The sequence below is a fragment of the Mastigoproctus giganteus genome, chromosome 7 (genome assembly GCF_048544385.1).
Source record: "Mastigoproctus giganteus isolate SK-2022 chromosome 7, ASM4854438v1, whole genome shotgun sequence".
Classification (NCBI taxonomy): Eukaryota; Metazoa; Arthropoda; class Arachnida; order Uropygi; family Thelyphonidae; genus Mastigoproctus; species Mastigoproctus giganteus.
Window position 1 is genome coordinate 163,293,316 of NC_143581.1, and position 144,179 is coordinate 163,437,494.

At 36.7% G+C, this 144,179-nt stretch overlaps 1 protein-coding gene across 2 annotated transcripts; it reads right to left on the bottom strand.

The window, feature by feature from the left end:
• Positions 1 to 8,567: 8,567 nt before the first annotated feature.
• Sou (required for meiotic nuclear division 5 protein souji) lies at positions 8,568 to 117,158 on the bottom strand. 2 transcript variants are annotated; one of them, XM_090377165.1, is made up of 10 exons: positions 116,952 to 117,158; positions 107,006 to 107,151; positions 88,652 to 88,789; positions 75,087 to 75,187; positions 74,294 to 74,311; positions 60,787 to 60,926; positions 51,591 to 51,756; positions 34,181 to 34,283; positions 15,332 to 15,486; positions 8,568 to 8,704 (listed from the first exon to the last, which is right to left on the bottom strand). In XM_090377165.1, the coding sequence occupies exons 1-10, from the start codon at positions 117,085 to 117,087 to the stop codon at positions 8,641 to 8,643; spliced, it is 1,167 nt and encodes a 388-aa protein (XP_090233291.1). In that variant the 5' UTR covers positions 117,088 to 117,158; the 3' UTR covers positions 8,568 to 8,640. The 2 variants fall into 2 exon arrangements, with proteins under 2 accessions (XP_090233291.1, XP_090233290.1); XM_090377164.1 differs by lacking the exon at positions 74,294 to 74,311 and having other exon boundaries at positions 60,787 to 60,956.
• Positions 117,159 to 144,179: the final 27,021 nt, after the last annotated feature.

Sequence of the window (144,179 nt, forward strand, 5' to 3'; positions counted from 1 at the left end):
TTGCAAGCATAGTGACAATTGGATATGACTGATACATAGAACACCAGAACTGAGTCAGCAATTTTTCATAAAACAAATTATGTGCCAAGGAATCATTCCGCAGATCCAAGAATTCATCCTGTACTTCATCGGGAATGCTGGCTACATTCAGGGAAGCAGAGAATGGGTTTCGTACCAGTGCAGTTTCTTCTTCTGTAAGCTTAGGGAAGTACTGCTGAAATTCCTTTTCAAGGGATTCAAGGTACCCAGTAACCTCCTCCTTCAGATTCTCATCCAGTTCACCTTCAGGTTCCTCTGCCAAACTGCAGAGTTTTTCAAACATGGCAATGTTTCCAAGATTTATTTTCTGACGTGTTTTGCAGCTTGGATACAACTGACTGAAGATTGTCTTGAAATTGGATAATGTGTTTCCTTTCCCTGAAGTTTCAGGTTCAGCTTATTTAGCTGGTCTAAAATGTCTGCTAAGCAACTTTTTTCTTTCAAGCTTCATCATTAAAATAAGCCACAAGGTCATGTTTCCCTTGCACTTCCAGGAACAACTTAATTTTATCTTTCAACTCAAAGACACGATTGATAACTGATAACATTTCCTTTCGACAACCAGCGTCTAGAAAAGAACCTCGTGATTAGAATTCATGTATTTACAGAGTTCTTTAAACAGACGGGTGTTGAGGGCACCAGATTTGATGTAATTCACAATTTTGATCAGAGGATCAAGTATCTCTTGCAGAGGAGCTGGAAGAGTCTTACTGGCAAGAGCATAGCATTAGCAAAGGCACATGATGCAAGAAAGCAAGCTTATATAGCTTCAGCCAAAAAAAAAAAACCCTTATTTCACTCATCCCCTCGCTCCAAATGTTTGTCAAGTTCTGCCTTGAATCTATTTAAGCTATCAACTTCTACGACAGATGGAAGTTTGTTCCAGCAATCAACCACCCGCTGACTACAGGCAAATTTCCGCACATCGATGCTACAACTGTCTTTCCTCAATTTGAATTTATGCCCTCTCAGGCAATTATTCTGAGCAAGAGGAAGAATCCCATCAGCATTGAGCATACTCAAATCATTCAAGGCTTTATACACCTCAATCAGATCACCTCACAGGTGCCTAGTCTCCAGACACTAATTTGCAAAACTTAAGTCTCTCTCCATAAGAGCAACCCTTTGTTCCATTCACTAATCTTGTTGCCCTTCTCTGTACTCATTCCAACAGCTCTACATCCTTCTTAAAATGAGGCCTGAAGACCTGTATACAGTACTCAAGGTGTGGCCTGACCACTGCCTTATACAAGGGGATAATCACCTCCTTATCCCTGCTAGAAAAATTCCTGTATATCACTGACAAGACACCATGAGCTACTCTTGCAGACCCTCTGCACTGCTCAGAAAACTTCATATGCTATTAGTGGAGGAACTCCACTAATAGCATTAGTCCACAAAGAGCAGTGTCCATTGATTGCTACTCTCTGTCTTCTCCCACTCAACCATCCCTTTATCCACAGCAGCAATTTACCTAAAATACCACAATGCTCCAATTCATGCAGCAGTCTTCCTTTTGCAACAGTATCAAAAGCCTTTCTAAGATCCAAATATATAATATCAAAGTTATTCCCTGCATCCAGTTCTTTTGTGACTACATCATAGTATCCAATGAAATTGGTCAGACAAGACCTGCCCTAAACAAAACCATGCTGTGTCTGAGCTATAACTGAATTCTTGTCCAGATGATCCTGCAGTGCTTCTTTAACCAGTGCCTCCATTAATTTTCCTGGAAAAGAAGTTAAACTAACAGGTCTATAATTACTCGTGCCGCCCTTTGATCCTCCTTTGTGAATTGGGGTCACATTTGCACATCTCCAGTCCATGGGTACCTCCCCTGAGTCCAAAGAAGCTCTCATAATTATGGCTAAGGGTTTGCTAACTTCCTTTGCTGCCTCCTTTAATATAATTGGATAGATCTCGTCCACCCCGGGTGCCTTTTTTATGTTTATCTTCAACAATTTCTCCTCCACTTTCCTCTCAGTTATTACAAAATCATCTAGCTCACTGCCAGAGTTTAACTCACCTCTGGCATTCCCCTCTCTGAATAACTCCTCATGTGTGAATGTAGATGCAAAATACTCATTTAGTTTGTTAGCTACCTGAGCAGGATCATCAAAAGTTGAACCATCGATATCAAGTGGACCAATCTGATTCAGCCCCTTCCTTCTCGAGTTTACATTATTAAAGAACTCTTTGCTTTTTTCTTTGCATCCTTTGCCAAAGATTTCTCGTAATTTGCCTTCGCCTGCCTAACCTCCTTTGTAACTTGGTTACAGACCAGCTTATATCCATCATAGGCTTCTGTGTCATATGTTAATATATATGTATCCCATGCATTTTTATTCTCTGTCTCATGTTTAATTAGTCCATCTCACATCCATTTAGCCCTAAATCTTGAATAATATTTCTTTCGAATACAGATATATACAGTTATACCCAGTTATCTGTATTTGAAACTATGGACCCCAGTACTCCAGGCCCATTCGTTACTAATATTTCTTTGTTGGTATGAAAAGCCTAGTAGCTTCCAAGATTAATTCTTTGAATGCTTCCCATTTTGAATTTGCTGTTGGTAACATCATCAGTTGGTCCCACCATATAGAATTTATATACTGTCTCAGACCACAGTAGTCACCTATACGAAAGCAAAAACCCTTCCCTTTACCCTTGATGGTAGTTACCTCTGAGTAAATCTCACTTCAGCACACTGTGATCACTGCCACCTAGTGGTCCCTTTATCTGCAGATTCTTGATGCATGAAGAATCAGTACTGACAATCAGATCAAGAGTTTTACTCCCTCTAGTTGCTTCCCGAACATGCTGCTGTAGAAAACAATAATCCAATAAATCCACAAAAGCGTTGCTAGTGTGTGAGTGACCAACCCACAAATTCCAGTCAATCTCTGGGAAATTAAAATCCCCCATTATAAGACACTCTGATTTACTGGCCCACTATTTCTCTGCACAACTGCTCATTATACTCATCAGATTCATTTGGCCTATAACACACACCTACTCTCAATTTTCCTTTCCCAGTGCTTATGTCACACCAAACAGACTCAACATTGCATTGTCCACCAACATCAATTGGATGCACTTCCTTATTTTATGTGTTTCTTAACTAACAGCATAACCCCTCCTCCCTTTCTGTACACATTGTACCTGCCAAATTCCAGTTCTGCACTGCTTATGTCTGTGTGGCACCATGTCTCTGATATCCCAACTATATCTGAATTTGATGTCTTGACTAGCACTTCAAGCTCATTGAATTTATTTATACTCCTAGCATTTGTGTACATGCAAGTATACATGCACCTGTTTCTACTCTTAGTTACCCTAACACAGCCCATGTATTTACTTGTTCCACTATGACTCCCAGCAGTCCTGGAAATCCCCATTACCTCTCTTTCCAGGCTGCTGCTCAACTGCATTTCAATAGAAGTAGTGCAAGAATCACTTTTACCTCTGCCAGCGGCTACCGTTAATCTATTAGTCCGTGTATCCCCCCCCGCAAGCTAGCAGTTTTCTGACCCACCTAACTCTGCCTCGATAGCATCAGCAAATATTCTTGCACCCTTTCTATTTAAGTGTATCCCATCCCTGTAGAAGCAGTCTCTCCTGTTAACAAACACAGACCAGGCTGAGAAAAATTCTACCCTTTGAGCCTTGCACAATCTCTCCAGGGCCGAATCGATCGACAAGGCTCTCATCATATACTCCCTCCTATCCTGTCTGGGCAGAATTACAGACACTTTCAAATTCAACCCTAACTCATGGCTTTTTTTTCAGCATTGACTTGTACTTGTCAAGTAATTCTGTTGGTTTCCTACTCTTAATATCATTAGTGCCAACGTCTACAACAATATCACCCTTTGTGCCCTTAAAAGATGATATCCGTATCTGCTCTACGTCATCAACCTTTGCTCCTGACAGACATACCCTGGTCCTGTGCCATCTATCCTTTTTGCATAATATGTTTCCGGATTCCCTCACAATAGAGTCACCTATAACAACTTTTTACTAGTTCCTTTGGGACCAGCACATTCTACCTTGGGGTTTGCCACTGTGTTGCTTGATATTCAAGTGCAAGCTCTGGCATTGATATGGGCATCAGAGAGCTTGATGGGCCCCTCAATTTAAATCCTTCAAGGGCATCCACCCTGTTCTTCAAGCTCTCATATAAGCCCACAACAATGCTGAGTTGGCACCTGATTTCCTCGCACTCCTTACATCGCGCACACACAAAGACATTCCCCTTGGCAATATCATGTCCCGTTCCTGATTGCTCCACAAACATCAAACAAGCAGTGTATTTCAATAGACTTTGTGATTCAGAGGACAATTGGTGAATCAATGCTGAGTTGGCACCTGATTTCCTCGCACTCCTTACATCGCGCACACACAAAGACATTCCCCTTGGCAATATCATGTCCCGTTCCTGATTGCTCCACAAACATCAAACAAGCAGTGTATTTCAATAGACTTTGTGATTCAGAGGACAATTGCCCCCCCCCCAGTTCTCCCTTGAGCCACAGCACTTCCATTAGTTTCAGCCTTTTGCTTTGTTGTTCTGGTCTGAGTCATGATTTCTATTCAAGTTCAATAAAATTCCAATACAAAATATAACCCCAAACTTATATCCCAATGCAGTTATAACACTAATATATATATATATATATATATATATATATGTATTTTGGTATCGAATGTTATCTCCGAGTTACGTTATATGACTTTCTTATCCCCAGTCAACTTATATGTATTAATTTATGATGTTACATTTGTAAAAACTAGGTCACTATATTTAGTTAGTTAAAGTACAATTCAATTGACAATGAAATTTAATAAGATTGATAAATTTTACTGATTAATTGATACTACTATACTTGGTATCTAGTTTTCCGTTAAACCCTACACTATCCAGTTCGGTGCACATATTGTATCGTTTAACAATGGCGGCAAGTTACGAATGGTTAATCTACGGATACAAGGTATTATTTACTTTCCAAATCATGCTATCTAAATTCAAAATAAACCACGGAGCTTGACGGTCTATAAGCTACTTATAGAAAATAAGTTAATCTAACAATTAAGTCAATAAAGTGGCTAAGTATAATTAAAAACTTTGCGTTTGAGGGAGCTGCAAAACCTGTTCAACACGTTAATTTGATACCCTTACCAATACTAAGTAATAACCTACAAAATCTCTATCTAAATTCAAATTAAACTAAAGCATTGTTACTAGGAATATAAAGCAACTCTAAAAAATAAATTAATATGCCAATTTAAGTCAATAAAAAAAGCAAAACTTCTCTATTTGCTGGAGCCCGTCATATCGGTGAATCATGCAGTGAATGCCCTTTGCTTGGGGAGCAAGTTCTTTCACTTTTGTTTGAAAGTTTGACTTTGACCCTAGCATAGCTGGTGCTGATTCTGTACAAACCCCACAGACGTTTTTCCACTGTAGTCCCCCCAGTTTCAAAAATTGTATTTATCTTCTCCATAATATCTTCACCTTTTGTAGTAGTTTCACTACAAAACAGGAACTCTTCTTTGATGTCATCTGAATGAATATACTGTATTTCAAGAAGACAAGCAACTGAAAACACGAACTTATGTCCGTTGATTCATCAACTTGAAAAGAAAACAATGGAGAACCTTTGATTTCTTTAAAAACCTGCTGTTTCACATCTATGGACATATACGAAATGCAACTCCAAATAGTGTTATTGGACAGAGATATTTGTTGCATCTTTATCTTGCTGGCCTCTCCAAGAATTAACTTCACTATCTTCAACATGCAGGGTTGGATGACTGTTTTTTCCAATTATGTAAGGTTTTTTTTTGTTTGGCAATTTCCAATGCAGCTTCATATGATGCTTGCACTGCTGCTGTGCTTGTTGTTGAAAACTTCCTGTAGGATCAAGTCTCTAATGTCTGAGACCAGTTTCATGGAGTCAAAAGAACTCCAAATCCTTTTTAGTATGTTCTGAATGCTTTGTCTCTAAGCGATGTTTCAGTTTTGAAGGTTTCATTGATTTAGCACTGAGAACAACATTGCACAAAACACATTGTGGCTTCTCTATGCCTTTGCTGATTAAGGCGGTAAAGCCAAATTTTAGATAGTCTTCTGAATATTAAGGTTTTTTTCTCCATGGGTAAGGATTTAGCATGGACAGCACGGACTGATGACGACCTACTGACCCTCTTTAGATTTTAGAAAGTGCAAGCAGTAGCTAACCCATGCTCGGCAGCGAGTGGCTGGTTTCTAACATGTCGCCAACTAAAGGTGGTTGATTATTGGCGAACTAAGTTTGTGCCAGTTTGCATTAGATGGCCCATCGTGGACATTACTGAATTACATCATTGCAAACATGGCAGCGTCAGCAAAACATACAGGGTGATCTTCAACTGTGTTAAGAGAGCAACTCACCTTTATTCAACAGTCTGTTATTCACACATAGAGACACTGATTAAAAATTAATTTTGATATTGAATTTTGCGTCATAATGAATATTTTTTTCGGTTTACTATTTGTAACATAATTTTATTCTAACGATAATATTGCATTCATATATTTTATTTTTAGGGAGTGAATCAGGTCTGCCACAGCGGAAATTTGAACAAATATTAGAGGCCCGCCATAGCAAATAATTAAAATAATATCAAATGTTTAATATGTATGGACATGGCGAGCTTTTAATATTTTTTAAGTATCTGCTGCGGTGGATACTTAAAACCACTAGTAGACTATTGCAGTGTAGCCATATTGAATAAATAAGTGTTGAAAACCTTCATGGTGAAATTTTCTATAAAAATAATTTCAACTAAAAATAACCATGGCGACACTCCAGAAAAGACTTTGCGACGACCTTAGGGGTCGCGACAGACAGGTTGGGAACATGGGGTCTAGAAACAACTCTTGAAATAAGTGAGCCTATCCAGGTTCTCTTTTAACAATAGCAGGACACTGGAAGAGAATTAATATTACTAAAATTTTTAAACATTCTTGGCTGTGCATATTTTCTTACAACCATTAATGGGGGCTTTACTATTCTATCTACAGGCATTTAAGACTGTAGCTAGAACAGTCAAGTGCTCTTTGCTTTTCTTTTCTAACCCGGAGCTGCTACTTGTTTTAGCTGCCAAGGTTTTATTTGGCACCATATTATGATAGAGGCCAGTTTTGTCTCAATTAGAAATTCTTCCTTCCATAAATTTTAGGATGGCAGAGACATTTACCTGAAAGTTTTTCCATGATAATCATTAGTTATGGAATGCCATGCCTCTTATACCATTACCACATATCCAGCTTGCCCTCACTATCAGAAATTGTTTTGTTGCCACCTATATCTCAACTGAATTTCAAAGCTTTAGAACAGAAACTATGACAAAAGAGCTTCATCCAATTTTTAATTTTCTGAAAACTGCATTCTGCAACATTGAAGGATAGCATTTAATTGTTTCTGTGGCTGTGTGAGGCCTGACACTGCCTTGATTGAAACTAATTACTGTGTAATTGATAGTTTTATGTTTTGGTAATATTGCTAGCTTTATCTCATTAACTAGCTGTAATAATTCACATTAATAATTTATGCCACATAAGAAAATCAACAAACATGATGTCTTTTCCATTTGAGAAAAAACAAGCCATGAATTTGTTTAGAAAGGGAACAAAACTGAATTGTGGCAAATTTATATGGTGCCATTCCATTCTTGTTCATTTGAACCCATGCTTGAAGTAGTACACCCATGTCTTGTCCCATCACAATTGAGGAGAGGAAGTTATTCTCATTTTGTTAGTTGCTAAAGATGTTGGGTTGAAATCTGCATTCTCATTTATGTTCAATTCTATTAAAAGAAGCTTGCATAACCAATATATGCACAACCAGTAGTTTGCACAGACTGAATTATGATTGCTTCTCTGCACACTGACTACAATAATTACAAATGTTACCAAATGAAAAACTGATATCCTCTGATCATCTTAAATAATCATTAACCTTTAAAATTGTCTCAGAATTCACAGATGTTTATGGTTGCTGAACAGGAATTCATTTAACATAAATTCGGTTCACTCAAGGCCTTGCACCACTTACGGTATACACCTGTGATTGTGATAAACATTGTCACCATACTAAGCTTTAAATATGATAAAAAATTTACCCAGTTTCACATTTTTGTTTGAAAAAAATCATTGCAAAAATTTGCTGTACAACAAAACTTGGCAATTTCCTTTAAGACATGATGTTGAATATTGACTAAACTAGTTCCTCTGTGTATACTACAGCTAATGGTTACCCTCCACCCAATGAAGTAACTATATCTGCTTTGCATTCCTATATTCATTAATAATGGTAGTAAAAATAAATAAAATAATGTGATCCACATTTGGGCCACCCTTGTATATGATTAAAAGTATGAAGAAAAAATGATGCAGGTATACAGTTTCGCATTTAGCAAAAACAATTAAAAAAAAAAAATCTTTTTCAGACGAACAGAAATTTATTACTTAGATGGGTTTATTACAGAGTTCAGTAAATAAGTATAAAATCTTCACAGTGGATGCAAAGTGATAGAATTGCCATATATGGAGAATCAAAAGTGAATTAGCCTAGCATCAGAAGGATTTTGCTCTACTGGACAATATGGACATTTTAATCTGAAATAAGTTAACAGAAAATATGCATGTATATTTGAAAAAACTTCTTAAATAATCCAGGTGAGTAAATGCAAAATATATACAGTACAGCTTGGTTAATTCAAAGCAGTTATTTAAATCCAAACTTCGAATTAAATAAGTATTTTTTTTTCATAGAATTTCAACTGGCAGAAAAATAATTCAAAATAACCAAATTTTGAATTAGAAATTTCAAATTATCCAAGCTCCACTATATAAGAAGAAAAAAAAAATATATACATATATATATATTTGTTTACAAATAGTCTAGACGTAAATAAACTTTAAATATATTTGAAATCAACATAGAGTGGTTAGTGTCATTCATTGCAGCAGCAGTGTGATCTTGCTATAAGTTCCCAAAATCTTTATAGGGAAGAATTTAAATGTGTTCTTTGACATATCCTCAAAAATAAGCAATGATGTAGTGCTCCAATTTGTTGTTCAAAGACTGGTCTCTCTTTAACTCTAGTTTCAGAAGCTAGGTACTATCCAAAAGATTTTTGATTGTAATAAAAATATAAATAAATAATTTCCACTTACTCACTATTCCATGCAAGATAATACATCTTATCAGGTGATTCTGCCATAGCTATAACCATTTATGAAATGATAAACTGACAGAGCACTCCTTTGGGATGACTTGGATAGGATTGGTATTAGCATTAGCAAAGGCACATGATGCAAGAAAGCAAGCTTATATAGCATCAGCCAAAAAAAAAAAAAAAAAAAAACACACCCTTCTCATTTTACCCATCTACTCACTCCAAATGTTTGTCTAGTTCTGCCTTGAATCTTCAGGGATGGAGGGGAATTAGAAAAAGCAGAGGAAGAAAATGATCTGAAGTAATGACCAAGCAGGCATGGAATTCTCCCCATAATGTAGATAGGCAGCAAGGAGAGCCCTGGTACTCCACTGTTGATTTAAAAACAACTGCTTATAGAGAAGAGAGGTGATAATCTTATTATATATGAAAATTGCTAGATCATACTTGGAATACCGTGACCAGGTGTGAGGGCTGCACTTAAATTTGCTTTCTGGCAGGAAGCAAATTTCTCACATCCATCCTTTTCCAGTTAAAGTTTATATCCCCTTCTGTACATCATGTAAGCAAGAGAAAGGATGCTATCAACATTTAGTCTATTTACTCAACTCATTTAAAGCCTTAAATACTTCAGTCAGGTCTCCTTGCAGATGCTGCAATTTATAGAACTCAAGTCATTTTGATGGAAGTACTTTTTTATACTTTTTATGTTCTGACTATACTTGTTGCTCTTCTCTACATCCTTCCTAAAATGGCACCTCTAAAACTCTAGATCATATTTCAAGATGAGGCTTAAACAATAATAATCACCTGTTTATCCCTGCTGGCAAAATTTCTGTATATCATATATATCATGAGCTGCCCTAGCAGCTTGTCTGCATTGCTCAGAGAACTTCATGTCAGACTGCACAATTACTCTTAGGTCTTTTTCACTACCTTGAGTGTTGCACCACCATACTGGTATACTATTCTGAGATTACTGGTACACAAACGTATTAACTTGCATTTATCGATGTTAAACTTCAATTGCCATTTTTCAGCACACCTGCCCAATTTATGCAGGTCTTGTTGGAAGTATCATACCCTGCTTATTGTCACCACCTACCTTGCCCACCTTTGTATCATCAGCAAACTTATACATTAAACTTCATAAATTACTTCTTCCCTTCAATCAGTATTGGTAATAAATACTGAAAACAGTAAGGTGCAAACAGCATTCTCTGATGGTTTGGTTTATTTTAGGCATGTTCTATTATCAAATAACATGCCACAGGCATTAAGCACTTCTTCTTTTACTTAAGTGTGTTCCAAAACTTCTCTACAAGGTGCTCACAAGATAGGTAGCCATGAGATGGGATTTATATGGCAGTTATTTTTGTGCCTGTGTGTTTGGGTGTGGGGGAAGGGGAAATAACTGTTGACATTCTCAAAGGATGTTCTTTGTAATTTGTATTGAAATTATGATGGCCAGATGTTGCTGACTGAGTTAAATGTTATGAAAAACACCTAGATTGTCTTTCACTCAACTCCATCATTTGCAATCTTTTGACTGGCTTGCCAAAAATGAAAAGGATATGAACAACAAGAATATCTCACAAAATGTGGGGGTGACCACATAATAATATAGGTACTTTTATGAAAAGAATTTGCATATTAAACTGACTAGTATCCCAAAAATAGACTGGTAATATGACACCCAAGAACTGTAGAAACAGTTCTTGGGTGTCATATTAGTTGTCGTATTTAGTTGCAGGATTATAAAAAATAAGGATATAACCAATTCTTTTGAGGGAAGAGAGTTAATCAGTGATATGTAGGGCTTGCAAACTGGTTTTATAAAACCGGTTAAATCCATTTTCATACTGAGTTGTTAAAACCGAAACCGAGCTTCTAAAACAGAATTCGAATATTTTCTTAGTTAGCTCTCGAATATAGTTTTTTGTTACGCACATTTTCTTTTGTTTGTTTGTTTGTCTGGATCGTTCAACTGCTTTATGTTTTAAACATTTTTTTTTTTAATTTTATGTTTAGGTAAGAATCTCATGGGCAAGTGGCCCAAATCTAGGAGAGGTACCTTTTATCTTCCCACCTGTATCATGGCACGATGCAGGTGTACTCATTTACGACTGAGTGAGTCGGAGCGATAGCGTAAAAGAAAATGATCAACATTTCCCCGTTCCATCTATCTTGTTCGCCAGGCAAGTTATGGAACGCGCCTTATTGATGGTTACCCACTAGAACAGATTCGCTGAATATTGCATCAAATTTCAATCGTAGAAAGTTTTTTTCTTCTTTATTCCTATTAAATTTGCGATCAAATGTTCTCCAAAAAGCAGCTTCCCCAAATTTAGCTTTTATGTAATTTTGAAAATACAATAGATTTAATTGGGGGGGAAAAAATTGCAAGTAAATAAATAAAAAATTTCTTTCGTGAAAATTTTGAAACTTGCCTCGTTTAGACTCTTCATTCAGTGCTTGCAGGAGTGACGCATAGTATTGTGCCTTTGTTATCTTCAATATTTTTATTTAAAATATTAGATGATAATGATGAAAGAGCAATAATTAATATTTATTACTCTTAATATGTCTAAGATGAAGCACAATGTTCGAAATGTCAGAAAATAATGAAGTTGTCTGGAGGATTTACATCATCTTTGATGTTGCATTTAAAGAAAATGCATCAGATTGACATTAAACAAGATAACAGTGACCCTCCCGTAAAAATGGTAAGAACATTAGAAAACTTTATCGTTAAAAAATCTACGGAAGAAGAGATTTCAAAATTAGCTGCTTTAGATGGATTTTATTTTAATTCAATTGCCAAGAGTAAGTTTATACAATCAAGCCTTCACACCTTCAGAGAAATAAATACGATAAATTACCACCAGCCTCAGTGGATGGCATTAAAAATAAGGTTCTGAATTATTATAAAACTAAGAAAGAAGAACTCATTCAGCATTTCAAAAATTCATTGGTTTTGAGTGCACGGTATTCATTGACTCTAGAGGAATATACGTCTATACAAAATGTATAGGTATATGAATATAAATGTGCATTCAAAAGACAATCGTTAGGTCTTATTGAGATTAATGGTTCACTTGATAGCAGAAGAACTGAGCAAACTGTGAAGGGACACTTAAAGGAATTTGGTTTGAACTTGGATGAGGATATTGTTGCCTGCACCACCGATGGAGCAGCAATGATGATTAAGTTTGGCGAGCAAATTACGCCTAATCATCAACAATGTATAGCCCATTGTATACATCTGTCAGTTATAGATGTACTTTATGAAAAGCAATCAATTATGGTGCCACAGTCTCTGAGTCTTCCAAAGACAATGAAGAAAATGAAAATAATGAAGACAGTAGTGATGATGAAGAAGTTGAAGAAAGACAGAAAGGCATGCTTTATCAAACCAACTTTACCGATGAGCTCATTGATTTCTTCAATCCAATGAACAATATTGCACAAACTATTACCAAAGTCAGAAAAATTTGCAAGCTTTTTCGAAAATCACCTACCAAAAATGATATATTACAAAATTTTGTTAAAGCAAATTTAATGGGAAAGAATATAAACTTATATTAGATTGCAAGACTAGATGGGATAGCACATTCTATATGATTGAGAGATTTTTGAAATTGAAAAATTGCATTCTAAATGCTCTATGTGCAGTACTGTCAACTGAAGCTGTCTGACGATGACTGGAAAACACTTGAATTGCTATGTGAAACTTTGCGACCAGTTGAAATGATTCTGAAGCTATAACCTCAGAAGATACAGACTTACTTAAAGCAGTCTTCAATAGAATTTTTGCTTGCTAAGCTTGATACAGCAGAAAACCCATTTGCTTTAAAGTTTCACCAAAGCCTTTTGCAGCGTTACAAAGCAAGACGAAATTGCCAAACGGTGGCTTTGCTGAGCTATCTACACAACCCCAAAAAGTTTAGGAAAGAAGATTCAGGTTCAAGAATTTTTGATTTTCCAAGTAAGCAAGTTTTGAAAAAGCATGCTGAAGAGATTTATCAGAGATTATTTGCAAAACATTCCGAAGGAGTCTTCGCGTTGAATGAAGAAACTGAAAATAAAAGAAAACAAAGACTCGTCTAGTTCCGATGTTGGAGATACACTCATGCGAGAGTATGATAGTGTAATAAAGAGATTAACTGAAGAGCCTTCAAAATATCCGAGTGAATTGGAAATCAGCAAAGAATTTAAACTTTTGGAGGCAACTAGCAGTAGAAGTGAAAAGCTGGAGAAAGTTTATAGAGCACTGCTGACCATTAAACCAACAAGTGTCCAATCTGAGAGAGTGTTTTCGATCACTGGTCTCTTTAACACAAAAATAAGGTCAAGTCTATCAGGAAAAATGCTTAATATACTGTGTTTTTTAAAGGATCATTTTCAGAAAAAAGCTGAGCAATAAATAGTAAAGTAATTTCCCCAAGCTGTTTTTTTTTCACATTTTTATTTATTTATTATTATTATTATTATAGGGCTTATTATCTTTTTGTTTACTATACAAGAAGATAGTTTTTATTCAAAGGATTTGAATACAATTTGTAATTTTGTATAATCTCAAGCCGGTTACTTTTTTGGAGCATTTAAATTTTTTTATTTTTTTTACTATAAAAGGTGATAGATTTTGTTTAAAAGATTTGATTATGATTTGTACAATCTACCCAAGATAAAATAAATACCTGCGTTATAAGCTTTTATTATTTTCCCAAAGTCTGAGAAAATCGGTTTTAAAACCGGTTTAAAGAGTAAACTTCGGTTAAACTCGGTTTTGAAATTTCTCGGTTTTATGCAAGCCCTAGTGATATGGTTATCTGGCTTAATGTTTTCATAAAACCATTAGAGTGACTGGTAATGGAAGTGTTCAGAATTACCATCCCAAAGCATTAAAAAACAAAAGTCACAGTGTAAGAGAGTTCTGCTGTTCACTAAATCAATATAAGAATGATATAAATGCTATTTACTATTAGTCTATGAATTTAGTAGGAGTATAAACAATATTAAAAGTATTTTTATTAAGTCTATAAACTATAAATGTATAATAATATAAACATGATTTTATAATGTAACTGTATTATATTTAACTCCGGGGGCTCACATCTGGTGAGTATGGGCGTGGCACACCCAGGGTCCTGAGATGGATATCATCATTCTTCTCTTTCTTGGTGATTCCCTTCTACTTTTGTCTCTCTCTCTCTCTCTCTCTCTGTCTCAGGGTAACTCGGGAACTTTTTTTTTTTCCTGGTGGTGCAGCATAAGCCTCAGGCTTCCTTGCACCATATGGCTATTAATAATAATAATAATATAGTACATAATGTAATTCTGCTGCCATTCTTTATTGAATTAATATAAGGATGACATAAATGCTATTTAGTATTCTCGATTTTCCTTGATATTCTATATTTTCCCGATACCTCCATTTTTTCCTATGGGATGCAAAATATTTCCACAATTTTTTTAAGTTTGCACTGACCGGCAAAAACTTACGTAAAGTCGAATTTCCGTAAGTCGGGGAGTTCCTGTATATATTCAGTGAGATGACTAAGTACCAACGTATTAACAACAAAATATTACAAAGGCGTTCAAATTTGATTAAAAGGGAACATATGATAATGATGAAAGTGTAATGTAATTTTCATTATAAATATGAACTTTTAGAGAGATAAATAGTTTAGTAATATAGCGAATATTTTGTACTGAAAAATGTCTACTGAATGTTCAAAATACATATATATTTCCTACAGGTAGTATAATTTATTTTTCATGTTATGCAAAACCTGATGTGACAGACCAAAATTAATTACAGGATTTGAATTGGCACTTAAAAATTACACAAGAAAAATGTATACCGGTTTTGTTATTAAAATGTTCATTTTCTTGTGGTCATTTCAACATGTGCAATATGAAAACAGGCTTAAAAAGATATTTAGCAACAATAATTAGATTCAACAATAAGTTGGAACAACGATATCACACAAGTTGTAACAGTCAAGTCTCATTAGTCAACAAAACTTAATCAACTATAAAATATATCAGTAGAACTCACTTGTTTCCATTAGCTAGTTTATGAAGTGCATCTCTAGATATGACATGGCCACATACTAATCTCATTGGAGGATTACTTTCTGAACTTTGTTGCCTTAAGATAGGGCAAGCAAAGATGGAATGAAAACGGCATTTCCTTCCCAGATCAATTTCAATCTAAAGCAAAATTAAATCTTTTCAAATTTCTGATTTGGGGATTTTCCAATTTTCTAATACATGTATATGCCATAAATGGCATATACATGTATTAGAAATTATTTATAATTTCTAGGACATGAAATTAGTTTTATATTCTAAATTGTAAAATTTAAAGAATTAAAAGAACAGTAGTCATGTAAGAACTCTCAAGTGACCTGCAATAAAAATTTTGCAAACTGGTTTTTTGGTTGAAGATTAACTGAAACTTTCTATACCTTCCTAAATATACACCTAGTTTAACTCAGGTTGGTTTTGAAGTGTTATTTTATGTTTTTCATAGAGTAATTGCATGAAAGAACCAGACAGATGCTGCATGCCATATTTTTTTACATATGAGCATCCCCTGACTGGCAACTCTCCCATTTTCTGTATAATTACTGTTCTAGTTTGTCTGTTTCTCATAAGTAAAGCAGCATTATTAGTTTAATCCATTTTCTAGAAGTGACATTATTACTTTAATCTGTTTTCTACAGGTAAAAACATATAAAACCAAAATGGACTGAAAATAAAGTAATGTTAATGCCATTCTAGTTCAAGGAAATGCATCAGTTATGCTTGTCTCTAAACTTTCTTAACTACTTCCGCACGTCTATCCTACATCTGTCTTTCCTCAATTTGAATTTATGCCCTCTCAGGTGATTTTTCTGAGCTAGAGGAAGAATCCCATCAGCATTGAGCATGCTTAAACCATTCAAGGCTTTATACACCTCTATCAGATCACCTCGCTGGTGCCTAGTCTCCAGACACTGTAATTTGCAAAACTTATGCCTTTCTTCGTAAGAGCACCCCTTTGTTCCATTCACTAATCTTGTTGCCCTTCTCTGTACTCGTTTGACCATTGCCTTATACAATGGAATAATCACCTCCTTATCCCTGCTGGAAAAATTCCTGTATATCATTGAATTCCTGTATATCGTTGAGTCAGTTTGGTGTGACATAAGCATTGGGAGATCAAAATTGAGAGTAGGAGTGTGCTATAGGCCTAATGACTCTGATGAGTATAATAAGGAACTGTACAGGGAAATAGAGTGGGCCAGTAAATCAGAGAGTCTTATAATGGGAGATTTTAATTTCCCAGATATTGACTGGAATTTGGGGGCTGGTTACTCACACACTAGCAGGGCTTTTGTGGATTTATTGGATGATTGTTTTCTACATCAGCATGTTCGGGAGGCAACTAGAGGGAGTAATACTCTTGATTTGATTATCAGCAGTGATTCTTCATGCATTAAGAATCTGCAGATAAATGAACCACTAGGTGGCAGTGATCACAGTGTGCTGAAGTGGGATTTACTCAAAGAGGTAACTACCATTAGGGGTAAAGGGAAGGGTTATTGCTTCCGTAAAGGCAACTACGATGGACTGAGACAGTATTTAAATTCTATACAGTGGGACCAACTGATGATGTTACCAACAGCAAATTCAAAATGGGAAGCATTCAAAGAACTTATCTTGGAAGCTACTAGGCTTTACATACCAACTAAGAAATATTGTTCAAGGTTTAGGCCAAAATGGATCACCCCCAAGTCCCTTTCATTCTCTACCACTGTCAGTGTAGTACCACAGAGTTGATACGTTGCTCTGGGGTTGCTGTTTCCCATGTGTAGTACTTTACATTTGTCAATGTTAAACTTCATTTGCCACCTCTCAGCCCATCTGCTCAACCTTTCCAGATCCTGTTGCAGCAGCATAGTGTCAGTAGTGTCCTTGACAACCCTGCCAACCTTTGTATCATCTGCAAACTTGGACATTAAGCTTGATATACCATCATCAATATCATTTATAAATACAGAAAACAATAATGGACCCAACACTGAGCCCTGAGGGACTCCACTAATAACATTAGTCCACGATGAGCAGTGTCCATTGATTACCACTCTCTGTCTTCTCCCCCTCAACCACCCCTTTATCCATAGCAGCAATTTGCCTCCAATGTCACACTGCTCCAATTTGTGTAGCAGTCTTCCATGTGCAACAGTATCAAAAGCCTTTCTAAGATCCAAGTATATAATATCAAAGTTATTCCCTGCATCCAGTTCTTTTGTGACTGCATCATAGTATCCAATCAAGTTGGTCAGGCAAGACTTCCCCTTAACAAAACCATGCTGTGTCTGAGCTAGGCACCCGGGGTGGATGGGATCTATCCAGTTATATTAAAGGAGGCAGCAAAGGAAGTAAGCAAACCCTTAGCCATAATTATGAGAGCTTCCTTGGACTCAGGGAAGGTACCCATAGACTGGAAATGTGCAAATGTGACCCCAATTCACAAAGGAGGATCAAAGGCTGACACAAGTAATTATAGACCTGTGAGCTTAACTTCTGTTCCAGGAAAATTAATGGAGGCACTGGTTAAAGAAGCACTGCAGGATCATTTAGACAAGACTTCAGTTACTTTCTAAATAAAGCAAGTCTCATCCTTGGGAGGAATATTTTAAGTTTTTCCCAGAATAGCTTCTCAGGTATAAACATGAAACTAATAGTTTTATGTTTATACCTGAAAACACATGATCAGAAAAACATGTGAGAGCTGTGGAAAAGTTGGTTATTTTGCTGCAATCATTCTTTTAATTATTTTTATTAAGAGTGCTTCAGTTGAACAAAAGAATCTTTTGGTTTTTAAAATGGTTTTTATTTTTCATTTATTTATTTATTTTATGAAATATATAGTGTATTTTCCAAAGAGAATATGACGTGGAAAAAAGCCATTAAGCATATTTTGCTGGGTTGTTAGAAGCTGATAAGGCAGAAATATGAGAACATGTGGTGTAAATTTGAATTTTCACACAATGAATGATTTAATCAACTCCGAAATCAAAGTATCTAATAGTTTCATGTTTATATTTTATGACTGGAATGTTCGTTTCTTAATTTTAAGCAGAGTTAATAAAAGTTGCTACATATTGCTGCATATGTAAGATTAAAATGGAAGAAAATATTAACTTCATGTTTATATTTTATAGCCCTAAATTTCCTTTTTTCACTTTCAGTAGAATTAATATTTTTGGTTTTTACTATGACATTAATTGGTGCATTAGCATCATTACTACATAGTTGAATTTTTGGGATAAACTGAGGTTTGTGCATTGGCATCATTATTGTAGCATTTTAATATTGTGAAATCTTCACGAGCTGCCCTCCTTATAATTCAAATAAATAATGCTTCCCCATTAGAAAAGAATACTCTTATTATTTTCAGTTGAGTACCCCCACTGAGACAGCACTGTTTTATCACTACTTATACCCAGAACTATAAGTGGTGACACCCATGTGTACATTTTTTAAAAAAATAATGTGCAAAAAACAGCATTTTTAAATATTCAAATTTTTTTATTAAAAATAAAAATTTAGATCAAATGAAGTACTGAAATCAATTAATAAGAGATAATAAAATCCAAAACTTTTTTTTTACAAAAAAAGTTGGTCACTTGACAGGGTCAGTGTGATAGGCACATCAAACTGGAGTGCGACCACTGCTGGGTTATACATTAAAAGAAATTTATTATAATAAAGATATAAAAAACCAAAATTTCCTTGGCCCACTAACAAAAGAACATTAAACAGAATATTTGACTGGATCACGAAAAATCCATACATTGCCACAAATCACCTTTTCATCCAGAAGCATGTGATACGGAGTGCTGTTCCATCTGCTAAAATTGCCAGTCTATAATCTTTCATGATAATACAATCAGTGTTAACCATTATCTGCAAGGATCACTTTATTCCAAATCTTCATGGTGTGGGATTTAATGTGCAGGAAGCATTTTGAAATAAGATGGGTGAAGACCACATATGGAAAATGCAAGTCTTAATTCCCCCAGCAAACATATTTTCATCATAGGATAATCTTAGATCAAGATCATGAACACTTGTTGGATGATCCAGAGCCGAACTGATAAGGTTTTCAGGGATAAAAATCAGGGCAAATGAATTCTGAAGATGAAAAAAAATCAGGACATTGCCAGGACTTATATGGGGCAGAGTGATGTAATGGGCTGGCTGTGCTCCTGAGGTAGCATACATGGATGCACATTTGAAGACTACAAGATCAAGATTGTACTTTGCTAAAAAATTAATTGTTGCACCAGTAAATTGGCAGCAACTTTTTCAGGACTTGGGCTAGTCAGAGTATAAAAGTAAATGTTTTAATTTTTATCTTCGTGGCTTTACTTGTACACCCTAATATTAGCAATTTTAATATTATTTCAATAAAACAAGCAAACATAAAGATCCATAATTTTATTATTGGTTCAAATAAAATTACTAATCCATTAACACTAGGAATAAAAAAATCCTAATCCAGGCACAATTATGCTTTCTTATATTAGACAAGATGAACTATATGAACACAGAATTAAAATATATTTTACAGGGAAAAACCAAATAATCCAATTCACAACTATTAGTCGTGTTCTTTGTTAGCTCCTGTGTTGTTTAAAATATTTTTGTGTTAGAACAGAGTTATAGAATTCCAAGTAAGTCAATTTTTTATCTTTATGAAAATTCCAAACATGAGAGGTGTTAGAACCTATATTACTTAGTACTGTGCATGAGTTGGAGGTTGAGAAGACGAAAGACGATATTTGTTGACATTACACTTGAACTTCTGTAGACTGTAATTTTCATGAAATACGTATGAAGGAAGGCTGTTCCAGAAAACGGCAGTTGAATAAATAAACGAGGAAGATGAAAAGTTGGTTCTGTGAGTTTGAAGTTGGACAGTAAATGGATGTTGGCTGGTGGTGGCACATGTTCGGACTGTTTTGAAAGAGAGAGAGTGAGAATTATAGAAGTCAATTCAGAAGAACAGTGTCCGTGGAAGTATCTGTAGAAAAGGCATGCAGCAGAAACAGTATGTCAGAGACAGTGAGTGGAGAGACTCTGTTAGAGATGAATCATTAATTAACCTAACTGCCCTCTTCTGAATGGAATCAAGAAGCCTGAGAGAGGTTTTGGGGGCACCACCCCAGATGTGGGAACAATATTCCATGGTAGGGTGGATTTGCGATTTGTAAAGAGAAAACAGCTGTCTGGAAGAAAAGTAACACTGAGAGCAAAAGAGAAAACCAAGTTTTTTAGATGCAGAGGAAGCAATATTTGTAATGTGCTTGTGCCAAGAGAGATATATCATTTTGCCTAGAAATTGGAGTGTCACCAAAGATAAGCATAGGAGCAGAAGAATCCTTTTGCGAGATATAAGATAGGACTGAGTTTTAGAAGGATTGAAATCACCTAAGTTGTCTTTGCCCCACTGGAGAATTACCGGGAGATCAGCATTTAAGAAATTGAAGCTGCTTGAGCAGGGTGAGGTTACTCAAACTGGAAAGAGGAATGCAATGTGCTATCATCAGCAAAACTGTGGATAGGATTTCTGGTCAATCGAAGGTCATTAATATATGAGAGGGAAAGAACTGAACCTTGAGGGATATCAGCATTAGCGGAGAAGTTAGAGAGAGATCTACCATCACCCTCAGTGAACGGTCAGAGAGAAAACTAGATAACCAATTACAAAAAAACAGTTGGCAAACCATAAGATGGAAGCTTGTTTAGAAGACCTTCATGCCAAACACGATCCAAACACCATTGAATTTGTCCATAAATGGGTAACATAAGCCAGAATATGAATTTGTCCATAAATGGGTAACATAAACCAGTGGATCGACACTGAGGGAATCCATACTGGCGATCGTTGATCAGACGGAAGGTCTCTAGATAGTTTAAAAGTTGGCAGTTAATTGATTTCTCCATTACTTTAGAAAGAGTAGAAGTAATTGTAATGGGACAATAATTGGATGGGAGGGATTTGTCACCCTTTTTTGGAACCGGCTGGATATAAGCAAATTTTCAAGCAGAAGGAAAAACATCTTTGGAATAAGATAGTGAAAAGAGGTGGCAAAGAACAGGAGTAAGTTCAGGGGCACAGATTTTGAGAACAAGTGAAGAAATACTATCAGGACCTGCAGCTTTCTTAGCATCAAGATTGGTCAAAATTCTTCTGACATCCTTTTGACGGAAGACCACAGGAGGCACTGAATGGAGCGTGCCTGGAATGGTGGGAAGTGTTTTACCAAGATCCTTAATACACAAGTTGGAAGAAAAATGGGATGCTGGCAGGTCAGCTTTATCCTTGGCTGAAGTGACAATAGAACCATCTGGTTTTGATAGAGGTGGGAGCAGAGATGGGTAAAAGTTGCGACCAATAGCTTTGGCAAGAGACCAGAATGTTCGGCTACCATTAGGGCAAGAAGCAAGCTTTCTCCTCTTAGCCTGTTCAAAAGCTAGTTTGGACTGATTAATAACTGCTACTATTTGCAGAAATGCTTCTGATGTAGAGGTATGAAAAAGAAAAAGGTTTGATTTTTCTCTTCTGTCTTCTGTTTTTCTACTCAAAGAAAAAATTATACTAGATAACAAATTTTACACTTTTAATTTTTTTCCAGCTGAAATATGGTATATCTCATGGATTTTGATGAGCTGAATCCAAATTTAAAGTTAGATATTGATTAGCATCTACAGATTTAGGGAGAAATGCAGGTTATGCTTAGTGTAATTTTTAATTGAGAATTTTACAATAAAATGTTCAAAAATATAGTCACTTTGTTTTTGTTTGCTTGTAATGATCAGTAGCCTTGCTGATCAGTGTCCAACAACAGTTAGCAACCTAGGTTCCTTCCTTGATAACATTTCTCCATGGTAGCAATACTTGATGAAAACATTCACCATATTTATCACACATACACCATATTACCATGTCCAAGGTAGAATCTGGAAAAAATTCTAAATGGGAATGGAGGAAGCATATTTTTAGATAAATATTGCAACTGAGATTTTAAGAGGTTTGTAATAAGGATTTTAAAGCTTCCAGTATTGAAGGAGTTAACACACTTTCAAAACATTCATCTTTCAGTAACTCTCTTATCTACAAACCAATGAATATATCTTCTTTGAATTTTGGTCACTGATGAGTACACATTTTCGTTTTAAATATTGAAAGCCATTTCCATTCCAGAGCTTATATAAAATTCTTCATTAGACCTAATCTTATGTGAAGTGGTGGTAAAAATATGTTTGTTTGATTGACTAGTGGCTTATAGATGACAGTTTTCTTTTTGGGTACAAGATTTATATGAGGGGAGGGCCAAATCTTAGTTTCATAATGAATGGTTTCAGCTCAAATGTCCCACTTGCACGAAAAGCAACAATATTTTGTATAGTCAGATTGTAGACCAAAAAAAGATCCAATAACTTTGAAATCTTTACATAAATGGCCACTTGTATGAAAAGTCACCATTTTTCAGGTTTATGTTCTCTACCAAGGGCAATCAAATTCTTACAACAGCAAAGTGAATCTTTCATAGCAAAATATGAAGAAGGTTCTTTTTGTCATTTATGAAATACAGATATAGCGGCATATTTTTGAATTTCATTAGTATTAGTAATGGCCATAAGGTGCAAGGAAGCCTAAGGCTTATGCTGCACCAGCCAAAAAAAACCCCCAAAATAATAATAATAATAAAAATAAATAAATAATAATAATAATAAAATTAAATAAAATAAATAATAAGAGAAAAGGGAATAGACAACCTATGCATTTCCCTCCTCCCGTAGGTAACTATCTAGTTGACCTCTGAAATTCCCCAAACTGTCAGCCTCTACTACCCATGTAATAACTTATTTCAGCAATTTATAACTCGCTGGGTAAAATAAAACTTCCTGCACTCAAGTTTAAACATCACTCCCATAACTTGAATTTATGGCCCCTAGTTATAGAATAATTTATAACTGTGAAAATTTCATCCTCATTCATTTTACTATTGCCTTTCAGAGCCTTAAACACTTCAATCAAGTTGCCTCGTTTCCAAGCTGTGCAAACCCACATATCCAAAGTCTTTCCTCACAAGGATGTCCTTTTGTCTCACCAGACAAGTTATTCGTCTCTGGACCCTTTCAAGAAGCTCGATGTCATTTTTAGGTGTGATCTCCACACCTGGAACACAGTATTCCAAGTGTGGTCGAACAATAGCCTTATATAATGGGATTATGACGTCCTTATCTCTACTAGCAAATGTTTGATAAATCATCGATAGGACACCATGGGCCTTCCCTGCAACCTGTCTGCAATGCTCGGAGAACTTCATGTCTGACTGTATGTAACTCCCAAGTCAAGTCCCTTTCTTCCACTACTGACTTTAGTTCAACTCCAACAAGTATATAAGTTATTTTGGGGTTAATGTTCCCCAGGTGTAAGACCTTGCATTTAGCAGCATTAAAACATAGCTACCACTTTTCTGACCTTCTCTGAAGTCTATCTAGGTCACTCTGAAGAAGCTCTGCTTGGTGGTGATCATTAACTACTCTACCAATCTTTACATCATCTGCAAATTTTGACATCACGCCCTCTATCCCTTCATTGATGTCATTTAGGAAAATCAAAAACAACAGTGGTCCTAATACTGATCCTTGGGGAACCCCACTTCTTACACCAACCCAATCTGAGGAATAACCATTTATCACAACCCTCTTCCTCCTGCCCTGAAGCTATCCAGCTATGGATTTTCCTTGTGATTCCAACCTGTTCCAGCTTATAAAGTAACCGCTTATGTGGGACTGAGTCAAACGCCTTGCTGAAATCCAATAAACAATGTCGAAAATCATTTCTAACGTGTGAGCACTGCATTTACTAAACATTTAAAATTCTGCCTCTGTCCTTGTGACTAGCCTAATGATTATCTTTCTACATTGTGGTGCAAAAAAATGTGAGTTCAAATCTCACTGAGGTGAGAGGAATTTATGGGCTTTTTTTACACTATGGCCAATTGAATCATCTCCAGTTGAGGGTTGCATGGTTTTTCCCCCTTCTTTCCTGATATTCTAGTTTTTCATCCACAAAACATGCTGTGATTACAAAATGAATGCAATTTAGAGAAGCTAAACTGCATGCATTTTTGGAACAAATTCCAATCTGATCCATCCCTTTCCTTCTAGAGTTTGCATAAGTAAAGAAGTCTTTGCTGCTTTTCTTTGCATCGTTTGCCAAATATTTCTCATAATCTGCTTTTGCTTTACCTAACCTCCTTTATGACTTGACTACAGACTAGCTTATATCTGCCACAGGCTTCTGTGCTGCCTGATAATTTATATGCATCCCATGCATTTTTCTTCTCTGCCACGAGTCTCATTAGTTCATCTGACATACATTTAGGCCTAAAACTTGAACAGTATTTCTTAGTTGGTATGAAAAGCCTAGTAGCTTACAAGACTAAACCTTGAATTCTTCCCATTTAGAATTTGCTGTTGGCAACATCATCAGTTGGCTTCACTGTAGTCAACTTTATGAAAGCAAAACACCTTCCCTTCACCACTTATGGTAGTTACATCTTTAAGTAAATCCCACATCAGTATACTATGATCACTGCCACCCAGTGGTTCTTTTATCTGCAGATTCTTAATGCATTAATAATCACTGCTGATAATCAGATTAAGATTATTACTCCCTCTGGTTGCCTCTCGCACATGCTGTTGTAGAAAACAGTCATCCAGTAAATCCACAAATGTTTTGCTAGTATACGAGTGACCAATCCACTAGGTTCCAGTCAATATCTGGAAAGTTAAAATCCCCCATTATAGGACATTCTGACTTACTGGCCCACTCTATTTCTCTGTACCATTGATCGTTGTACTTATCAGAGTCATCAGGCCTATAACACACTCCTACTTTCATTTTGCTTTCCCAGTGCAGTTTCCCTCACAATAGAGTCACCTATAACAACTAGTTCCTTTGGGACCAGGCATTCTGCCTTGGGGTTTGCCACTGTGTTGCTTGATATTCAAGTGCAAGCTCTGGCATTGATGTGGGCATCAGAGAGCTTGATGGGCCCCTCAATTTAAATCCTTCGAGGGCATCCACCCTGTCCTCGAACAGGGCATCCACCTGTTCGAGGACAACTGGAAATACTGGTGAATGCTTCCAGTTGAGTCAGAGAAATAGAATGGGCCAGTAAATCAGGTTTTTTGCTTTCATATAGTTGACTACAGTGAGGCCAACTGATGATGTTACCAACAGCAAATTCTAAATGAGAAGCATTCAAGGATTTAATCTTGTAAGCTACTACGCTTTTCATACCAACTAAGAAATACTGTTCAAGTTTTAGGTCTAAATGAATGTCAGATGAACTAAAGAGATTCATGGCAGAGAAGAAAAATGCATGGGATGCATATAAATTATCAGGCGACACAGATGCCTATGGCAGATATAAGCTAGTCTGTAATCAAGTCACATAGGAGGTTAGGCAAGCAAAGGCAGATTACGAGAAATCTTTGGCAAAAGATGCAAAGAAAAGCAGCAAAGACTTCTTTACTTATGCAAACTCTAGAAGGAAGGTGGGGGTGAATCAGATTGAAATTTGTGCTGAAGACAGCACATGAGGTTTTGTCAGTTATATACAGGAATAAGGAGGTGATTATTCCATTGCACAAGGCAATGGCCAGCCCACATGTTGAGTATTGCATACAGGTCTGGAGGCCTCATTTTAGGAAGGATGTAGAACTGCTGGACCACGTAAAGTGAAGGGCAATGAGATCGGTGAAGGAAACAAAGGAGTGCTCTTACCAAGAAATGCTTCAGTTCTGAAAATTGCTGCATCTGGAGACTAGGGCACCTGAGAGGGGATCTGATTGAGGTGTTTGAGGCTTCAAATGGATTGAGCAAGCTCAAAGTTTGTGGGATTCTTCCTCTTGCTCAGATTACACACACGATGTGGCACAAATTCAAATTGAGGAAGGATGGTTGCAGAATAGATGTGCAGAATTTTGCCTTTAGCCAATGGTCAATTGCTGAAACAAACTTCCATCTCTTGTTGCAGAAGTGGATAGTTTGAATAAATTCAAAAAAGAACTAGACAAACCTTTGGAGGGGATGGATAAGTAAAATGGGAAGGGTTTTTTTTTTTTTGGTTGATAATATATAAGATTGCTTTCTTGCATCATTTGCCACTACTAATACTAATAATTTCCAAGTCCTAAGTTGTAATACAAGGAAAGATCTAGTCTTCATATTTGGGGAAGGAGTATAGGGAAATTATTCTGGGGAGGGTATAGTTATACATCCACCAAATCTATCCTTGGATAACCCCAGGGGCTCACATCTGGTGAGTATGGGGTTGGCACACCTAGGGCCCTGAGCTGGATATCATCATTCTTCTCTTTCTTGGTGATTCCCTTCTACTTTTGTGTGTGTGTGTGTGTGTGTGTGTGTGTGTGTGTGTCTCTGTCTCTCTCTCTCTCTCAGGGTAACTCGGGGAATTTTTTTTTTGGGCTGGTGCAGTGTAAGCCTCAGGCTTCCTTGCACCATGTGGCTGGTAATAATAATAATATACACCATGCACTGCCTAATATCCAATTAAAATATAACCTAGTTTAAATATAACAAAACTCAAAAAAAATGAATACAAACTAATTATAACTGCTACAATGAACCGGTAGTGTCCACCTTGCTAACATAGATATAGCTTTTGCAATCTTCAAAACTGTTAATAGGGTCACAAATTAGGTTTTTTGGCTGTATTCTTGACCGCTTCTTCAGTGATTCTAAAGTGACACCCTAATAAAAGACTAGTAAGACTTTTATGAATATATTGTATGACTGTTTTCAAAAGCAGCATGTTAGAGAGGCAACAAGAGAGAGTAACTCTTGATCTGATTATCAGCAGTGATTATTCACACGTTAAGAATCTGCAGATAAAAGAACCACTAGGTGGCAGTGGTCACAGTGTATTGTGCTGGGATTTACTTAAAGATGTAACGTTCATCAAGATTAAAGGGAAGAGTTTGTTTTCGTAAAGGTGACTACAGTGGGTGCAGATTGTTTAAATTCTATACAGTGAGATGAACTGATGATGTTACCATCAGCAAATTCTAAATGGGAAGCATTGAAAGAATTAATCATAGAAGTTATTAGGCTTTCAATACCAGCTAAGAAATACTCTTCAAGTTATATGCCTAAATGGAGGTCAGATGAACTGATGAAACTCATGGCAGAGAAGAAAAATGCATGGGATGCATATAAATTATTTTAGGTAATACAGAAGCCCATGGTAGATATAAACAAGACTGTAATCAAGTCACAAAGGATGTTAGGCAAGTGAAGGCAAAATCTTTAACAAAGCATGCAAAGAAAAAACAAAAAGAGTTCTTTATTTATGTAAACACTAGAAGGAAGGGGATGGATCAAACTGGTCCACTTGATATTGAGAGTTTGACTGTTGATGAGCTGCTCAGGATGCTGACAAACTGAATGAGTATTTTGCATCTACATTCACACATGAGGAATCGTTTAGGGAAGGAGATGACAGAAGTTACAGTCAAACTCTAACAGAGAGCTAAGTGATTTTGTAATAACTGAGGAAATCAGAAGAGAAATTGTTGAACTTAAACATAAGAAAGGCACCTGGGATGGATGGGACTTATCTAATTATATTAAGGGAAGCAGCAAAGAAAGTAAGAGATCTTCCTTATATTCATGGATAGGTCCCCATGGACTGGAGATGTGCAAATGTATTCCCAATTCACACAAGGGAGATCAAAGGGTGACACAAATAATTACAGACCTGTTAGTTTAACTTCTGTACCAGGGAAAATAATGGTAAAAGAAATAATGTAGGATCATCTAGACAAGGTGGCAATTATACTTCAGACATAGCAAGAGTTTATTAACAAGAAATCTTGTCTAACCAATTTGATTGGATACCATGATTTGGTCACAAAGGAAATGGAGGCAAAAAATAATTTGATATCATATACTTGGATTTAAGTAAAGCGTTTGATACTGTTGCACATAAGACTGCTGTACATGGAGCAGTACAGCATTAAGAGCAAGTTGTTGCTATTGATAAAGGGCCAGTTGAGTGGGAGAAGACAGAGTGGTAATCAATGGATGCTGCTCTTCGTGGAGTCCCCAGGGTTTCGGTGTTGGGCCCATTGCTGTTTTATATATTTATTAATGATATTGATGAAGGCATGTATCATGCTTAATGTCTAAGTTTGCAGATGATAAAAAGGTTGGTAGAGTGGTAATCAGGGTAGCTACTGCAACAAGATCTAAAAAAATTAGGCAGATGGGCTGAGAAATGGCAGTTAAATTTTAACATTGACAAATGCAAGGTACTGATGGGTAGCAGTAATCCCAGATTAACGTACCAACTGAGTGGTACTACACTCAGGGTTGGGGAAAATGAAAAAGATCTGGGGATAATAGGGTAGTCGGATATGAAGTTCTCTGAGAAATGCATACAGGCTGCCAGGACAGCTGATGAGGTTTTGTCCATGATATACAGGAATTTTCCTAGCACAAATAGAGAAGTGATTATTACATTGTATATGGCAATGGTCAGACCACATCTTGAGTACTGCTTACATGTCTGGAGGCCTCATTTTAGGAAGGATGTAGAAGTGCTGAAATGAGTGCAGAGATGGACAATGAGATTGTTGAGAAGAACAAAGTGGTGCTCTTATCAAGAAAGGCTTCAGTTCTGAAAATTGCAGTGTCTTGAGACTAGGCACCTGTGAGGGAATCTGACTGAAGTGTTTAAGGCTTCAAATGGATTGAGCAAGCTCAGTGTTGGTGGGATTCTTCCTCTTGCTCAGACTACACACAAAGAGGTGGCACAAATTCAAATTGAGAAGGCCGGTTGTAGAATACAGTAAACCTTCGCTAATCTGGAGTAATTGGAGGGAGAGGTCATCCGGATTAAGTGATAATCATGACTAGTGAAGTAAAAGATAGCCCTAAAAGACAAAAAAACTTAGAACACAAATAAATGGAAAATTTAATGATATAGGTAGTGCTGATGAAAATAAATTTTAAAAATCACTGTAGAGCCTTTATTTAAAAACTATAAAGAGACAGTACAATTATCCATCGATAGATGGATAAATGAATTGTCTTTTTATACATTTACCAGTTGATCATTGCTGTGAATACCACTTAAATACAGCTTCTTCCAGCAACACTTCTTTTGGCTTTTTTAAATGTCTGTCTATTTGATAGACTGCTTTTATCACTTCCCACATCGAATTTTAAAGGAAATGTTTTTATAGATTCTTTTTGTTTTTTAATATCTGACACAGCCTATTTGGCCAATAATTCAGCAATTTTTTTTATATCCATGAATGCCATTTTCAAGTTGTTCTATCACTTTGAGCTTGTTAATGATAGTTAAAAAATAAAATGTTTTCGTTTTATTTCACTTTTTAATTCTTTAGAACCCATAATTATATAAAATATGTTAACTTATGTACATATGTATAAAGAAGTACGCAAATGAAGCGATATAAGCAGTAATATCCATCCGACTCAAGAGTCAACAACGATAATAAACAACACGCAAGACAATGTAATGTATGTTCCATCTCTCTCTCTCTCTCTCTCTCTCTCTGCCCAGTCAATCAGCGCACAGTGAGAGTTACTTATCTGCCTTCCTAAATCCTGTGTCTTTCAATGTACTGAACTGTGAATAGAATTTTTCATATTTCGATCCGGATTAACTGTAACTGGATTAGCAAGGATTTACTGTATATGTGTCGAGGTTTGACTTCAGCCAGTGTGTGTTTGTTTGCTAGAACAAACTTCCATCTGTTGTTGTGGAAGGTGATAGCTTAAATAAATTCAAGGAAGAACGAGATAAACTACTGGAGCAAATGAATAGCTGGAATGCGAAGTGTTTTTTTTTTTTTTTTTTTTGCTGATGCAGTATTAGCTTGTTTTCTTGCATCATTTGCTAGTACTAATGCTAAAAGATGTAACTATCAGTAAAAAAAAATTGAGAAATGTCTGATCTACTTTAGCTTCTACTGTAATTGGATAATTTTCATACATACACCCTACACATAACCACAGTTCCTAAAAATCTAGTTTGGCTCATTCACTGCTAAAATAATCTGAAAAGGCAAAAATTCTGGTGTGTTTGTGATCCCCACAGCAAAAAAAATCCAACAGAATTATATTAATATTATTATTATTATTCAAACAGTCAATGTTTTCTATTTTAGTTATATATATTTATCTCCTCCTGCAGTTCGCCATCTTGAAAGTCCACTGTCTTGAACAGCCTGTGATATTAGAATTAATTTATTACATAGAATAATTTCATAAAATTAAATAAATTAATTTTAAATTATGTAACTGAAAGTGAATGTATGGCTGTTATTTACAAGATGGCTACTTCACTATTGTGGCACAGCAATAGATATAATATTCTGATTTACCAAAGGATTATCATTTGTAATTTCTCAAGTTATGTAGTTCAATTTAAGATGAAAACAATGTCATATCTAATAAAATAAACTTACGAATAATTATGTAAAATATTCTTAACCCATCAGCAGTCATGCCCATTTGTTACAAATTCAGTTGCATAGCACTTGGTTATATTTGGAAAAAGATTTTTTTTTTAATTCAATTTGTGTAACAACATTTCTTCTTTTCTTAATAAATTTCAGTACTAATTGTATGTATTTTTTTGATTTTTAATAAAAAATTTAAATATTTAAAAAATGCTATGTATTTTTATGTTACATTTACAAAATATATATATATTTATTCTGTTGATGATGAAAAACAAAGTTATAGACATAAAATAAATACATACATATGTGCATATATTTCTGCTTATTAAGTGCAACTTCTATAAAATTTAAAAATGCAGTAAACTCTATAAAATCTAGCACTTGTATCCATAATTGCATTTGTCTTTAAGAATTAAGGCAAAAAAGAGTGATGTTTCTTCTTTATAATATCCTTGCAGGACTATATTGTCCTTTAATCTTTTTCTGCTGCCAGGAGGATTTAAACTGCATAGATAATGCTATCCGTTTTGTCTGTCAGCAAAAGCAAACTTGCTTTTGCAATGAGTTCCTGTGGTATTGTGCTATTTTCAAACAGATGGCCTCGCCAAAGGCTTAACTGGCCATTTGTTTAAAAGATGACACTGCTATGACAACCTGTTTCAGGACTAACTGGTCCCTCATTAGCTAACAGGCAATCTCTAGTGACAACTCAGTAAACAAGCTGTTCGACGTGAGCTGACATGCACCATACAAAATCAATTTTCAAGATTATAATCAGTGGTGTATTCATGCATTGGAACAATGTTCCAGTACTTTTTCTAAATGTCATAATAGAAAATCATTAAATTTATACACCTAATATTATGAAACAATGGCATAATCAAAGGGGATGGAGAAATATCTATTTTACCCATTGCTACTAAAAATATATATTAATAGTAATCTTTAAAATTAATAGATTTCTTTAAAAATTTATTTAAAAACAAAAATATAAATTTCGCAATGAAACTTGAACGTTTCTTATTAAAGTACAATGTGTTAAATAAAGAGATCCAACGAATGAGATATACTGTGATGCGTGCAAATGCTGCATTTTGATTCGCCATGAGCTGAATGCTAGAACTGTTGTTCTATGAACCGTGAGTCTGAAGTCTGATTCAGTTACTGTACAGTCGATGTGGTGTAATCATATAGTCTTCTGGAGAATGAGTGTTTCTGTAGAATTTTTTTTGCAATATCTAATCTAATCTAATATTAGATTGTAATCTATATTAGATATCTAATATAGATAGAGATATAAAATATATAATCTATATAGATATCTAATCTATATTAGATTATATATTATATAAACGAGGGGCAGACCTCGTTTCTCAATTTTAAACCAGTGCCAAGACGGAATTCACCCTCTCTGCATTCATTCGCATCTTCAAAATGTTTAGAAAAGAGTACCCAATGTTTCCGTATGCTCTAACACAAACTTATTAGCTTTAGTTGGTGGAAAGACTGCATTCACTCAACGCAAATCACCGGTAATTATGCAAGGCACAATCTCGGCAGTTCTCTTGGCTTAAGTGTGACGTGACATCATGTGATCAGTTAGCCAGGTCTGTCGATATACATGTCAAGTGACATCACACGATCAGTTAGGAGTGACGCTTGTCAAACACGGCATCACACTATACCTTTGAAAAAATCCAAGTCAGGGGCAGTCACCTGTAAACATTAACCAATTAATTTTATATAATTCTTTTAAGAGTAACCGCATGTAAAAATGCTGCACTAAAAATAGTGTGTTCATATTTGTTATTTGCAATCTAATAAAGCCAGAATTACAGATTCTCTGATCTATTTGTAATAGATTATCAAGGAAACATTCACTGCATAATAAAATAGATGCAATTCTGAATTTAGAATATACTAGACAGAAGAAAATCCTGGATGGGATTTTTTTTTTTTTTTGATTGGTGTCATCATGAAACTTTCAGTATCAAATATTGAATTTATAAAACCTAATAAGTTGGTTAACATATTAGGTTTCAAAATCATCATAATCAGCCATTATCAATCCACTGCAGGATGAAGGCCTCTCCAGCAACTTTCCAGTTCCTTCTGTTTTGTACAATGGCCATCCATTTACTACCCACAAACTCATGAATTTCATCTGTCCATCTCCGTTGTTGTCTTCCAGGTCCTCTTCTAGCTCCTCTTGGGTATCATTCTGTTATTCTCTTAATCCATCTGTCATCATGTCTTCAAGCTATGTGTCCTGCCCAAGACTATTTTAGTTCTTTAGTTTTGATAAGAATGTCCTTTACTTGAGTTTGCTGCCTAAGGTTTCAAAATACTATACACCAAATTCCAAAAAAAAAAAAAAAAAATCCATGAAATAAATTAATGTTTATTGATAGTTTATTAATATATTAATAAACTATCAATAAACTATCAATGGTACTGGGAATGACAGAACAATGCAGAGGCAGTTCCATTAAAGGTGCTGGTTTTGGTTCCAAACACATTACAGGTGCTGGTTTTCTTGCAACTTCAGTAATCCTGCATTTACCAATTACCCCTCATTAAGCACATTGCTGATGTGCTAATACTTCTTTATCCCATGCATATTTGCTTGCAGCATGATGCTTATGCAATTCCAAATGAAAAAGAAAAACAACAGGGAGTGGCAGAGTTTGATGTATATCACATACACTAATCATAAAAGTAGTGGTATTTTTGAAGACATCATGATGACTAAATTGAAAATTAATAAACAATGATTTGATTAATGACAAAATCACATTTTTCTATTAAAAATTAAGAGTAAATATTGTAAAAATCGTATATATTTATATTTTTGTAGCTACATTAATATAAATCTATACTATAGATCAGCAGTTCCCAAACTGTGTTATGGTGCCCCAGGGCACTGCGAGATATTTTGAATTTTTGAGGGAAATGCAACGATACTCGACATCTGTCGGACACGGCACAAACAACTAGGTAGCTCACAGTTTCAACATTACTTATTAAGTTGTTTGGACCTAATTACTTAATAAAAGGAACTGTTAGATATTTCTTTTGGCCTAGGGGCACCGTGAAAAAATTACTGAGACATTAAGGGTACTGTGAACCGAGAAATTTTGGGAACCTCTGCTATAGATATAATGTAACTTAAAGGAAAAAATTTCAAGCAGAAATTATTAAAATTTATATAAATTTTCTGAGTATAACAGTTATTTTCCTGTTTATCTTCTGAAGTAAAAAGGAGGAAATTGGGGATGGGGATTGAAACTTTATAAAACTTGAAAATTACAGGAAGTTCATCACGTGTACTCCAGACACCAGTAACCTGTCTTTGCTGCATTACTTGCTTTATATTTAGGAGTGCTGGTAGTGCTGTACATCCGGCATTTACGCTGGAAAATAAAACAAAATTAAAAATATAACTAAATATAATAATAATGTTTATATTAAAATAGTTATAGTGAATAAAATTCCATGACAACCATAACTAATAAAATCAAAGGTACTATAATTTATTTTGGAATGAAATTAACTACAGCCACTCCCCGACTTACGTAATGGTTACATTCCACGGAACTCTACGTAAGTCGGAATTTTCCTATATGCTTATGCAGCACTCACAAATTTGATTGATGCAAAAAAGAAATGTTCGACGAACATGTAAATGGAATTGTTTATTCAATTTTTTTATCTCATACACAGGAAAAATTACAAAAGTGTATAAAATTACAAAAATTTCAAAATTATAAAATTACAAAAATAGAGGATACAGGCATAACTCAGCAAATATTACCTTTTGAGCATCATTGCCAGAATTAACTCTCCAGCTGATAAGCACGCTGCTGCAGAAGTTGAGGGCTGTGGAGATTTAGGATTTTTTTCCCCAACACATCAACAAAATTTCTCTGCAGCTGCAGAATCAGCACTGGCAACTTCACCAGCGTGATGCTTCAACCTATTAAATCACCTGTTGCTTGCCACGAACTTGTCTTGGGGTTCGCCATACTTATCCTCAATATCTTCATAAATACTTCTTGCTTTTGCTTGAATGGCCATTGGACTCAGGGGCACTTGCTTCTGAATCTGGTTTTCCATCCATATTATTAATAGCTTTTCCATCTTTGATATAGCACCTGAACACTGTTTTATAATCACTGTTGATCTTAAATGCATTGATCCTTTTAACTTGTTCTTTTATATGTGCACTGTCCCTTAAAATAGTATTCACTGTTGAAGCAGCGAGACCTAAATTCCATGCAACATATGACAAACTTTGTCCTGCTTCATACTTCTTAATTAATCATCTTCATTTCTAAATCAATTTTGTTTCGTTTCCTAGCACTTCCAGCACTTGCACCTTCCATTGGGCCCTTTCCTTTCATTACAATTGTAATAGGTAAATAGGAATGAAGAGAAGTTTCTGAAAATTTGTTTATGTTTCTTATACGACTGAAGATTTCAGTGAAGGGGACACACATTTCACCATAATAATGTAAAAACCCACATATATTTCCAGTTATCGGTATTATCACAAATGCAATAAAATGGAGTTTACTACCCATTTATAATAGATTGCACTAACAGAAAAGCACAATAAACCGGAAAGTGCAAATTGTTTTTATTGTTTTATGGTCGTTGTTGTTGTTATTTGGTTTTTAGGAGCATTAGCAACTAAGACCATATTGCTCCGGGGATATGCAGTGGTCATTTCCTGACCTTTCCGCATCCTCCGCATTTGGTGGTCACGGGCTCGAACCCCGGTCTAATCAAGAAGGGTGTGCTACGCACTGCTGCTCCTGCCCACCTGGCTATGGAGGCACCTTTTATGGTCATGATCTCCAGAAATGTGTTTTAGAAAAATATCACAAAGGCATTCAAAATTGATTCTTATAATGGAACATATGATAACAATGAAAGGGTAGTTCAATTTCCATTATAAAAGTGACCTTTTAGAGAGAAATAGCTTCGTTATATAGCAAAAATTTCAACTTCCAAAGTCTTGGAACGAATTACTAAAAAAAAAAAAACAGTGTGTTATTGGGTTCACATTACGATATTTTCATGATACCTCCATTTATTCCTACGGGATGCAAAATATATTTCCATGATTTTTTTAAGTTTGCACCGGCCAGAAAAAAACTTATGTAAAATCGAATTTCCATGAGTCGAGCATTACGCAAGCTGGGGAGTGGCTGTATAAGGAATTTTTTTAAAAATTTACTACATAAAAGCCATTTACTAATATATAAGTAAAGATTCTTCAAGACAAAACTGTTGTATATGACTAACCCAGAGTTTAGTCATATACGAGGTGTGGTAATAACGTTTCGGGACTGGTGCTGTTGCAATAATGCTCAATGAGTTTGAAAATAACTGGAAGTAGTATGTTGTTGTTCAAAATTCCTCCAACGCATGGTGGTACAAGAAGCCCAGTAGGCTTACAGGTTTCAAGTAACAACCAGCTTCATTAGTAGTGTTAATTCGGCGTCACGATTTTGCAATGGAGCAATGAACGAATATCAAATTTTGCTTTAAACTGGGAAAATCTGCAACAAAAGTGAATGAAATGTTAAAAACTGTTTATGGTGATGAAATATTAAGTTGAATCAGTGTGTTTGACTGGTATAAATGGCTCAAAGATAGACGTTAGGATGTCTGCAGTGACTGAAGAAGTGGACATCCATCAACCACACAAAATGAGGACAATGTTGCAAAGGTTAGGGAAATTGTGGTACAAAATGGCAAAAGATTGCCATTTGATGGCTGATGAAATGGATATGAAGATGATTTGCCAAATTCTACATGAAGATTTTGGGAAAAGAGTAGTCTGTGCAAAATTTGTGCCACAGAGCCCCACGGATGAGCAGAAACAGCCAAGAGTATCATCATATGAAAACTTGGAGCAGTATGGCATTAAGGGCAAGTTGCTACAATGGATAAAAGGATGGTTGAGTGGGAGAAGACAGAGTGGTAATCAATGGACACAGCTCTTCATGGACTAATGTTATTAGTGGAATTTCCAGGGGTCCGTGTTGGGTCCACTGTTGTTTTCTGTATTTATCAATGATATTGATGAAGATATATTAGGCTTAATGTCCAAGTTTGCAGATGATACGAAGGTTGATAGGGTTGTTAATTACAATAAGGACAGTGTGCTACTGCAACAGGATCTAGCCAACAGGATCACCCTTCTAGCCAACCAGCTGTACAGGAGGTGAAATCAAGCTTAATAATAAACTGAATAATAATCAGTGCTTTTTTTTGGCACGGTATGCAACGGTACGGCATGCCAGCACCTTTATTAACAGTGACGTGTGACATTTGGATGCAGTGCACTTCGAAATTTGTAATATTCCATAAATTTGTTTCACATGTTTACCTACTATTCAAATAAGCTTAAAGTTATTTAACTAAATTTGCATTTTTCACTGTCTATTGTTAAGATATTTTCTATATAAAACTTTATAACCATTTTTAGAATTCTAAATTACTCAGTTGAACATCTGTTTAACTAACTCCTTTTATAATGAATTATTTTGAATTCCCCTTGGAAGTTTCATTTAAAATAGTTTCCATTGAGCGAAGAAAATTTTCATATAGTGAACGGATTAGGACAGACTTAACTCGGTACACACAGTTCGCATTTCTGGCCTTTAGTCAATTTGTGCTGCTGCACGAATTAAGAGAGCTAATGGGATTACCATTCTACAACTTTGTGGTACTCATAAAACTTATCCGACCACCTATCCCACATACAGAGAAGTTGCGCTGGTCAACAGTGAGCAGATCAAGGGGTATTCCCGATACTGACAATGGGCTGTGGTCAACCTTCTACTGCAGTGGTGTCCAATCTTTTCCAGTACAGGGGGGCATATTCAAAAAAATTCAAAGTTAGATTTATTTCGCGGGCCGCACTGAGTGATTCGAGAAAAATCTGCGTGTTACATTTTCCATATCTCATTACATGTAAAAGTAAAATTGAAAATATTCAAAAATTTTATTAAGTACCATACACAATTACATTTACTGAACAAACATAAAATGAAATTTTTTTTTTTTTTTTTTTTTTATAATTAACAAAATTTAAAATGCTGTTTTAGTTCACTTTTCGGGCGGGCCGTAGGTTGGACACCACTGTGAATCAATTGTAAACGCCCTGTTCGAGAATTAGAAAAGTGATTTTCTTTTACCCCAACAAATAATCATCTGTTGTTTCATGGAAGTGCATTATCCATAGTTTTCTGTAAATTTTCTCTATCTCTATTTACATGGTCACAGTACCTGAATATCCGAATGACACCGACGTTTTGTACGGTTTCAAAAAATTCAAATTTAACTAGTTCGAAGAACTAGTGACAATATCAATGACGGCAGAAGGAAAATGAGGACAACAAAGGTATTAAAACCTTCTAAACATGAAATGTCATTTGGTGAAAATTAAGTTAGAAAATTGTCAATTAGGTTACAGTTAAATGAAAGAGATACAATTTGTGGATTTCAGGAATACCTAATTGAAAAGACGGTTTTGGAAGAATTGAAGCATTTCATGAACGCTCTGAGTACAATACCAATTTCATAAAGTGAATGTGAATGACGATTTTCACAAATGAATCTGATTGTCAGCCCAACCAGAGCTTCGTTGATGACAAAAACAATTTCTTCACTACTATTTCTTAAAATTGTAGGCCCACTGCTGACCCCTTCGATCCAGCAAAATATGTCGATTCGTGGCTGCTTTGGAAACGTCATTCAGCACCCAACACAAACAGTAAGAAAAGAAGTCGGCATAGTGTGTTGGATGAGAACTTAATAAAAATTTGGAATATTCTACAAAAAAAACTTTATGAAATTATTTTTTTACTTACATTTTAAACATTTTGCTTATTTGTTTTTTATATACTTGAATAATAAATTTATGCTTAATAAACAGTGTTAATATACTTAATTTGTTGTTCTTACTCCAAAAAACATTGCTACTAAAGTAACAATATCAGGAAAAAAAATTTTTTAGAGTACTTTTCATATCCTTTTAATTTTCAATTTTTCCTGCTAGCAAAGAATGAGTACCAGCACCTATTTTTTAACAAAAAAAGCACTGATAATAATAATAATCTAGAAAGGTTGAGCAGATGGGCTGAGAGGCGGCAACTGAAGTTTAACATTGATAAATGAAAAATACTGCATATGGGTAGCAGTAACCCCAGAGTAACATACCAATTGTGCAGTACTACACTCAGGGTAGTAGAGAATGAAAAAGACCTGGGGGTAATTGTGCAGTCAGATATGAAGTTTTCTGACTGCTGCAAGAGTAGCTGATGGGGCATTGTCAATAATGTATAGGAATTTGCTAGCAGGGATAACGAGGTGATTATCCCCTTGTATAAGTCAATGGTCAGGCCACACTTTGAGTACTGCATACAGGTCTGGAGACCTCATTTTAGAAAAGCTGTTGAGCTACTAGAATGAGTACAGAGAAGGGCAATGAGATTAGTGAGTGGAACAAAGGGTTGCTGTTACCAAGATAGGCTTAAGTTTTGCAAACTGCAGCATCTGGACACTGGGCTCCTGCGAGGTGATCTGACTGAGGTGTATAAGGCCTTGAATAGTTTGAGCAAGTTGAATGCTGATGGGATTCTTCCTCTTGATCAGATTCCGCACCTGAGGGGGCATAAATTCAAATTGAGGAATGAGAGTTGTAGATGTGCAGAAATTTGCCTTTAGCCAGTGGGTGGTTGATTGCTCGAAGAAACTTCCATCTGCCATGTGGAAGTTGACAGCTTAAATAAATTCAAGGTTGAACTAGACAACCTTTTGGAGCGAATGAATGGGTGAAACAGGAAGGTTTTTTTTTTTTTTTTTTTTTAGCTGATGCTGTATAAGCTTGCTTTCTTGCATTGTATGCTAATGCTAATATTAATATTTTCAGAAATTCTAGAACTTGAATTTCGAGTTCACAACACTAGCAAGTAGCTCACCACAACAGCAGGCTTTAAAGCCTTGAATAATATCCTGAATCCATGGGCTGAATTAGTGCAGTTGTGTTCCTTGGCAGAAATGTGACTCTGATCGCTTTCATCTTTCAATTTCAGGATATCATCAGAAGGGTGAGATGGACAGTAATCCAACAGTAACACTGCCTTTTCTTCAAGTTTTTCCAAAAGCAGGTATATCATCTCACTGATGATACAAACTCACTTTCAAACCATGAAGCAAAAAAAAAAATTACACATCATCCAAGAATTGGAGCTATTTTTATAAATCACAATGGAGATTTCTTGTTGAGGTACTTAAAACACCAGCGACTTTGACAGACACACAATGGCTTTAGCTTTTGATTTTCATCCTGTTTATTCACAGCAATTCTCTCTTTGTAAGTTTTTATTCCCACTTTGTTGGGTGCCTTTTTAATTCCCAGTAACTTGTCAGGGAGAAGTTTATAGTAAAGCAGGTTTTCATTGTTTTGTCACAGTTGTACAACTGTTCATCTGTAAATTCATTATCTAGAATCATATTATGCAGAAATTCGGAAAGCGCTTCTGCTGCTGTAACATTACAGAGCAGATTCACCTACAAGACTAACCTGGGATATCCCACGATGAGCCTTCCATCTCCAAAACCACCCTTCATAAGTCTTAAATGTGTTATCATCTCCATCAAGCAGCTTATGAAATTTAAGTGCCTGTGCTTCCAAAATTACACCATTTATTAGTATTCCTTCACTATGCTTCTGTAGAAACCACTTGTATAAGTACTGGTTCACATCACTGTTTTCACATAGTCTAGTTTTCTTTCTTTGGAAGCCTACTGCGTTCGTAGAAGAGTCTACAAATTCTACATGCAATTTTCTTCCTCATTCATCCAACCTTGGATCATTCCTTCTGGAATTCCACACTCACAAATCCTTCCAATAAGCTTTAATTTAACCCTGTTGATAAGATTTAACTTTTCTTCAACTGTATAATTTTTCTTTTAGTGTCCATTAGTTCAGTCCTACTGGTTTACTAATATCCACCAACTGAAATTAAAGAAGAGTGCTTCTGGGTTATTTTGTATTTTCACAAGTAAGTTATTTCTGCATAAAAATACCATTAAACAGAAACATCAAAGGCTACGTCCCATCAAAGGTCTCTCAACCACAGATGAGCACAAATTAGATTTTTTATACATTATACTGGGTTAAACTTGAACCTTTTTGGCAGCTAGTTTTGATGCCACTTTTTTAGCATCTATCATTAGTCAGCCATTATATTGACAATCCCTTCAATGGTACTTCCCCCCCACATTTCTTTTATATCGTGATGGAATAGAGCCAGAAACCGACCTTCACATTGTGCTAGAATGTTCACACTATCTGGATCTTTGAGTGAGGCTGGAGCGAGGGACATCCGTTCTCACCCATTTCACCTTGGTGGAACTCTGTAATAATAGAGAGAACTCTGGCATGTTTCTCAAGTTTGTTAAAAGTGTATTCAGAAGAAGGGTACTAATCACTGGATAGGGTGACCTATCTCCTCGTGGTGGGGTGGAGACACCTTCCCCACTGCAAGGCCAAATAGTTGTTTCCTATAACTTGTTTTGTTATTTGTGTTGATGTTTTGCTTTGACTAATATACTAACCTTTGAAAGAGGTTAAAGATGCAACTCAGATGAGAACTAGTTGCATATGGGCAAAAGCCCAGGAGGTGACTAGGATGAGGGTTCATTCAAATGACAAATATCCTGATGGAATCTCTCTCCTTGATCTTCAATTAAACTACCTTAATTTTCTGTGAAATAGCTGAGATGACAATTCAAAAGTGTACCTTAACAACTGCAGCCTAGTTTTCTGAACTTCTCCAGCAAGTCATTGATGATGTCTCATGGTCTGGGTCTATTGTTTCCCAAAAAAACTGCATACATTTTTAAAGCCAGTCCAAGCATCTCTTCAGTTTTGTTCATAGATTCTTCAAATAGAGTCTAGCAACAGTTTGTGGATTTGAGTTCAAACAAAAATTCCTGTTTTGATCTTTTCATATGTAAGTGACAGGAATTTTGTGCAAACATAATTGAAACAATTTCCTTCTTTATTCAGGACTTGTGCAAACTATTTCATTAAACCTAACTTTACATGCAGTCTTTAATAATCCCAGGGGCTCACATGTGGTGAGTATGGGCTTGGCACATTCAGGGTCCTGAGCTGGATATCATCATTCTTCTCTTCCTTGGTGATTCCCTTCTACTTCTGACTCTCTCTCACTCTCTCTCAAGGTAACTCAGAAAGAAATTTTTTTTGGCTGGTGCAGCAAAAGTCTCAGGCTTCCTTGCACCATATGGCTAATAATAATAATATTCTTTGAACCTTGTAGCAGAGAATGTCTTGGTTGTCACACTTTCCCTATGCAAAGTTCCCATCTTGCTCGACTGTCCCACTCACACAGAAAAGAAGGTATTTTTGTGTAACCAAGGTGTTGGCTTGGTTACACAACAGACCAATAACTGTAAAATCTCTATACACTAGCCCACCATGATCCTTTTTTCCATTAAGAAGGAGAACTCCTTTGAGGCCTGGATTCAATGAGTCAAAAAATAGCCTCCACTCTGTTGGTTGGAAAAAAATTCCAAAGAAGTTCATAACTTCAGGAAAGTTGTTGCAAAATATCATTGGAATTTCTTTGGAAAAAGGGGGAACCAATTCTTTTTCATGATATCTATACCATGAAAAGACTGTTGCTGGGGCCAGCACATTCTTGAACTTCAGTCTTGATTCTGAAAGACTATTTGGGTAGATTTAATTCTCTCATGAGACTGTCTATTTTGCTTCGTGTAAATAGCTGTGGTCCAGGGTTGTGAATTTCTTTGTCACAATAGTTCACATCATCCTCTAGGTCACAAACGTTAGATTCAGCATCTGAAGACACATGTTCAAGAACAAATGGTGGAGGCAGCACAACAGTTCAAGTCCATGGGGTACTGGCCTTTCTGCTGAGGTAATGTTGAGATACACAATGCACTTTTATTCTTAGCATTATAACTTGATACATTTATAGAACAAAAGTAGCAGTCATTAATACAATCCCAAGGTTTCCTCCATACCACAGGAATGAAAATGCCATGACTTTCTTTTTACTACATTTCCATAATCACAAGCTCTCCGCACAGGTATAGTGCATTTCATGGGGAAGAGGGGGAAAGGGCAACTTTTATCTTGTTCACCTAATTTAATTTTAAAATAAGAGGCATATTCATTTTCCACAAACAACATTATATTCTGCCTTTGTTTTGCTAGAACATAGTTACTTCAAAAGTAACAAAATATATTTGGGTTGTTCATACAAACATGGGTTGCCATTCTCAGAGACAGAGAATAAGAAAATTACATTAGAAGCAGATACCAGTTAGCATGACTGCACTAGAAAAAAAGAAATGTGGAAGAAGCACTTTGTAAGTTTATAAAACAGGAGAGACTGCTTCTACAGGGAAAAGATACACTTAAATAGAAAGAGTGCAAGAATATTTGCTGATGCTATCGAGGCAGTGTTGGTGGGTCGGAAAACTGCTAGCTTGGGAGGATGCACAGACTAATAGATTAACAGTAGCTGCTGGCAGAGGTGAAAGTGATTCTTGCACTGCTTCTAGTGGAATGAGCAGCAGCCTAGAAAATAAGGTGCAGGGGATTCCAGAGACTGCTGGGAGTCATCACAGAACAAGAAAATACATGGGCTGTGTTAGAGTACCTAAGAATAAGAACTGGTGCATGTATACTTGCTTGTACACCAATGCTAGCAGTTTGGAAAATAAATCTGATGAATTTGAGGTGTTGGTCAAAACATCAAAGGCAGATATTGTTGGGATATCAGAGATGTGGTGTCACACAGATATAAGGAATGTAGAATTGGAATTTGGTGAGTACAATATGTACAGAAAGGATAGACAGGATAGGAAGGGAGGAGGGGTTATCCTATTAGTTAAGGAACACAAAATCTAAGGACGTGCAGCGAGCTGACATGTGTGGACAGTGCAGCGTTAAGTCACTTTGGTGTGACATAAGCACTGGGAAAACAAAATTGAGAGTAGGAGTGTATTACAGGCCTAATGACTCTGATGAGTAAAATGAACAACTGTACTGAGCAATAGAGTGAGCCAGTAAATCAGATTGTCTTATAATGGAGGATTTTAATTTCCCAGATATTGACTGGAATTTGTGGGTTGGTCACTCACACACTAGCAAGGCTTTTGTGGATTTATTGGATGATTGTTTTCTACAGCAGCATGTTCGGGAGGCAACTAGAGGGAGTAATACTCTTGATCTGATTATCAGTAGTGATTCTTCATGCATTAAGAATCTGCAGATAAAGGGACCACTAGGTGGCAGTGATCACAGTGTGCTGATGTGGGATTTACTCAGAGAGGTAACTACCATCAAGGGGGTAAAGGGAAGGGTTTCTGCTTTTGTACAGGTGACTACGGTAGTCTGAGATAGTTTTTAAATTCTATACAGTGGTACTAACTCATGATGTTATCAACAGCAAATTCTAAATGGGAAGCACTGAAAGAATTAATTTTGAAAGCTACTAGGCTTTTCAATACCGACTAAAAAATACTGTTCAAGATTTAGGCCTATATGGGTCAGATGAACTAATGAGACACGTGGCAGAGAAGAAAAATGCATGGGATACATATAAATTAACAGGTGACACAGAAGCCTATGGTAGATATATGCTGGTCCGTAATGAAGTCACAAAAGAGGTCAGGCAGGCAAAGGCAGATTACAAGAAACCCTTGGCAAAGGATGCAAAGAAAATCAGCAAAGAGTTCTTTTAACTCTAGAAGGAAGGAGATAAATCAGATTGGACCACTCGAGATCGATGGTTCAACTGCTGATGATCCTGTTCAGGTAGCTAATAAACTGAATGAGTATTTTGCATTTACATTTACACATGAGCAGTTATTTAGGGAGGGGGAATGCCAGAGGTGTATTAAACTATGGTAGTAAGCTAGATAATCTTGTAATAACTGAGAGTAAAGTGGAGGAGAAATTGTTGAAGATAAACATAAAAAAGGCACCTGGGGTGGATGGAATCTATCCAGTTATATTAAAGAAAGCAGCAAAGGAAGTAAGCAAACCCTTAGCCATAATTATGAGAGCTTCCTTGGACTCAGGGGAGGTACCCATGGACTGGAGATATGCAAATGTGACCCCAATTCACAAAGGAGGATCAAAGGGTGACATAAGTAATTACAGACCTGTTAGTTTAACTTCTGTTCTGTTCTAGGGAAATTAATGGAGGCACTGGTTAAAGAAGCACTGCAGGATCATCTAGACAAGACTTCGGTTATAATTCAAACACAACACGGGTTTGTTAAGGGGAAGTCTTGTCTGACCAATTTTGATATCATATACTTGGATCTTAGGAAGGCTTTTGATATTGTTGCACATGGAAGACTGCTGTACAAATTGGAGCAGTATGGCATTGGGGGCAAATTGCTGCTATTGATAAAGGGGTGGTTGAGTATGAGAAGACAGAGAGTGGTAATCAATGGACACTGCTCTTCATGGACTAATGTTATTAGTGGAGTCCCACAGGGTTCAGTGATGGGTCCATTGTTGTTTTCTGTATTTATTAATGATATTGATGAAGGTATATCAGGCATATACTTAATGTCTATGTTTGTAGACGATATGAATGTTGGCAGGGTTGTTAATGGCACTAATGGCGGTACGCTACTGCAACAGGATATAGAAAAGTTGAGCAGATGGGCTGAGAGGTGGTGAATTTTAACATTGAGAAATGTAAAGTACTGCATATGGGTATCAGTAACCCCAGAGTAACGTATGAACTGTGTGGTACTACACTCAGGGTGGTAGAGAATGAAAAGTACCTGGGGGTAATTGTGCAGTCAGATTTGAAGTTTTCTGAACAGTGCAGATGGTCTGCAAAAGCAGCTCACGGTGTCTTGTCAATGATATACAGGAATTTTGTTAGCAGGGATGAGGAGGTAATTATCCCCTTGTATAAGGCAATGGTCAGATCACACCTTGAGTACTGTATACAGGTCTGGAGGCTTATTTTAGGAAGGATGTAGAGCTTCTGGAACGAGTACATAGAAGGGCAACAATATTAATAAAAATGGAACAAAGGGTTGCTCTTATGAACAAAGGCTTACATTTTGCAAATTACCATGTCTGGTGACTAGGCACCTGCGAGGTGATCTGATTGAGGTGTATAAGGACTTGAATGGTTTGAGCATGCTCAGTGCTGATGGGATTCTTCCTCTTGCTCAGAATAATCACCTGAGAGGGCATAAATTCAAATTGAGGAAAGACGGTTGTAGAATAGATGTGCGGAAGTTTGCTTTTAGCCAGCGGGTGGTTGATTGCTGGAACAAACTTCGATCTGTTGTCGTTTAAGTTGACAGCTTAAAAAATTCAAGGCAGAACTAGACAAACATTTGGAGCGAATGGATGGGTGAAATGGGAGGGGTTTTATTTTTTTTTTTTTGGCTGATGCTGTATAAGTTTGCTTTCTTGCATCATATGCCTCTATTAATGCTAATGCTACTTGACAATATCAAGACACATCTATAACTGTTAGAAATATCAGAATGTGTGTAGACCAGTGATATTATTTGTTCCCAGATTACAGGTGTGCCTAGTTAAAAGCATCAATTGAATTTCACAAATTAATCACTTCAGATCTTTTTTAGATAAACTATAGTTTATATTATCAGTCAGCTAGAAATTATGCAATAACACATGAACTAGGATTAGTTAATTGAAAAACAAAGGTTCTGGGCTTTATGCAGTTTTAATGTTCCAAAACTGCATGTGGAAAGGGTTGTATATGGAATGCTTACCCTGCTTTATGCGAAAACCTCTGGGCTCATAAAGAAATGAGAATACTTGAAAATAAATTAGAAAGAATTAACAGATATGGTTACGATAATTACTACATTACACAAGCTTTCATACTTTTATGAAAGTTTATAGAAATGGAATATGTAACTGTCTGCTTTTGACTGTGTAATGAAGAGAACAATTATTGATTAAAGCATCAATAAATAGTTTTGACAGGAGATCTAAATGCACGGGTAGGATCAAAAAGGAATGATGATGTAGTGGGACACTTTGGTGAGGAAACTGTGATGACAATGGTGAGAGGCTTATCGATCTCTGCAAACAGTACCACCCGAAAATTCTTAACACCTTTTTTCAACACAAAACTATCCATAGATATACATGGGAGCAACCATCACTCCAGCAGAAATCAATCATAGACTATATAATTTTTTTCCAGAAGTCAGAATTGGACAACAAAAGATAGTAGGGTAATGAGGGGTGCCAACTGTGGTTCAGATCATTACTTGGTGATTTCAGATATATTTTTTCAAATACCAGAAGAAGCGTCAAATGAGATCTAATACTACCATTCAAGACAATAGGGTAATGCAGGAAAATATTACTTATAAACTGGAACTACTATCTCACGACAGTATTAAAGATCTTTACCAGAGAAGACTTCAGAACCATCGGTCTCACATTAAAGAAATAGAAGAAGTGAATATCTTGTACGACAGCATTAAAACCACCATTCACAAGGCAGCTAACGAAGCACTAGGCCAAATGGATAACAAATATAAACAACAGTATTGGTGGAATGAAGAGGCAGCTGGGTTGGTGAAAGAAAAGAAAAGAGCCTATAACAAATGGTTAATGAATAGAAATTAGGAAAATAGAGAAGAATACATGGAAAAAATATGCCAGGAAATTCAAAGCTCGTAGTAATAGTAATGGAGGCATGGGATGCAAGAAAGTAAGTGTATGAGATTATGTAGCATCAGCAAAAAAAAAAAAAAAAAAATTTCACACATCCATTCCCTCTAAAAGTTTGTCCAGTTCCTCCTTGAATTTATTTAAGCTATAAACTTCCACAATGACAGATGGAAGTTTGTTCCAGCAATTAACCACCTGCTGGCTAAAGGCAAATTTCCGCACATCTATTCTACAACTGTCTTTCCTCAATTTGAGTTTATGTCCCTTCAGGTTTGTAATCTGAACAAGTGGAAAATCCCATTAGAATTCAGCATGCTCAACCCATGCAAGACCTTATACACCTCAATTGGATCACCTCGCAGGTGCCTAGTCTCCAGCCGCTGCAATTTGCAGAACTTAAGCCTTCCTTGGTAAAAGGACCCCTTCGTTCCCCTCACCAACCTTGTTGCCCTTCTCTGTACACGCTCAAGCAACTCTACATCCTTCCTAAAATAACGCCTCCAGACCTGTATGCAGTTCTCAAGGCATGGTCTGACCATTGCCTTATACAAAAGGGGATAATCACTTCCTTTTCTGTACTAGCAAAATTCCTATATATCATTGACAATACCCATGACCTGCTCTGGCAGCCTGTCTGCATTGCTCAGAAAACTTCATATCTGACTGCACAATTCCTCCCAGATCTTTTTCATTTTCTACCACCCTAAGTGACCAAACAGTTGGTACATTTCTCTGGGGTTATTTCTACCCATATGCAGTACTTTGCATTTGTCAATGTTAAACTACAGTTGCCACTTCTCGGCCCATCTGCCCAAATTTTCTAGATTCTGTTGCAGTAGTACACTGCCATTACTGTTATTAACAACCCTGCCAACCTTTGTATCATCCGCAAACTTCGACATTAAGCCTGATATACTTTCATCAATATTACTGATAAATCGTTAGGAAGAACACAATCATCCGAAGCTTGGTGGAGCTTGAGAACACTGAAAACAAATGAACCTTGATCAAATAAAAACTTTATTGATATGCAAACATGGGAAAGTCATTATAATAACCTCCTTGATGAAAGATGACCTCAATATCATAACATAATTACTCCTCCACCAGTGTATAAAGGGAAGATAGAAATTACAAAACATCAAGTACTAGACTGCACAAAATTAATGAAGAACAAAATATCTCTAGGCCCTGGGAATAGCAATTGAACTTATTAAATATGGACCACCAATTTTAATCAATCTGATTGCACAGCTGTTGAACAGATGTATATACAGCTAAGAAAAACACCAAAGGAATGAAAAATTAGCTATATATCAACCATTTATAAAAAAGGAAATAGGCAGGATCCTGGGAACTATAGAGGCGCCTAAGTGTGAATTGCACTATGTCCAGATTGTACTCTAAGGTACTTCAGTTAAAATTACGAGAGGAGGTAAAAGATAAGATTAGTAAAGAGCAAAGTGGATTTAGGTCCGGTCATTCATGTGTGGACAATTTGTTTATTCTGCAGCAACTAGTTGAGAAAAAAAGAGCGAGGAATAAATATACCTACTTTTCCTTCATCGATCTAGAAGAGGCTTATGACTCTGTTTCAAGAAAGGAATTATGGAAAGCCCTACAACAGATGTCAATTGATCCAGAACTTGTTGAACTGATTAGGGAATTATACGATAACAACATGGCATTTATTAAAATTAGGAAGTCTCTATCTAACCCAATCTATCCAACAAAGGGGCTGAGGCAAGGCTGTAACTTATCACCTTTATTGTTTAATGTTTTCTTGGAATGCACCTTGCAAGAATAGAAAAAAAAGCTGTTTTGGAATGGGAGTACCAATTAATGACAGATATTTATGGAATCTCCATTTTGCCGATGATCAGGTCATCACAGCACAAGAAGCTTATGATTTGGAATACATGTTAAGAATACTGCATTTTACATATAACCAATGGGGCTTCAATATCAATTTCACAAAAACAGAATTTCTAAGCACAGTAGAGCATCTAGACAAATTGGAAATTACACAATCAATACATCTAAAACCTGTTGACTTCAACAAGTATCTTGGCTGTATTATAACTAAGGAAGGACTGGGGAAAGAGGAAGTTAGCACATGAATTCCCCAAAGTAGGAAAATTCTTTGTGCCCTCAATACTATCTCGTGGGACAACAATATTTCCCTTAGAACAAAAAAACATATTGGACAGTTAGCATTAGTTGAGGCATATGTTGCAAGAAAGCAAGTTTATACAGCATCAGCCAAAAAAAAAAAAAATAATAAAAACACCTTCCCATTTCACCCATCTGGAGTGAGCGGATGGGAAGGTTTTTTTTTTTTTTTTTTTTGGCTGATGCTGTTTAAGCTTGCTTTCTTGCATCATATGCCTCAAGTAATGCTAATGCTAACTGTCCAATATGTTTTTTTTGTTCTAAGGGCACAAGAATCTTCCTACTTTGGTGAATTCATGTGCTAACTTCCTCTTTCCCCAGTCCTTCCCTTACTTATAATATAGCCAAGATACTTGTTGAAGTCAACAGGTTTTAGATGCATTGATTGTGTGATTTCCAATTTTCTAAATGCTCTGCTGTGCTTAGAAATTCTGTTTCTTAGTTGTTAGTGGAATTGGTACTTTGCTACAGATGTGAGGTATGGACACTGAAAGAGGGTGACAAAAAGAAGCTTAGGGCACTAGACATGGACTACCTTCATCGAAGTGCTAGAGTCTCCGTTTGAGAGGGTTACAAATAAAGAAATTAGAAGGCATGCAGAAGAAGATATTATAGAGCAAATTGAAAATAGAAGGCTGAGATGGTTTGGACATCTATGCATGAATGAAGAGAGATGATCTAAAATTTTATGAGTGGATACCACAAGGGAAGAGCGAGGACCCCCCCCCCCCAGAAAATCATGGAAGGAGGATGCAATATCAGCTATGAGAGAGAGGAATTTGAAAGTTGAAAATGTTCAAGTCCGGCGACTTTGGAAAATGGGAATGAAAAGCGGTGGTGGTGATCTGTCGTATAAAGTCGAACATAGATAAGAGGAAAACCTTAATGAGTGTCAGAATGAGGTCTCCCATAACAAGACACACAGACTGACTCTCCATTCATGTTTCATACAGAGTCTCTTAATGTACTCTTTATTATAATGTAATCTGTAACTCATCTCCACTCTCGACTTTCCTCTGCCAAGGGGCATCTCACACTACACAGATTCAATGTTCAAATGAGACTGTTCAGAATCAGGGTATGGTCATACTGCCAAAAAAAAGTGTTGAATCCATGGACCTTTGGGGCTATTGTTCACCCTTAGACTCTAAGCTTCACACTTTAATCCTTGACTGATCAATTGATTAATTGGTTTTTAATGATGCATTGGTAACTTAGGCCATGATGCACCAAGCCCAGGAATGAAATAGATAAAAAGGGTAGTTAACCTACAAATAAGTTTCTCAGCTCAAATGTATATAAACCAAAAAAATAATAAACATTAATAAATACATGAAAAAGAATAGATTTATACACTAAAAATATTACAACTTAATTTATATGTATTGGTACAGTTCAATATTCCTAATGACAATGATAATACTGATGTTGAAAAATAAAAATAAACAAAAACAAAAAACCTATCCATAATCAAACTTAGTCTGTATAGCACAAACATTATAGTTTACATGCAATGTATTTTAGTGAAGCATGCTTCTGAGAGCAGCAAGATATGCACCAAAATAGACTACACTTAGTGATGTAAGGATTACACATATATGTATTCTTTACTCATTATTTTATCATTTTTACTCTCAGTAAAGAAGGAAAAAAAAAAAAAAAGATTTCAGGACTTTCTCATTAAAAGACAGAGTAAAATAAATTTCAGTAGAATTTTCTTTTCCAGCAGAATAACATGCATTAAAAATTTCATAGTATACGACTAAATACTACTTACCAAACAGTAAGAGTGCTCTCCACTGATAATCCTAATAAGGCACAAGCATCTCTTGTAAAAACATCACATATTTCTGCCCAGTGGATAGAATCTAATAAATAGCTGTAAGGAGAGTTATGCATACCCTGTCTCAAATATAGCAAACTTCCCATAAGGACTTGGATTTCTATGGGGTGGGGATAAAAAAACAAAAATTTTATTAACGTTTGTTATGATAATGAGAATCTACTGTTGAGCCTTGTTGTTCTGACATTTATAAAACAACTGTTTCGTAAAGAACTAGTGTTGGAATTAGATGAGTAGTGAAATACAGTAATATCAAAACTGACTAGGAAACATTTCTTTCATTATGTAAATATCATCATCATCAGCCATTTTCAATCCACTGCAGGATGAAGGCCTCTCCAGCAACTTTCCAGTTCCTTCTGTTTTGAGCACTGGCCATCCATTTACTACCCACAAACTCATGAATTTCATCTATCCATCTCCGCCTTTGTCTTCCAGGTTTTCTTCTAGCTCCTCTTGGGTACCATTCTGTTATTTTCTTAGTCCATCTGTCATCATGTCTCCGAGCTATGTGTCCTGCCCAAGACCATTTTAGTTCTTTAAGAATGTCCTCTACTTGAGTTTGCTGCCTAATCCATGTGTTTCTCTTCTTATCTAACAGTCTAATTCCCAATATAATTCGTTCCATTCTTCGCTGTGTAGTTCTCAGCTTCTCTTCCATTTTTTTGGTGAGAGTCCATGTTTCACTTCCATAAGTCATGGTGGGGAGTATACATTGGTTCATTATTTTACGTTTCAGACAAACTGGCATATTGCTCTTCAGTATGTGACTATATTTCCTGAATGCTATCCATCCAAAATTTATTCTTCTCTTGACTTCCAGCCATTTATCATTATTACAGCTAATAACTTGTCCCAGATAAGTATATGACTCCACCTTTTCAATTACTGCTCCTTCAATCATTATTTCCCTTTCTGTGGCATACTTGTTCATCATTACTTTTGTTTTAGCCATATTCATCTTTAGTCGAAAATCCTTACTAACTGTGCATAACTCATTAAGATTTTCCTCTAATTCTTTGGGATCGTGGCTTATGACCACAATGTCATCTGCAAAAAGTAAATGGTTTAGGTACTCTCCGTTTACATTGACTCCTTTCTGCGACCAGTCTAATCTTCTGAAAGCTTCCTCAAGGGCAGCAGCAAACAGCTTCGGAGATAGTGTCTCCTTGTCGAACACCTTTCTCAATTTTAAATTTCCTACTGTCTTTGTCTAGTCTAATAAAGGAAGTAGCACTCTCATATATTTTCTTCAAAATCATAATATATGGGGTATCTATGCCTTGTCTTTCCAGTGCCTGAAACATTGCCTTATGCTGTATGGAGTCAAATGCCTTTTCATAATCCACAAATGCCAGGCATAATGGTGTTTTATATTCATTTGCTTTCTCCATTAGCTGTGATATTATGTGAAGGTGATCCATAGTTGAGAATCCTGTCCTAAAACCAGCTTGCGCTTTCGGTTGATTCTCATCAAGTATTCTTTCTAATCTGTTAGTAATGTTAATAACTAAACGTAAATGTAAATAACTAACATCTAACCCTCATGAAGTGATGGGAAAAAAATATTGTAAATGAGAGAAAAAACAAAAAGGGTTGAATTTTTGAGAAACTGAAAATTTATTCGGTTTCTCAATTTATTTGGGTTGCTTTATTAAACTTATCATATTTTACTGCTCCTTGTAATTTATTTTAAACAGGACAATACTAAGGCAGCTCAATAAGGTGGAACATCAACCCATGCCATCATAGGAAAAAAGAATACTGTAATAATAATACCATCCCATGCCATCAAGGGAATAAGTTTTGTTTTTCTAATATTGCATGAACCTTGATTTGTATATTTCTGAGAAAATAAAAATTTTTCCCCTAATGCAAATGACCTATAATATACTCGTTCAAGTTATGTATTTTAATACCATTTTAAATGAAAATAACATCCAATTTGTAAAAGAATGCGTGGGTTGTTACATAGCATAAGGCTTTGCTAATGCATCATACTTTACTTTTCTACAGAGTTTCCCTCTCTCTATACAGAATTGCCATCTCCACACCAATCTCTCATAACAACTGTGTGGGGGTGTACTGTACCTTCTGGTATATTGCTTTTCCATTGCATTTTGGATTGATAACAAGTTATTCACAAACAGTAATTTTCAGTTTGTTTAACAGCCAAAAGTCAAATATGAAGCCAAATCTAAAGAAAATGGTGCAGGGTAGTGTTTCAATCCTCCACCCACTGTCACGTAAAATTTCCATGACAGTAGGTTTGTGAAGCAGTGCATTATAGGCACCTCCGTAGCCAGGTGGGCAGGAGCAGCAGTGCGTAGCACATGCTTCATGATTAGGCCGGGGTTCGAGCCCGTGACCACCAAAATATGGAGGATGCGGAAAGGTCAGGGAATGACCACCGCATATACCCGGGGTAATATGGCCTTAGTTGCTAATGCTCCTAAAAACCAAAAACAACAACAACAACAGTGCATTATCTTGGTGCAAAATGGAATTGAATGGTGTCTAATGGAGTTGTTCTGCTAAATCACAGGCAGAAAGTTGTTCAACGGAAGTTCTTGGTAACATTATCAACCTTCCTTCTTACAAAAACTACATACAGAACCTTGGTAGCTGATCAGCCATCTGAAATTTTTTTTAGTGGAGGAGAGTCAATTTTTCTATTATTTGGATTGCCTTTTTGTCTTTGGATTATAGGAAGGGTCGAACAAGTTGTCCACAGCAATGACCATGCTCAGCAAACACCCGAGACCTGTCACATGACGTGTTACCAAGGCACATGTCCAACCGAACCTGTTTTTTTATTAGCACCAAACTTCCACTCAATCCAGAGTGTATATACTTTGATATTTCAAAATCTTCATGAATAAAGTAGAATGCTGTTCCATTAGAAAGATCCAGCTTTGCAGAGATGTCCTTGAATAACAATCATCTGCCCTCCATGATCAGTTTCCTCACATGAGCAGCGTTTCAAGGTGTTTATGATAAGCAATTTCTGAGAGTTTGTGATTCAATGGCCTGTCCACCATCTTTAAATTTACAAATTCACTTGTGAACCCTATCATCAGACAATGTAAAGTCACCACAGACTGTGACAAGTTCATGAGAGATGTCATTCACATGTTTGCTGAATCTGATGCATAAAAGCTAAAAGCACTAGGTGGTAGTTGACTCTCATCAACAGGTGCAATACCACCACTTTGCTTATTGGAGGCTTGAAGTGGTGGAACCCATGTTTAGTTTCCAGAGCTAAGTTCCGGTCAACCCTTCCATCATGCAGTATGATTGATGACTTTTGAGGTTATGATGAACATTGTGGCGAGGTCCAATCTTCCTTCCATTTCGAGGGTACAGCTCTAAAACAGTGTTTGCAGGCTGGCCACTAGTTAGTACACCAGACCAAACCTATTGGTAACTCTCTAGGAGGCTTCCGGATCAGCTAGTTTATAATCTTGCTACCTCTACCCTGCCAGATAGTGACTGGAGGGAGTCCGAGTAGTGTGTATGCGGGGGGCATTGTCATATATTCTTACCATGTGTACGCCACATCCAAAATTTCATTACTTCATACAGCATGTCCTGCCCACTTTTCCTTACTATTGAATACACCATGAATTGTCAAACTAATAGAGTAAGCTTATCTGCAAAAAGATCTAAACCTCCCAAACACTTCCTAATTCATTTCACAAATATATGTGGTCTCAATTCTAATCTCAACTATGTCCATTTCCACTTGCAGTCTGCCAAACCCAATGTACTTTTTCTGACAGAATCTCAGTTATCGGTTGATTCAACTACTGCTCATCTCAGTTGCCCAAATTATTCGCTGTATGATTCCTTTCACCTCAAAGGTGGTACTTATGCATATGTCTGTTCCGATATTCCCTGTGAGACTTGGTAATTTGGAATCTCCTCTTTTCGATCTTCTCTGGTTTAAAATCTCTCTACCTCATTGGGACAAATTCATCTGTTGTCTCTACCCTTCTCCCAACTCCACTAATCACTTGGAGCTCTTTGAGTTCCTCTCTTTGCAACTTGACTTTCTCTAGTCCAACTTTCCTAACAGTGAGGTAATTTTCCTTGGTGATTTTAATGTTCACAACTCCAGCTGTTTTCTAGTCACACTGACCCAGGTGGTTGAGATGCTGAAGCTTTTGCAATTACTAATGACTTTGCACAGATTGTCCATTTAACTACAAGAATACCGGACAATCCTAGCCATACAGCCAACACACTTGATCTTTTTCTCACAAACAACCCTTCTAAGTACACAGTCGAAGTGAGTGGTCCTTTAGGTACCTCAGATCACAACTTGGTGACTGTCTCTTCTCCAATGGAGCCTTTATCTCATGGCTATTCCCAACCTCGTATTGTTTGGCATTACAAGAATGCAAAATGGGATGACCTGCAAGATTTCTTTTCTTATTTTCCTTGGTTGGATTACTGTTTCAAAACTTCTGATGTCAAAGTTTGCTCAGATCGTGTCAGTGAAATTATTCTTGTAGGAATGGAATCCTTTATCCCACACTCCACTTTAAAATCTCGTCCTTTATCTAAACCTTGGTTTTCCAATAAATGTGCTAAGGCTGTTCAAGAGAAGAACGTTGCATATCGTAATTGGCTTGTTTCTAATTCTTCAATTTCATTTTCTGCCTACACCAAAGCTCGCAACAATTGTAAAGCAGTTATTAATTAGTCCATACTAGTGTTTGAACAGGCTAAGAGTAGAAGACTTGCTTCTTGCCCTAATGGTAGCCGAGAATTCTGGTCTCTTGCCAAAGCTATTGGCCGCAACTTTTGCCCATCTCTGCTCCCACCTATGTCCAAACCAGATGGTTCTGTTGTCACTTCAGCCAAGGATAAAGCTGACCTGCTGGCATCCCATTTTTCTTCCAACTCGTGTATTAATGATCTTGGTAAAACACCTCCCACCATTCCCAACACACTTCTTTCAATGCCTCCTGTGGTCTTCCGACAAAAGGATGTCGGAAGGATTTTGCCGAATCTTGATGCTAAGAAAGCTCCAGGTCCTGATGGTATTTCTCCACTTGTTCTCAAAACCTGTGCTCCTGAACTTACTCCTGTTCTTTGCTGCCTTTTTTCACTTTCTTTTCCAAAGGTGTTTTTCCTTCTGCTTGGAAATTTGCTCATATCCAGCCAGTTCCTAAAAAGGGTGACAAATCCCTCCCATCCAATTATCGTCCCATTGCAATTACTTCTACTCTTTCTAAAGTAATGGAGAAATCAATTAACCGCCAACTCTTAAACTACCTAGAAACCTTCCATCTGATCAACGATCGCCAGTATGGATTCCGTCAGTATCGATCCACTGGTGATATTCTGGCTTATGTTACTCATTTATGGACTAATTCAATGGAAAAGTTCAGTGAAACACAAGCAGTTGCTCTTGACATCTCAAAGGCTTTCGATCGTGTTTGGCATAAAGGTTTTCTAAACAAGCTTCCATCTTATGGTTTGGCAACTGTTTTTTGTAATTGGTTATCCAGTTTTCTCTCTGATCACTCACTGAGGATGATAGATGGCTCTCTGTCTTCTAACTTCTCCCCTAATGCTGGTGTCCCCCAAGGTTCAATTCTTTCCCGCACTCTTTTCCTCTTGTATATTAATGAACTTCTTCCATTCACTGGAAATCTATCCATAGTTTTGCCAATGATAGCACATTGCATTCCATTTTCCATTTTGAGAAAAACCTTGCCCTGCTCAATCAGCTTCAACCTCTCGAAAATCTGCTACCAATTCCTCAAATGCCGATCTCCAGGTAATTCTCCCGTGGGGCAGTGACAACTTAGCTGATTTCAATCCTTCTAAAACTCAGTCTTGTCTTATTTCTCGCAAAAAGGATTCTTCTGCTCCTATGCTTATCTTTGGTGACACTCCGATTTCTAGGCAAAATGATATATCTCTTTTGGGGATTACCCTGACTTCTAATCTCTCTTGGCACAAGCACATTACAAATATTGCTTCCTCTGCATCTAAAAAACTTGGTTTTCTCTTTCGCTCTCGGCGTTACTTTTCTTCCAAACAGCTGTTCACTCTGTACAAATCACAAATCCGCCTTACCATGGAATATTGTTCCCACATCTGGGGTGGTGTCCCCAAAACCTCTCTCACGCTTCTTGATTCCGTTCAGAAGAGGGGAGCTAGGTTAATTAATGATTCATCTCTAACAGAGTCTCTCCACTCACTGTCTCTGACATACTGTTTCTGCTGCATGCCTTTTCTACAGATACTTCCACGGACACTGTTCTTCTGAATTGACTTCTATAATTCTCACTCTCTCTCTTTCAAAACAGTCCGAACATGTGCCACCACCAGCCAACATCCATTTACTGTCCAACTTCAAACTCACAGAACCAACTTTTCATCTTCCTCGTTTATTCATTCGACTGCTGTTTTCTGGAATAACCTTCCTTCATACGTATTTCCTGAAAATTACAATCTACAGAAGTTCAAGTCCAATGTCAACAAATATCTTCTTTCATCTTCTCAACCTCCAACCCAAGCACGGTACTAAGTACTATAGGTTCTAATACCTCTTGTGTTTGGGGTTTACATAAAAAAAAAGATACAAAATGCAAGGTTGGTTTGGTTTTATTGGCGCATTAGCAGCTAAGGCTATAATGCGTCAAAACCTGGTCATAAAAAAGATAAAACTTTCAGTGGCCTAATGAATTAGGTCACTAAGTCAAGGTATAAAAACAAATATAAACTGTAAAAGACAAATATCAATAAACAAGTAACAATTTTTTAAATATCAGTAAAAAGGTTTACTGATTTCAAAAAGCTAAAATTAGCAGACACATGGTCATTGTCGGATAAAATCTGACTGAGTGTATACGGCTCAGTCAAATGATTAAAAGCAGTAAAACGGATATTGCTAAAATCAGGACAGTCAATTAAAATGTGTCTGATTGATAAAACTGTGCTATAGGACTCACACATAGGAGGATCATCAGCCCTCAACAAAATGCAAGGGAACACACAGATAAACAAAAGTTCATCTATGTATCCCTAGGCATTTGTAAAAAATTTTACAAGAAATATGTGATTTTCTCACTTCGAACAGAACTGTTTTACATACAAAGATGAAGAGTGCTTCATACCTGACACTGAAGTTTCTTCTCCTTCCATGTGTTGTGGCTGTTTCATGGCAAAGTGACAGCTACACACTGAATACTAGCAAATTTTTACCTACAGTATAATCAGATACCTAGCTTTTGACTTTTTTTCCTCTATCAAAGTATCCCTTGGGCCATTGTTTAAAAATTACATGATGTTCTAATTTCAATTGGAGCTGTTTTACATAAGAAAGTCGGGCGTGCTTGCCATTGGGTGATATTGTGTGTGTTACATGGCAATTTCTTCTTACCAATGGCAACTAGATATCTTCTTATGAAGATATCTAGTTTTAACTTTTGTTCCTCTGTTTGTGAATGTATATTCCTGGGCTACTGAGCAAAAATATCCATGCAATAAGTGAGACTAGTTCTAATAGAAGCTACTTTTCATCCAAAAGAGAGAGATACGTTGGCTGGTAGCTGATATGATTACATGTCATGATAACCATAATAAATTTATGCCTTTTTCACTCAAAGCTTGGTGTTTATTTCTCAATGAAAACTGCCCAACAAACTGTAAACAACAATTTCTTTACCACTAAAATTGTGTAAACAGTGAAAACAAATCACTGACGTGTAAAAGTGATGCACAGGTGGGCATATCATAATGACAATGACTCTCTTCATGGAAAGTTAAGTTTGTTGTAGTGGCATCACATTTTTGCATTTTGCCCAGAGCCTTATGGATTTTAGGTTCTTCCAAATTTTGGGATTCCAAATACGGTATCTCATACAGGGTCTCATTATTCATCCATGCATCCATCCTCCGGACCATTATAAAAGAAATTTCCAAGCAATATGTGACTTTCTAATTTTGATTGGAACTATTCTAGATGAGAAAATCTAGAGTGTCAGCTTTTATTATTTTATAATTACTAATGGATACTATTAATGAACTCAGAGATAATTCTTGCTCAACAGTAAATATTTCTGGTGAACCTCGGATTTCAAAGAAAATTACTTATAATTTTAATTCCATAAAACAAAATGATTTCTATAATAAAGGCTGAGCACATTGTCCAATGTTTTCTTATTATGGCAGATAGATATGCCAACATATGGTAGAGTTCACATCACACTACCCTTTTTTGTTTTATAAATCTGCAAAAATTTGAATCTGGAAATTAGCTCAATGAAGGTTAAAAAAAAAAAAAAAAAAAATCCAGCAATCTGCCTTCCTATTACACACCTGTTGGTCTGAATCATCCTGTCAATCAACAGCCGATTCAAATCTTATTGACTGTTATGACACATAACGTTATATTTTCTGCTGCATATTTGAGTGTATTGTACAAATACACTCAAATAAATGAATCATAGAATGTGTATTACCAAAACAAACTAAAGTTTATTTGCTGTCAAAGTTCTTAATTTTGAGAATCTTTGGACATCATACATTCTCATTCAGCAAATTAATGATATCACCCACCAACAAGTTTTTCACTTCAAAGGGCAAAATTCAGAAATCATGCTGGCTAATTTTTACAAATGGTCCAAGAAGATACCACAGATAAAGACTTATGGACCTGCTTTAATTATACCAATGAGTTGCAGGGAATCCTCCAGGCCAATGATAATAATTTGAAAGCTCTGTCAGAATGAGACAGCAAGTACAAGAAAAAAACAAGGAAAATTTCTAAAAGATAACAGTTATTCTGTTGCCATCAAGCAAAAAAAAAAAAAAAAGTACTCTTTTTTTAAACAATAGTATGTTCTGATATATATGTACATAATGTATATACATTTGAAATTTAATAAAAAATATACAAAACAGATTGCATGTGTAACTTTTTTTTTTTTTTTTAATCACAGTATACTTCTTATCCTACAATGCTCATATCATTCAACTGTTTCTCAAAAGCAAATGTTCTTTATAACAAAATTTTTTGATATAGACACTCCATTATAGAGGTCTGACTGAATAGACCACTGACTATATTTTGAAACTTCTGCCTACCAACCACACTAATACAGCATACCTTTTTCATGATGAGATGCCAAGTGCTGAAAATTTTTCCTTGCATAATTAATGGCTTCTTCCTGTCTCGTAGTGCCTTGCTGTAGTAGGTCTATGAAGTGGAGACGATGAAGCTTAAATTCTAAAGAACTACTCTGTTCCCTCAACTTTTCTCTGTTGGCTTCAGCCCATCTGCAAAAAACACTGTATTCTGAATTGTAATATGATATGATTTTAAAAATGAAACATTATCTGCCCAATGTGGAAACTTTCGATTCAAAAGAAGCTGACTATAATTATATATTAGAAATTTTGATATGATGCTCTGTATTTACATTCAGTTTCATTAACCTTTCAATTTAAAATGAACTCTGACCATAACTATATACAAATAAAAATTTGACTAAGTGATCTGTATTAGTATGCAATTTTACTATATTAATAACCCCATGATTTCAGTGCTTTCATTAAAACTGAATATTACACGAGGATGGTGAAAATCCATCAGGACTTTCAGATGTAGACAGACTGTTAAGTGTACTGAGCCACACATGATACTGCAGATCAGTCAATGTTCAACACAGTCCCCTTTTCAACAGGCAAAGCTGAAACAGTGTGAAAGCATCTTGATGCCAGTTTTACTGTGCATGGGTTGACACTGCAGCCAAGTTATCCTTCTCATCTTTTACTTTAGAACTCAGGAAAAACTTGTTTCCTTAGATGCACCTTCAGAAAGAAGAAAAAATACAGAAAAAAGGAGTAGACTACTGGGTGGGTCTGGAAATTCCTAACACTTCAACAAACTGGTGGGAATAATGATGTACTGTTATAGAGACTTTTATACCTTTGTGGCAGCCATATTAATTCACTCTAAAGGGGATGGGGTAGCGAGTCTGTAATATTATTGCAAACTTGCCTTGCAAGCTGAAGCTAGACTAACAGATGTTATTCCATCACTTCCTAATTTTTACAATTTGCAGTTGCTTTGTAATATTGCTCTCTATCTCACTGTTTGGTAAAGGTATAATTTTGTGTTAAAATATACCAGTATCCTTCTCAGATCACACTGCATACTTGGTAACATTTGATTTCAAAAAATCTGCAGCTTGGGCAACTGTAAACAGGAGAAAAACAGAAGCTTTTTTTTTAGAAAGCAGATCATACAGCTTCCTACAAGTGTATTAAATATCTGAAGTTGTAATGCTTCACTGGACTGTATCAGCACACAGATCACTTGGCAACATGAAAACCACAATATTGGTAGAACTGAACACTACTACTATATCTTATAAAACACTATAGTAGCATGCCTCAACATTCACAATTCTATTGGCAGTGTGTTAGAGGAGCTGACATCCTGTATATTTATTTTCTATGAAAATAAAATTTTTATTGCCATCCTAACTGAGCAATTTCTGGAAACTTTTCTCAGGTGTTTATTAAATCCATATTCATTACCTTTGCCTTTTTAATTATATACTGTATAGTTGTTTAATATTTTGGTAATTCAAACAGAAAAATGCGTACTGTATTAAATGTATCTGAACTATGGAGAAGTCTGTTCTTCATTGCTGATTCCATCAATTTTCAAGAGCACAGTTGAATAATAGTACATACAAGGTATGTGTACTGTTCAAAGTTTTTGGATGTAAACTGTTTGGCACTTTGTAATAACACCAAGAGATTATGACTCAGATTCTGCATTCTTAATAAAATACAAGGGATCCTTGTTATTTGAGGATAACTGGTTCCAGAAAATTCCACTTTAAACAGGGACCAATTTTCGTAATGGTTATTATTTAAATAAAACTAAATGCAACTAGGCATAATATTTTAAGAGTTTGTGTGAAATGCATAATTTCATCTGTATCTCATATTGTGCTCATCCTTCACAATGAGTTGCCCATGTATTGCACTACCTCGAATAAGTAACGAAAGCGAAGACTACTGTTACTTTTTCTTGGTGGGCCCACCACCTAGATGGCACCATTTCAAAGCTAGTTGGCTTTTCATCAGTGGGTGAGCAGGTGCCCTGGTATTGCAAGTAAAGCGTTACTTATTCGAGGTAGTGCAATAGATGGGCAACTCGTTGTGAAGGATGAGTAGATATGGTGTATCTACTACATTACTATATAATATCGGTGTATCTACACCGATATTATATAGTAATGTTTATTATGTACTTGTACATAGTAAAAAATGGATGAAGGAACTGAAAAATGAGAAAATTATTTTCTTAGACATTTTTTATTATGATATGTTACACAATGTAAGGTTAAGTAAAGTTTATTGAAGTTACACTATTTTTCAGTTGTACGAATAAAGAATGAACGCAAAGTTGTTTGTGGTTTTTTTAATTTTGTTTTGTATTTTTTCAGATAAAATTGTGTCATAGCATTTAGTTATGTTTTTAACCTTGTGCTTAACATTGGTTGCAAGATCATGAAGAAGATTGCTCTCACAAAAAACATTCAAGTGCTTGGTCAATTTTCTCAAGGTAAAAAGCTTTAATTCTTCAATTTTCAAATCCTCGTAACTGCGGGGACTCGGATAATGAATACTCAGATACCAGGGACCCCCTGTATATCATAATGTGTTTTCTCTGGAGTGATTGTTATTTTGCTTTGATTCTAGAGCAATTGAAAAATAAATTTTGTTTATACTTCAGGACAATCACATAATGTCAGAGAAGTTCAAAAGACAGAGAGAACACAAGATATCACCATATTCAATAGTCAAGCAGGCTTTAACCACCATCATTCAAGCACATGTACATCTGTGCCCTCACACTTAAACACTTGGCTAATGCTGCTGTTGATGTTCTAATAGTTACAGAACACTTTCCCTGCATCCACCAAAGTAATACGAAAGTTTCTGATGTGAATCATGAAAGGAAAAAAAAAAAAAAAAAAAAAATCTAACAGCCTTTACCATACTTTTATTTTATTCCTGTATGCAGGGGCATTCTTTTTCGGCCATTGGTAAAAATATCCTGCGTGGAGCATGCATTTCTATTGATTTTTTTCCCAATTTTTTTAAAACGAAACAGTACCAAAGTAATTTTGTAGGTAACTGCTTTGGTAACGTAACTGGAACTTCACTGCGCCCGAATTTCTCATTTCCAAATTTTAAACGACAGACCAAAGGATTAAAATAATAAAATAACACAGTCTCTTGATTTTTTAAGGAGTCCTTATGTGCTGTAATGTAATAACTAGATCGCATGTATAGCTTAGCTTAATTTTCAGCACTCACCTCATAGTAATCCGCTTAGCTGGTGGAGAGTTTTACCACATACATAGTGGTTATAGGATTCTAATAACTTACAGGGATTATGGGTTTAAAACTAAGTTATGGGCTATAAAAAAATTTTTAAGAAAGGAAAGTGCACCTTCCATTCTATGGTTGCCTAATTAAATTACTCGTGTGTTGTCTTGTGGGAATTGAATTTGGAACTTAATTGAGATATGCAGATGACGTCCTCTTAATAGGCAACAGAACCACCATCAATACTTTACTGAACACCTTTAACACAACACATGAAAGACTCAAATTTACCCTCGAAGTAGAAACCGATAATAAAATTAATTTTCTAAACCTCACTGTATACAAAATAAACACATCTTTAGGCACCAAAATATACAGAAAAAACACACATACAGGTAAATTCTTACATTACCACTCACACCACCCTCTATACATCAAAAAAGCAGTTCTATACAACCAGATATACAACGCTTGTAAAATATAGCCACACACAAACAGATCTATCTGTAGAATTGCAATACCTCACCAAAAAATTCATCGACAGAAAATACCCACCACAACTAATAAAAGAAACCATCACCAAAGTTCATATAACACTAATAACCCAAACAAAATTATTAACCACGTGAACAAGAATAAGATACATAAACCCCTTATCGCGCTCCCATATCATCAACAATACGCTAGAAGACTTCAACAGATTTTTAAAAATACAGATATCAAATTAATATTCACATCTTATAACAAATTAAGTTCCAAATTCAATTCATACAAGACAACACACGAGTACGAGACACAAGATTACAACAACATTATATATTTGATCAGATGCCAATCAGATTGCCAAGCATGTTACATAGGCAGTACAACAGTAAATTCGGGACATCAAAAATTTCCAACAGGCGTGCATACTACCACTTTAATAGCTTCAAAACTAATTCAGCAAGTACAGAACTAACACAACACGTCCAATCTCAAAATCACAACCCACTCATCGATTCAGCCATCACAGTAGTTAAATTAAATTCTAGCTACAAAATCCTTGAAAACGAAGCCCTCGTTATCGAATGGTTTAAGCACCATACATCACTCAACGTGTTAAACAAAAAGATTCCGCCAATTTCTCCCCCATTTGGAATTTAGCACGTATTAAGTTTCCACGTGCACTGCAATGCATTTCGGGAACCCAACCCATATATAACACAAAGCAGCGCTCTCTTCCCCCCCCCCCCCCCATAGCTAACTGAAGACGAGGAATCTCGAAAGTTGCTCGTGCGCGACTATTAGCTTCTATTTTTCTTCATCTAATTTAATTTAATTTGGCAACCATAGAATGGAAGGTGCACTTTCCTTCTTAAAAATTTTTTTATAGCCCATAAATTAGTTTTAAACCCATAATCCCTGTAAGTTATTAGAATCCTATAACCACTATGTATGTGGTAAAAGTCTCCACCAGCTAAGCGGATTACTATGAGGTGAGTGCTGAAAATTAAGCTAAGCTATACATACGATCTAAAATAACACAGTTAATAAAAATAGTTAATCAAGTAAAGAAATTGGCAGAAAGTGGAGCCCAGCTGCAGATGACTTATCTGTTTATCTGAACAAATGAAAGAGGTCCTATATGGTGAACAAGTCATCCTACACAATAGTCAGGTTTGATGTAAAGTCTAGTTGTGGGGAAAAAAAACTGAAGAATATGGCCTAAAGCAGTGGATTATCCAAACAATGAAGTTCAGATAAGGAATTATCATGGTATGCCATGCTTCTCATGGTTTGAATTAGGGTTGTTGATTGCAGCACTGAAACCCTTGACAACATTTTTGACAACTTCATGGTACCTACACTCTGCTAATTTTATGCAGCAAGCTTTTTGTATTTCAGCACAATGATGATTCTCTTCCCATACAGCTAGCCTGGTATGAACCCCATTTGAAGAAAGTAAGGTTTTGCAACTGGCTCAGCTGTCTTGATGTCACTGGCTCAGCTGTCTTGATTCTCTTCCCATACAGCTAGCCTGGTATGAACCCCATTTGAAGAAAGTAAGGTTCTGCAACTGGCTCAGCTGTCTTGATGTCACTCGCTATTGTGATGGCGACTGCACTGACAAAAGAATGTCATCAAATTCTAGCTAAAATGAACTGGTCAAAAATCTTTTATGTAAGTATAAATGTTGTCATTCAGGAAAATAACAAGCCCGTATATTATCATTTTCTTTAATAAAAATCCAATTTACTTAACATTATTAGCATCCAAATGCTTCTGAGAGGACAAAGTGTGCGTGTGTGTGTTGTTAAACATAGAGATGAGATAGAAAAGAATGGACACGTGTTGCCTTAGGTAGCACTGCCCTGAAAGCTAGCTCAACTCCATCAGGATAGAAAAGAATATTAATTATAATACAAGAACCAATTTAAACTATGGAATGCACAAGTACATACATATAGTATGTACATAAATACAATGATTAACAATATAGTAACATATATATATATATATATATATGTAAGTTTGTATTAATATATTGAATAAAGCATGCATAAATGGATGTGAAAGTTACACAAAGTGCCAGTAACTAGAAGGGTGAGGAAAGTAGAAAAAGAAGTGTAGTAGATTTGTGAAAGGTGAAAGAATGTTAATATCCTAAAGGTTATGATGAATTAAGAAAATTATGGGCTGAATTACCAAGCCAATAGAAAGTGGAAGAACTGTAAGGTAAAATTAGTACATCAAAATACAGTAAAATAAAAATAAAAAGCAATTAAAAAAAAAAAAAAAAAGGAAGTAATATAGCTGTCATCAGATATGAGGGGAAAATATTTAGAAAATGGAAGAATATAGGTAAGGCAAATATGATTGATCTGATGTCAGCTGAAATAAATATTGATACATGATCCCCCCATATCTGATGACAGCTATACCACTTTCATTTTATTTATTTATTTTTTCATTTTATTTGCATTTTATTTTACTAGTATTTTGATGGACTAATTTTACTTTACAGTTCTTCCACTTTCTATTGGCTTGGTAATTCAGCCCATAATTTTCCTAATTTATTATAACCTTTAGGATATTAACATTCTTTCACCTTTCACAAATCTACTACACTTTTTCTACTTTCCTCACCCTTCTAGTTACTGGCACTTTGTGTAACTTTCACATCCATTTATGCATACTTTATTCAATATATTAATACAAACTTATATATACTCTTGCATCCTTTAATGCTGCTTTGCACTTTTAGGTGCATCTGTCATACCTGATTTATTAATCTTTCATTCACTAAAACCATTTCATCAACTGAATACCGCTTTATCCTTTTTTGATGAAATGGTTTCAGTGAATATATATATATATATATATATATACAGTCGATTCCAGTTAATTGGGACACATCGGGACTAGTGCATTTTGGCCCGATTAAGCGGCTGCCCCAATTATCCGAAGTTTTACGTAAATAGTTAAAAATACAATGTACCCCCCCCTTTACAATTGGTTCACTGTACAATCGAATCATGTTATGATGGAGTTACCATAGTAAAGTACTGTTCACTATACGATGATGTGTAGTAAGCGGCAGTCATTGTGATCACGTTTGTGTATTGAATTTTAATTCTATTAAACAGCGATTCTAATTAGCGAAAATAGGAGGAATATTATCCACAGGCTATAAAAGTAAAGATATATATTAAGCACAAATTTGCCCTTTATTACCTTACCAATTAAAAAATTAAATAATAGCCTAAAATCGAAAGAATATACGTGATAATCGGAATAATTAATACGTACTGTAATATGTACATAACTAACTAGTTGACATTTCTGTTCACTGACATTTGTGGGTGGGGGTTAAAATTTAAAACAGTAACAAGATAAGCAATCAATAACAAAGGACACGGCACACGCAAATTGCAAGTAACACGATACACACAAGTCAGAACGGAGTAACGAGTTACAAAGCTTTAAAAATAGGAATGAAGAGAAGATCTGAAAATTAATTTTTTTATATGATTCAAGATTTCATGGAAGTGTAAACACATTTTACCATAATAACCCACAGAATTCCAGCTGTCGGTATTATCGCAAATTCAGTAAGATCGAGTTTACTATCCGTTTATGATAGATTGCACTAACAGAAAAGCCCAATAAACAGGTGACCGCTAATTGTTTTTATTGTTTTATGGTTGTGACCTCCAGAAATCGTTTTATGGTTGTGACCTCCGACTGGAGGTGATCTCCAGTGCTGCGGTCTCCTGCCCCGATTAAACAGCATGTTGCCCCAATTAAGCAAAGTAAACCCTGGCTATTTTCTCGATTGGGTTCTGTTTTTTAAGATTTGCCCCAAATAAACAGCTGCAAGATTAACAGGAATCCACTGTATATATATATATAGTAGTAATATTATATTGTCTAGAAGCAAACAAAGTGGTGAGAGAAAAATAGGGAAATTTTATGAAAGGGATCATATGTCAAATGCTCCAAAATGTCCAGGCAGCAGTAAAGGAAGCAAAAGTATATAAAAATGTGCAGTTTGTAACATAAGTATAGAGTCTGAAAAGATGGAAAAGAGAAGTACACAGAGTGCTTGAACTAAAAGAGGTTTAAAGGAAGTAAAGTAGTAGTGAAAAAGTGAATGAATTTTAAAAACCTAGTGCAATAATGAAATGGGACTATGGAAGAAAACAATATACGAAAAATTATAAATTACCAAATAAATAATAAAGAGATATCACTGTATTCAGATATGGTAGGGCAATTTTTGGAAAGAAGGTCAAATACAGGGACGGCAAATATGCAGAATCTGAGTACAGTAAAAGAAAAAATGATATCATTTTATAAACTCTAGAAGGAAGGGGATGAATCAGGTTGGTCCACTTGAGATCGATGGTTCGACTGTTGGTTATCCTGCCTAGGTAGCTGACAAACTGAATGAGTATTTTACATCTACATTCACACGAGGGATTATGTAGAGAAGTTGAGGACAGAAGCTTATTAAACTGTAACAGGGAGTTAAATGATTTTGCAATTACTGAGAGCAAAGTGGAAGAGAAATTATGTAAAAGTTAATGGTGCATGGGATCTATCCAGTTATATTAAAAGAGGTGGCAAAGGAAGTAAGCAAACCCTTAGCCATAATTATGAGAGCATCCTTGGACTCAGGTGAGGTCCCCACACACACTTGAGATGTGCAAATGTAGTCCCAATTCACAAAGGGGGAACAATGGGTGACACAAGTAATTACAGACATGTTAGTTTAACTTCTGTTCCAGGGAAAATAATGGAGACACTGCTAAAAAAAAGTAATGTAGGTTGTTGTTGTTTTAGTGTTTATTGGTGCATTGACATTGGAGATCCTAGTGTGCCAGTTCATTTGCTATAGTATGTTCTCTGTATATAAATCTTGTTCAAATGTAAGAAGGTTAAATATTTCTGTGGTATTATATTGTTATTTAGAGAGATGGTATATATTGATTTTGTTTGTATGAATCTAAAAATATCTGATATGTGTTCCTTGTCACCTAAAAGATCTTTAAGGGTGATGTTTTGGTTTCCTTTTGGAGATCCTAGTGTGCCAGTTCATTTGTTATAGTATGTTCTCTGTATATAAATCTTGTTCAAATGTAAGAAGGTTAAATATTTCTGTGGTATTATATTATTATTTACAGAGATGGTATACATTGATTTTGTTTGTATGAATCTAAAAATATCTGATGTGTGTTCCTTGTCACCTAAAAGATCTTTAAGGGTGATGTTTTGGTTTCCTTTATATAATGATGAAAAAATTTGTTGTCGATCATTTTCATGTGTTGGGCATTCTGTAAGTATATGTTTAACTGTTCGGATAGTATTGCATACTTGGAATCCTGGGGTTCTTCTGCACGTAATAGATAACTATTTGTATAATGCCTATGTTCTATACTCTTGGTTTTATTTCATATAATTTATTCCATGTTTGTTTTTGTTAGAGTTCTTGCCATTGGGTTAGACAGCGATTTTTTATTATTGGCTTGCAGTCCTTACATGGAACTGCGAAATATTGTTCTTGGAGGTTAGTGGTTGATTTTGCAATTCTGTCCGCTTCTTCATTTTCTTTTATCCCTTTGTGTCCTGGTATCGAGCAGAAAAGTATCTTTTGTTTTTCCTTTGTGAAGTCTGTTAGTATCTGTTTAATTTGCCAGAGTACTGGATGGGTTATATTGCTTGTGTTTTGTATGGCTTGGATTACACTTAATGAATCAGAGTATATTACTGTTCTCAAGTGGTAGGTGGTTCTAAAATGCTCCAGGGCTATCTGAACTGCTACTAATTCTGCAGTGTAGACACTGAATTCTTTTGGGAGTTGGTGTGACAGTGTAACGTCTGGGAATACTGCTGATGCTCCTACATGGTTCTCTGATTTCGATCCATCTGGTATATATTGGTATGTGATTGGGATATTGCATTCTATGTGCTGCATGCAGTGGTTGAAAGTTGATGTCTGGTAAAGTATTTTTATTCCAGTTTTGTGTGAAGAGTTCATAAGCTGTGGGATGGTTTATCCATGGTGGAATTATATGTCCTTCTAGATTTGCAACATTATCTATTTTGAGATCATGTGTTTTCAGTAGCTCTTGTAGTCTGATTTGCTCTTTTGCGGTTTCTATATATGTTTTCCCAATTTGATGAGAATAAAGTTGTCCAAGTCGAATGTTCTCTTATGGGTCTTATCCTGTAAGCATACAGCAGTGCCAACTGTTGTCTCCTCAGGAACAATGATGATTCATTAGCCTCTGTATAGAGACTGTATGTAGGGAATGTGCGGAAAGCTCCTGTTGCTATTCGTATAGCACTATGGTGAATCAGATCTACCATTTGAGGATGCTCTTTTTTGCCGATGCATAAACCGGTGCTCCATAATCTATTTTTGACCTTACTAGTGCTTTGTAAAGGTTGAGCAGGGTATAATGGTCTGCCCCCCAAAGTTGTTAAGACTAAGAATATTAAGTTGTTTCATACATTTTATTCGTAGTTGTTTTATATGTTCTACAAAGGTAAACTTGTTGTCTAGAATGAGTCCAAGAAATTTTGCACTTTGTTTAACTGGTATTATGTTACCTTGCAATGTTAGTTCGGGTTCAGGGTGCAAATTTCGTTTTCTACAGAAACGTACACAGACTGTTTTAAGTTTTGATATTCTAAACCTGTTTTTCTGGGTCCAATGACTGATGTTGTTAATTGTGCATTGTCTTTCTATTGTTCCCATGTTCTGTGCTTAATAAGAAATACTGAAGTCATCTACATATAGGGCATATGACACTGTGGGTGGTAGTTGTTTTGTGATGCTATTTATTTTTATGGAGAATATAGTATGGCACTCAGAACAGACCCTTCGGGAACGCTTTCTTCTTGTTTATATGATTCTGACATTGTGTTTTGTACTCTAACTTGAAATGTTCTATTTTTCATGAAATTTTGGATGAATAGTGGCAAATGTCCTCTGAGTCCTGCATCGTGGATGTCTTGTAATATACCGTGTCTCCATGTTGTGTCATAGGCCTTTACTATATCAAAAAATACAGCAACCATATGCTTTGAGGTTATAAATGCATCTCTTATATCTGCTTCTATTTGTACAAGGTGATCTAATGTGGATCGATTATGTCTAAACCCACATTGCATACTGGTGAACGTTAGTTGTCTCAAAATACCAGACTAATCTTTTGTTAATTATCTTCTCTAGCACTTTGCTTAAGCAGATAGTGAGGGCTATCGGTCAATAGCTGTTTGGGTCCTTCTGATCTTTATTGGGTTTTTGGAAAGCTAATACTATTGCATGATGCCATGTTTCAGGATATTGGTTTTCTAGAAAAATGCGGTTGTACAGTTGAAGGAGGTTTTCTACCTCTTTCTGCTTTAGGTGTTTAAGCATATCATAGTGTATATTGTCTGGTACAACTGCACTTGGTTTTGTTTGTGATACTGCTTGGCACAATTCATGTACTGTAATTGGTTGGTTATAGGGTTCAATCCTTTTGGTATTAAAATTAATTCTGTTTTTTTCACTTATACACTACAGAATTTTCTACCTTATAGGTAAAAAATTCTGTAGTGTAGGATTGTTTTGACGATACTTTAGCAAACGTTTCTCCTAATATATTAGCTATCTCTGATGGTTCGGTAATACTTTCTCCATTCCAGTGTAATACTAGTGACGGTTGGTTTTTATACTTCCCATTCATTTTTCCTATTTTATTCCATATTATTTGTGTTTGTTGTTCTATTTATTGAGGAAGTAAACTGGATCCAGGAAGTTTTTCTGGCTTGTTTCTGTGTATACCTAGCTAGTGCTCATTTATATTTTATCAGATTATCCATTGTAGGATATCTACGGAACTTATTCCAAGCTTTGTTTTGTTGTCTTCTTGTTTTCATGCAATCTTCGTTCCACTAGGATTTTGGGTGCAACAGAAAATGAACTGAAGTTGTGGGTATTGTTTGTTCGGCTGCTTGTATTAAGGTATCTGTGACATACTTCAGAGCTTCATCAACCAGTGTCTTTTTGTCTAAGGTAAATCTCTTGTAGACAAAAGCATATTGGTGTATGGTGTGTTATTAGATACTGGACATTGTCGTAATTGGCTCGTGGTCCTCTACAGTTCCACTGGATGAACTGATCCGTTATTTGGTTTTCCTAGGGCTTTCGTGTTGCTTCCGAAATGGAGCATTCTTATACTTTGTCTTATCTTTTTTGGGTTTGTTTGGCCGGTCCATCTTCTACTGTGAAAATTTCTAGTACTGGTTCTTCAGATGTGTTTATTTTTTCTATTTCCATCTGTTCGGTTGCTTTGGTGTTTGTAGGTTTAGGTTGGTCTTCGTTGTGATGAGTAATGTGGGATCATCAAGACAAGGTGGCAAGTATACTTCAGACACAGCAAGGGTTTGTTAACAAGAAATATTGTCTAACCAATTTGATTGGATACTATGATGTGGTCACAAGGGAACTAGATGCAAAAAATAATTATGATATCATATACTTGGATTTCAGGAAAGCTTTTGATACTGTTGCACATGGAAGACTACTGTACAAACTGGAGCAGTATGGCATTAAGGGCAAATTGCTACAATGGATAAAAGGATGGTTGAATGGGAGAAGACGAGAGTGGTAATCAATGGACACTGCTTTTCGTGGAGCAATGTTATTAGTGGAGTTCCCCAGGGTTTGGTGTTGGGCCCATTGTTGTTTGGTATATATATATCAATGATACTGATGAAGGTATATCAGGCCTAATGCCCAAGTTTGCAGATGACACAAAGGTTGGCAGGGTTGTTAATGACAGTAACAACAGTATGCTACTTCAACAGTATCTAGAAAGGTTTGGCAGATAGGCTGAGAAGTGGCAACTGAAGTTTAACATTGACAACAAAGTATTGCATAAGGGTAGAAGTAACCCCAGAGAAATGTACTAGCTACGTGGTACTATACTCAGTGGGGTAGAAAATTAAAAACACCTGGGGATAATTGTGCAGTTAGATATGAAGTTTTCTGAGCAGTGCAGAAAGGCTGCCAGAGCAGGTTATGGGGTATTGTCGATTTACAGGAATTTTGCTAGTAGGGAAAAAGAGGTGATTATCCCTTTGAATCCCTTTGTACTCAAGGCAATGGTCAGGCCATGCCTTGAGTACTGCTTAAAGGTTTGGAGGCCTTGTTTTGGGAAGGATGTAGAGTTGCTAGAATGAGTACTGAGAAGGGCAACAAGATTGGTGAGGGAAACAAAGGAGTCCTCTTACCAAGAAAGGCTTCAGTTCTGAAAATTGCAGCATCTGGAGACTAGAAACCTGCAAGGTGATCTGATTGAGGTGTATGAAGACTCGAATGGTTTGAGTACGCTTGATTCTGATGGGATTCTTCCTCTTGCTCAGATTACGAACCTGAGGGGGCATAAATTCAAATTGAGGAAAGACAGTTGTAGAACAGATGTGTGGAAATTTGCCTTTAGCCATCGGGGTTTTTTTTTTTTTTTTTTTTTGGGAGCATTGGCAACTAAGGCCATATTGCTCCGGAATATGCGGTGGTCATTCCCTGACCTTTCCGCATCCTCCGTATTTGGTGGTGACGGGCTCGAATCCTATTCTAATCAAGCCATCGGGTAATTGATTGCTGAAACAAACTTTTCCATCTGTCATTGTGGAAGTTGATAGCTTAAATAAATTCAAGGCCAAACTAGATAAACTTTTGGAATGAACGGATGGTTGAAACAGGAAGGGCTTTTTTTTTTTTTGACTGATGCTGTACAAGCTTGCTTTCTTGCATTAATGCTATCTATTAATGCCTCTATTAATGCTAATGCTAATATAGGTCTGACAGCACAATATGTAAACATGCTATTCATAAGTAAACAAAATTTAATTCTGTTTACTTAAGAATAGCAAATTACTTATGCATAACGATTACTGTTCACCCACATGCTTATATGAAATAATTGAAAATTATTAAGCATAAATACTAAAATTCACTATTCTTAAATAAACATAATTTGCATTATCAGGCATATATTAAATGCATTTTAGTTATCTATTTGTATATATTCATACTACAATATGTGTACTGATTGCTACAAAAACCAAGGACCCATTATGTTGCTGTTCTCCTCCAATCCTAATGTCTGTGATTAAGTCATTGTGATTGATGGGGTGCAACAATATGATCTATATATATATATATATATATATCTGTTACCATAATTAATTGTTGTATGGTGTATGCATTACCTGTAAGTATTAGGTGTTCTGTTATTTCATTTGGCTACTGCAATATAATTGACAATTTCTATCGGGAATTTTATCTAGATCTCATGGACTAGGGCAACTGAACTATGTCCATAATGTTGATATCAGTATCAAATATATGGGTGGGATAGAAATGAATATTAATAAAAATATAAATTTCCCACAAGTTTATTTCTAATAAATGTGGGAAATAATATACATTTTAAAATTGAAATTGATAACTCCCATTATTACATTTATGACAGAATTTTTTTAATGTATACTACTGTAATTAAATAGTACACTTACAGTAAGGCAGGTCTCAAATCTCGCCTCTTTAAGGCATCAAGTATTCTATTCAATTCTGAAAATGGTTCTCTTTTATCTTGTTCCATCTGTAATCCAGTTTCCTACAAGTAAGAAATATTAACTGACAAATTTTGTATATTTTTGTGGGTTATAAAATATTTGGCTTACCCTGTTACAATGTGTTGAAAAAAAAAAAAAAAAAAAAAAGACTGCAAATTAATTTGAGATCAAAGTTAATATGTAAGTAATACTCCCTACATTAATTATGAGTAGTTAAATTTTGTTTCTTTTAGTTTCAGTTACCCAACCAAGGACCACAGTATATCAATTCTTTCTTCTTTCATAATAGTTCATGGTAGGTTCTATCACTAAAATTGACAGAACTGATGTGCAAAACATCATTTATAGGGTGGGCCATAAGTAAGGAAGCTATTTTGAATAACTGTTGATGTAAATATGTGTAAGTTATTTGAAAAATATTTATTGTTTCAAAATAATTGAAACATAGGAAAAATACTATGAGCCTTACAATGGAGAAGAATGAAAGCCAGTTCAAGAAGTTTTTTTTGGACATAAAACCACCCAAAATAAACACCATAAAGCAAACTTTGGAGAAGTTTAATGAAGTGGGAACAGTGCACAATCTACCAAAGCCTGGTATCTCAAAGACATCTGTCAATTTGGAAATTGTAAGAGGATACTGAAAGAAGTCGGAAAAAAAATCTCAATAAAAACTAAATTTGGAACTTAAAATACTGAAAAATGCTTAAATAATTATTAATATCATAATTTATAATTCTTTAATGTCTAAAGAATCACAAAGTAACTCAAATACAAGGTTTATCATCATCATCATCGCATGATGATAAATCTTGCTACGAAGTTTGAATGAGGATGACCCCAATAGAAGATTGGAATTTGCCAAATGGTTATTGGCCACGAGTGTTACAAATCCCAGATATCATGACAATGTTTTGTGGACTGATGAAGCCACATTTAAAGTAACTGTGTTTATTAACACCCATTTGAATGGGTGTTTTCAGACCTTTTTATTCAAGGAAACTGTGACAGGAGAAAGCTACCTTAGACTGACAAAAGACAATCATTTCATTAATGCCATTCAAAACCAATTTCCAGCACTGTTTTATGCAGGACGGAGCACCAGCTTACTAAGTCAAAACTGTTTGTGAATTCTTAGACAAAACATTCCCAGATCTATGGATTGGATGGGGGCGGGGTTTCATTGTATGGCATTACGCTCCCTGGATTTAACACCTTATAATTACTTTTTGTGTAGATTCTTAAAGGATAAAGTATTTAGTAATAAACACAGGTCTTTGCTGAAGCTTCATTAGTCAATAGTTAGAAAATTTGAGAACATTTCTGAGAAACTGTGCCTTGCTGTCTGTTGCTCTGTACCTAAAATACTACAATTTTATAATGACCAACATAGAAGCCATATTGAACAGACACTGTAAAATTTATTTTTTGTTTTTACAAGTTTATGTATGCCATTTTATTGCACTAGCATTAATTAAAATATATTATTCAAAACAGTGTTGTTATTTACAGCCAAAAATATTTTGTTACTTATGTACCATTCTGTATTTACCTTCAATGATATTGAGAAGTACTGGAAACTTTATATGTGTGAATGTTTTTTTTGCAAAATTGATTCATTTCGGTGTGGTTCAACAAACTTGTTCACCAAACTGCATTAATGGATCACAAATTGGTTCTCCAAATATGATATTTCAGTTGAAGTCAAATAATATTTAACTTAGTGCTTCCAAAGACTCAACTGGAAACTTGCTATCTATGAATTCTGTTTGAAGTCAGCAGACTTTCAAACAGCCATACAGAAACATGCTTTGGTCAGAGGAATTCACAACTGAAAGTCAGCTGAGCACCAAATAAAATCCACAATTTATAAAATTTATTTACATAGCTGTACAGCTTTTGCTATGAGTGTATTAATATTTGAGTTATAACATTTCATTAGATCATATCAGCAGACATCAGCTCAATGCACAACACTGGTAGAAAACCACTAATTTTTCACACTGCTTCTGTGTTCTCTCATGGATTTTTTATAATTGAGATTGACAAGGACAGTAGCCTTTATTGACGGGGTAGGCAGTTTTTTTGCCCTTACTTCTAGACTATTGTCAATGAATTTAGAGGAAATAGTTGGAGGAAAAAAGAAAATAGTTGCACTGGGTGCAACTATTTTCTTTGAAAATAAATCTTGATATTAGTTTAGTTTTTATAAACTTCAAGTCCTTGCATTAATCTTTATTTATTTATTTTTTTTTTTGCTGGCACTGTTAGTTGTTTCATCATACAACAATATACAAGGATCAAGTTTCTGATGAAATCTCTTCATGGAAGTATGGAGCCAATGTATCTACTCATGGGAATCACTAAGGTAACATTCTCTGAGCAGTGTGAGCTGCATTCTGAACCCAAAAAATGTGTCCAGTTATAATTTCATAATGTCCAGCTATTGTTCATAAAAAAAAAAAAAAAAAAAAAAATTAAACATGTATTTTTGGATAATATAGAACATTGCTATAAATTTGTTTGGTATTGTATATGACTTTTCCTTTAGGAACATTTACTATCATAAGCTGATTCCACTTTACAAGGAAGGAAAATGAGATGATTATCATATTACATAAAGAAACAGAGTACATCTGGAATGCTGCATACAGGTCTGGAAATCTTAGGAAGAATGGAGATCTGTTTTAATGGGAGCAGAGAAAAGCATCAAGGTTAGTTGAAAACACTAAAGATATTGTCACCAAGAAAAACTGAAGCTCTGTAAATTGCAGTATATGGAAGCTAAGCATTTACAGTAGTGATCAAAAAACCCGCATCACCTTAAAAAAGGCAACATTTGTAGTGAAACATATAAGATATTGTTTGATTACAAACATTCCCGAGGGCAAGAGTACATGTGAACAGGCAAAGTTTTTATGGGCTCCAGCAAATAGAGAAGTTTTGCTTTTTTATCGGCTGAAATTGGCATATTAATTTATTTTTTAGAGTTGCTTTATATTCCTAGTAACAATACTTTAGTTTAATTTGAATTTAGATAGAGATTTTGTATGTTATTACTTAATATCGGTAAGGGTATCAAATCCACGTGTTGAACAGGTTTTGCAGCTCCCGCGAATGCAAAGTTTTTAACTATAATTGGACACTTTATTGACTTAATTGTTAGATTAAATTATTTCTATAAGTAGCTTATATACCTAGTCAAGCTCTGGGTTTATTTTGAATTTAGATAGCGCGATTTGGAAAGTAAATAATCTGTAGGTTAACAGATCGTAACTTGCCACCATTGTTATACGATACAACGTGTGCAACGAACTAGACAGTGTAAGGTCTAACAGAAAACTAGATAGCAAGTATAGTAGTATCAATTAATCAGTAAAATTTATTAATCTTATTAAATTTCATTGTCAATTGAATTGTACTTTAACTAAATAAACATAGCGACCTAGTTTTTATAAACGTAACATCATAAATTAATAGCCGACCGGGCTAGCCGAGTGGGTAAAGTACCTGCCCGGCAACCCAAAGGTCGCGGGTTCGATTCCCGCCTCGGGCTTGGATCAAAGTACTGTAAAAACCTTGGGAGGTGCAATATGGCCACAGAAGCCGATGCGCCAACAACTACCAAATCAAAAAAAAAAATAAATAAATAAATAAATTAATACATATAAGTTGACAGGGGATAAGAAAGTCATATAATGTAACTCGGAGATAACATTCGATACCAAAATACATATATATATAGTGTTATAACTGCATTGGGATATAAGTTTAGGGTTATATTTTGTACTGGAATTTTATTGAACTTGAATAGAAATCATGACTCAGACCAGAGCAGCAAAGCAAAAGGCTCAAACTAGTAGAAGTGCTGTGGCTCAGGGAAGAACTGAGGGGAGGGCAGTAGTCCTCTGAATCACAGTCTATTGAAATGCACTGCTTGTTTGATGTTTGTGGAGCAATCAGGAACAGGACATGATATTGCCAAGGGGAATTAACAGCAAAGCATTAACAGCAGTCTTTGTGTGTGCGTGCACGATGTAAGGAGTGTGAGGAAATCAGGCGGCAACTCAACATTGTTATGGGCTTATATGAGAGCTTGAAGGACAGGGTGGATGCCCTTATAAATTATCAACCAAAAAAAAAAAAAAAAAACCCTTCCCATTTTACTTATCCATCCCCTCCAAAAGTTTATCTAGTTCTTTTTTGAATTTATTCAAACTATCCACTTCTGCAACAAGAGATGGAAGTTTGTTTCAGCAATCGACCATTGGCTAAAGGCAAAATTCTGCACATCTATTCTGCAACCATCCTTTCTCAATTTGAATTTGTGCCACATCATGTGTGTAAGCTGAGCAAGAGGAAGAATCCCACAAACTTTGAGCTTGCTCAATCCATTTGAAGCCTCAAACACCTCAATCAGATCCCCTCTCAGGTGCCCTAGTCTCCAGATGCAGCAATTTTCAGAACTGAAGCATTTCTTGGTAAGAGCACTCCTTTGTTTCCTTCACCGATCTCATTGCCCTTCACTTTACGTGGTCCAGCAGTTCTACATCCTTCCTAAAATGAGGCCTCCAGACCTGTATGCAATACTCAACATGTGGGCTGGCCATTGCCTTGTGCAATGGAATAATCACCTCCTTATTCCTGTATATAACTGACAAAACCTCATGTGCTGTCTTCGGCACAAAGATTTCAATCTGATTCACCCCCACCTTCCTTCTAGAGTTTGCAAAAGTAAAGAAGTCTTTGCTGCTTTTCTTTGCATCTTTTGCCAAAGATTTCTCGTAATCTGCCTTTGCTTGCCTAACCTCCTATGTGACTTGATTACAGACTAGCTTATATCTGCCATAGGCATCTGTGTCGCCTGATAATTTATATGCATCCCATGCATTTTTCTTCTCTGCCACGAATCTCTTTCGTTCATCTGACATTCATTTAGACCTAAAACTTGAACAGTATTTCTTAGTTGGTATGAAAAGCGTAGTAGCTTACAAGATTAAATCCTTGAATGCTTCTCATTTAGAAGTTGCTGTTGGTAACATCATCAGTTGGCCTCACTGTAGTCAACTATATGAAAGCAAAAAACCTGATTTACTGGCCCATTCTATTTCTCTGACTCAACTGGAAGCATTCACCAGTATTTCCAGTTGTCCTTGAACAGGTGGATGCCCTGTTCGAGGACAGGGTGGATGCCCTCGAAGGATTTAAATTGAGGGGCCCATCAAGCTCTCTGATGCCCACATCAATGCCAGAGCTTGCACTTCAACATCAAGCAACAGAGAGGCAAACCCCAAGGCAGAATGCGCTGGTCCCGAAGGAACTAGTTGTTATAGGTGACTCTATTGTGAGGGAAACGGAGAACGTATTGTGCAAAAAGGATAGATGGAACAAGACCAGGGTATGTCTGCCAGGGGCAAAGGTTGATGACGTTGTAGAGCAGATTTTAAGGGTACAAAGGGTGATATTGTTATACACGTTGGCACAAATGATATTAATAGAAGGAGACCAGCGGAATTACTTAACCAATGCTGAAAAAAAGCCGTGAGTTAGGGTTGAATTTGAAAGTCTCTGAAATTCTGCCCAGACACAACAGGAGGGAGTATACCATGAGAGCCTTGTTGATCAATTCTGCCCTGGAGAGATTGTGCAAGGCTCAAGAGGTAGAATTTTTCTCAGCCTGGTCTGTGCTTGTTAACTGGAGAGACTGCTTCTACAGGGATGAGATACACTTAAATAGAAAGGGTGCAAGAATATTTGCTGATGCTATCGAGGCAGAGTTCGATGGGTCGGAAAACTGCTAGCTTGGGGGGATACACGGACTAATAGATTAACAGTAGATACTGGCAGAGGTAAAAGTGATTCTTGCACTACTTCTATTGAAATGCAATTGAGCAGCAGCCTGGGAAGCAAGGCAATGGGGATTTCCAGGACTGCTGGGAGTCACAGTGGAACAAGTAAATACATGGGCTGTGTTAGGGTAACTAGAAGTAGAAACAGGTGAATATATACTTGCATGTACACCAATGCTAGGAGTATAGTTAATAAACTCAATGAGCTTCAAGTGCTAGTCAAAACATCAAAGGCAGATATTGTTGGGATAACAGAGATGTGGTGTCACACAGATATAAGGAATGCAGAACTGGAATTTGGGGATTACAATATGTACAGGAAGGATAGACAGGATAGAAAGGGAGGGGTTATACAATTGGTTAAGAAACACATAAAATCCAAGGAAGTACAGCCAGTCGACATGGCTGGACAGTGCAGTGTCGAGTCAGTTTGGTGTGACTCGACACTGCACTGGGAAAGCACTGGGAAAGCAAAATTGAGAGTAGGAGTGTGTTGTAGGCCTAATGACTCTGATGAATATAATAAACAACTGTACAGAGAAAAAGAGTGGGCCAGTAAATCAGATTGTTTTATAATGGAGGATTTTAATTTCCCAGATATTAACTGGAATTTGTCGGTTGGTCACTCACACACTAGCAAGGCTTTTGTAGATTTATTGGATGATTGTTTTCTACAGCAGTATGTTCGGGAGGAAACTAGAGGGAGTAATACTCTTGATCTGATTATCAGTATTGATTTTTCATGCATTAAGAATCTGCAGATAAAGGAACCACTAGGTGGCAGTGATCACAGTGTACTGAAGTGGGATTTACTCAGAGAGGTAACTACCATCATGGGTAAAGGGAAGGGTTTTTTCTTTCGTAAAGGTGACTACGGTGGTCTGAGATGGTATTTAAATTCTATATGGTGCGACCAACTGATGATGTTACCAACAGCAAATTCAAAATGGGACGCATTCAAAGAATTAATCTTGGAAGGTACTAGGCTTTTCATACCAACAAAGAAATATTGTTCAAGATTTAGGCTTAATGGATGTCAGATGAACTAATTAGACATTTGCCAGAGAAGAAAAATGCATGGGATACATATAAATTAATATGTGACACAGAAGCCTATGAGAGATATTTTTTTTTGGTAGTTGTTGGCGCATTGGCTTCTGTGGCCATAATGCCCCTTCCAAGGTTTTTGCAGTACTTTGATCCAAGCCCGAGGCGGGATTCGAACCTGAGACCAGGCAGGCACTTTACCCTCCCGGCTAGCCCGGTCGGCCATGAGAGATATAAGCTGGTCTGTAACCAATTTACAAAAGAGGTTAGGCAAGCAAAGGCAGATTATGAGAAATCTTTGGCAAAGATTTCCAAGAAAAACAGCAAAGAGTTCTTTACTTATGTAAACTCTAGAAGGAAGGGGATGTATCAGATTGGTCCACTTGATATCAATGGTTGAACTGTTGATGATCCTGCTCAGGTAGCTAATTTTTTGCATCTACATTCACGCATGAGGAGTTATTCAGGGAGGGGAATGCCAGAGGTGTATTCAACTCTAGCAGTAAGGTAATCTTGTAATAACTGAGGGTAAAGTGGAGGAGAAATTGTTGAAGATAAACATAAGAAAGGCATCTGGGGTGGATGGAATCTATTCAGTTATATTAAAGGAGGTGGCAAAGGAAGTAAGCAAACCCTTAGCCATAATTATGAGAGCTTCCCTGGACTCAGGGGAGGTACCCATGGACTAGAGATGTTCAAATGTGACCCAAATCCACAAAGGAGGATCAAAGGCTGACACAAGTAATTATAGACCTGTGAGTTTAACTTCTGTTCCAGGAAAATTAATGGAGGCACTGGTTAAAGAAGCATTGCAAGATCATCCAGAAAAAGACTTCAGTTATAGCTCCGACACAGCATGGGTTTGTTGAGGGGAAGTCTTTTCTGACTAATTTGATTGGATACTATGATGTAGTCACAAAGGAACTGGATGCAAAGAATAACTTTGATATCACATATATTTGGATCTTAGAAAGGCCTTTGATATTGTTGCACATGGAAGACTGCTGCACAAATTGGAGCAGTGTGGATAAAGCTGCTATGGATAAAGACACTCATTAGTGTCTTTATCCACACCTTGAGTACCATATACAGGTCTGGAGGCTTCATTTTAAGAAGGATGTAGAGAGGTTGGAACGAGTACAGAGAAGGGCAACAAGATTAGTGAACAGAACAAAGGGTTGCTCTTACGAAGAAAGGCTTACGTTTTGCAAATTACAGTGTCTGGCTAGAGCTGCTATGGATAAAGGGATGTTTGTTTGTTTGTTGCTTGTTATTTGGTTTTTAGGAGCATTAGCAACTAAGGCCATATTGCTCCGGGGATATGCAGTGATCGTTCCCTGACCTTTCCGCATCTCCGTATTTGATGGTCATGAGCTCGAACCCCAGTCTAATCAATAAGCGTGTGCTACACACTGTTGCTCCTGCCCACTTGGCTACAGAGGCGCCGATAAAGGGATGGTTGAGTGGGAGAAGACAGAGAGTGGTAATCAATGGACACTGCTCTTAGTGGACTAATGTTATTAGTGGAGTCCCTCAAGGTTCAGTGTTGGGTCCATTGTGGTTTCCTGTATTTATAAATGATATTGATGATGGTATATCAAGCTTAATGTCCAAGTTTGCAGACGATACAAAGGTTGGCAGGGTTGTTAATGACACTAATGACAGTACACTGCTGCAACAGGATCTAGAAAAGTGAGCAGATGGGCTGAGAGGTGGCAAATGAAGTTTAACATTGACATATGTAAAGTACTACATATGGGAAGCAGTAATCCCAGAATAACATCTCAACTCTGTGGTACCACACTGACAGTGGTAGAGAATGAAAAGGACCTGACGGTAATTGCGCAGGCAGATATGAAGTTTTCTGAGCAGTGCAGACAGTCTGCAAAAGTAGCTCATGGTGTCTTGTCAAAGATATACAGGAATTTTTCTAGCAGTGATAAGGAGAGGATTATCCCCTTGTATAAGGCAATGGTCAGGCCACACCTTGAGTACTGTATACAGGTCTGGAGGCTTCATTTTAAGAAGGATGTAGAGCTGTTGGAACGAGTACAGAGAAGGGCAACAAGATTAGTGAACAGAACAAAGGGTTGCTCTTATGAAGAAAGGCTTAAGTTTTGCAAATTAGAGTGTCCGGAGACTAGGCTCCTGCGAGGTGATCTCATTGAGGTGTATAAAGCCTCGAATGGTTTGAGCATGCTCAATGCTGATGGGATTCTTCCTCTTGCTCAGAATAATCACCTGAGAGGGCATAAATCCAAATTGAGGAAAGACGGTTGTAGGATAGATTTGCAGAAGTTTGCCTTTAGCCAGTGGGTGGTTGATTGCTGGAACAAATTTCCATCTGTCGTTGTAGCAGTTGATAGCTTAAATAGATTCAAGGCAGAACTTGACAAACATTTGGAGTGAGGGGATGGGTGATTTTTTTTTGGCTGTCGCTACATAAGCTTGCTTTCTTGCATTACGTGCCCTTTCTAATGCTAATGCTAATTTTGTTTGTTGCAAAGCAAAGGTATTGCATCAGACAGTAATTTCAAGGTATTGCGTCAGCTGTTTCTATAAATATGGCATTGGAAGGATAAACACGCTCATTAGCATCCTGTTTTGCAGAGGTGTAAGCATGGCTCCATATGTTCAGTTGACACCAAGAAAAAAAAAGTGCTGCTGTTGCTCTGTCCCAAGGAAGGGCTTTCTACGTGTGATATCACTGATAAAATAGGCTGCCACCAGTCAACAGTATCCTGGGTGCTGAAATTACAGCATGAAACCGGTGATGTGAAGAGAAGAGCTGGATCAGGCCGAAATAGAGTGACTACGCCTTCCCAAGATTGATATTTGAAATGGCTATGCCTTCGTAATCGCCATGCCTAGTGCTCCTGATCTAAAACTGGACTTTGAGATGGCCTCTGGTGTTGAAACAAGTGCATGAACTATTCAAAGACAGGCTTTCGGAATGTGGTCTGCCTATTGGCCCAAGAAGAAGAAGCCTTTGTTGAACCAACAAATGAAGAAGAAGTGACTTGCTTGAGCTAAAATGCATGTTTCTTGGACAAAAGAGCAATGGGACACCATCATCTTTTCGGACGAATCAAAATTCAACTTGCATAGTTCGGATGGGAAGCAATATGTCAGAAGACGAAAATCGAAGGCATACCATCCTGACTGCATAACACTGACTGTAAAGTTCCCTGCAGGTCAGATGGTCTGGGGAATGCATAACAGGCAAAGGGGTGGGGCGAATTAAGTTTAACGGAATGGTGAATGCAGAAACCTAGACTGCTATCTTGGAGGAGTGCCTGAAACCCATTATTCAGGGTCACCATACAGATATTCAAACCTGCATTTTTCAACAGGACTCAGCACCTTGCCACACAGCAAAATTGGTAAGTTTTATGCTATTTAGATTTAATGATGAATTTGTCATCTTGTCTCACAAGGCTTAAAACACTTACATCAATGTTTTCCCTTGTTTTTCTCCCTTAAGGTGCAGTCATACCTCAGAAATGTTGGCATTACAGTGTTCGACTGGCCCGGCAACAGACCAGATTTGAAGCCTATTGAAAATTGCTGGTACATAATGCCATCTAAAATTGCTCAGAAGAAGCCAACAAGTAAGATTCAGCTGCAGGAAAGCACTATAAGGGTGTGGTATCACAAAATTGGGCAACCGTATATCCAGAAGTTGATTAACTCTATGCCAGATCGTTGCAAGGCTGTAATTGCAGCTCGAGGAGGAACAATGAAATATTGAGGACATATTTTGCTGATTTACAGTACATAATACTATTACATTAACTTGTCATTTCAGTTTGTACATGTAAATGCAATAAAATGTATGTTTGATTGTCATGATTGCCATTTGCATGATTTCTCATATTTCCGTTAATTATGCATTTTACCTTTTGGGAAGATATTTATGGCAATTAGATATATCGGGTGGAGTCTTTTTATTGGATTTCATTCACAGAGATATATATCCCATCTAAAAAATGCATTTCGAAAATTTCTGCAACCCACAATGCAGCGCAAAACACATTACAGGCATACCTCGGTTAACGTTACCTCTGATAACGAAGCTTCGATATAACGAAGTCCACAATTTCAAGCCCCATTTAACATAAAAAAAATATTCCAGTTTAATCACCTGAAATCTAAACAAACTGAAGAAATTGCGGAAACCTTTAGGGCTTCTCGTGGTTGGTTCGAGAAATTTAAAAAAACGGGCCAGGATTCATAGTGTAAAATTAACAGGAGAAGCTGCAAATAAGTTTCCAGGAAAAATTAAAGGAAATAATTGAACGTGAAAATTTTCCACCAAATTTGGTGTTCAGTGTTGACGAAAGCGGTTTGTTCTGGAAACGGCTACCAACAAAAAGGTTCATTTCTATTGAAGAAAAATCAGCTGCTGGGTTCAAAGCAGCCAATGACTGTTTAACGTTACTCTTTGGATCAAATGCCTCTGGCGATTATAAATTAAAATTGTTATTAGTTTACCATTCAGAAAATCCGAGGGCGTTAAAAGGTAACATAAAAATGAATTTACCTGTAATATGGAAAGCAAATAGAAAAGCGTGGGTTACCAAGGAGTTATTTACTGATTGGTTTGTTAACCACTTTTGTCCTGAAGTAAAATGGTATTGTCAAAAAAACAACTTTGAAGAAAAAGCTCTTTTGTTGTTAGACAATGCTCCGGGACATCCTACTGATCTTAACACGTTGGACACATGCATTCCTGTCAAAGTTGTGTTTCTTCCAGCAAACACAACTTCCCTGATTCAATCACTGGATCAGGGAGTAATAGCATCATTTAAAGCTTATTATCTGCGTCGAACATTAAGCAATTTAACTGAACTAGAGGATAAAGAGGAAATGACAGTTAAAACTTTTTGGAAAAACTGCACCATTAAAAACACAATTGAAAACATTGATAGTTCTTGGAAAGAAGTCACTAAGAAATGCTTAAATGGAGTTTGGCGCAAAATATGGCCAGAAGTTGTACTAGAAGAAGAAAATAACATCCAAGAAATTAGAAATGAAGTTATCCAGATGGTTCAATCAACAGGTTTCGAAAATGTCGATGAAGAGGATGTTAGAAATTTATTGAATGCAGAAGATGATGGTTTTTCAGTGGAAGATTTAGAAAACCTTGTTAGCAACGAAGACAAAGATAATGAAGACGAAGTTAAAGAAGTTCCTGCTGAAAAAGTGTTAATAACCAAAGATTTAAAAAGGTGCTTAAATGACATTGAAAACGTTTTAAATTTTTTTAGTGAAAATGATCCTGATTTAGGAAGAAGTTTTATTGTTAAGCGATCAGTGTTAAATGCAATAACTCCGTATAGGCAATTGTTAAATGAAAGAGAAAAAAAGCATAAGCAATCAACTTTAGACTCATATTTTAAAATGTGATTTCACTTTGTATGTAAGTTGACTGTTTATTCAATAAAACTTTTCTTTGTTCGAAAAAAAAAGCTTTTCATTTTCTTTACGTAGGAACGTATCCCTATTCTGGCCATAGTATTTTTACCTCTGAAAACGAAGTTTCGCTTAACGAAGTAATTTCGTGGAACGCATCCTATTCGTTATTCGAGGTATGCCTGTATTTGCAAAATTCACAAGTGATGCAGTTTTTTTTGTCTGCCACCGTGTTTGGTGACCTAACTGAAATGGTTAAGGTTTTAAAAAGATTGATTAAACTAAAGGCTAATGACCTTTTTATTCTTTCTCAGATGATATATTAAAGAGAATATAAATTTAAGTTAGAAAAGGACAGCTGCAAAACAGATATGCAAAAAATTTTCCTTTGGCCAGAGAGTAATTAACTATTAGAATAAAATTCCATCTAGTGTTTGGAAGTAATTTTTGAATAAATTTAACATGGCAGTGGTGGCACCAAAATTTATTTTTAATTTTTGGAAAATGCTTTGGGTTTTTTGAATTCTTCTTAAACCAATATTTCATCTTTTCTTAATGGATTTCAAGTACTCATTGTATGTACTTTTTAAGTTTTAATAAAAAATTAAAAACATCCTATGTGTTTTACACCTTTTATTTTCAAAGAAAAAACTGGAAAAAAAAAAAAAAAATTTAGACAGATTAGAAACATCAATCTCTTAGTGTTCTATTTTAAAAGACTGTTAAGTCAGGTGTATGAAATCTGAAATGTGCATGCACATATCAGATTTCATACACCTAATAATGTTCTTTTTGAGGGTCATCATCAGGTGACCTACCCTTACCACCAGGTTAAAAGATGTTGGGTCAAATTATTAGAAGGAGTTACAAAGGAAGTAGATATTTATTTTATTTTTATGGCTAATGCTATTAAAACCGTGCATTCCTGCATCACTTGGCCAAATGCTAACTCCAAATTGGGAAGAGGTAGAAACAATTTATAACAAAGGGAAGTTTTATCAAAAAAAATTCTCTCATTCAATTTATATATAAACTGAATTTAATACTGACATTCATTATAAACAATAAATTTTATTTTATTCTAGCAATAAATAATTTTAAATAATTCTATCCTATCAAATGAAAAATCTGGCCTTAATTTTACTGGGAAAACATTTTCTAAATATCATACTCTAATAAAAATGTGAAACTTACAATGATCAGTTCTTCAGCAATATCTAACATTCCTTGCCTCAGAAAGTGCTCGCTCACTACTTGATTCAGTAATCGTGTGTTTTCGTTTCCTTGAAATACTTCTTCACTGCTTGTAGCTGAAAAGTCTGCTATGAAATTCTGAAAAATAGTGATAATCAACTGTTAAATGCAGAAGGTAATCTGAATTGTCAGTATTACATGAAACTCTCATTGAGAATTATGATGGCATCAATCTAATTATGTGAAGGAGATTCAAATGGCATCACTCTAATTATGTGAAGGAGGTTCAAACAGCATCAATCTAATTATATGTGAAGAGGGTTCAAATTTTGACCTTTAGCATTTTTTGAATCTGGAATTTTGATCATACAGTCATCACCATTCCTATTTCATACAGATGTGACAGTATCTCCGTAGAAAAAGATCTTTACAAACAACAGATTCATGTTGGAGGATACAACCCTGTACTGCCTTGTTGCCATCAAACTTTTTTCCCAAATATTCTTTTAACAGTCCAACAATGTGGAAATCTGAAGTTGATATACCTAGATTGTGTGTGGGGGAGGAATATATTCAGGATCCTCTAACTCAGTGTTGCAATGATCTCTTACTGGCAGCATGAAGCCAAGTATTGTTATGAAAAATTCCCTTTTTTAACCTCTTTGAGATACATTTATCTCAATGCTGCTTTCATCTTAGTTGTCAGGAGGTTGGAATAATACTGGGCACTTACTGTGAGCTATGCTCCAAAAATCTGCACAAATTAACCCATTAAAGTTCCAGAAGACCAGAGCCATGATGTCTCAATGAACCACTAAGTTTTAAATTATTTTTTTCTGACAGTGAAGATTTCATGTGATTCCATTCCATGTTTGCTCATTTGTTCTGGAGTCTGCAGTGATGAGCCTATGTCTCATCACAGTTTGATTAAGAAATACATTCCCTCACTTCAACAATGTTCCAGATGCTTAAAGGAAATCTCAACTTTCTACACTTTCTGATTTGTAACCCATCTTGTACTCACTCTTCAGGAGCAGAGGTGCTTGTGTTCTGTCAATATGCTATAAACATTGATGCACATTTCTTGTGAGATTTCATGCATAGACTTCATGTAGTGTTATGCAAAATAACCTTCTCAACTCTGGAAATGTTTACATGATTACTGTAGCCACACAGCATAGGAGTGATTGCTCACTGTTTCACATCTGTTCTTGAATACAAGTACACCCTCATATACCTTTCTTCAACAGGGCATAATTTCTGACCTATATTGAAGCCTTTAGTGAAAATCACACAGGTTAGAGTCTTCTTTCACCAAAAAATTTGATGTTTATTTAAATTTTTAGTGAAAGCAGTATGTCATTTTCTCCATCCTACCAACTTAAATGGATACCAACTTGCAGTATGAATAAGCACACAAATAGGTATGGTTAATGTAGAGAGAAATATGAAATATTTGACAAAAACGACACTGATTCATAGAACTTTTTTTTTTTTTTAAAAATGAATATTCTGGGTTGAATTTGAGGCTCCATTCACTGTCCTATATTAGAGGAAGCAGCAAGACAAGTTATGAAAACAGTTCCTATAATAATAGGAGCATCCTAAAATTGAGGATAAAAATTTACAGACACACACAAATGGCATACATGGACTAATAGATTAACAGTAGCCGCTGGCAGACGTGAAAGTGATTCTTGCACTGCTTCTATTAAAATGGGCAGCAGCCTGGAAAACAAGGTGCAGGAGTTTCCAGAGACTGCTGGGAGTCATTGCAGAACAAGTAAATACATGGGCTGTGTTAGGGTAGCTAAGAATAGAAATAGGTGCATGCATACATTTTGCCTTTAGCCAGCGGTTGGTTAATTGCTGGAACAATCTTCCATTTGTCGTTGTGGTAGTTGATAGGTTAAATAAATTTAAGGAGGAACTAGACAAACATTTAGAGGGAACTGTTTTGTAATTTATTTTTATTTTTTATTTTTTTGGCTGATGTTGCATAAGCTCATATGCTTGCTTTCTTGCATCAACATGCCACTATTATTACTACTACTACTCCTATACTTGTGTATACATCAATGCCAGGAGTTTGGTAAATAAAATTGATGAATTTGAGGTGTTGGTCAAAACTTTAAAGGCAGGCAGATATTGTTGGGATAACAGAGACATGGTGTCACAAAGATATAAGGAATGAAAACTGGAATTTGGGGAGTACAATGTGTACAGAAAGAATAGACAGGATAAGAAGGGAGAAGGGGTTATGCTATTGGTTAAGAACCACAAAATCAAAGGTAGTACAGCCAGTCGACATGGCTGGACAGTGCAGTGTTGAGTCCGTTTGGTGTGACATAAGCACTGGGAAAGCAAAATTGAGAGTAGGAGTGTGTTACAGGCCTAATGACAGTGTTGAGTATGATAAACAACTGTACAGATAGAGTGTCTTATAATGGGAGATTTTAATTTCCCAAATATTGACTGGAATTTGTGGGTTGGTTACTCACATACTAACAAGGCTTTTGTGGATTTATACGATGATCGTTTTCTACAGCAGCATGTTCGGGAGGCAACTAGAGGAAGTAATACTCTTGATCTGATTATCAGCAGTAATTCTTCATGCATTAAGAATCTGCAGATAAAGGAACCACTAGGTGGCAGTGATTATAGTGTGCTGAAGTGGGATTTACTCAAAGAGGCAACTACCATCAGGGGTAAAGGGAAGGGTTTTTGCTTTCGTAGAGGTGACTACGGTGGTCTGAGACAGTATTTAAATTCTATACAGTGGGACCAACTGATTATGTTACCAACAGCAAATTCAATATGGGAGGCATTCAAAAAATTAATCTTGGAAGGTACTGGGCTTTTCATACCAACTAAACAATATTGTTCAAGATTTAGGCCTAAATGGACGTCAGATGAATTAATCAGACATGTGGCAAAGAAGAAAAATGCATGGGATAAATACAAATTAAAAGGTGACATGGAAGCCTACGATAGATATAAGCTGGTCTGTAACCAAGTCACAAAGGAGGTTAGGCTGGCAAAGGCAGATTATGAGAAATCTTTGGCAAAGGATGCAAAGAAAAGCAGCAAAGAGTTCTTTACTTATGTAAACTCTAGAAGGAAGGGGATGAATCAGATTGGTCCATTTGATATCGATGGTTCAACTGTTGATAATCCTGCTCAGGTAGCTAACAAACTAAATGAATATTTTGCATCTACATTCATACATGAGGAGTTATTCAGAGAGGGGAATGACAGAGGAGTATTAAACTATTGTTTTAATTTAATTTAATATAATTTAATTTAATTTAATTTTAATTTAATATACCTCTGTGTATTAAACTATTGCTTAATACACCTCTCTGTATTAAACAATATTAAATCTTACTACCTATGGTAGTAAGCTAGATAATCTTGTAATAACTGAGAGCAGAGTGTAGGAGAAATTGTTGAAGATTAAGTCTTGTCTGTCCAATTTCATTGGATACTATGATGTGGTCACAAAGAAATTGGATGCAAAGAATAATTTTCTTATCATATATTTGGATCTTAGAAAGGCTTTTGATGCTGTTGCACATGGAAGACTGCTGCACTAATTGGAGCAGTGTGGCATTGGAGGCAAATTGCTCCTATGGATAAAGGCATGGTTCAGTGGAAGAAGACAGAGAGTGGTAATCAATGGCACTCTGCTCATCGTGTACTAATGTTATTAGTGGAGTCCCTCAGGGTTCAGTGTTGGGTCCATTATTGTTTTCTGTATTTATAAATGATATTGATGATGGTATATCAAACTTAATGTCCAAGTTTGCAGACGATACGAAGGTTGGCAGGGTTGTTAAGGACACTACTGACGCTATGCTTCTGCAACAGGATCTAGAAAAGTTGAGCAGATGGACTGAGAGGTGGCAAATGAAGTTTAACATTGACAAATGTAAAGTACTACATATGGGAAGCAGCAACCCCAAATCTGTGGTACTACATTGACAGTGGTAGAGAACAAAAAGGACCTGGGGGTAATTATACTAGCAGATATGAAGTTTTCTGAGCAGTACAGATGGTCTGCAAGAATAGCTCATAGTGTCTTGTCAATGATATACAGGAATTTTTCTAGCAGGGATAAGGAGGTGATTATCCCCTTATATAAGGCAATTGTCAGGCCACACCTTGAGTACTATATACAGGTCTAGAAGCCTCCTTTTAAGAAGGAGGTAGAACTGTTGGAATGAGTGCAGGGAAGGGCAACAAGATTAGTGAATGGAACAAAGAGTTGCACTTACAAAGAAAGGCTTAAATCTTGCAAATTATAGTGTCGCGAGATTAGGCACCTGCGAGGTGATCTGACTGAGGTGTTTAAAGCCATGAATGGTTTGAGCATGCTCAATGCTGATGGGATTCTTCCTCTTGCTCAGAATAATCGCTTGAGAGGGCATAAATTCAAATTGACGAAAGACAGTTGTAGGATAGATGTGCGGAAGTTTGCCTTTAGCCAGCGGGTGGTTGTTTGTTGGAACAAACTTCCATCTGTCATTGTAGAAGTTGATCGCTTAAATAGATTCAAGGCAGAACTAGACAAACATTTGGAGCGAGTGGATGGGTGAAATAGTAGTAGTAGTAGTGTGGCATGTGATGCAAGAAAGCAAGTGTATGTGTTTATGCAGCATCAGGCAAAAAAAAAAAAAAAAAAAAAAAAAAATCACACCATTCCCTCCAAATGCCTGTCCAGTTCCTCCAATTTATTTAACCTATCAACTTCAACGACGACAGATGAAAGTTTGTTCCAGCAATTAACCACCCACTGGCTAAAGGCAAATTTCAGCACATCTATTCTATGTCTGTCTTTTCTTAATTTGAATTTATGCCCCCTTAGGTTTGTAATCTGAACAAGTGGAAGGATCCCATCAGAATTCGGCGTGCTCAACCCATTCAAGGCCTTATACACCTCAATGAGATCTACGTGCATATGCCTAGTCTCCAGCCACTACAATTTGCAAAACTTAAGCCTCAATCTTGTAGCCCTTCTCTATACACGCTCAAGCAAATCTACATCCTTCCTAAAATGAGGCTTCCAGACCTGTACGCAGTACCCAAGGCGTGGCCTGACCAGTGCCTTATATAGAGGGACAATCACCTCCTTTTCCCTACTAGCAAAATTCCTATATTTCATTGACAAAACCCCATGACCTGCCCTGGCAGCCTGTCTGCATTGTTCAGAAAACTTCATATCTGACTGCACAATTACTCCCAGGTCTTTTTCATTTTCTACCACCTTAAGTTTAGTAACACACAGTTGGTACGTTTCTCTAGGGTTACTTCTACCCATATGCAGTACTTTGCATTTGTCAAGGTTAAACTTCAGTTGCCACTTCTTAGCCCATCTGTCCAAATTATCTAGATCCTTTTGCAGTAGCACACTGCAATTACTGTCATTAACAACCCTGCCAACCTTTGTACCAACTGCCAACTTTGACACTAAGCCTGATATACCTTCATCAATATCATTGATAAATATACAAAACAACAGTGGACCCAACACCAAACCCTGTGGGACTCCACTAATAACATTAGTCCACGAAGAGCAGCACCCATTGATTACCACCCTCTGTCTTCTCCCACTCAACCATCCTTTTATCCATTGTAACAACTTACCCTTAATACCATTCTGCTCCAATTTGTACAATAGTCTTCCATGCGCAACAGTGTCAAAAGCTCTTCTCAAATCCAAATATATGATATCAAAATTATTTTTTGCATCCAGTTCCTTTGTAACCACATCATAATATACTACCAAATTTGTCAGATAAGACTTTCCCTTAACAAACCCATGCTGTGTCTGAATTATTGCTGTAGTCTTGTCTAGATGATCCTGCAATGCATCTTTAACCAGTGATTCCATTATTTTACCTGGAACAGAAGTTAAACTAACTGGTCTGTAATTACTTGTGTCATCCTTCAATCCCCCTTTGTGAATTGGGGATACATTTGCACATCTCCAGTCCGTGGGAACCTCCCCTGAGTCCAGGGAAGCTCTCATAATTATGGCTAATGGTTTGCTTACTTCTTTTGCCACCTCCTTTAATATAACTGGATAGATTCCATCCACCCCAGGTGCCTTTCTTGTGTTTATCTTCAACAATTTCTCCTCCACTTTACTCTCAGATATTACAAGATTATCTAGCTTACTGCCAGAAGTGTATTCAACTCTGGCATTCCCCTCCCTGAATAACTCCTCATGTGTGAATGTAGATGCAAAATATTCATTTAGTTTGTTTGCTATCTGAGCAGGATCATCAACAGTCAAACCATCGATGTCAAGTGGACCAATCAGATTCATCCCCTTCCTTTTAGAGTTTATATAAGTAAAGAAATCCTTGCTGTTTTTCTTAGCATCTTTTGCCAAGGATTTCTCATAATCTGCCTTCGCCTGCCTAACCTCCTTTGTCACCTGATTACAGACTAGCTTATATCTGCCATAGGCTTCTGAGTCGCTTGATAATTTATATGCATCCCATGCATTTTTCTTCTCTATTACGAGTCTCATTAGTTCATTAGATAACCATTTAGGCCTAAACCTTGAACAATATTTCTTAATAGGTATGAAACTTTTAGTAGCTTCCACGATTAATTCCTTGAACGCTTCCCACTTAGAATTTACTGTTGGTTACATCGTCAGTTGATCCCACTGTACAGAATTTAAAAACTCTCGGAGAGCACTGTACTCACCTTTATGGAAGCAAAAACCCTTTCCTTTACCCCTGATGGTAATTAAATCTTTAAGTAAATCTGATATATTAAAGTTTTGTATAAATAGTAATGTTCTCTGTTCAGATTCAATTATATTGTAAATAAAAGAAAAAATTGCTTTCTTTTACATAATGTTTATCCCGAATAATACAAATCTTATGAAACAATGCAGTTCAGGAAATTTTTTTCTAACCAATCATGGAAAAAAAATTCAATGGAAATCATTATTTAAAGACACATTATAAGCTATTAAAAATGGGGTGCTACATTCATCAATAGCTATTACTTGGGTAAAGAGAGTCACTGTTATGAATATAATACAGCAGACTCGATTTACCGGGATCGGATTAACAGGGACACTTCAAGATTTCAAATTAAAAAATAAAAAAAATCAACCGGAAATCATAAAATTCAAGTAATAAATAGAATAGGTATAAACAGATGTTTTGCAAGTTGTAAATAAGCCACAAGCGTCATTATAAGTCATCATTGGGAGATTAGTGTACCTATTATCTTGCAACCCCAACTGTCTTCACACCCACAACTTGGAAAAAAAAAAAAAAGATACCAAATGTTTAGTTTGTTTTCATGCGTTGTGTCGATTGTTGCGTTCCGTTGCCCGCAAAAACACAAATTTTGTTTCGTTATTTATGTCAAGGATGTTGAAATTTTTTTATAGTAAAAAAAAAAAAAAAAATTTTTTTTTTTTGTTTTAGAAATTTGCGAAAATAATGGATAGTAGTAGTAGCAGAGGCATGTGATGCAAGAAAGCAGTGTATGAGCTTATGCAGCATCAGCCGAAAAAAAAAAAAGAAAAAATTCACACAACCATTCCCTCTAAATGTTTGTCCAGTTCCTCTTTAAATTTATTTTATCTATCAATTTCCACAACGACAGATGAAAGTTTTTTCCAGCAATTAACCACCCGCTGGCTAAAGGTAAATTTCCGCACATCTATTCTACATCTGTCTTTCCTTAATTTGAATTTATACCCCCTTAGGCTCGTAATCTGAACAAGTGGAAGAATCCCATCAGAATTCAGCGTGCTCAACCCATTCAAGGTCTTATACACCTCAATCAGATCACCATGCAGGTGCCTAGTCTCCAGCCATTGCAATTTGCAGAACTTAAGCCTCTCTTGGTAAGAGGATCCCTTCATTCCCCTTGCTGTTTTTCTTAGCATCCTTTGCCAAAGATTTCTTGTAATCTGCCTTCGCCTGCCTAACTTCTTTTGTGACTTGATTACAGACAAGCTTATATCTGCCATAGGCTTCTGTGTCGCCTGATAATTTATATGCATCCCATGCATTTTTCTTCTCTGTCATGAGTCTCATTAGTTCATTTGATAACTATTCAGGCCTAAACCTTGAACAATATTTCTTAATAGGTATGAAACTTTTAGTAGCTTCCACGATTAATGGTGCCTTCAGAGCCAGGTGGGCAGGAGCAGCAGTGCGTAGCACATGCTTCTTGATTAGACCAGGGTTCGGAGCCTGTGACCACCAAATACGAAGGATGCGGAAAGGTCAGGGAATGACTACCGCAAATCCCCGGAGCAATATGGCCCTAGTTGCTAATGCTCCTAAAAACCAAATAACAAACAACCACGATTAACTCCTTGAATGCTTCCCAGTTAGAAATTGCTGTTGGTAACATCATCAGTTGATCCCACTGTACAGAATTTAAAAACTGTCTGAGAACACCGTACTCACCTTTACGGAAGCAAAAACCCTTTCCTTTCCCCTAATGGTAATTATATCTTTAAGTAAATCCCACATCAGTACACTGTGATCACTGCCACCTAGTGGTTCCTTTATCTGCAAATTCTTAATACACAAATGATCACTGCTGATATCCAGATCAAGAGTATTATTCTCTCTGGTTGCCTCTCGAACATGCTGTTGCAGAAAACAATCATCCAATAAATCCACAAAAATCTTACTAGTGTGCGAGTGACCAACCCACAAGTTCCAGTCAATATCTGGGAAGTTAAAATCTCCCATTATAAGACATTCTTATTTACTAGCCCACTCTATTTCTCTGTACAATTGTTCATTGTACTCATTTGAGTCATTAGGCCTATAACACACTCCTACTCTTATTTTTGCTTTCACAGTGCTTATGTCACACCAAACTGACTCAACAGTGTACTGTTCATCTATATCAACTGGATGCACTTCTTTTGATTTTATGTTTTTCTTAATTAACAGCATAACACCTCCTCCCTTCCTATCCTTTCTGTACACATTGTACTCCACAAATTCCAATTCTGCATTCCTAATATCTGTGTGACACCACGTCTCTGATATCCCAACAATATCCACCTTTGATGTCTTGACCAACACTTCAAATTCATCAAATTTATTTACTATACTTCTAGCATTGGTATACGTGGAAGTATACATGCACCTATTCTTATTCTTAGTTACCCTAACACATCCCATATACCCACCTGTTTCACGATGACTGCCATCAGTCCCTGAAACCCCCAGCACCCCTCGCTCCAGGCCGCTGGTTATTCTAATAGAAGTAGTGCAAGAATCACCTTCACCTCTGCCTGCAGCTACTTTTAACCTTTTAGTCTGTGAATCCTCCCAAGCTAGCAGTTTTCTGATCCACCTAACACTGCCTTGATAGCATCAGCAAATATTCTTGCACCCTTTCTATTTAAGTGTATCCCATCCCTGTAGAAGCAGTCGCTCCTGTTAACAAGCACGTAAAAGAGCTGCACTTTCAGTTACAAAAAACTTGAAATTATTCAAAAGTTTGAAAACGGTGCATCCGTTAAATCTCTAAAGAACCATTATAATGTTGGTGACCAAACCATATGCAACATCGTAAAAAATACAGGAAAGCTATAGACTTAAAATCGACATCACAAAAAATAAAGTGAAGCATCATATTGGACACGCAAGTAGTGCGTGGTAGGTTTTTTATCTATTGCCATATTTTTTTACGTAGTCTGCTGAACATTTTTTGATACAGTAAGTCGATTTACGTAAATTTTTTTCACTCAAATTTTTTTTTTTTTTTTAGGATTGTAAAATTTAAAACAAAAAAATAAATAAATAAAATAAGCAGTCAATAATGACGATCACGGCAAGCACAAATTGCACAAGTGAGATACAGAGTAACAAGCAAAAAAATACAAAAAGAAGAGAAGATTCTTCTTTTCACCATAATATTTCACCATAATAACATTTCACCATAATAATGAAAAAACCCACAGAATTCCAACTATCGGTATTTTTGCAAATGCAATAAGATCGAGTTTACTACCCATTTATAATTAGATGCATGAACAGAAAAGCCCAATATAACATGGAAAGTGCAAATTATTTTTATTGCTTTTTATTATTATTATTATTAGCCAAAAGGGTCAAGGAAGCCTGAGACTTATGCTGAACCAGCCAAAAAAAAAAAAAATTTCTGCGTTACCCTGAGAGAGAGAGAGAGAGAGAGAGAGAGAGAGAGAGTCAGAAGTAGAAGGGAATCACCAAAAAAGCAAGAAATTGTTAGTGACCATCAGAAATGTGCTTTAGCAAAATGTGAGCTCGCGAGGGGTGATATTAATGAGTTTTCACCTTAACCCTGTGAAGTTCTTTACACAAAATTTCATTTTGACCGTTATCATGGTGCTGACTAAGAGAATAAGTGACAGTGGTACTAGTAAATCTACCAAGAAAAGGAAAGCGATTAATTTGGATCAGAAAATTAAATTAATAAGGATGTATGAAAATGGTCAAATATTAACCACTATTGCACTGAATTCAGATTTGTCAATAACAATATAGTAGCAATATGTTATTAGTCATTCCTGAGTAACGTAAAACTCAACGAAGTAAGAAGTCCTTGAACAGTTCCCCAGAACAGAAGTTAAACAAGCAGGTCTGTAATTACCCATGTCATCCTTTGATCCCCTTTGTGAATTGGGGAAACATTTGCACATCACCAATCTGTGTGGACCTCCCCTTAGTCGAAGGATGCCCTCATAATTATAACTAAGGGTTTGCTTACTTCATTTGCTGTCTCCTTTAATATAATTGGATAGATCTCATCCACCTCAGGTGCCTTTCTCATATTTAACTTAAACAATTTTTCCCCCACTTTGCTCTTAGTTATTACATCATTAGGCTCCCTGTTACAGTTTAATAAGCTTCTATCCTCTACTTCCCTACACAATTCCTCATGTGTGAATGTTGATGCAAAATACTCATTCAGTTTGTCAGCTACCTGAGGATCATCAACAGTCGAACCATCTATATCAAGTAGACCAACCTGATTCATCCCCTTCTTTCTAGAGTTTACATAAGTAAAGAACTCTTTGCATCCTTTGCCAAAGAATTCTTGTAATCTGTCTTCGCTTGCCTAACATCCTTTGGGACTTGATTACAGACTAGCTTATATCTACCACTGGCTTCTGTGTCGCCTGATAATTTATATTCAACTCATGCATTTTTCTTCTCTGCCACGAGTCTTATTAGTTCATCTGACATCCATTTAGGCCTAAAATTGAAAATTATTTCTTATTTGGTATGAAAAGCCTAGTAGCTTCCAAGAATAAATCCTTGCTTGCTTCCTATCTAGAATTTGCTGTTGGTATCATTATCAGTTGGTCCCACTGTACAGAACTCAAAAACTGTCTGAGACCAATTTAGTCACCTTTAAGAAAGGAAAAACCCTTCCCTTTATCCCTGATGGTAGTTACATCTTTAAGTAAATCCCACATCAGTACACTGAGATCACTGCCACCTAGTGGTTCCTTTATCTGCAAATTCTGAATGCACGAATAATCACTGCTGATAATCAGATCAAGAGTATTACTCCCTCTGGTTTCCACGCAGGCATGCTGCTGTAATCATCCAATAAATCCACAAAACAAGTTGTGTTAGTGTGCGAGCGACCAACACCCAAGTTCCAGTCAATATCTGGGAAATTAAAATACCCCTTTACAGGACATTCTAATTTACTGGCCCACTCTATTTCTCTGTAGAATTATTTGTTGTAGTCATCAGCCATTAGGCCTATAACACACTCCTCTCATATTTGCTTTCCCAGTTCTTATGTTACACCAAACTGATTCAACATTGCACTGTCCATCATATCAAATCGATGCGCTTCCTTAGATTTTGTGTTTCTTAACTAACAGCATAACCCATCCTCCTTACCTATCCTGTCTATTCTTTCTGCACACATTGTATTCCCCATATTCCAATTCTGCACTGCTTGTATCTATGTGACACCATGTCTCTGATATCCACCTTTGATGTCTTGACCAGCACTTCACATTTATCAAATTTATTTACCATACTCCTAGCATTCGCGTATATGGAAGTATACATGCACCTGTTCTTGCAAGCATACGTGCACCTGTTCTTGCAAGCATATGTGTGCCTGTTCTTGCAAATATACAAGTATCTGTCTTTACTCTTAGTTATCCTAACATAGCCCATGTATTTACTTGTTCAATGATGACTGCCACCAGTCCATGAAATCCTCAGCACCTTGCTTTCTGGGCTGCTGCTCAATCTAATAGAAGCAGTGCAAGAATCATTTTCACTTCTGTCTGTGGCTACTGTTAATCTTTTAGTCTGTGAATCCCCCCCAAAGCCTAGTAGTTTTCCGACCCATCTAACAACATATTTGTGAGGGACCTTTATTTGTGCCTTGGGGCAATGGAACAAAGTAGGCAGTGCTTTTTTTTTTTAGTAAATGGATTTCATCTGTGAAGAATCATCCCTCCAAGTAATGGCAGCATCTGCTGTTTGTAGCATTTTAACATCAATAAATACATTTGAATCAGATTCAAAACTGCATTAATGGAGACCTACTAGCTTTCTTCACCGCCTTATTGAGGAATAGAAGTGTCCACCTCACAATGAAGAAGACCCACTTTACAAGAAAAATCAATACAGGAGTCCCACAAGGGGGTGTCCTGTCTGGCCTTCTTTTCTCAACCATTCTAATTCCTTTCATGAGTTCCCGTGATGATGCTCTAATATATGCCGACGACATAAAGTTTCTTACCTTAATCCTACCATTTGCAAATCCAATGGCAATTATGTCTTCAAGCACAGAGAGCTTGACTGTTCTTTCAACTTACTTGAAGATGTTTGGGTTAAATCTTAACCCTTCAAAATCTGCAATAATGATTTACTCATTGAAACAGAAACCAACAGTAATTCAACCATCAGTTTTGGGTACTCTCATCCCAGTGGTTACCTGCCATAAGGATCTCAGTGTCTATTTTTATCCGAAGCTGAAATTTAATGTTCACACAGAATACCTCTGGAAGTGATTTAACACCCTACGCTGGAGAGCGAAGCAACACTTACTTCATTCCAACGATGCCGCAACCACCACCAGATATCTTCAAACCACTGTTTATCCGGTTATTTTATACGCTGCTGAAATTTGGGCATCTGCATTGCCCTCACTTCAAAAGCCAGTGTTCTCGTGTGAATACTGAACCCTGAAATGGGCCACAAATAAGCATCACTGACCCCCTCAATTGAGAACAACTGACATGGCTGAGCAGCTAAATGTACTCAGGCTCCTGAGGTTAATTGACAGCAGGCATTCAATGACTACAGTAAAAATGTACACAGGAGTGATAAATGCCCCAAACATCTGGGATTTCTGTCAGTGGCACAATCCTCTGCCATCCTTGAGGTCAGACCCCACACTAATACTCAAATACAACCGGTTGAAAGCACCTCCGTAGCCAGGTGGGAAGGAGCAGCAGTGTGTAGCACACGCTTCTTGATTAGACCGGGGTTCGAGCCCGTCACCACCAAATACAGAGGATGCGGAAAGGTCAGGGAATGACCACCGCATATCCCGGAGCAATATGGCCTTAGTTGCTAATGCTCCTAAAAACCAAAATAACAACAACAACCGGTTGAAACTGTGTAGTCGGTTCCTACCTACCCAAGCACTCCCCAAAATTCAGGCACTGCTCCATCTTGGAGTCAACCTACAGAAAATGGCTACCGACTACAAATACCATCACATGCTCCTCGAGTGGATTACATCTGTGGAACTGGGATAAATTCCTCCAAACTGGGTTACGACGTTCAGTTCCTCTTTATATTTTCCGATTATTATAATTTCATTTTTACATGTTTCATTTTGTGTAACTCAATTTCCCATGTAACTGTAATTTTTGCCAATTTAATCACATATATAATGTAAAACTCCTGGCCACGTCGCCATGATGAGAATTATTGTTACTGGTACATGTACCGTACTTAGCAGCAATAAAGAAGTTTAATTAATTAATTAATCACTTGAATAGAATTCTATTTCAGTATTAGATGACATATTATAAAGAGCTGATTCAATATCATCAGCTTCAACATAATGTCCATCCCTGTTCCCTTTCAGTACTGAAATCCCAGGCTGTGGGTCCATTATAACAACCCTTTAAGATAAAATTTTATAGGAAAATACTCTTCACACAAAATTTTATCAGCAGACACACACTAAGGATGATGTTTTGTTTTTCACAAAATTAAGAATTAAAATTCAGTAAGAATAATCTTTAAAAAATTTTACCTTTACTTCTTGTAGAAAATTCTTAACTAGGTAAAATAACTTCAAATAAGCAAAGAACATAAGAAATTGTAAACCAAGTATATGGCCTTTATAGCACTCTTTCTAGATAGTGAAATAAAAGCTAAGCAAAATCCCAGCTGTAATGCAATAACCCACGGTTCAATCAATATGCTGATATCGCTCAGTTGTTCATTTCATGTGTTTTTCCTTTTACAGCACTCATTTACTGACCATGATTCAATGGATGCATATTTGTGTTGAGGCACAAAAATTGCAGTTCATTTTGATGCAAGTTTGCATTCCAGCATCAAATGCAAACTTGTATCATGTTACAAATGTTAAGAACATCCAGATACATGAACCACTAGGTAGCAGTGATCATAATATATATCGATGTGTGATATACTTAAAGATATAACTAGGGTCAAATGGTAAAGGAAGGGATTTTCCTTTTGTAATGGCAACTACAGTGGTCTTAGACAATTTTTAAATTCCATATATTAACACTAGAATTCTTTGCATTCTTAGCCAAGGACTTACCCTAATCTGCTGTAGATTGCTTACCCTCTCCTTCGCGACTTGACTACAGACTGGTTTATATTTGCAGGATTCCATGATGCCTTCTAATTTATAATCACCCCATGCATTTTTCTTCACTGCCACCAGTTGGTTCATCAGTTCATCTGACATCCATTTATCTAAACCTTGAACTATATATCTCTTAGGTGGTACAAAAATCTTAGTAGCTTTTATGATTACTTCCCTGAAACTTCCCATTTAGAATTTGCAGTTGATAATCACCAGGTGGCCCCACTGAAAGGAATGAAAATAAACTGATGAGATTAGTGGTAATGAAGAAAAATGCATGGGGGAATTGTAAATTAGAAGGGGAATCCTACAGCAAGTATAAACCAGTATGTAATTGAGAGCTAAGAAGGGGCAAGCAATCTACAGAAGATTAGGGGAACTCCTTGGCTAAAAATGCAAAGAATTTTTTGCATACGTTAACACTAGAAGGAAAGGGACGAACAAAATTAGCCCACTAGATACGAATGCCATAGCTATATACGGTCCTATTCAGGTTGCTGAAGAAAAATTTTGCATCTACATTTACACACAAAGAAGTTTCTAAGGATGAGAACAATAGAAATATACCAAGTCATAGCTGGGAGCTAAATGATTTTGTTTAACTGAGAGGAAAGTGGAAGAGAAATTTTGAGGGGAACTAACCAGTTATGGTGTGAAAACACCCTTGGTCATAATTATGATGGCACCCTTGGATTCAGAAGAAGTTCCTATAGAATAAATTACTATTTGGTGTTGTGGACGTGGGTAATTTAAATAAATCTAAGGAAGAATTAGATATATTATTAGAGGGGATTGACAGACAAGGTGGGTAGTGTTTTTTTTTTTTTTTTTTTGGCTGATGCTGTATAAGCTAGCTTCCATCCATATTAAGAAGCATTTATGCATACAGGTTTTCAATTTTTATAAAATATTCAAATTTCTTGAACACAATTCACTCCAGTTGCATGCATATGGTCCAAATCTCAATCATGAAAGAGCAACTATACTATACCAATCAGTGCCTCTCCAACTACCTTGTGATGATGGAGCTGGAAATAGTGATTTTGCCACTAAAAGAATTGCGATGAAAAAGATTCCCATGTTGCCATTTCATAATTTTTCTAAGAAACAAACTGTGATAAATTAGTCCATGTAGCTTAGGTTACAACCTACCTTCTTTTCTTCTTCTTTTTTTTTTTTTTTTTGTGAATGTTATGACACTTTTGTGCACAGCTTGACAAAATTAACAGAACACGTAGAAAACATGGTGTAACTCGTAGTTCTATTCTCTAATGAGTCCCGTTTTAACCTACAAGCAGATTCTAGATGTTATTTCATCTGGAGGTAACAAGGAATGCAGTACCATCCCTCCAACATCAGAGAAAGAGACACTTACGGTGGAGGCGGTGTTCTTGTGTGGGGCGGAATAATGATCAATGCCTGCACCTTTCTTCGTGTTTTTGATAGGGGTACTGCAACTGCGCAGAGTTACTGAGAACAGATAATTGAACCCCAAGTGCAACTTTTTAGGGGTGCGATTGGCAGAGATTTTTTTTTTTTTTTCATACACAACAATACCACTGCACACAGAGCTCAAGTGATGGAGGAATATCTTGAAACTAAAGATATCCAAAGACTGCAGTGGCCAGCATGATCCACAGACTTACATTCAATTAAACATGTGTGTGTAATGCAACCCTTGGGGGTTGCACTGCATGCTGACAGCCAACTCCTCGGTCACTTGGAGAGCTGAGGTCTGTGGTGGTGGAAGAATGGAATTTGTTGCCACAGAACCTTATAGATACCATTATATCGAGCATGGTTCACCACTGTCAAACCTATTTAGCTGTTAGAGGGGATCATACGCTGTATTGATGTCATGTGGACATATTTTTGAGAATCTTGTACCGACTTCTGTAATGTAATAGTAATTCTTGGTAATAATAACAGAGGCATGTGATGCAAGAAAGCAAGTGTATGAGCATATGTAGCATCAGCCAAAAAAAAAAAAAAATTCACACAACCATTCCCTCTAAATGTTTGTCTAGTTCCTCCTTAAATTTATTTAACCTATCAATTTCCACAACGACAGATGAAAGTTTGTTCCAGCAATTAACCACCTGCTGGCTAAAGGCAAATTTCTGCACATCTATTCTACAACTGCCTTTCCTCAATTTGAATTTATGCCCCCTCAGGTTTGTAATCTGAGCAAGTAAAAGAATCCCATCAGAATTCAGCGTACACAACCCATTCAAGTCCTTATACACTTCAATCAGATCACCTCGCAGGTGCCTAGTCTCCAGCTGCTGCAATTTGCAGAACTTAAGCCTCTCTTGGTAAGAGGATCCCTTCATTCCGCTCACCAATCTTGTTGCCCTTCTCTGTACATGCTCACGCAAATCTACATCCTTCCTAAAATGAGGCCTCACCTGTATGCAGTACTCAAGGCGTGGCCTGACCATTGCTTTATACAAAGGGATAATCACCTCCTTTTCCCTACTAGCAAAATTCCTGTATATCATTGACAAAACCCCATGACCTGCTCTTGCAGCCTGTCTGCATTGCTCAGAAAACTTCATATCTGACTGCACAATTACTCCAGGTCTTTTTCATTTTCTACCATCCTAAGTATAGTACCACAAAGTTGGTATGTTCCTCTGGGGCTACTTCTACCCATATGCAGTACTTTGCATTTGTCAATGTTAAACTTCAGTTGTCACTTCTCAGTCCATCTGCCCAAATTTTCTAGGTCCTGTTGCAGTAGCACACTACCATTACTGTCATAAACAACCCTGCCAACCTTTGTATCATCTGCAAACTTTGACACTAAGCCTGATATACCTTCATCAATATCATTAATTCTTATACAACACCTATAAATGTCCTTTATACTTGTTTGAAGATTCTCACTGCCTCCTAATTTCATCATTATTCTATGGTACACCACCATACCAAATTTTGCCTCGCTTCATCGCAAGCTGCAAGATTTACACCACATTTTCTAGGTGTTCTATTAATTTTGTTGAACAGTGTATTAAAGTTTGTTTTAGAGTAATGGTTCAGTTTCTAAAATAGGTGTCTTCAACCCTGCTTGATAATCAGCTCCATTTGTTCTGAAGAATTTGTAGGCTTATTCCTGAAATTAAGGAAATCTACTCTAAATTTAGAAAAGTTACATATATAATCAGTCACCTAAATAGGTAAATAGCATTTAATATCAAAAATGGTTGTTCACAACTTCCAACAAAAAGAATTTTTCACAAGTCCTTTCTAAGTGAAGCACAATTTTTATGCTAAGCAAATTCCAAGATCAACCTGTGTAGGCCAGTCATTAACCAACTAATACAATCAATAGTTTGAGACAATGTTCATGACTTAAAATAATTTCTTATAAGTTCATAGTAACACTTAATTTTTCCCGGCACTTATCTAAGATTACTTATAAAATACAATGACATGTACGATTTTAAAGATCACTATTATACATACTTTATCCACAGCTTTCCCAACTTTGGAAACAGTGCCATGAAGGTCACGATGATCAGTTGCCATTGCAGTTACCACATCTTTAACTTTCTTAGCACACTGTGTTAAAATAATGGCCTGTGAAGCAGTTATTTCATTGTCTGATGAGGCTAAAAAAAGAAAGAACGTCACATAATTTGAAATTTTAAATACACTACTTGCCAGAATATTAGAAAACTACCTCACTATCAGACAAGAAATAATTAGCCGTAATTCTCCACTGGCATGGATTTAGCACCTAAAAAGCATTCAAGTGCAATGTTATTTCATTCACACAGCAGGGATAATTACATTTTCTTCAGTTAGGATGGTAATGTACAGTTCTCAACAAGTTTTCTGGCACAGAACAAAACACGTCCAAAGTTCATCCAATCAGAATTATATCTATAATCCATCCCATTAACCTGAAAGGGTGATACATAATATAAAATATCCACTGTTAGCTGAAAGTGTAACTTATTTTTAAAATTAAGTTGATGAAAATGGTATGTATGTCTAATGTTAAAATTTTAAAGCCAAATGTACAGAAAACAAAACTGTTGCTCATGTAATAACATTTTGTGACTATTTGAAAAATTTACCTAATGTACAAAAAAAAAAAAAAAAAAAAAAAAAAAACAGTTTTTCTAAAACTTTATGCTTGTTCCTTTCATTTTTAATAAACTATAGAGCTGACATTACTAAAATCTTACAGAACATTCACAGTTTTATGCTAAATAAGTGAACTCTGTTTGTTCTGCTATACAAAAAGAAGCATTTTCCATTATAAGCACAAATATTTCATTACACTCTTGTAGAACTTAACATTAGTAGAGGCATATCATGCAAGAAAACAAGCTTATATAGCATCAGCCAAAAAAAAAAACCTTTCCATTTCACCCATCCAAATCACCCCAAAAGTTTGTCAAGTTCTTCCTTGAATTTATTTAAGCTATAAACTTCCAGAACGACAGGTGGAAGTTTGTTCCAGCAATCAACCACCCACTGGATAAAGGCAAATTTCCACACATCTATTCTGCAACTATCTTGCCTTAATTTGAATTTATGCCCCCTCAAGTGTGTAATCTGAGCAAGAGGAAGAATACCATCAGCATTGAGCCTGCTCAAGCCATTCAAGGCCTTCTACACTTCAATCAGATCACTTCACAGGTGTCTAGTCTCCAGATGCTACAATTTTCAGAACCTAAGCCTTTCTTGGTAAGAGCAACCCTCTGTTCCCCTCATCAGTCTTGCTGCCATTCTCTATACTCGTTCTAGCAACTCTGAATCCTTCTTAAAATGAGGCCTCCAGATCTGTACGCAGTACTCAAGGTGTGGCCTGACTATTGCCTTATACAAGTGGATAATTACCTCCTTATCCCTGCTAGCAAAATTCCAGTATATCATTGACAAGACCCCATGAGATGCTCTGGTAGCCTGTCTGCATTGCTCATAAAACTTCATATACAACAGCACAATTACCCCCAGTTCTTTTTCATTCTCCACTACCCTGAGCGTAGTACTACACAGTTAGTACGTTTCTCTGGGGTTACTGCTACCCATACACAGTACTTTGCATTTGTCAATGTTAAACATCAGCTGCCATTTCTCAGCCCATCTGCCAGACTTTCTAGATCCTGTTGCAGTAGCATACTGTCATTACTGTCATTAACAACAATGTCAACCTTTGTATCATCTGCAAACTTGGACATTAAACCTGATATACCTCCTCTGAGTTCAAGGATGCTCTCATAATTATGGCTACACGTGTATGTTTGGGGAGAGGAATCATCACTGGATTGTCTATATCCAGTACAGGTATTATCAACTAGTAGAGTTTTAACAGAAATGCATCTCATACCTAATTTTTTATATTATTCGAGCTCATTGTTGACTGAAAAATATAAACTGACATGTTTTAAGTGATATATTTACATACATCTCTTAAAAGTACTAAACAGGAAAATCTTGTATATACAAGATTCTATTGTTTCTAATTCTAATGAAGAAATCCAGGTGTTCAGGAAACTAAATATTCAGGTTTTGTAACTAAAAGATCCATAAAACTGTCAAAACTCAATCAATTTCTTCATATTATATCTTAACTTTAACTTAAGCCTTGTCTAACAATAATAACACATATTTGATTCTCTTTGATTTATTAGATAAACCATTGGAAAAGAAACAACATAATTGAAATTAAAATGCAATATACATGGTGTTTCAAAATAATGTGCACACACTTTAAAAATTTATATTTAATGAACAATATGCACCAATTTAATTTTCTTAAACTCATTTTGTAGCTTAAAAATAGATAATTTTTTTTATAATAATTTCATTTCTGTTTTATTTTATAGCTACCTCTAAACATTGAATAGTACCAAATTAAGTTTTGAAGAAAGAAAGGCAATTATAAAATGGTACTGGAAATATGAAAATGTCAATGAAGTTCGGCATGCTTCTAAATCATGATATGGAACAAAAAGCGTCCACATGTTTAACAATTACTCGTTTGTGGGATAAATTTGAGGAGCATGGAACCATTCAGAATATCCATAACTTAGCATGTGGCAGGAAGAGGACGTCAAGAAGTAATAAAAACATTGAAGCTGTAAGAAATGTAATCCTGTGCACCCCAAGAAACTCAACAAGACAATGTTCACAAGAGCTAGGTTTAAACCATACAAGTATTTTTAGAATGAAGGAATTAATAATCGCGATTATCTTGACAATGAATTTCATGATCAATGAATAGGTCGTCAAGGGAGTGCTTTTGAATATCCTCCAAGATCGCCAGATCTTAGCCTGTTAGATTTTTTTGCTTGGGGATTCTTGAAAAATTGGGTTTACAGTCACAAACCACAAACATTGGAGGAATTGTGGATGAAAATTCAACAAGAAGCAGAAAACATTTCACCTGATTTGTGCATTTCAGTATGTAGGTCTGCTGAAGATAGATGTCGCTCATGCATTAATGCTGATGGAGGGCATTTTGAACAATTAAAGTTTTATTGTAAAAAAATATTTGTTTTTTGTCTTCAAAATATCAAAAAAAATTTACATTTATATATATTGTTCACTAAATATAAATTTTTAAAGTGTGTATACATAATTTTGAAATGCCCTGTACATGCAATCAGTAATACCAAATATCTGAAAAACTAGTAAAAGCAGAATCCCAATCTTGATATCAAAGGGAATATACAAATCAACTAATGCAGTTTTTTGTTCTATAACCCACATAATATCAAATGGAATAACTGTTATCATTACTACAGCAGATCAACATAGCTGTATTATGTTCAATCCATTTCAGGCATCTTTTTTAGAAGTGTGTGTGTGTGTGTACACATGCATGCTACTTGTGTACACACACAAGTAGCATGCTTCTTGTGATTCTTCACTTTCCCAATGATGCTGACCACCAAGCAAAACTTCATTTTGCTTGATGATCAGCAGCACTTCTGATAATGGCAATTATATGGAAGTGACATCACAATCCACTTTAACAACTCCTCATATTCTGAAACAAAATCCATGTTCCTTCAACCTCATATTCCTTAATATTGTTACCAGGTTCATTTGCTAAACCATATTTTTGCATCATATTCTGTCCAAAGGCACTCTTTCTGAAGCAGCTGATAATTACACTTGATGCAATATTATGCAAGCAATAACAGAATTATGAATAACATCCAAGATAATCTCACTTTTGTAGCAATTTCAAGTACCTTACATAAGGCGGTGTTTCCCAATTTCAAATACAGACCGCTATTATAGAGGCAACGGACCACAAAAAAAATATTAAACCATGCATACAAGTATATATTAATAACTATTTTTAAATAGTTATTTAAAAATATTTTAAAGTATTAAAAATACAATGGTATGTACTCATACTCAACATATGAGGTTTACATTAGGTTGGTTATAGGTGTACCTGCATCTTCCATCACGGTTAATGGGATTGTTGCCTACTGCAGTTCATAGTTTAAACCTAAATGGATTTCAGATGAATGGATTGGACAAACGGCAAAGAAGAAAAATGCATGGGATGATTATAAATTACAAGGGGACACAGAAACCTACTCTAAGCAGTGTGACATTAGAGGCAGGTTACTGATATGGATAAAGGGATAGTTGAATAGCAGAGGGCAGATAGTTGTTATAAATGGGCACTGCTCTTCTTGGATTAATGTTGTTAGTAGAGTCCCTTGGGGGTCGGTGCTATGCCCTTTACTGTTTTTAATATTTATTAATGATATGGACAAAGACTAATATCAAACTGTACAGATGTGGCATCTGCCATGGTAATAATCATTAGACATGTCTAATCTTGCCACAGAACTTCAGTCTCACAAGCTAAACACAAACAGCTGACAAAAATACCAATGTTCACACTGAGTCTACCAGATGCCACATGAATGTTTATGTTTCAATCCAGGAAATGAGCCTTGAAAATTCTAAAAAAAAACAAAAAAACTTTATTATTATTATTGGTGTCTCTTGTTTATTTTCATTCCATATGTTTTAATTGCATTTAGCAAATAGCAATAATTTATAGATCATTTTCAATTCAGTATAAAAACTAAAAATTAATTTTTTTATAAATAAAACAAAAATGGGTCTCTCACAGATGCCATGAAAGTATCTTCATTAAATTGGAGATGTGAGCGACAGACGGTTTAACAAATTAGGCAATGTATGTACTGCATTATATTACATTTCAAGTGCATTCAATTATCAGATAACACCTCAGGAAACAAAAACTTCTATACTATACTCAAGAAATGATTACCAGAACCTCACCATATGATGGGGAAGAAGTGTGTGGAAGACATCAACTTTTTATCCAATCCATAGGTGGTAGATGATGGTGAAGGAGGAAGAGCAGAGTGACTTTACATTAGGCAGTCCTATCACATCATCTCAAATCACATATGCAAGAACACTCCATGGGCCTTCAAAACTAGGGACCTAGAAGCAAGTGACACTGAATATCACTGAATCTACAAACACACAAACATGCAGCTAACATCCATAACCCACATTTCAGCAATTTGTGAGAAAATTCCTCATGGAAGCCCTGGGAACTTGATGTAGCAATAACAACATCAATCTGCTAGAAGCAAGGGACATGCAGCACAGAGATCTTCCCCATCATCCACAACCAATCACAGAACTCAGCCCCCCCAAGAAGAGCTGGAAGAATAGCAGCCTGTATCACCAAACTTTACCCCCACTGGGGTAAATACACTAGATAACAACATTGCTCTGATCATGGAAATAACCACCAACTGCTGGATCCTAGGATTGGGTCATATATGACCCTTTCACCATTCAGAATGCTAACACTTAGGCCCAATAAAGAGAAAGAACAGAAAATGAACCTTGTTTAGAGGACTACAGGAATATATATTTTATTATAAAATATGCGCCGACCGGGCTAGCCAGGTGGGTAAAGTGCCTGGCAACCCAAAGGTCGCGGGTTCGAATCCTGCCTCGGGTTTGGATCAAAGTACTGCAAAAATTTTGGGAGGTGCACTATGGCCACAGAAGCCGATGCACCAACAACTACCAAAAAAAAAAAAAAAATATATGCACGTACAGTAGGTAGTTACTAAGTGGATTATGAAATTGAAATGAATTATGATCAGGAGATCCGTCATATGCTTCCTATGCTAGAAATTCATATGAATAAAACTGAAATATATCCCTACTGGACTTCATACATCAATTATATTTAATAATAATATGATAATAATATAAGAACAAACTTAGTTTTCTTTCTGACAAGTGATGTTACTACTTCGAGTTGTCATTACACTTCCCAATTTACAAACAAGTCACAGCTGATGAATGAATATGATCTGAAGCAATAATGTCCTCCACTAATTATAAATCAACTATACTAAATTATAGAAATAAATTTTTATTATGCCGAATGATTATTTTATTGCCCTCAAAAGTGGTGATTCCAACAGGAATACTGTTGCACATAAAAGACTACTGTACAAATTGGAGCAGTGTGGCGTTAAGGGTAAGTTACTGCTCTGGATAAAAGGATGGTTCAGTAGAAGGCAGAGAGTGGTTACCAATGAACAATGCTCTTCATGGACAAACGTTATTAGTGGAGCTCCCAATGGGCTCCACTAATAACATTCAGTACTGGGCCCATTGTTGTTTTCTATATTCATTAATGATATTAATGAAGGTATATCAGGCTTAAAGTCTGGTTTGCAAATGATACAAAGGTTGGCAGGTTAATGATATATAATGTACCCAACAACTTTTGTATAAACCTGTTTTAAAATATTCAAATGGTGAATAATTATGATGGTACAACCATTTTCCTACACTTTTACTTCAGCATGTATAACTCTGGCCAAATTATTGTGAAAAAAATCCAGTAACATTCCTATTTCCTCATTCACAACTCAACATAGATGAATGTTTCATCATAGAACTTTTCTAAGGGATAGAAAGGTGATTATCCCAGTAATGCATAATGCAATTGTTAAGCTCCATCTTGAATATTGGATTGAAAACCTCATTTTAGGAAAGATGTAAATCTGTTGGGATTGCAGAGAAGAATAATACAATTAGTTAGAGACAAAAATGAGTATTCTTATAAGAAAGACTAAAGTTCTGTAAATTTCAGTGTCCAAAAAGTAGGAATCTGCCTAGAAACTTAAAAAGTGTTTAATTTTTTTAAATAGACTGAGTAAACTAAATGCTGATGGCATCTTTATGATTTTTCAGGTGAGCCATACAAGGGAACATAAATTCAAATGAAAAGTATAGTCGCAGAATACATGCATGGATTTTTTTTTAGTCAGAGTGTAACTGATGGCTGTAACTGAACTTCCACCTAGTGTTATGGAGGCAGAAAGTTTGAATCAATTTTAAGAACTGGATAAATCGAGGGTTTAGTGTCAAACATTTATAAAAAAATGTACAAAATTGCATTTTTGTTTTGAGATTTGTTTTACTTTATACAAATAACAATGCATATCATGCCACACAGCTGTATCTCTTTAGTAAAGTTAGCTTGGGCTATAAGCACATCTCCAGTAAACCAAGAAAATGTCAAATGACTTTTTCTTGGTTAATTACAAAAACATTTACTACAAAATGATTTTGTAGTTAACGCTGTTTGACACTAAACCCTCGAAATTATTAACATGTATAGACAAAAGCGGATAATTTTTTTTCTGTATATAGGCTTACTAAAAAAGTGTTCTTTGCATCACTATATCATACCAATTACACAAAATAATAAAAATGTTGCACATCATTAAGAACCATTTCAGTTTTTATTTTTTTTAATGTAAATCAAGGCCTCATGACTATGAATGCTTCTGTAATATATTCAGTTCAATTTGGTTAAAAGTACCAGGGTATTCAATATGGAACATTCTTGGGATAATGTATTCTTTTCACAACTAGCCTCATACCAAACTTTGAACAAAAAGTTAAGTGAAACTGAAATTATGTGATCAGCTGATCCCTTTATGAAAAAATTAAGTATATTTTCCCTTATATATAAGGGAAAATATAAAGGAAAAAATATAGGTGGACAATAACTTGTTTAAAACAATTTTGCTTAATGAATGCCACAATAAATGATCTATGTTAGAAAAATTATTTTATTTTCTCACTTTTTGTTATATAAAATGTTCATTGACATTTATTTCAAACCTTTTTCAAGATGATATTGCCAACCAGAAGTGTTTTTAATTAAGACATTTTGTCTAAAATAGATTTACTGAAGTGGGGGGAACAGCCATTGTATTAAAATCTCTCTCTCTCTCACATCCACACATATATAGAGCCAATTTCTGGTCTTCAATTGCTAATGAGAGTGTAAACTCTCATTACACTGTCAATGACTACTAAATATTTGTATCTGTAGAATCTGTCTATACTCTGGACAGCTTAGATCAGGAACAGCAAACTATTCCTCATGGATTCCTCTCTCTCTTCCCCCCCCCCCCCATCTGCTAATCCCACATACTGAATTCGTTAACTGGTTCATTTAAGCACATTGGCTTTTCTGGTATAAAAATTATTAAATCAATGTACAGATTAATGGCAAAATGAAACAAAAAATGAATAAATAACATTAATAATCCACTTATCCAGCAAAATCAAGTACAGAAAACATGGAACAAATAGTAATGTCAATAATCAGGTTTGGCAAAAGGACTTTAGTGGTAGTAGTAATGGCAAATGATGCAAGAAAACAAGCCCCATATACCATCAGCCAAAACAACCCCATACAGTTCACTCATCCATACCCTCCAAGAATTTGTCTAGTTTTTCCTTGAATTTATTCAACTCATCCACTTCCACAATTACAGATGGAAGTTTGTTCCAGCAATCAACCACCCACTGGCTAAAGGCAAATTTCTGCACATCTATTCTACAATTGTCTTGCCTCAATTTGAATTTATGTCCACTCAGGTTTGTAATCTCAGCAAGTAGAAGAATCCCATCAGCATTGAGCCTGATAAACCCGTTCAAGGCCTTATACACCTCAATCAGATCACCTTGCAGGTGTCTAGTCTCCAGACACTGAAATTTGCAGAACTTAAGCCTTTCTTGGTAAGAAGACCCCTTCGTTCCCCACACCAATCTTGTAGCCCTTCTCTGTACTCATTCTAGCAACTCTACATTTTATTAGTATTCCTTGAATATTATCAATTTGACTTTTAGATGCATTGCTAAGAAGTTTTCAGGTCACTTAGGTTCACATGAAAACTCGAGTGGGTTTTTGACAAAATAGTGGTTCTACTAGTTGTTTTTTTAACCACAAGGCAGGGCAGATGCAGAGACATAATCAGTAAAATTGGTAATGATAAAGTGTTCTTGGTCTGGAGAGTTGTTGTTATTTAGGAGCATTAGCAACTAAGGCCATATTGCTCTGGGGATATGCAATGGTCATTCCCTGACCTTTCCGCATCCTCCGTATTTGGTGGCTCACACCCCAGTCTAATCAAGAAGCATGTGCTACGCACTGCTGCTCCTGCCCACCTGGCTACGGAGGCGCCTGGTCTGGAGAGGTCCAAGTTTCTGTAAACATAAATATGTCATCACTAAAGACAGAATAAGTATATAAAGTGTTGCCAGTTTATTTAGGAATAACACAGTAGAATCTTCATTTCAAGCAGGTTATCAAAAACATTAGAATGAGGGTATAGTCATACAATAATATATATATATATATATATATATATATATATTATTGTATATATATATATTATTGTATGGGGACATTTCACATTTATTATGTTGAAATGATATGAATGCTGCCTACTATTTGAATTTCATTTTCTTTAGATTTATATTCCCTCCTCCAAAACGTTATGATTTACCATTAGTTCTATAAGAGTTAAACATGTAATATATTTAACTGTTATGTGCAACTCACATAAGCATGTCATATAAGCTGCATAAAACATACAAATACGGAAAAAACTTCAAAATTAAAAACATTAAATTGAAATGTTTCGAAAAGATAACTAAAAAGCGTAATGGTCGCAAATTCATCCACTTTTGAATTTTTAAAGTGAGTTCAGGCGGGAAATGCATTTCATGTCTGTTATTTGAGGTTTAAATAATAATGATAATTGTTTTAATGTTTAGTGTAGTATTCAAGAGACAGTAAACGTTTTGTTTTGGATCAGATCTATATGTTCTGTTGACCTAGTTTGCAAATAGCAAAATGACAATTCCAAGAAAACAAACTGCGGTAACTCAGCACCACTTAGTCTTGAGTTTACCATTGAAATATGGACTGTCATACAATTACGCAGCTAGGAATAGCATTAACAATACACTATTACTAGCGGCTAACATTGCAATTTTTTTTATTCCATTATTAACTTTATCAAATAACTGAAGTCACATGTGAAACCTTTAATACCTTCACTCAGTTCTCTTTGAAGCCCCTCAACACTAACTATCAAATCTGATAATGTCCTCCATATATGTTCATTGAAAGATCCAAATTTATTAAGGACTTTCTCAATTTCTTTTTCCACAGCCTCACAAAATTCCATGTCTTGAATAAACCTCAAATCAAAATGCTTAATATAAAAAAAATAAAACCAGTCTGCTCAATTTACTGTTATTTCTTTTTTATACATATATACAGAAAACCACCTTTTCCCTCTGGAAGCGGAAAACATCCCTAATATATAGTAATGCCGGAAATAATAAACGAGGGTAAATATCCAAATACAGTTGATTTTGTTCAAGGGACGGTCGTAACAAATAAAAAAGATATTATGTATTAATGTAAGGAAATAAAAGGGAAAAAATACACAATTTTTGATTTCGAAAATGAAATGGAATTACGGAATTGTGTGTGTGTGTGTGTGGGGGTGGGTGCCAAAGCAACTAAGGTTATGAGGAGCCAATATATTGGTCGTTAAAAGCGTGTATTCTGTGATCAATTTACCTGTTTGCTGGACAAAAACCAGATTTTCCGGGAGGAAAATAAAAAAACATGCAATTATAGCCTGAGATTCTGTAGTCCAGCAATTACTTCAGCAACGCTACGAAAAAAAACCACAGACAGGAGAAATTATGCTATTTACATTCAGGGAAGTTTTTGAATTTTAATAAAAAAAAAAAAAAAGTAAATTGCAGCCATTATCAACCCACTGCAGGATGGAAGCCTCCTCAACAATTCATGTTGAGGGAAATGGACCATAATCTGCCACGCTGGTCCAGTGCGAGTTGGCAGATCGACTGTATTCAGCAGTCAGGGGCTTGAACCCCGGTCTACTCAAAGAGCGTGTGCCACTGCACTCCCGCTCCTGACCACTTGGCTACGAGGCCTCTACATAGGGACACTTTAATTTTAACAACCTGTATGACGATGCAATACAGCTTCCCTGCAAGTAGCCATCCAAAAAACTGGGCAAGATTGGATAATATTAGCATTAGCATTAGCATTAGTAGAGGCATTTGATGCAAGAAAGCAAGCTTATGCAGCATCAGCCAAAAAAAAAAAAAAAAAAAACCCACTTCCACTTCACCCCTCTGTTCGTTCAAAATACCTGTCCAGCTGAGCCTTGAACTTACTTAGGCTATCAACCTCCACCACAAGGGATGGCAGTCTGTTCCACCAACCAACCACCCGCTGGCTAAAGGCAAATTTCCGCACGTCTATCCTACATCTGTCTTTCCTCAATTTGAATTTATGCCCTCTCAGGTGATTTTTCTGAGCTAGAGGAAGAATCCCATCAGCATTGAGCATGCTTAAACCATTCAAGGCTTTATACACCTCTATCAGATCACCTTGCTGGTGCCTAGTCTCCAGACACTGTAATTTGCAAAACTTAAGCCTTTCTTCGTAAGAGCACCCCTTTGTTCCATTCACTAATCTTGTTGCCCTTCTCAGTACTCGTTCCAGCAGCTCTACATCCTTCTTGAAATGAGGCCTCCAGACCTGTATACAGTACTCTAGGTGTGGCCTGACCATTGCCTTATACAATGGAATAATCACCTCCTTATCCCTGCTGGAAAAATTCCTATATATCATTGACAATACTCCATGAGCTACTCTTGCAGCCCGTCTGCACTGCTCAGAGAACTTCATATCTGCCTGCACAATCACCCCCAAGTCCCTTTCATTCTCTACCACTGTCAGTGTAGTACCACAGAGTTAGCATTAGCATTAGCATTAGCATTAGTAGAGGCATATGATGCAAGAAAGCAAGCTTATTCAGCATCAGCCAAAAAAAAAAAAAAAAAAAAAAAAAACCCACTCCCATTTCACCCCTCCGTTCGTTCGAAATACCTGTCCAGTTGAGCTTTAAATTTGTTTAGGCTATCAACTTCAACAACAAGTGATGGAAGTCGGTTCCACCAACCAACCACCCGCTGGCCAAAGGCAAGAGTTGATACGTTGCTCTGGGGTTGCTGTTTCCCATGTGTAGTACTTTACATTTGTCAATGTTAAACTTCATTTGCCACCTCTCAGCCCATCTGCTCAACCTTTCCAGATCCTGTTGCAGCAGCATAGTGTCAGTAGTGTCCTTGACAACCCTGCCAACCTTTGTATCATCTGCAAACTTGGACATTAAGCTTGATATACCATCATCAATATCATTTATATATACAGAAAACAATAATGGACCCAACACTGAGCCCTGAGGGACTCCACTAATAACATTAGTCCACGATGAGCAGTGTCCATTGATTACCACTCTCTGTCTTCTCCCCCTCAACCACCCCTTTATCCATAGCAGCAATTTGCCTCCAATGTCACACTGCTCCAATTTGTGTAGCAGTCTTCCATGTGCAACAGTATCAAAAGCCTTTCTAAGATCCAAGTATATAATATCAAAGTTATTCCCTGCATCCAGTTCTTTTGTGACTGCATGATAGTATCCAATCAAGTTGGTCAGGCAAGACTTCCCCTTAACAAAACCATGCTGTGTCTGAGCTATAACTGAAGTCTTGTCTAAATGATCCTGCAGTGCTTCTTTAACCAGTGCCTCCATTAATTTTCCTGGAACAGAAGTTAAGCTCACAGGTCTATAATTACTTGTGTCAGCCTTTGATCCTCCTTTGTGAATTGGGGTCACATTTGCACATTTCCAGTCTATGAGTACCTCCCCTGAGTCCAAGGAAGCTCTCATAATTATGGCTAAGGGTTTGCTTACTTCCTTTGCTGCCTCCTTTAATATAACTGGATAGATCCCATCCACCCCGGGTGCCTTTCTTGTGTTTATCTTCAACAGTTTCTCCTCCACTTTACTCCCAGTTATTTCAAGATTCTGTAGCTTACTGCTAGAGTTGAATACACCTCTGGCATTCCCCTTGCTGAATAACTCCTCATGTGTGAATGTCGATGCAAAATATTCATTTAGTTTGTTAGCTACCTGAGCAGGATCATCAACAGTTGACCCATCAATATCAAGTGGACCAATCTGATTCATCCCCTTCCTTCTAGAGTTTACATAAGTAAAGAACTCTTTGCTGTTTTTCTTTGCATCCCTTTGATAGGAGGGAGTATATGATGAGAGCCTTGTCGATCAATTCGGCCCTGGAAAGATTGTGCAAGGCTCAAGGGGTAGAATTTTTTTCAGCCTGGACTGTACTTGTTAACAGGAGAGATTGCTTCTACAGGGATGGGATACACTTAAATAGAAAGGGTGCAAGAATATTTGCTGATGCTATCGAGGCAGTGTTAGGTGGGTCGGAAAACTGCTAGCTTGGGGGGAGACAAAGACCAATAGATTGACAGTAGCCACTGGCAGAGGTGAAAGAGATTCTTGCACTGCTTCTATTAGAATGAGCAGAAGCCTGAAAAACAAGATGCATGGTATTTCAGAGACTGCTGGGAGCCATTGCGGTACAAGTAAACACATGGGTTGTGTTAGGGTAGCTAAGAATAGAAACAGGTGCAGGTATACTTGCGTGTACACCAATGCTAGGAATTTAGTAAATAAATTTGATGAATTTGAGGTACTGCTCAAAACATCAAAGGCAGATATTGTTGGGATATCAGAGACGTGGTGTCACACAGATATAAGGGATGCAGAACTGCAATTTGGGGAGTACAACGTCTACAGAAAGGATAGACAGGATAGGAAGGGGGGAGGGGTTATGCTCTTAGTTAAGAAACACATAAAAACCAAGGAAGTGAAGCCAGTCGACATCGCTGGACAGTGCAGTGTTGAGTCAGTTTGGTGTGACATAAGCATTGGGAGATCAAAATTGAGAGTAGGAGTGTGCTATAGGCCTAATGACTCTGATGAGTATAATAAGGAACTGTACAGGGAAATAGAGTGGGCCAGTAAATCAGAGAGTCTTATAATGGGAGATTTTAATTTCCCAGATATTGACTGGAATTTGGGGGCTGGTTACTCACACACTAGCAGGGCTTTTGTGGATTTATTGGATGATTGTTTTCTACATCAACATGTTCGGGAGGCAACTAGAGGGAGTAATACTCTTGATTTGATTATCAGCAGTGATTCTTCATGCATTAAGAATCTGCAGATAAATGAACCACTAGGTAGCAGTGATCACAATGTGCTGAAGTGGGATTTACTGAAAGAGGTAACTACCATTAGGGTAGTTACCATTCAATTTTTTTTCTACCATTAGGGGTAAAGGGAAGGGTTATTGCTTCCGTAAAGGCGACTACGATGGACTGAGACAGTATTTAAATTCTATACAGTGGGACCAACTGATGATGTTACCAACAGCAAATTCAAAATGGGAAGCATTCAAAGAACTTATCTTGGAAGCTACTAGGCTTTACATACCAACTAAGAAATATTGTTCAAGGTTTAGGCCAAAATGGATGTCAGATGAACTAATGAGGCATATGGCAGAGAAGAAAAATGCATGGGATACTTACAAATTAACACATGACACAGAAGCCTATGATAGATACAAGTTGATATGCAACCAAGTTACAAAGGAGGTTAGGCAGGCGAAGGCAGATTACGAGAAATCCTTGGCAAGGGATGCAAAGAAAAACAGCAAAGAGTTCTTTACTTATGTAAACTCTAGAAGGAAGGGGATGAATCAGATTGGTCCACTTGATATTGATGGGTCAACTATATACTGTACACTGTTTTAAACTAAACTGTTTTCTACAGCAGCATATTCGAGAGGCAACCAGAGGGAGTAATACTCTTAATCTAATTATCGGCAGTGATTATGCATGTATTAAGAATTTGCAGATAAAGGAAACACTGGGTGACACCGATCACAATGTACTGATGTGGGAATTACTTAAAGATGTGACTTCCATCAAGGCTAAAGGGAAGGGCTTTTGCTTTCGTAAAGGTGACTACAGGGGTTTCAGACAGTTTTTAAGTTCTGTTCTCAGGGGAGGTCCCCATGGACTGGAGGTGTGAAAATGTATCACCAATTCAAAAAGGGGGTTTAAAAAGTGATATAAGTAACTATAGACCTGTTAGTTTAACTGTAATCCTGGGAAAATAATGGAATCACTGGTTAAAGAAGCATTGCAAGACAAGACTGCATAATAGTTAAGATACAGCATGGGTTTGTTAAAGGGAAGTCTTGTCTGACCAATGTGATTGGATTCTATAATGTGGTCACAACGTTACTGAATGCCAAAAATAATTTTGATAGCATATACTTCGATTTCAGGAAAGCTTTTGATACTGTTGCACATGAAAGACTGCTTGAGAAAACAGTCCTTGTGCGTCGGGTTGCATTATATCATCAAAGTTTCTTGCGACGACCGACTAACTGGTTAAAATATATTTATTAGATTAAAATTGTTATATACATAAGATAAAACAGAAATAAAATAAGATAAAAGCTGTAAAATACAATAGGATAAAAGCTTTAAAATACAATAAGATAAAAGCTTTAAAATACAATAAGATAAAAGCTTTAAAATACAATAAGGAAAAAGAGTTAAAATATATATAATAAAAGCGTTAAAATACATAGTCGCTTTCGAAGCGAAGTGCCTCTCCATGAGCTAGTCTGTGAATGGTGCATTTCAGTATATATTGATGGTTACAATATATATCACATTATTGGGTTGAACCATTGGTTTGGTTCAACCGTTGTGTAACCATTAAGATGGTTTCAAAATATATCACATGATTTCACATTATTGGGTTGAAATCTTGATCCCCGTTGGGGATCAAGATTCTGCTGTTCAACCCAATACTGTTCAGCGACTGTGGAGCGTTCAAAATTAGTACAATCTTGATCCCCAACGGGATATTGCAATCGTTGACTATTCACGTGTTTACCGCCAACGCTTATGGCTTGAAGCACTACACATAGTCACCAATAATAGTACTATGAATTGGACTAGGGGAGTACACTTACACCCTATTATAGAATGTACTGTATTACAGTGCGATGAGCGCTGGCGATCACCACGTGTATTTCTGCTTTACAGACACCAGACTCGTGATATATGATCATGCCCAGCTGATATGTGCTATTGTAACCATCAATATATACTGAGGTACACCATTCACAGACTAGCTGATGAAGAGGCAATTCGCTTCGAAAGCTACTATCTATGTATTTTAACGCTTCTTTTATATATATTTTAACTCTTTTATCTTATTGTATTTTAAAGCTTTTATCTTATTTTATTTCTTTTTATCTTATATATATATATCATTTTTTATTTAATAAATTTATTTTAACCAGTTAGTCGGTCTTCGCAACAAACTTTGATAATGAAAGACTGCTGTACAAATTGAAGAGGTATGACGTTAAGGGTGATTTGCTACAATGGATAAAGGGATGGTTGAGTGGGAGACAACGGAGAGTGGTAATGGACACTGCTCTTCATATACAAATGTTATTAGTGGAGTTCCCCAGGGTCCGGTGTTGGAACAATTGTTGTTCTGTATATTTATTAATGGTAGAGGTGAAGGTATATCAGGTTTAAAGACCAATTTGCAGTTGATACAAAGGTTGGCAGGGTTGTTAACGACAGTACAAACAGTGTGCTACTCCAACTGGCTCTAGATAAGTTGGGCAAGTGGGCTGAGACATGGAAACTGAAGTTTAACATTGATAAATGCAAAGTATTGCATATTGGTAGCATAACCGAAGAGAAACGTATTTACTGTGTGGTACTACAGTCGGTGAAGTGGAAAGTGAAAAAGTCTTGTGGGTAATTGTGCAGTCAAATATGTAGTTTGCTGAGAAGTGCAGACTGGCTGCTAGGAAAGGTAGTGGAATCTTGTCAATGATATATAGGAATTTTGCTAGCAGGAACAGGGAGGCGATTATCCCGACAAGGCAATGGTCAGGCAACACCTACAGTACTGTATACAGGTCTGGAGGCTCATTTTAGGAAGGATGTAAAGTTTTCTAGAACGAGTACAAAGAAGGGCAACAAGATTGGTGAGGGGAACAAAGGGGTGCTTTTACCAAGAAAGGCTTAAATTTTGCAAATTGCAGCTCCTGGAAAATAAGCACCTGTTAGGTGATCTGAATGAGGTATATAAGGCCTTAAATGGGTTGAGTAAGCTGAATGCTGATGGGATTCTTCCTATTGCTCAGATTAAGAACCTGAGGGGTCACAGTTTCAAATTGAGCAAAGTCAGTTGTAGAATAGATGTGCAGCAGTGCAGAAATTTGCCTTTAGCCAGCGGGTGGTTGATTGGTTGGTTGATCTTTTGTTGTGGAAGTTGATAACCTAAATATATTTTAAGGCTGAGCTGGACAGGCATTTGGAACGAATGAGGGGGGTGAAAAGGGAGGTTTTTTTTTTTTTTTTTTTTTTTTTGGCTGATGCTGCATAAGCTGACTTTCTTGCATCGTATGCCTCTACTAATGCTAATGCCAATGCGAATACACAGGGTTGTTAAAATTAAAGTATTCCTATGTAGAGGGCTCTGGAGCGAGTTGTAAGGCTCTTAGGAGAAATTTGGACAACAGATACAATAAAGAAATCACTCGATATTTATATGGAAAAAAAACGAGTTACAAAATTTGTCACTATATGGCGCTTAACTATCTTAGTTAAGATTGTGCAAATAACTTACCTTATTTGCCGAATCGTAAGTTATTGCCAACACTCAGCTCTACTATACTATATAAAAGCAAAGCTGTCCCTTTAAAATCATACATTAGATGTTTGCCTGCACTACAGTAGCAATGCCAACAACGTTCCAGGAAAAGGCGCTATTAGTGAAACTGTATAATCAGAACAGCAACAATGCAGCTGCGGCTATCAGAGCTCTACTATACTATATAAAAGCAAAGCAGTCCCTTTAAAATCATACATTAGATGTTTGCCTGCACTACAGTAGCAATGCCAACGACGTTCCAGGAAAAGGCGCTATTAGAGAAACTGTATAATCAGAACAGCAACAATGCAGCTGCGGCTATCAGAGAATTCCAGCGTCAGAAGCGCATAAGGCGTGGACCTATGACTGTTTGTGCTATCCACAAAATGATTGCGAAATTTGAAGCGACAGAACATCTTGGTGTTCAACCAGGCAGAGGTCGAAAACGAGTGGACTCCTCTCGTGTTGAAGATGTGGCTATAGCTGACGTGGATTATGAAGTCAATCTCCATGTAGTAGCGCAATGTGCCAGCTGTTTCTCGTGAAGTGGACATGCCGTATTCCAATGTAAGGATAGTAATGCGTGAGGTGTTGCCGTACAATTCTTACAAGATGCACATGCCACAGAAGCTAAAGTATGGTGATGCAGATATTCGTTTCACATACGCACTTCAGTTTCTGGTGCGAATGACAGTGGATATCACTTGACCCTGGAACATCATTCGGTATGATGAAGCCCACTTCTGCTTAAATGAACAAGTGAATACGCACAACTGTCGCATTTGGGCAACAGAAAACCCTTGAGCTATCCAACAGGTCCCGTTGCATTCTCCAAATGTGACAGTGTGGTTTGGATTTACGGCAAATTCATGAATGGGCCATATTTTTTTGAACAGGTAACGCCGACTGGACCCCGCACCTGTTTTGTCACTGGAGAGCAATAATTTGAAATGTTGGAAATTTGGCAATACCAGAGCTACGTGGATGCCTTCAGGATACCATATTCATACAAAATGTTGCTCCACCCCACATCCACCGTTTTGTGCAATTTATCCGGTGTTTTGTGGAGTTTATCCGTAGTGTTGCTAATGCAACACTTTACGGATAAACTCTTCATCAGCCGTTGTTTCCAGAAATCCTGGCCACCCCGATCACCAGACCTCACCCCATGCGACTTGTGGTTGTGCGGTTTTTTGAAGAACCAGGTGTATCGGGAAGGATATGAAATTCTGTAAGATATGAAGCACAGCATTAGATATCATGTGCTGGGTATTCCAGTTGACATGTTACGTTCTGCTATAGAAAATGCTGTTCTTCGAATGGAAACTGTTGTTGACTAAAAGGGAGGACACATTGAACAAATGTAGCTCTGTTCAAATGATTTGAATTGCCACATCGATTTATAGTGAATAATTTTTTTTTATCTAATATTTTTTTCAAATAAATGGCGAGCGCATTCTTAATTATACCTGCTATCTAAATTTCTCTTTGATACGAGCCTTAGAACTCGCTCCAGAGCCCTCTACATAGAGATACTTTAATTTGTACAATCGTGTATATATATATATTTTTTTTTTAAATTTTTTTTATATTATTTATTTATAACAGAATATATACAAGAAGAAGAGGAGGTGTGACAATATGAAGATTTAGAGTTACCGTAAGGAAAAAATATGGCGTATGCAGAAGGAGACATCCAGTAGAAGTGAAGTTGCAGGTGAGAGAGAGAAGTATAAAGAGTAAAAATTAGGGAAGGGGTTGGAGAGAAGATGAGCAAAGAAGGCATCCTCCATATTGAGGAAGTAGGTAGGAGATAAAAAAAAAAATCAAACTATTACTTTAGGCCACCCGAATATTTAAATTCATCTGCCGCTGTGTCTTCTGTCTATTAATTGCGTGTGTTGTATGGCCGATTTGTCCGTTTGGCTGGAAGAGAAACACCAGTTTCTGGGGGGAGTGAAACCTTGCTATCTATGCCTGAGACCGACTAACTGAGCCATGAAGTGAAAAAAGCCAATAAAAGTTCCTGACGTTATCGACGGGATTCGGACCCGGGCCTTTTCCACCTGGTATGGGGAAGACCGTGACGATACCAATGTGCTACCGCACCGACGGTAGGAGATAACGATGGGATTCCTGAGGTGGGGGAGCCCACCCAGACACAAGAAAGGGGAAAGATTTTAAAGTTAGGTCCCCCACAATATCAGGTAGGCTAATGGCATGATCCTGTATGTGTTAAAGCCAAATGCCAGCAAAATCTGTCCAACCCCTGGAGGAGCATTTAGGTAAGCTGAATAGATCGTACCCGTCAAGTTATCCCCCACCTGGAATAACCACAGGTGCCAGCAGGTGAGTGGATCCTATACTGAACAAGAGCCCAGTGTCAGCAATTAAATCTTACTCAGCCATGGAGAATTTTGGCAGTGAGCTGCGTCTCTCACGGTGCTGGGGACTTGGATCATCTTATCAATGAATCAGAGGATGACTGTAGGAACAGAGATTATTGAAGGGCGAAGACTGCTTGGAGGTCTTGTTTACCATGTAGGCAAGGCCTTCAAGATTGTTGGGTTTGTAATAATATTTCCTCGTATGAATGCAGGTATGGATTCCTGTTATTAGAATTAGCATTAGTAGAAGCATATGATGCAAGAAAGCAAGCTTATGCAGCATCAGCCAAAAAAACAACTTCCACTTCACCCCGCCGGTCGTTCAAAATACCTGTCCAGCTGAGCCTTAAATTTATTTAGGCTATCAACTTCCACAACAAGGGATGGAGGTCTGTTCGATCAACCAACTACCCGCTAGCTAAAGGCAAATTTCCGCACATCTATCCTACATCTGTCTTTCCTCGATTTGAATTTATGCCCTCTCAGGAGATTATTCTGAGCAAGAGAAAGAATCCCATCGGCATTGAGCATGCTCAAACCATTCATGGCTTTATACACCTCTATCAGATCATCTCGCCGGTGCCAAGACTCCAGACACTCCAATTTGCAAAACTTAAGCCTTTCTTCGTAAGAGCAACCCTTTGTTCCATTCACTGATCTTGTTGCCCTTCTCTGTACTCGTTCCAGCAGCTCTACATCCATCTTGAAATGAGACCTCCAGACCTGTATATAGTACGCAAGGTGTAGCCTGACCATTGTCTTATTAAAGGGAATAATCACCTCCTTCTCCATGCTAGAAAAATTCTTGTATATCATTGACAAGACACCATGAGCTACTCTTGCAGCCCGTCTGCACTGCTCAGAGAACTTCATATCTGCTTGCACAATTACCCCCAGGTCCTTTTCATTATTTACCACTGTCAGTGTAGTACCACAGAGTTGATACGTTGCTCTGGGGTTGCTGTTTCACATATGTAGTATTTTACATTTGTCAATGTTAAACTTAATTTGCCACCTCTCAGCCTATCTATTCAACCTTTCCAGATCCCATTGCAGCAGCATAGCGTCAGTAGTGTCCTTAATAACCCTGCCAAACTTTGTATCGTCTGCATACGTGGATATTAAGCTTGATATACCATCATCAATATCATTTATAAATACAGAAAACAATAAAGGACCCAACAGTGAACCCTGAGGGACTCCACTAATAACATTAGTCCACAATGAGCAGTGTCCATTGATTACCACTCTCTGTCTACTCCCCCTCAAACACCCCTTTATCCATAGCAGCAATTTGCCTCCAATGCCACATGCTGCAATTTGTGCAGCAGTCTTCCATGTGCAACAGTATCAAAAGCCTTTCTAAGATCCAAGTACTGTATATAATATCAAAGTTATTCGCTGCATCCAGTTCTTTTGTGACCACATCATAGTATCCAATCAAAATGGTCAGGCAAGACTTTCCCTTAACAAAGCCATGCTGTGTCTGAGCGTTAACTTAAGTCTTCTCTAGATGATCCTGCAGTGCTTCTTTAACCAGTGCTTCCATTTAATTTCCTGGAACAGAAGTTAAACTCACAGGTCTATAATTAATTGTGTCAGCCATTGATCCTCTTTTGTGAATTGTGTCACATTTGCACATCTGCAGTCTATGGGTACCTCCCCTGAGTCCAAGGAAGCTCTCATAATTATGGCTAATGGTTTGCTTACTTCCTTTGCTTCCTCCTTTAATATAACTGGATAGATTCCATCCACCCCAGATGCCTTTCTTATGTTTATCTTCAACAATTTCTCCTCCACTTTACTCTCAGTTATTAGAAGATTACCTTACTGCCAGAGTTGAATACACCTCTTGCATTCACATCCTTGAATAACTCCTCATGCATGAATGTAGATGCAAAATATTCATTTAGTTTGTTAGCTACCTGAACAGGATCATCAACAGTTGAACCATCGATATGAAGTGGACAAATCTGATTCATCCCCTTCCTTCCCCACACCTGGTGGAAAAAGGCCTGGGTTCGAATCTCGTCGATGACGCGAGGAACTTTAATGGGCTTTTTTTTTCACTCCGTGTTTGAGTTAGTCGGTGTCAGGCGTAGATAGCAAAGTTTTCTCCCCACTAACTAGGGTTTTTTCGTCCAGCAAAACAGCAAATCGACCATAGAACATACGCAATTTACAGACTCAAATACGGATTAATGTATGTAATTACGGGCAACCGTTAAATAATAATTTTTTTTTTCATTCCCTTCTTTCTAGAGTTTACATAAGTAAAGAACTCCTTGCTGTTTTTCTTTGCATCCCTTGCCAAAGATTTCTCGTAATCTGCCATCGCCTGCCTAACCTCCTTTGTAACTTGGTCACAGATCAACTTATAGCTATCATAGGCTTCTGTGTCACGTGTTAATTTATATGTATCCCATGCATTTTTCTTCTCTTCTCTGCCATATATCTCATTAGTTCATCTGACATCCATTTAGGCCTAAACCTTGAACAATATTTCTTAGTTGGTATGTAAAGCCTAGTAGCTTCCAAGATAAGTTCTTTAAATGCTTCCCATTTTGAATTAGCTGTTGGTAACATCTTCAGTTGGTCCCACTGTATAGAATTTAAATACTGTCTCAGACCATCTTAGTCGCCTTTACGAAGGCAATAATCCTTCCGTTTACCCCTGATGGTAGTTACCTCTTTGAGTAAGTCCCACTTCAGCCCACTGTGATCACTGCCACCTAGTGGTTCCTCTATCTGCAGATTCTTAATGCATGAATAATCACTACTGATAATCAAATCAAGAGTATTTCTCCCTCTAGTTGCTTCCCGAACATGCTGATGTAGAAAACAATTATCCAATAAATCTACAAAAGCCTTGCTAATGTGTGAGTGACCAACCCACAAATTCCAGTCAATATCTGGGAAATTAAAATCCCCCATTATATAGCAGGTTAATGATCGGTATCCTCTCCTTAGATTATTTGGTGCCATTCAGAAGATGTCCAGTCAATTTTCCATAGTCATGAAAGTTTGGTCTGGGATCCATTATAAAATGGGGTATGGTGTATAACTTGCTGTAGTTATTATTATTATTATTATTATTATTATTATTATTATTATTATTAATGGCCATATGGTACAAGGAAGCCTGAGGCTTATGCTGCACCAGCCAAAAAAAAAAAAAAAAAAAAAAAATTCCCAAGTTACCCCCTGAGAGAGAGAGAGAGAGAGAGAGAGAGAGAGAGAGAGAGAAGTAGAAAGGAATCACCAAGAAAGAGAAGAATGATGATATCCAGCTCAGGACCCTGGGTATGCCAAGCCCATACTCACTAGATGTGAGCCCCCGGGGTTACTAGATGTGAGCCCCCGGGGTTGGGCTTGACTCATTTCAAATACTGTACTGACTGAGCAAACGTCGTGAAGGCTTTGTAGTTAGTATCGTCAGTTACGTAGAGATCTTCCTGCCCACGGGTACATTTCTATTCCTGGTAATTTGGAGACTTCTAGGTAAATCATAAACAGGGCAATTATCCAGGAGGTGACTGCAGTCTTTGTTGTCAATGCAAATGCAGAAATGGGAGTCAGTGAGACCAAGGGCGTGCAGTTGACTCGGAACGATCCATGACCAGTAAGGAAGAATGAGACGTGAAGGCCTGGTGAGTACCTCGGCGGAGGTTTAGGTGCAGTGATCATAACTTGTAGAAGAAATCTTTTACTTTCCTCGCCTTTGAATGTTTGCTCCCAAGATCCTTGACAATGTTGTAAGAACTTGGAGGAAATCAGTTTTATTTCGTTTTTAGGATCATTAGTTAAATCAAACGTTTTATCCAAAATGATGAAGGAAATTCCTCTCTTTATACTCTATGCAAGACCGAGCCGGATTATCTGCAAGTCCATAGGGAGAGTACCTGCTAAGACGTGGAGAGCAGGACTACTGACTGTGCAGCATTTTCTGGTCACAGTGCATAAGATATTGCATTGAATTGTATGCAACTTTTCTTTATTACAGGCAATGGCAGTGCGAGGGAACCATATGCTTGCTCCATAGCACAGCTGCTAAAAATGATTTTATATAGTAGCACGAGGGGCTTCGTCTTCAATCTCCACTCTGCCCTGTTAATCCTGACGATCATGGCTGTGTAATTACCTATTCCCTAGGAGGGAGTTAAAATGGAATGTTAACTGGGAGTCAGAGTTACTCTTAGATATTTGAGTTCCGTTGAAAGTTACTCTTAGATATTTGAGTTCCGTTGAAAGTTACTCTTAGATATTTGAGTTCCTTTGAAAGTTACTCTTAGATATTTGAGTTCCGTTTTCAGTTGCAATATCTGCCCAAAAATTTTAATTTCGGCTGGCCTTCATGTATTCAAGGATCCTTTAAGGGGGACAGACTTTGTTTTACCTACATAGATGAATAAGTTGTGGTCGATCGCTCACTTTTGGAGGATCGTTATGGCCAGGGAGGCATATTGCTCAAGCTGAGCTCTTGCTCAGCTTTGACTAGGAGAATGAGTTCATCTGCATAAGCTATGCAGTCAACAGTGTCTAGGTCCATATGAAAATATTTATCTAAGATCAAATTCCAAAAGTATAGGCCAAGAACTGAGCCTTGTGGGCAGACGCTGAAAAATGGTCAGGAAGTTTCTGAAACTTTGTTTGTATAGTTATTGATACAACAGTAGAGGTTGAGGGGACTATTTAGTTGACGTATGTCCTGACAATTCTGGTCCACGAGATCGCATCAAAGGAAATAGCAAGTCAATGGAGATAGCCAGTAGATACTGTGGTGTGCAAAAGTTAAGACCAGTCAGGTTTTCACCTGTAGCTTCTCATAGGAGTGGCCTAGATATGGGAAAACATAACAGAGAAACCTCGTGAGGTACAGAAATTATGAAGAAAACAACACCGACACAACAACGGAAACAAAACGGTACAGAGGGACTGATGATTAAGTGTTAGCCAGTAAAATAACTTAATCACAAATAGATGCTGAATATCTTTGATTACAAATAGATACTGTAGCTTTCGATACAAATCGGTCCTCTTTTTCAACAGAAAAATTGAAACTTAATTATTCTAACGGACACAGTTATGCGTGCAGTGAGGCATGCGAGAGCACTAGGTAGGTCATTAAATTGGTGTTCATTGTTGCTGCACGGACGTGCGCAGTTTTTCTCCAGCGCTTGTTTAGACATAAAACGGTAGTCTCTAAGATGGGGTGTAGTCTCATGCCTTTGCAGCGGTTCATGGCTCTCGCATTGCCCAATATATTGAGTGACTCTAACCAGAGGCGGTAGCGAAAGTGTCGGGAGTGGTCAATTATTTCATAGTCCCGCTTGGGATTGAGGTCGTGGTGGGTGGACCAGAAGTGTTCCGCGATTATAAGGCAATCACAGCATGGATTACTTAAAGGGAGACCATGCTTCACCAATATGATTAGTATTATGAGGTTGCTACAAAGGAACCAGATGCAAAGAATCTGTTTGTAATTAAATTATTTTACTGGCTAACACTTAATCATCATTTACCATTGATCCCAGTACAACAGGCCCATTTGTCCTCAGTACAGAGGGACTTTTTTCAAAAATGGCAACATAGCACTGGCTGCCATGATACAGATGCATCACTGCCAAAGATGGAACAAAGGGAAGAGGTGGTCTTCAGTAGGAGATAAGGCTACCCCTAATGTCGATGCAGGCTATGCACCGCCTGTCCATACTTAGAACAATGTTGTTGACAAGTTCTAGCGGTAGCATCGCCCATTCCTCGGTTAGCATCATCTTCGGCTGGTTAACATTTCTGGTGGGTGTGGACGTGCCACTAGGCGTCTCCCCAGAGCGTCCCATATGTGTTCGATGGGATTTGGATCGGTGAAACTGGCAGGCCAGTCCATACGAACAATGTCCTCACTTTCCAAAAGCATGTCAATGGCTGCAGTGCGATAGGGTGTGGCGTTATCATCCATAAACACGAACTCGAGGCCAATAGCACCTCGGAACAGACGCACATGGTGAAGGATTACCTCAGTAGAGTAACGTGCACCGGTTACTGTGCCGCCTTCCAGTATCTGAAGTTGTGTACGTCTATCCAAGATAACACCCCTCCAGAGAACACCTCGACCGCCATATCGATCCGTTTCAGTGATGTTTGCAGGGTGATTCCGTATGCCAACCTCTCGCCAGATTAGCTGACGTGCAGAATCGCTGCTGAGACTGAATCTACTCTCATCAGTAAAGAGTATCTTACCCCATTGCGCTGCTGTCCAGTCCTTGTGTTTGATTGATGCACCACTGTAAACGGTGTCTCCGATTGGTAGGTCTTAAAAGGACACAGCATACTGGCCGTCGGGCAAACAGTCCACCTTTCTGGAGTCGCCTAGCCACAGTAAACCGCGATATCCTGCTTCCTGTGCAGCTGGTTTGCTATGGATCCCGATGTCTGGTGTCGGTCCCTCTTGGCCTGTAGTAGTATATAGCGGTCATCATTAGGCGTTATTTTTCGTGGACGACCACCACTGATCCTTCGAACAGCTGTACCTGTCGTTCTGAGGGCCGACCACGCACGTGAGACGATGCTATGGGCGATACCGAACTTTGCAGCCACATTCCTCGCACTTTGACCTTCCTCGAGCTTCACAATTATTCGACCCCAGGTAAAGTCATCCAGATGTTGTCTACTGGCCATTTAGTTGTCTGTAGCACTGTATGAAACCAATCGAACGTCTGTAATAATCGTGCTCACCATTCGGTAATTTGTACTTAACTGCTGAGCTGCTGCTTTTATCTGTTTATGTGAGCCCTCTTATTACCATTCAAATTTTTCATGTGCACCAGCTTTCTACTGAACGGCGATAGTTATGCAAATCGCCATAGACTGTTTCGTTTGATTTTGTGGTTGTAACCTTTAAAAATAGTTTTTGTTCTTAAGTTTTGCACACCAGTGTATTTATCTGTGGTTGAGTTAGCTTTGTTGAAGATATTGTTAATAGCGTCATTGGAATGCAACTGGAATGCAACCCCCAAAAGCCATGCGTTGGGTCTTCCTGTTCAAAGAGATTCCACACTGGGGAATCCAACGTTAGTATTTAATCCCACCTGAAACTCCATGCCAGCAGTTACTTAACCTTCCCCGATTTGGGTTATCAGTGGTGGAAGTCACTCACTTGGCATTAGCGTTTTCAATCAAGATAATTGACTGGAAATTAAAAAGCACAACTCTGATCTTTGAGTGCATACCCAAGCGTCTATAGAAAACATTTTTCTTCTCCAACGCGGACACATCGTAGTTAGTAGCACCAGTCATCTTAAGAAACGCAGGCTTCGGATATATTATTCCAAGAATTAGGAACGTAGGTTTCTGCCACCAACACCACTTCCCCCTTGCTTGGCAAAACATCTGTAAATTTTGACTGAGTCTTGTCTGGTTGTAGGTCCATACAAGAGTTACTTCGTGGTGTTAAGAAGGACATCGTCGGCATTAACCCAGGAGTTATAGGAGGCAGGATATTATTATTGCTAAACATATAGTGCACGGAAGCCTGAGGCTTATGCTGCACCAGATAAAAAAAATTTCCGAGTTACCCTGAGAGAGAGAGAGAGAGAGAGAGAGAGAGAGAGAGAGAGAGAGAGAGAGAGAGAGAGAGAGAGAGAGAGAGAGAGAGAGAGAGGAGTAGTACAAGGAAATTACCAAGAAAGAGAGGAATGATGATATCCAGCTCAGGACCCTGGGTGTACCAAGCACATACTCACCAGATGTGAGCCCTTGGGATTCCGGGACAGTTAACCAGTAATTGATGCTGACTGCATCTTTTTCTTCCCTTAAATATGTTTTCGATGAGGAAAACGTCTGTGGGGAGTTCGTCCTTGAGAACGTTTTCAGCTATTGCTGATAAAATGTGCCTTGGATTGTTTCACTGGCCCTGTCTTTTACTTTCTACATAATGTGCTGACCGAGTTTCAAAATTTGGTAAATTGTGAATGCTTCATGGCTCCAGTTACCCCAGAATCCTTTGCGAAAGGGATGAGAACCACTGTTTAGTACGACCCGATCGCCGACTTCAAATTTAGGAATCTGCTCTTTGGGCTTTTTCAAGTGCAATTTTCAATAAATATCTTCTTCTTTGAACAATGTGACATCTGCAGGAGACATCCCGATGATGTGATATTTTTTTCGATTATAAGTGTAGACAATGTCTGGAAGAATGTGAACATATTTCTTACTTTTAGAATAAGTTATCTATTTGAAAATTTTTTCTTTGAGGTTTCGGATGAAACGCTCGGCTATTGCTACCTTTTTACCAATCTAGTCGTGTAGAAATTAATGTTAAGAGACTTAATTAATGATCTTACATCTTTATTTGTAAACTCCGTTCCTTGGTGACTGTTAACATTTAAAGGTGTTTCTTCCTTGAAAATCGACTTGAATGCCTTAACCAAATGTTGTGAAGTTTTATTCTTAAGTGCTCGCACCCGAAACATATCTTAAAAAGGCGTCTATACAAACAAGGTGATAGGATACACCTCCATTCTATTTAGGCAGATTTGAAACATCTGCTAAGTCACACGGAAATGTATGGTGGAATCCCGGAATAACTATCTTGTTCCTCGGGAAATTAACTCTTTGCAGTCTTCGTCTCACATAACTCGGCTGGCTTGCCAAGAACCCTTTCACGATACGGTTGGGAAACTTTGTATGTACAGTATTTGCAATGCCTTAACACCACTGAAACTACCCACTACACGTGGGTCGTTATAATCTTCTAACATCTTGTTGTTCTTTTCCAGATAGCGGAACTATACGAAGAAGACTCACAGGATTACTGGTGGCACTTATATTGATAGTACTGAGCGGATTTTATGATCTGCTGTTGGAGGACTTGTAGAGAAGAGTGAACGATACAAAAGAAGAATCCACAATGGCAAAAAAAATTGTCAATAAACAGTCGCTCTCCCCTCATTGTAAATTTTGTAACTTTAATTTTTATTTTTTCTAATTGGTTTTTGAAACATCAATAAAATTATTCTTTTGCAAAATTTATCTGTGTCTGTATGATTCCTTAGTATTATTGAGAAAAAATAAACTTTTAATGGCTAACTATTGACAACTCAACTGCTTAATTTTTAATCTTAAACTTTTTAATTTTGGGATTTTTTACACCTCATGTCAGTGGTGTAGCTAAGTTTTTTGGGCCCATTATTTTTATTAAAATAAATTTTAATTAGGTATAATATTCAAAAAAATGTTGAATCGTTTTAATAACATAAATATGTATTTTATTTACGATTTCTTTATAATTTTACAAACATCAAAAACATGAAAATTAATATTATAATATGATACTACTTATTAAATAAAATTAGACAAACATAAAAAATTATACTATAACTAATAAATTTACGAAAAAAGTTAAAAAATGAAATGTTACTTTTTGCGCTTTATATTTGCGAACTCATTAATAATATCTTTTAAATCCATTTTACTGGTTTATTTATGCACTATAGCCAACACTGCAAGATTGCATAGTATTTCTTTGATAATCTTTTATTATTCCTAATTTACTAAATGATCTTTCGGCAGAGGCAACTGTCACGGGCAAGGTAAAATATAACATAAATAAAGTCACTATCTTATTACTCTGTGTATGGCACTATATTTCGAAATTAACAAATAAAAAATTGTCTGATGTCTGCTAATAAATCTTGTTTAATGAGTGTGATTAAATTACAATATTGAATTGGCACTTGGGGGGGGGAGTACAGATGAATACTTTTTAATGAGATTTTCACACTCACTTAATATATCAGCATTTGACATATTAATTATTTTTTTCGGTTCTAGTATTGCAAAATAATTTTTTACTAACTTCATACTTTTGAAACGGTTTTTAGTTTGTATTATAGTTTTGTCTAAAACATAGTAAAAAACTGATTTTAAAAAACTGATTTCAATTATCAAACAAAAAGTCTAATTCGTCGTACTGTTCTTTAGTTTTCCGTTGTCGCTTGTCTTCAAATTTGGGATCTACCCCGAACTCCTTGGAAATTTGCTCAGATTCGTATTTAATTTGTTCGTATGAATTTCGAATGTTTTGTAAATTTTTACTGACTCAAACCAGTACAGAAGTACATTCATCAAGGTCTATATCATGCTTCTGTAGAATTTTTGAAGCATAATTAATTTCGCACATCACGTTATTCAAAAATATACAAATGAAAATAAAATCAAATGTCATCATTTGCTTCATTATTCTAAGCGCTTCGTCTCGGTCTGTTTTTTCAGTTTATTTGAGATTCATTTCTGTCAAATCTTTTATAATATCCGCAAAACGAACTTTCATAGCTGTTATAGACTGTAATCTTGCAGACTAGCGAGTAGGGTTGAGTTTTTTTAATGTAACTTCAGATTCCCCAGTAATTTAGAAAGAAGATCTCATCTTTATGTACTGTTTCCAAAAAAAGTATACAAATTTTGAAGATGAAACTTTATTACAACAATTTACGCTATCATTAATAACTAAATTTAAATTGTGACTTGCACAATGAATGCACTTTGCATTTGATTGGATCCTTTTAATGCGTGACTGCACACCATCATAAACCCCACTTATGGTATTAGCCCCATCATATCCCTGACCATAATATTTTTTAATGGGCATATTTCGTTTGTGTAATATTTTCTTTGTATTATTTGTCGTCATTTCTGCCGAATGATCATTCATGTCATATCATAGAATCCTAAAAACGTTTCACAAATTTCAAAATCTTTGGATTTTTCATTTTCGTCGCGAATTATGTGAACATGTTGTTCAATAACACTTGATTGATCTTTTTTTGTGAGATCTTGAGTAGTAATCTAAAATTAGTGAATAGAATGGCGCTGAATTAATTTTGAGTGTTAATTCCTTTGTTAATTTGGTACCTAAACATTCTATTAACTCATTTTGGTCAGTGGGGCCTAAATAAGTTACTGAACCAGATGGCTTATTAATAATATGTTTTATTACGTCATCATAGTAGGAAAGTAAATGGACTTGAGATAAAAAAAATTGCCGTTGTAATCTTCCGAAAATCCTCCCCGGTGACCGTGAAATGCTAAAGAATTTTTAGCCAACGTAAGCGTTATCCAAAATAACCGTTCTAGTACCATTTTCGAAAATGAGGATCTGTATCTTACTTGTTCCTCAAGATCTTTATCAATCGTTGCGTTCTTTTGCCACATTTCATGTAAAAGTGTAAAGTGTGTTAGCTGTCTGATGGCACCAGGGATTTCCCCCATCTCAGCGTTGTATACTCTGTTTCTGCATCACAGTACTCTGTCGAGGCCAGTGATTTAAAAGTGTCTGGGAAGTGGAACATCGTGTGATGTTATGTAGTAGTAGTAGTAGTGGCATGTGATGCAAGAAAGCAAGTGTATGAGCTTATGCAGCATCAGCCAAAAAAAAAAAACAAAAAAAAAATCACACCATTCCTTCCAAATGCCTGTCCAGTTCCTCCTTAAATTTATTCAACCTATCAACTTCCACAACGACAGATGGAAGTTTGTTCCAGCAATTAACCACCCGCTGGCTAAAGGCAAATTTCCGCACATCTATTCTACATCTGTCTTTTCTTAATTTGAATTTATGCCCCCTTAGTCCGTAATCTGAACAAGTGGAAGGATCCCATCAGAATTCAGCGTGCTCAACCATGTTCTGTTGTTCTTCTGACCATTTAGCGGTTGAGCCCCTAATGGGACCCAAAGTTGCCCACACTTTGCCACGAGGCATCAGATCAGACACCCAGTAGATTTTTAAGTACTCTGGGAGGCCCTGCCACTTAGTTTCCGAAGATTTCAGTGGCAAAGACCTATAGAAAAAAAAAAAAAAAAAAAAAAAGGGAGCATTGCGGTGAATTTACAGCCGAATTGGGGTATAGGTTTAAGTGAGAGGGGTTAAATTTTCCTCTAGTTCAATTAAGTTACTTTATTTATGGGCATACTCAGTAAGTTAAGTTTGAGTAGGGGGAGAGACTGAAGGCCAGGAGGGAACATATAAAAATAATGGGACAATAGGGAAGGCTTCCTCATGAAGATCAGTGGGGACAGGCCCACCAGGAGAAGAGGGGAGGGAGGAAGGGGATGGGGAGACAGAACTGTCCACTTTCCCTCCTGCCAGGGGATGGGGATTTAAAGAAACCAGTTTAGGGCACCCGGTTTAGATCGCCAAATGGCAGAAGGTCAGATTCAGGATGTGACTCCTAACACGGTCGGTGTGCACTTGCGCGAATGGTTGTGGTTGTGCTGTGTTTGTGCTCCTGCAAAAGTGTACTAAATGAATGGTTTCTGATAAATCTGCTCCAACATTTTTATACTGTCTGAATCAGCGAGTTTTGTTCGTCACATCTATCAAGAAAGAAGAGGTTTTGGAAAGATAGTTTTCATGCTATAACGAATGAAATGTATGCTTCCTTTCTACAAAGCATCTCAGGTCGTTTCTGTAGGTGACCCAGAAGCTAGGAAGTATCAACGAAAGGATAACCAAGGTCAGTCACTTTACTCTTTTGTCCGATAATAGCACTCAAGTCACCTGCCATTGTTCTTACGAAGAGGACTGTTCCTTCAAAAGATCCTCTGCCAGTTAATCTGCAGTGGTGTGAAATCCAGTACTGTTGCTTAAATGTTGTTTAAATTTAGGAATTTTGCTAGGAATGCCTGTTGCTTAAATTAAGAATCTTCTAAGCATATCTTTAAAATTCACTCGTTGAATGAATTGTAATGAATTCTGAAGAATTTTAACTAAAGTTCACGGATACGTTTAGTACAAAATTATTTCAGATAGCAATAATTCTGTGTTGTATATCTCATACTTTGTATATTCATATTTTGTATATTGTATATTTTTATATTTTTCATCTCGAAACAAATTCTGTGTACTTATTGTTAATTACAATAGCTCCGCAAGTGCAAATTATTTGCCAATTGTGCAAAAAGAAATGCAAGGACTTCCTTCAATGCAATGCGGAATGCCGTCTTGTGTACTGCATTAAATGCATAGATATGTCAACAGCGAACTGGAAAAAGATGTCACAGACAGCGATCGACTCGTCGAAGGGCCCTTGTTGTATAAATCACAGGCAATCAAAGAAAAAGCAGACGAAACATGAAAATAACTTAGCATCCAGCTCAGCTGATCCCTCAAGCCCTCCCGACGGTGAACCTCAGTGTTTCAACTGTCCCTTATCACCAATAAATACTCGGCAGAGTGGGCTATACGAGGCCACACCTCATGGCATGGCATCAGAGCAGACAAATCGCTCCTTCTCTCAACTCCTTAACCAAGAAGTTTCACAAGATGAAAATTCAAATGAACCGACCACAAAATTCCTTTTTCAAATCTTGGACACTCACAAATCCATGATGGTCTCTCTTCTTGATGAAAATAAAAAAATCAGATTGGAAAACGCGAAATTGCGTGAATTTAATTATATTTTACAGCAGAAAATTTTGGATCTGACAGATCTTATTCGAAACTTCAGTAGATATTTAAGGCCTATATACAATTGGACGAAACCCATGGAAAATTCTACTTTCCAACCAACCTCTGCTCCTGTTGCAGAAGCCACTTACGCATCAATTATAAAGCAACCTCCATACCCTTCAGTATATGCTCCTGTCGCCAGTCAGTCTCAGAAAACATCTAAGGATGTCAATCGAACTGCAAATCCACTCCTAGAAGATGTCATTTCCTCTAGGCGGCGGACAGATCACATCGAAAGACAACGGAATCTATCTGACTCTTATCATACAGACAGACGTCGGCATCCTCCTCCTGTTGTGGGAACAGCCACTAACTCTACAATCAGAGCAATTCCCAGAACCAAAAGTTCGACCAGGGGTATTTTTGTCTCGAGACTCGAACCCCAACACTGCGATACAGAAGTAGAGCAGCACATAAGAACTCAACTACAGATAGAAGCAAAGGTAATAAAAATGTTTGCTAAACACAAGCCGTACAGCTCTTTCTACATTCAATGTCAGCAGACAGACTTTAAGGAATTACTGAAGGACCACTGTTGGCCTGTGGGAACCATCATTCGACCTTTCTATGGACGACCTCCTCTTCCTGGTCCTAGTTTACCAGCTAGTGACTTAGCTATCAAAACAAGTGAGCATGAATGACAATCCGTGCGTTTTTCAGATATTCAGGAATCTCTACAGGAAATAATGTCTACAAATGATTCATCTTTCTCTTCAACCTATCAGAAATTGAATGACACTAACTCTTGTGAAAACATCTTTCTACCCTGTCACTTGCCAACAATTAAGCCAAACAACTTATGCCTTGAGGAATTTATTGTAGCTTAAACACAGAGCGTACAGATAAAGTAGAAATATATGAGCTCATATATTTCTACTTTATCTGTACGCTCTGTGTTTAAGCTACAATAAATTCCTCAATGAATCCAGAGCGCCTAGGCCTGTTTCGTTATAACTTATGCCTTACTACAACATCAAAAGATGCGATTACTGTATTCTATATGAACGCACGCAGTCTTGCAAAACATAATGATGAAATCTTCGCTCAACTGACATCATGGAATCTGCATCCAGACCTGATGGTTTTTACTGAGACCTGGTTCTCTCCTGAAGTTTCAATCCAAATTCCAGACTACACTCTTTTCAAAGTTGCAGAGGTAATTCAAAGGGCGGTGGAGTTGGTATTTATGTTCATAATCATATGCGATGCTCTGCCTTTCCTATCTCAAATCTGCCTGATCAAGCTTGTGAATTCTCTTTTACCCGCATTGCCTCTTTGGTGATCGGGTGTCTATACCGACCTCCGTCAGCTTCAGTTAACAGCTTCCTTGTAACTCTTGACAATACTCCATCTCATTTCACAAGCAAATCCCTAAGCCTTCTACTGATTGGTGACTTTAATATTAACATTCTTCATAGCTCTTCCTCTCATCTGCAAGACCTCCTAGATGTTATTACTTCAAATGGTTTCTCTGTTCTTACTGATGGAGATATCCCAACTAGAATGGGAGAGTCCCACAATTCCCTTCTTGACTTCGCAATTGGGGAATGCTCTCTCACATATGCAATAATTGGTGCAACTATTTCAGATCATCGTCCCTTCTTAATGGTAATTTAAAATGAAATAAATGAAGCAGAGATCATGCACACTTTCAAATCTGTCACTCCAGACTCTCTCAATCAGCTTTGTCACGACCTGCAGCAGTCAACGTGGGATGGAGTACTTGCTACAAGTGATCCTGAAATTGCAACGAACTGCTTTTTTAAGCATATCCTAAATACCTATGAAAAATATGTGTCATATATCAGGAGACGAAGGAATAAAAAGGCCACCAGGCCACGAGGGAAATATGCCTGTTCATCTCAAATAAGATTTGTAATATGTTAAAGAAAAGAGATAACCTTGCAAGAATTGCTAGAGAAACAGGAATCGAGGCAGATAAAACTAAATACCAACGTACAGAAACAAAGTCACTGACTGCATTAGGTCAGAGAAAAGAAAATACTTTAGTTCTCAACTTACAGGTATCATAACAAGCAAGAAAAAATGGACAGTTTGGAACAAACTATTACCGGGAAGGAAACTGAAATCACGGAGCTATGTTGGAGATGTAATTGAAAATGAGGTACTCATTTCAGATGATGAGCTAAAAGCTACTGCCTTCTGTAACCACTTTATATGAAGTGGAAATAACCTCTTTCAAGACGAGCTTGATTTCAGAGACAATGAAATGAGAGAATCTGCCAAGTACTCAATCAGAAACTTTTTTTCTCGCTCCCCTCTCCGATCAAGAGATTTTAAAGGCAGGGAATCAGTTGAAAGAAAAGAGAGCCCCTGGCTTTAATGAAATATCTCCTTCTCTGCTGAAAAAGGTCCATAGCTCAATTCTTACGCCACTGAAGTATATATTCCATCTCTCCTTTCAATCTGGTAAATTCCCTTCTCAATTCAAAAAAGCAATAATCATCCCTGTGCCAAAGGGAAACCGTTGTAACTCTATCAACAACTTTCGCCCAATAGCTCTACTCTCAGTCTTTGCAAAATTATTTGAAAAAATTCTTCATAGCAGACTCATGGGTTTTTTGAAGAAAATCAGCTCATCCATCAACAACAGTATGCTTATCGCTCTAAATTGCAAGATCCACCGATCTTGCAATTGTTGACTTCTGCTTAGGGATCACTGATAGTCTTGAAAAGGGTCACTATGCTATAGCACTGTTTCTTGACTTATCTAAAGCTTTTGATTGCATAAACCATAATATTCTACTTAACAAACTCAATAATCTTGGCTTGAGAGGAAAAATTAACCTTCTCCTTGAAGACTACCTTACTGATCGTCCGTTTGTCGTAAGAACAAATCAATCATACTCCGACATCTGTTATTTCTCCAGGGGAGTACCTCAAGGCTCACTTCTTGGACCTATCCTATTTGTCCTTTACATCGATGAATTTCTCTCTCTTCTTCCATCTTCTCATCTAGTAGCGTAAGCCGATGATATTTCCATCCTGTTCACAGATAAAGACCCTAATCAGCTTAAACTCAAAATCTCTGTCTTGCTCTCTGTGATGCCTAGTTGGCTTCAAACGAATCAGCTTATACTGCATCCAGAAAAATCAAAATACATGGTGTTTAGAACGAAAAACAAATCACTAAATATTGATTTAGATGTAATATAAAAAGAAAAACGACTTGAAAGGGTGAATGAAACCAAATTTCTCGGAATCTGGCTAGATGATAAGCTAAGTTGGGCAAAACAGATGATAACCTTACGAAAGAAAACCTCGTCACTGGCGGGAATACTCGCCAGGGCCTCAGCCTGGGTATCTCCTTTCCTTCCAAGTCTAGTATTCCTTTCTTTAATTCAGCCCCACCTCACCTATGGAATCATCACCTACCTCGCCCTCTTACTTCTACTTACCTTCTCCTCAATCTCTCACCCCTTCTCCTATTTCAAAAAAAAAAAAATATATTTATTTATTTTTTTTATTATTTTTTTATTATTATTATTTTATATATATATATTTTTTAAAATTATGATTTATTTATTTATTATTATTTTTTTATTAATTTTTATTTTATTTTTATTTTATTTATTATTATTTTTTTAATATTTTTATTTATTTATTATTATTATTTTTTTTATATTTTTATTTATTTATTTATTTTATTTTATTTTATTTTTTTTTGCCCTTCCTGGGAAGCTCAG

Excerpts from the sequence above, each read along its gene's own strand:
- Sou (XM_090377164.1), bottom strand. The coding sequence starts at position 117,087 with ATGGAATTTTGTGAGGCTGTGGAAAAAGAAATTGAGAAAGTCCTTAAT. Across the intron at positions 88,790-107,005 it reads TTGGGAAAGCTGTGGATAAA|AATTTCATAGCAGACTTTTC; the intron begins GTATGTATAATA and ends ACTATTTTTCAG. Across the intron at positions 51,757-60,786 it reads GGCATCTCATCATGAAAAAG|AAATCCAAGTCCTTATGGGA; the intron begins GTATGCTGTATT and ends CCCACCCCATAG.